This window comes from Martes martes (genome assembly GCF_963455335.1).
Source record: "Martes martes genome assembly, chromosome: 5".
In the NCBI taxonomy this organism is placed as follows: domain Eukaryota; kingdom Metazoa; phylum Chordata; class Mammalia; order Carnivora; family Mustelidae; genus Martes; species Martes martes.
Window position 1 is genome coordinate 113,970,838 of NC_137892.1, and position 144,179 is coordinate 114,115,016.

At 35.9% G+C, this 144,179-nt stretch overlaps 1 protein-coding gene across 7 annotated transcripts; it reads right to left on the reverse strand.

Moving 5' to 3' along the window:
* Window positions 1-12,496: 12,496 nt before the first annotated feature.
* GABRG2 (gamma-aminobutyric acid type A receptor subunit gamma2) lies at window positions 12,497-116,747 on the reverse strand (the record flags this gene model as incomplete). Of its 7 annotated transcripts, none has more annotated exons than XM_080803791.1 (10): window positions 12,497-12,772; window positions 14,128-14,151; window positions 16,176-16,381; window positions 29,168-29,320; window positions 77,516-77,653; window positions 80,408-80,490; window positions 83,577-83,797; window positions 85,891-85,958; window positions 87,662-87,804; window positions 116,641-116,747. In XM_080803791.1, 10 exons carry the CDS (start codon window positions 116,745-116,747, stop codon window positions 12,497-12,499), a joined length of 1,419 nt encoding a protein of 472 aa, XP_080659917.1. The 7 variants fall into 7 exon arrangements, with proteins under 7 accessions (XP_080659917.1, XP_080659916.1, XP_080659915.1 ...); XM_080803790.1 differs by having other exon boundaries at window positions 29,168-29,317; window positions 87,662-87,813; XM_080803789.1 differs by having other exon boundaries at window positions 87,662-87,813.
* Window positions 116,748-144,179: the final 27,432 nt, after the last annotated feature.

Below are 144,179 nucleotides of genomic sequence, written 5' to 3' on the forward strand. Positions count from 1 at the left end.
AGTTTTTCTATTTGCAATTACATAGTTAAAATGCACTTTAAAAATGGATTTTGTAAAGTAACCAATATAAACCTAAATAAACATAACAATGGGTCTACTGATACTCCAGAAAGTTTATCCATTCCCTTCATTTTTTTTTTTTAAAGGCAGTGTTTGTACTTGGGACGTTATGTGAAATTCTACTCACATCTTATATAAGTTATAGAAAGTAAACCTGGAATTAATGTGGTCCAAATTTCTCCTGAGAATATTCTGAGTCTTTTCTCTTTTCCTTGAAGTCACAATGCTGGTTAGTTGCAAAAACAGAGTTAGAATAAAACTGATTTGATTTTCTTTGAAGAGTCTTTATATTGTGCCTCTGGCTTAAAATCCAACAGTTACATTTTATTTTGATGGTATATTAATATCTATAGATATAAATGAATATAGAAAATGTATATATGTAGTTATATCCCTTTAAGTATTTTTGAGTCTTTTCTAAAATAACTACATAAACTGGAAAGAACACTGATCAAGTAATTTTCACAAAATGACCTACCCATGTACCCAGAATACAGAGCAGAAAATGGTATTATCAGTTCCCAGAAGCCTCTCTTGAGCTCAGGAATCCTCTCCTTTCCCATCCCCATAAGAATTTTCCTTCATTACCATAGATTAGTTTGAATTCTTTTTGAATTTTATGTAAGTGAAACAAAATATTCTCTTTGAGTTTGGCATTTTGCTCTATATTATACATGATTATACATGTGGATTCATTCATGTTGTTATTTGTAATTGATCTGGTTTTCATAAATTATGTAGTGTAGAATATGCTGTTGTGTGAATATTCTACAGCTTTTTTTACTCATTCTGTAGTTGATAGGCATTTGAGTGGTTTTAAGACGTAAGCTATTAAAAAACAGTGCTCTGAGGGGTGCTTGGGTGGCTCAGTCAGTTAAGCATCTGCTTTTGGCTTGGGTCATGAACTCAGGGTCCTGGGTTTGAGCCCCATGCAGGACTCCTGCTCAGCAGGAAGTCTGCTTCTCCCTCTCCCACTTCCCATTCTTGTGTGTGTGCATGCTCTCTCTCTCTCTAATAAGTAAACAAATCTTAAAAAAAAAAAAATAGTGCTCTGACTATTCTCTTTCAAAAATAAAAATATACATATATATACATATATGGGTATTTTAAATGAAAATTTCACAAATCATAGTGAGTGGCATTCATTTTACAGGTTTTATTTTGAAAATTCTCCTTTATCTCTCAACTGATTATTAAGGGTGAGGACTTCTTTCGCTTTAATAAAAATTTGGAGGTAAAAACTGTAGCCCCCACTTTTAAGATGTTTATAGTTTTACAAGGAAGGCCATATCATGTATACATTTTGTAAATTTGGGAGGGGTAAGGATTTTGCTACCAGATCTTTACTTCTGAATTAATGGTTTTCACTTGCATAGTAAATTTCCAATTTAATACCTTTTTGCCATTATTTTATATGTGGACCATGTGCATTTGTTTGTAATGTAAAATAATTTTTAGCATAACTCATTGCAAGCCTGAAAGCCATAACTTTCATGGCAGTAGCAGGAATTTTTTTGCTTTAATAAATAGTGCCAATTCTCTACTGCCAAACTAGGGAGGTGAACAATATATTTTTGTGTTTATTCAGTTTTTTTCTAGTTTTCATTTAAATTCTAGTTAGCGCACATACACTGTAATATTAGTTTCAGGTGTACAATTTAGTGAGTCAGCACTTACATACAATACCAGGTGTTCATCACAACAAATTCTCTCCTTAATATCCATCATCCAGTTAATCCATGCCCTGCTCACTTCCTCTCCAGTAACCATTGCAAGGGCCTATTTAGCCAGAGCGGCTCCATCTCGGTTGAACAGCCATTTTGTTGTTTATGCAGTAAAACTTAAACTGACCCTGCACGCAACCCCTCCCCCCACCCCCGCCCCGGGACTTACTTAAAATCAAGTCCGGGAAACCAGTAAAATATGATAACAGAGTCCTGATAACAGAGCCCAAATACAAGGGCGGGTCAGGTCAGGTGGAGATAACAGAGCCGAATGCAGGAATGAGTCTGGCCAGGTGGAGACATCCAATCAGTGAAGCGTGCATACTGTCTCCCTAGCTACCAAGGAGTGTGGGCCCCACCTTTTGGGTGCCTTTTGGGCACCAGTTCTGACCAAGGTGATAGGCTAGTTCAAATATCTACTATAGGGTAAATTGTAATTCAATTGGCCACCCGTGTGTGACCTAGCATGACTGGGCAACTTTCTCTGTGTGTCTGTGTCTCAGTGGCCACCTGTGTGTGGCCAGGCTCAACCACATGGCCTTTGCCCTATAAAAGTTAGTCTGTAAGGCTGGGAGGGGTCGCCTTCTTTGTAAGGGGCAGCCCCGACCGGTTGGTTTGATTCTCGATGCTTGGCGCAGAATAAAGCTTTACTTGACCTTCGCTTTGTATCAGTCTCGCTCCTTTGATCACGGACCCTAACAACCATCAATTTGTTCTCTGTAGTTAACATTCTGCTTCCTGGTTTGCCTCTCCCTTTCTTCCTCCAATGATTATCTATTTGGTTTCTTAAATTCCACCTATGAGAGAAATCATAAAAATATGGAATGTTTAACAAATTTGTGTGTAATCCTTGCATAGGGGCCATGCTAATCTTCTCTGTATTGTTCCAATTTTAGTATATGTGCTGCCAAAGTGAGCACCGGAGGTCAATAATTTAATATAAAACATCTTTCAGAACGCTTTAAGATTCTCTACTGTTTAGTTGCTAGGTAATGTCACTGTGCTTAAAAACCAACACGTGTTCAAAAGAAATGCATGTTGGCTATGTAACTTCATATAAATGACAGAAATGACAATTTTGAAAGAAAAACTGATTTACTACTCTATTAGGTACTAATAAAGATTCTCTCCTTAACCAAGCTTTAGTTCAGCTTCTCTGAGCCCTTTATCTCAAATAGTTTTGGACTTGTGTATTCATCTTTGCAGTGCCCAGTTTCAAAAGAATCCTGTTGAGTCAGTCTAGCAAAAGATTCCTCTAAGCCTTAATGTGTCCTTTTTGTAGTTTTCCTACTGTACTCCATGGCCATAAGTTCCCACTTGCCCTTTTATTTATGGTTGAACCCAATCTTTTCCTCCATGCACAGCTTCCACTGCAATAGTCTCTCTTGAATAGACTTTCATAATGTTGTTAACAAGTGTCCTGAATAATTATATTCTAGTGGGGATTTTTAAATGAAAAATGTATTATCCTGGGGAGACCCAATGATCCACCACCTTCTAGTCTTATTTTCTGTCTATATGTTATAAATACAAATAGATATAGACAGAAAAGATATAAATACAGTTGAAATTTGAGTAACACAAGTTGGTCCTGTCCACGTCCACTTATACACAGATTTTTTTGAGACAGTTCTGTAAATGTTGTCTTGTGATTTTTTATTTTTTTATTTTTTAAAGATTTTATTTATTTATTTGATAGAGAGAGATCACAAGTAGGCAGAGAGGCAGACAGAGAGAGAGGGGGAAGCAGGCTCCTCGCTGAGCAGAGAGCCCAATGCGGGGCTCAATCCCAGGACCCTGGGACCATGACCTGAGCCGAAGACAGAGGCTTTAACCCACTGAGCCACCTAGGCGCCCCTGTCTTATGATTTTTAAAATAACATTTTTCTAGCTTTACAGTAAAAATACAATATAAAATACATATGCAAAATATATTAATGTTTACATTATCTGTAAGACTTATTCAACATTAGGAGACTGTTGGTAGTTAAATTCTGTGGGGGTCCAAAGTTATATGTTTATTTTTATCTGCACAGAGAGTCAGTACCTAAACCCCTGAATTTTCAGGGGTCAACTGTATATTAAAATTAATGAAAGAAACCAGCTTAAGTCCTCCTCCCCATATATATATGGGGATTTTTTATTAGCTCTTTTCTTTTACATTAATAATTCTCAACACTTACTGAATTTCAAATATAAAGCAGTTTTGTTTGTTTGTTTGTTTGTTTGGCAATGCAGTGTAAACTCTATAAGGACAAAGCCTTGCCAATAGTTTTCACCACGGTATCTCCAAAGCACAGTGCAATGCTTGGCGAATGGCAAGTACTCAACATGTGTTTTGAATCGAATCATATCTGCATTCCTTTACAAAGGCATCAAGTGTTTGGGGGGGAAAAAGTGAAAGATTAAAAGAGTAGAGACAGAGTCAATAGAGGCTTTAAAGAGAAAAGGAACTAAATTTAAGTACGAAGTTTAATGGCACTACTATACAGCAAGGTTCAAATCTGGCCTTCATGAGGACTCAGTTCCTTCTCATTTTCAAGAGAGCCAGAGCACTGTTCACTAAGGAAGTCGTAGTCTTGTACCCTGTGGACACTGGGTTCAGAGAGTCTATAAATTGATCCATTTTCCATGTGGTTTTATTTGCAGTCACTTTCAGTTAAATTGTATCCAATAAAGTCTCACTTGTCCCTATAGTTATTTTATTTACAGAAATAGGACTCTGGGTTTGCTAATTTTAGCTTCAATCCAATATAGAATTGTACCCTTGGGGTACCCCTAAATCAGAAGCCATGTCTCTTTTTAAAGCGAGCAATAGCAGATGAGAAATATTGCCTCAGAAGGTCCACATTTTGTTAAAATAGCTCCAGGCTGCTTTACCCTATAAATCATTTACTGACTTGGACATTTGCCATGGGGCTCACAAGAGGGCCATAGCTATTAGCCCACATTAACTCCCCAAAAGCAGTTTCCTGAAAGCCATTTCCTTAACTGTTATAAAGCCAACTGGAAAGTTGTTCATGGTGAGCAGAATACACAGTGTAAAACACATCAGTTTTTAGTATTCCAATGTGATTCCCTTTAGAGTCTACTTTTTTTCATGGATTAGGTATCAATTGAAAAGACCTAAATTTAACCTTTATAATCAGAGTTTTGATGACTGTGATGCAAACAAAGAGGCTTTGTCATGCATTACATGCATTAATTTTTGGAGATTTGCTGGATAACTTCTTTTTCTCTAGACCTGTTCTCTAGCCTTCCTTATCTTGAGGTATATCCCATGAGGCTAATCTCTCTAAGCCACACTGTCTGGGTGTCCTTGCCCTCTTGTTTCCATTTAGTTTGACCAGTGGGATGCTTTAGGTAGGAGAGATTTCTGGGTGTTTGTTCCCACCCTCCCTCCCTGCCTCGTTAAGGGCAGTGGCTGTATCATCTATCTAAAATCACAGCTCCCGTTGGGTGGCTTCTATTCTATGGCATTTTCTAGGTTCCAATACTCCTTCCTCTTGCACTTTCAGGACTAGAGTGGCAGAATAATGACAGCCCAAAGATGTTTATGTTCTAATCCCTGGAACTTGTGAATATGATGTCTTACTTCAAAGGACTTTGAAGTACATCGAAGGACTTTGACAATGTGATTAGGTTTAGAGTCTGGAGATGAGAGGATATCTTGGATTATATAGGTGGGCCCAGTATAGTCACAATATCCTTGTAAGTGGGAGGGCAGGAGGTCAGAACTAGAGGTATGATGCAGGAAGCAGAGGTTGGAGTGATTTAATCGCTGACTTTGAAGGTGGGAAAGGGCCACTGGCCAAGGAATGAAGGACGCTTCTAGAACCTGGAAAAAGAAGAGAACAGATTCTCCCTTAAAGTCTCCAAAAGAAACTTAGCCCAGAGAAAATCTTTAGTTTAGCCAGTCAGACTACCGACTTTGAGGTATGATCATGAGTTTGTGTTGTTCTAAATAACTGAATTTGTGGTAATTTGGTACAGTGGCAATAGGAAACTAAAGCAGAAGAAAATGGTTTTTCCATGGTACTACACACTCCTTTCATTGATGAACTTTAATATTGCCTGCATCTTTGTGAATAACCCCTTCATTAATTTTTCTTCATTTATCCCCTTTGAGTGTACCATCTATTTGTGCCAAGACTCTATTAAATGTGTTTATTTTATGTAGTAAACCACTTCTAGAGAGTTATTATTTTTAAATAGTGGGCGATATACACGGTGCCTGAGGTAAATAGAGATATTCATTGTATCATTATTTGTTAACAATAAAAATAAGAGATAATGTAAATTTTTAGAATAGGAGCTGGCTAAATAAATTATGGTACAGCTGTATGATATAACAGAATGCCAGAAAATGTTTGTTACATATGTACATACATAAATGTATGATTGTGTGAAAATACCAGGCTATATATAAAACAGATCTGTATCTATTACCTATATCCATATCATGTTTATACTTCTATTATCTATCTATCTCACTATATAAAGAAAAAGGCAAATGATGCTTTTAGTGGTTAACTCTTGCTAGTAGATAAAGGGTATTTTTTTTTGCAGTTTTTAATATTTTTCAGAATTTCTAAAAAGTTTTCATTAGTGTTCAGAAAGTTTTAAAGCAGTAATGGGTCCTCCTCACATATGGTGGAATGCTTTGTATTACAGAGAAAATCTTTTCTAGTTTTCACCTAATTAGAATAACAATTTCTTCTACCTGTAACTATTTAGTGCAGCTCCATTATAGTTACTTGTATTCTTATCTGATTCCTCTATCATACTATGGGCATTTTGAAGCAGAGAATGCCTTAAAATTTATTTCTTCCTATACTCACAGTCCCCTTTGCAAGGCTCTTGATATGTGTTTACTGAAAGCTTTATATTAAATTGATTTTAGAGATGCTTAATCAAAACTTCTTTGATGAGGGACCCATAAAAAAATACAAGTAACAGAAAAAATTAAAAGGCAAATTTATATGGCAGGGAGATAGAAGATAAACAACCTGAGTTGAGATGCAAATGGTGCTGAATTATTTGTATCAGATTCTTGTCACAGAATTTTTCATATAAAATTTGTTTACTAAGAGGATTGAATAAACATAAGTAGTTAGCTGAGCTGAACATTAGGATGAGGCTACTCAACAATCCCATTAAGTACTACAAGAAATAAAATAGCCTATCATACTTTAGTCAGATTGGAAAGGCTTCATGGACTAGGTAGAAGTTTTAATTAGGAACTGTTCATTGTGTGAACAGAGAAAGGCATTCTAGTATTATGGCACTATTTTGGAAAAGACTCAAGGAGGAAATAGACAAATGAATCAAGACAACTGTGTGGAGAAATGACACAGTTTAAGAGAGTCTGAATGTTAGATGGTATCAATAACATTAGCAGAGTAATAGAATTAAGATGGGTTGGGGGGAACAAAATTGGAAGAGTCAGGAAGACCCCCAGATGTGGAAGACCTGGGTGGCACAGTCAGTTAACCATTAGACTCTTGGTTTTGGCTTAGGTAGTGATTCCAGGCTTGTGAGATTGAGTCCTGCTTAGGGCTCTGCTCTCAGTGCAGAGTCTACTTAAGATTCTTTCTCCCTCTCCCACTGGCCCTCCCCATCAAGTTCTCACCCTCTCTCTCTCTTTCTAAAATAAATAAATAAATCTAAAAAAAAAAAAAAGAATCCCCAGATGTGACTTGAATTTTCTATCCCTGGCCCAATGACATTTTTTTTCTTTTTTATGGCAAGGGCCCTCAATTATGAATGGGAGTCCTCCTGTTCATTTCATGAAGGATCTTATAAATTTAGCTACAAAGTAATTTATTACCTTAGTTAGGTTGGAAAAACATACTATATTAAAATGTAACTATACAGCTATTGATAATAGTCACTTAGTCTATTTAGCAGTCCAATTAAGCATTTCCATATTTTTTTGCATTTCCATATTTTTAAATGAAAATTATTTTTTAGTTTTTAAAAGATATCTACATGTGTATCTTTATATGTATCATCTATGGCAATTTAAGTGACGCTGTTCCAATTGGAAATAGTTACTCACCAATACTTGCCTCTGTAATTTTCTTTATGTACATGAAACAAGCATGGTATATCAGTAAAGATATTTATTGTTTAGGGACACCTGGGTGGCAGTCACTTAAGCATCTGCCTTAGGCTCAGGTCATGATCCTAGGGTCCTGGGTTCGAGCCCCACGTTGGGCTCTGCTCAGCAGAAAGTCTGCTTCTCCCTCACCCTCTGCCTGCCCCTCCCCTGTTTGTGCTCTCTCTTTCTTTCTCTCCATCAAATAAATAAATAGATGAAATCTTTAAAAATATATTTGTTTATTATTAATGTTTATTATTCTCAGAAAGTGGGAATATATAGTAATTCACTTCATAAATGATAATTCTTTTTTAAAAACATTATTTATTTGTCAGACAGAGAGAGCACAAGTAGGGGTAGCAGGAGGCAGAGGAAGAAGTAGGCTCCCCTGCTGAGCAGGGAGCCTGATGCAGGACTCAATGCCAGGACCCTGGGGTTATGACCTGAGCCAAAGGTGATGCTTAACTGACTGAGCCACCCAGGTGTCCTGATAATCATTATTCTTAAGCAAAGTAAATTATGACCCTGTGATTTTTCTTTTCTGACCTTTCATATATGTACTAAGGGAAATTATTAATATCCACTCCTTTGGTATTAACACAGTTACTCCTTATAATAAAACTGTGAGTTATAAACCATTATTATTCCCATTCTCAGGTATAATAGGTCTTGACAGGGCCTGGATTTGAACCTAGGTAAACTGGAACAAGAACCTCTTCTTTGCCATTTTGTTATACAAATAATAAGGGAAAACCTTTATACCCCAAATATGGCAGAAGAAAGTTACAAGTGAATTTACAATTGGTCTATGATTTAGTCAGAACAAGTAATAATAAATCCTACCATTTTCTTGGTATAGTAGAAATAATGAGTGTATAGAGACTAGTCATGGGAAACCCTTTTGTTGTCTATTATCTCAAACCCCAAGGGGCAAAGGCCAACTCTGTGTCTGGAATTTTTCAGCTGGAGATCTCTTTTTTCAAACAGAATTCTAAAAGCAGTAGGTAACACTGACTATGGATTGATCATTACTTTAGGTAGAGAATAAAAGAAATGCAAAATTTATAATCTCTTTTGCTGGGTATTCTAAAATTTCTGTCTCCTTGCGATAAAGTGAGGACGAGATCAAAGAAAGAAAGCATCTTCAAGTTTGGCAGATCCTAAAACATTAACAGAAAAAGTATTCCAGAATTTTACTTCCAAACCCTGGAACACTGTAAGACCCAACAGAAAAAGCAACGGTCAGATACCTCTCCCAGTTGTTCCATCAACTTGCTATGTGACCTTTGGGCAATTTAACCAGCACTAAAAAATACAGCAGAGCTTTTGGTCTAGGTCATTCTCCCTTTCTCCTACACATTTGACAAAAATTCATAGTGACAAAGCATAGAGATAGCAATTTTTGACATAATCCCCAAAGACCGCACCATTTGGTTAATTTAATTTGACCTTCATCACAGACAAAAATTGTTGCTACTAGTCAGAATAATATTGAGACTTAAAAAGGGGGACCAAGGCCATACAATGAATATGCACTCAGCCAAAGATAAGGGCATTGGGTTAGACAGAAGTCAAAACCTAAGTGAAAGCTATTTTTTTTAACGTGTCTAGAAGGTGAGAAAGATGTTTAAATTGGATGCAGGCAGCCATGAAGAGCCAAGAGAATGACAGGCAGAGGAGGGTTAGGGCAGCTGTGCTTGTAAAGGATTATGGTACTTTCTTTGGAGAATTTCAAAGGACTTCAATAAAATATGACACCATCTCTGGAGCATGTCTCCCTATGTTTTTAAGTTTAGGTGGTACAGAGAAAGGTTCTTTTTGGCCTTAAAAGTAACTAATATGTAAGATTTCCTCAACAAGAGAGTCTCAGATCTTCAACCTATAGTTTAATGGAATATTTGCAATACAAATACTCCTTAAAATGAAACCTCATGCTGTGGAATCACATTAAGACATATATGAGTATTGCTGGGTTTTTTTAAGGAAAGCTGATCTGTTGGAGGTGGGAGGATCATGGCAGCAGAATATTAGACGCCCTAGAAGTGAAGGAAGACACCTCTGACCACTTGCTGAGTGCCACTACATGGGGTGGCATAATTATACCTTTTAGCTGGTAAAATGGAGGCTTTTAAAGGATGAATTGACAATAGTCAAACAACAGGTAAATGGTAGATTTGGAGTCCCCATTATGTCTGACACTAGTGTCCATGTTCTTAACCACACAAGTTTTGGGGTTTGAGCTTTACTTACTCGGTGACATTTCTTCCTTCCATTTCCATTCCATACCCCAAATATATCTCTCAATTTCTTCGAAGTGAGGAACGTCACTGCATAATACAATCACACTGCTCACAAATAAAGCTCACATAAAGGGAAGGCAGCATTGAGGAATGCTGCAAGAAAGAGGAGTCACAATCTTTACAACAAACAAGTCCAGCCAGACCACTGACATGCCACCATCAAATAGAATGCAGCATTTTTATTGTAAAAGTCCACATATTAGGTAATTCCCTTTGTGAAAAGGTTTTTCAAATACATAGATGGGGAGCAGCTAATAATTAAGAATTAGATTACATATAATATATATTCATATTGCCAGTACTATGCACACATTGGAAAGCTAGCTTTTTTTGAGTGTCCCCATTACAGAATACATTTCAAGTTGACAATAATGTGTTTCTTACCATTGAAAATTTGCCAACAACTCTCCCAGAGTCAACATTAAATATGTTAACAATTCAAAACATGAAAAAATTAATCCTATTTACATGTGTTTGAGGTTATATACTAGAGCACTGATATATTAAAGGTTTGTAAAATTGGCAGCTAAATGTGTTTCAAGATTCATCCAGATGACTCAATGAGGACCTTACATAGTTTTATAACAAAGCCACTCTTTCTTTTCTACTCTTTTCAGATTATCTATCTAGTTAATACTGGCTATGATTGAGTTCTAACTTAGAGAAATGATTGCCATAAGAAAGAACTGACAACGGGTGCTGTTTTAGAAAAAATAAGGATTCAGGATGAGTACATGGAGGTGGAGCTCAACTCATTGTGTTTGAAGTCTGGGACAACCACTTCATGTAATTATCACATAGTTGAATGAGGCCACAGTCATACGATCAACCTCCATGTAAGTCGTTTATTCTTTCAATTTTTAAAAATTAATCTTCAGTACTTTTTTCTTTTAACAGAGCATAGAATACAACATTCTGAACATCAGCCAGGTATAAATCCTGCTCTTGCCTATCATGTCTTCAAGTGGAATTGTGGATGGGCCAAAGCTAACTCGTCTCCAAACCTGGAAAAAAATAAACCCTAAATAATGCCTTAGTAGGCCCATTTCTGTGCATAAACATAGGACTTCAGTATTTGGCTATTCTCGTTAATTATCATAAATTTATTTTAGGCCGAGATCTTTGGATCCTTCTGTTAATTTTCACAAGACCAGATAACATTTGACAATGCCTATGTGAAAAGATGAATCACTGGTTCTCGCTGGCTCAGAGAGATTCACAGAAGCATATGAAGCCAGTTCACTTCAAACCACATCTGTTGAGCACCAACTACGTGCCAGGCACTATATAAGGTGCTGAGGATCCAAAGAGGAAATGACAAGGATTCTGCCCACAAGGCACTCACAATCACTAGAAGCAGATCTTGAGATGGAGAATAAATTCCGTTAAAATCTATCAGTCATCCTAAAAGGAAGAAAAAATAGCTGCAAGCACATACAATTACTTTATACTCTATGAAATTGGGCATATTTAGAGGTGGCAAATGTCAATTATTCAGTCTATATGTTACTTAAAGTGTTTTAATATGTCCTACATGGAAAAAAAATAAGCTCTTTGAATCTTCATGCGTGAGGGAGAAGATAGAGAAAATTCCTCCCTCCAGTTCCAAACCCAAACCCTTATAATTACATTCATGATTCTTTTATAGCCCAAAGACACAGAATAAAAGACAATGCTTTATGATGTTAACTTCATTCCATTTATTTTGGCTCTAAAGAGATGCATGCATTAAACTTGAAGCAGTCTACGTTATTGAAATATTTACATCATTGTACATGTGAGGTGGAGGAAATTTTCTTCCTATCTTGAGATAGAGGTGTAATAGATTACTAGTCTAGACTCTTATATTTAAAGTGACTTGTGATTTTTCTCAAATGAGGGACATATCCTACTGGGACCAAATTTACTACAACCTGCCCCCAAATGAACATAGGGTACGGTTTTGGACCTTTTGCATCTAATTGTGTCTTGACTTGATTAAGGACACCACCACTATAAGTAGTCATGGCTTCCACGATTTCAATCATTGTAGCTGAAAAATATCTTGTTGGGTTTCAGTGTTCTTGCTCTATTTTCACTTTGCCTTGCAGGTTTGAAACACAGCAAACATTAAAGTTCAAATTACACTTACCACAGGAGAGTTGGGCGCAAACAATATGACATCAATACAGTTTAGCAGGTTAGAACATAGAAACAAATTCAAATTATCATAAACCACACAGGGGATTCTTTAAGTGGACTTAGAAAGGACATCTTCTCTCCATGAGATTTAGTGAATAAGACCCACATCAATAAAACCCATACCTCTTTCACAGGTAAAGGTAGGAAACCCAATAAACCAGATTGAATAAGCAGAAGGCAGTGGGGAAGAAGATCCGTGCATATGAGTCCATTTTGGCGATACGAATATGTATCCTCCCATGTCTCCAAGCTCCTGTTCGGCAGTCTTCAAAACAGCAGAAGAAACTGGCACAGTCCTTGCCATCCAGACACTCATACCCATATTCTTCATCCCTCTCTTGAAGGTGAGTGGCATTGTTCATTTGAATGGTTGCTGATCTTGGGCGGATATCAATGGTAGGTGCCTGAGACAAGGGTCGGGAATAAGAGTTAGTTATACTTGATAAATCCTAGATTAGGTCTCCACAATGTCACCAAGGTGAATGATGAATCTGAAAATGAGTACTCAGGAATTGCTATGAAATCGTGATCTACAATGGTAAAATTGAACTTAGAAGGATAACACATTTGCAGATTTCAAATTTTGAGCTTAAGCAGTGCAGCTGAAAATAATACCATAAGCTAATAGCTATAGCAAGAAGATTGAACACCAAAAGAACTCAAAGTTTAAAGATTTAAATCAAACAACTACATGGAATCTTAGTCTAGTAAATATTAGATGTGAGGTTGGTTACATGAAGGCATTTAATGGTGCTGCATGTGAGTAGAACAGAGAAATAAAATGCATCAATTTTGAACTCAAATTTTGTGTCATGCTTACCTATAGGCAAATAGTAAACCCCATTACACTGAGAAAATGCACTAAATGCTATTAAAAGAAAATGTTAAAATATATATAAATATAGGAGTTTTCTGAGTTTATACCACAAGTAGTATGGCTTATGTTTTAAAGAAATGTAGTGTTTTGTCTATCATTCAGCAGCTAGAAGCTTCAGAATGTCAGCAATGTTTATTCAGAAAAAAATGCTACCACCTTTTTACTATGTGAGAAGAAACAAATACCAATTAATTGAATGATAATTTAATCTTTGCTGCCACATTAATTATGAAAGTACTATAAATCTCAATGATTAATTTAATTTGGAAGAGTTAATTTTAGGATATTATAAATATGAACCCTAGTGTCTCTGAGTAAGTTATCCCAATTCAACTGGGAAAAGAAATATCAATACATTATTGCATGATAGAGCCAAAAGGCCCCTGGATTACCCTATGAGGGAGGGATGGGTATTTTAACTTAAAGTGTTTCAAAGAGAATATTACTTTTATAGAATTGATAGGTTCAGAATTCAGAACAATGGAGATTATTAAAGTTACTTATCAAAAAATAATCCCATTTTGCATTAGGATTTACCAAATTACATTTTAAGAGCATTTATGGTATATATGGTAGGTGCAGTCAGTGAATTTTATCTGAGAAGGGAGGATAAGTTTTTACTTTGATGTTTAAAGAAGACTTTTTTCCTAATGACATGTCCGAGAGCTTATAGCTTTATAAGATCAAACCTCTGAGAATTAGTGTAGGGTTGATGACTCAACTCTAAAAAACTATAGAACTTTCTTCATCTTACCTCTCATAGAATGCTTAAATATCTACTCACTAAAAAACAACAACAAAAAAAATCGAAACACCATGTAAGCGTTAATAATTAAATTCAGCAGTTGCATGCAGTGAATTTTCATTCCAAAAACATTATACCTTGAAGGAAAACATCCGAAGAAGCTTTGGGTTTGTAGACAGAAAAGAGAATTGCATTTTTTTTTAATTAAAAGAAGAAAAAAAGAAAAGAAAAAGACAAAATAAGATAAATTAAAAACACAGTTTAAAAACATAGTAAAATGAACTGAAATTATAAACACAGAAGGACAATTCTGGGCTTGGAACAAAGTACGTGCCTAAAGTTGGAAAATAGAATTTGGAGATTTCAATAAATTCACCCACAATTCTCTAAATGCAAAGCCAGTGTTGTCCATTTGTGAGGAAGCTCTCTTTCCATTGCCTGACTTCCCTGTATGAAAGTACTTTGATTTTATTTTCTAATTAACATCAAGGAAGCCTTACTAGGTAAGTCTTAACACAATGAACCAAAAGGCATATTTAATGGAAAAATGAGATTTCAGCTTCTCATTCATAGGTTAGGCTCTTTCTAGTTGTGATAAATCATCTAATTGGCTTACAAGAGGAAAATCCAAAAAATTTTTAGGTAATTTGATTTTTTCAGTTTCTTTAATCCCCTCTGCAATGATATAGCTATTAGGGCATAGGGATTTTTCCAAAGGACTCTTGTTTAAAAGCTCACCCTCACATTCTTGTTAATACTGGCATGTAATAATGCTGAGTGTCACAGAACCCTCTTTTTGGGGAAAAGTGTGATGGAAAGTGAAGGATGAGGAGAAATAATAATTTTTAAAAAACACAATAAGGAAAATAAAATAAGGATAGAAAAAATGCAAAGATAGGCAAACAGGGAAGGAAAGGACTGCATAAAGCATAATGAATATTTGGGAAATTAAGGATAAGCATTTCTTTTTGTATTAATCATCAAAATTAATGATGCTTTTTTTCTTTACCTGTTACAGATTCTTACATTCAGATAAATATATGCCATTTGTAGAATTTCACCAGGGTTCTTGGAGATCCATCAGGATACAACCTAGAATCATCTGTATTTCCTTGTTAAAATATAGTCCCCACCAAAATTGGTGGGTCAGAGAGCTATCCACTATCAAGGACCTCATGGCCTTTATGACAGACTGGGAAGATCTATAAATTCAGGATGCTAGGGTGACTTCCTTTGCCCCTCTCTTAGAAAGGAATGGACCTTAACTTCCATGGAGCTTCCTAGAAGCCAGACAGCCACTACACTCACGTGTGTAAATGGGTAGCTACTTGTTCTCTTCAACATCCACTTTAAAGGATAATTGCATGAGGCTTGTATATTTGTGCCTTATCATCTCTACTTGAAGTTTGGTGGCAAGATGAAGTCATCTTACCTTTTCCCAAATCACTGAAATCAATCCAAAAATCATCAACATCAACCATCATCATCAACTATTAATGGTAAGGACTTTGATTTCTAAGGTGCCAGGTAATGCTTTTTACCTTCATTACCACAGCAGCCCTTTAAGATGTGTATTTTTTATAATACTAGTCTTATATATGAGAACATAAAGACATAAGGAGGCTAAGTAACTTGCCCAAACAATAGATGACCCATTTCACTTAAAAACAAAAGAATACATTTTGAGCATGAAACCAATCTTAGTCCTCTGGCGGTAAAACACATACACACACACACACACACACACACACACACACAATTACTTGCAAAAGTGTGGTGATCTTTTGAAACTTCAAGAACATTGTGGCTTCCTAATGGAAAGCCTTGAATGAAAATGTTAATTTAAAACATCAATCATTTAAGAATGTTACAGTAAGGAGTAGAAAGAGGACAATCAATGAAACCTAAAATAACAACAACTAGAAAATAAATGCATGTCTCAACAGTGTTTGTAACCCCTATGAAATGAAGAGAGTTAAGTGTCTGCCTTAGTGAATCAGGCCTCTTCCAAGTAAAAAATAACCAAAATTAATTCTTATGGCCTGGCCAAACTCATACATTGTTTTCATTTTGGAGCCCAAAGTGTTGAGCCTTAGCCTGCAGACAGGCTAAGACCAAACAAAAACAAAACCAGGAGCCCTTTTACATAAAAATTTCAGTGGTCCCAATGGGAAATGATACATACAGGGTTTTTCTTCTTTTTGTCTTTATCCTTGCTTGGTTTCCGGTTGCTGACAAAATAATGCAGGGTGCCGTATTCCACCAAAGCAGAGAAGACAAAGATGAAGCAAACAGATACAAAGAGATCCATTGCTGTAACATAGGAGACCTTGGGGAGTGACTTCCGGGCAATAGTGCTGAGGGTGGTCATTGTCAGGACAGTGGTGATACCTGAAGAAAGGGACGGTAAAACAGATCATGTGACCTCATCAGCAAGTTGGGTAACCGAGTCACTACTGAGACCAACTTTATTTTGTGACTTCTGATAAGCAACCTCAGTAATGAAGAAGGAGACATAACTGAAATCCATTCACTCCGTCCGAAAATAATTATTGCCTGCTTACCAACTATCAGTTACTATGACAAACACTGAATGTATGTTGAAAACTAAGATAGACATATTCCCTGACCTTACACACCTTATATTTTAGTGACAGAGAACACTATAAATCAAGTGAGCCAAGAAAAGTATAATCACAAATTATGGTTTATGTGATGGAGAACAGCAGGGACAGTGAAACCTAATTAGATCTTTGAGGAGGTAATATTTAAGGAGAAGTTTAAAAATTAGAAGGCACCAACTTCTGACTAATTCCAGAGTATATAAAGGAAGACACTGAGGAAGGGACACATTATCTTCTTTAAAAAAAATTGGAATACCTAGCATCTGGGGGTAGACCAGGGTATCAAGGGGATGCTGAGATAACAGAAGTTATATCATGCAGAGCATGCAAAGGAGTTTACACTTTAAAAGGAGAATCCATTAAGGATATTAAATAGAGGAGACGAGCTAAGTGACATGTTCTGATTAATGAACTTTTTGAAGACTATTACAGAAAGAGAAGATGGTGTTGTAGAAGGATCCTGAGCTCACCACCCCCACAGCTATACCGAGGTGTAACAACTACATATATTACAACTCTGAAAATGACCTGAAGATTGGCAGAACATATCTTCTGTAACAGGTAACGTCATAAAAAGAAAGCCACATCAAGAAGGGTAGGAGGGAAAAGTCATGGTTAGGAACCAAAGTACTGCTGTGACTACCCAGAAGTGGGAGGGATAGGACAAGCATGGAGGCACAAGGGGGTGGGCACCCCCATCCCTGGGTGCCTGCACTGAGATGAACTCCCATAATGTCTGGCTTTAAAAATCAGCAGGACCTACTTCAGGAGAGCCAGAAGGTCGTAGGAAACCAAGTCTCCACTTTTAATTGAAGAGCCAGCATGCCATATTACTCATTGTGTATGCCAGCACAGAAGAACCAGTTTGGTAAGTGCCTGGGTTATACAAGGAGATTTGTTGACTGATTTTTGAACATGTGTCAGAGGGGCAAGAATCTGCAAAAGCTTTCTCTAGGAACAGAAGTCCTGAAGGGCACCCTTTTTCTTACCCTATTTCAGCCTGGATGGCTACATGCTTGCAAAAGCCAGTTCTGAATCTCTCCACTTGCTAGCAGTACTTGCCTCACTTCATCATTCTTCAACAGATCCATCTTACATACTCTGGCCTACCCAGCCCCCTCCAAAGGACTCCTGTCTTGCCATAACTGGCCAGGTTACCTCAGTTGGGAACAGCAACCCCTCAAAGAGACTACTGCCCCCACAATACCTGGCAGGTGGCCTTTGCTGGAATCAGTGTCCCTCCAAAGCAAACCCTGCCACAGGGACTGGGGAGCTAACCCCACACATCAGCATGCCCAGAGGTGCTATAACCAGGCCTCTCAGCTAACTGCACTAGGGGCAGACCCTACCCACCACTGTGCCCACAGCAGTCACAGCCACAATAGGAGGGTGCACACAGCCTACACGGGGGAAATTCCTAGAGCACCTGGTTCTGGTGACCAGGAGTGGATTGTGCTATAGGGCACCACAGGATGCCTTCAACTTACGCCCACTACTTTCAAGATCAGGAGATGTAGTTGATCCACTTGATAAAAACACAGAGACAAAATGAGGAGACATAAGAGTATGTCCCCACAAAGAAACAAGACAAAACCACAGAAAAAGAGCTAACAAAATGGAGATAAGCAAACTATCTGACAAAGAGTTGAAAGTGCTGGTCAGAAAGATACTCACAGAACTTGAGAGGTAAGTGAATGAACTCAGAACAAAGAAACAGAAAATATAATAAAGAACCAGTCAGGACCAAAATACAAAAACTGAAATTAAAACTACACTAGAGGATGGGACGCCTGGGTGGCTTAGTTGGTTAAGCAGCTGCCTTCGGCTCAGGTCATGATCCCAGCGTCCTGGGATGAGTCCCACATCGGGCTCCTTGCTCGGCAGGAGCAAGCTTCTCCCTCTGCCTGCCACTCTGTCTGCTTGTGCTCACTCTCGCTCCTCTCTCTCTCTCTCTGACAAATAAATAAATAAATAAATCTTTAAAAAAAAAAAAAAAACTACACTAGAGGAAATCAACAGAAGATTAGAGGATGCAGAATGGATAACTGAACTGGAAGACAGGGTAATGGAGAGCACATATGCTGAACAGCAAAAAGAAAAAGAAATTTTAACAATGAGAATAAGTTAAGGGATCTCTGAGACCACATCAAGCATACTGACATTCATATTTTCTTCTCCAGAAGGAGAAGAGAGAAAGAAGAGGGCAGAAACTTACTTGAAGAAATGATGGTTAAAAATGTCCCTAATCTGAGAAAGGAAACAGACATCCAGGTCAGGAAGCCCCTAACGAGTTAAACCCAAGGAGGTCCACACTAAGACACATAATTAAAATGGAAATATTTAAAAATAAGTAAACAATCTTAAAAGTAGCAGGAGTGGGATCAACGATTGCATAAAAGGGAAAAGCCTCTAAGGCTATCAGCTGATTTTTTTTTTTTTTTTCCTTTTGTAGCAGAGAGTTTGCAGGCCAGAAGGATTGGCTGCTGAAAGGAAAAAACCTACAAGCAAAAATACTTCACCTGGCAAGGCTGTCATTCAGAATTGAAAGAAAAAAACTTTCCCAGACAAACAAAAGTTACAGGAGTTCATCACCATTAAACTGGCCTTACAAGAAATGTGAAAGGGACTTCTTTAAGTGGAAAATAAAAGGTCATAACTAGAAATAAGAAAATTATGGCAGGAAAAAAAATAATGGTAAAAGCAAACATACATTAATGTCAAATTAATCACTTATTTAGTTAGTATGAAGGGCAAAATGCAAGAATAGTATAGTTGATTATATCCACAGAAATTAGTCAAGGAATACATAAAAAAAAGATTAAAATATGACATCATATATAAAAACATGGAAAGGAGAGTAAAAATGTAGTGCTTTTAGACTGTGTTTGAACTTAAGCAACCACCAACTTAATCTAGACTGCTATATACTTAGAATGTTCTATATGAACAACATGGTAACCACAAACCAAAAACTTCCAATACATTACCCCCCCAAAATAAAGTGAGAGTAATTGAAGCATGACACTAGAGAGTCCTCAAACTATAAGCAAAGAGAACAAAAGAATGTAGGAAGAAAGAACTATAAAACAACCAGAGAACAATTTTAAAAAATGGCAATAAGTAAAAAAAAAAAAAAAAAAAAATGGCAATAAGTTCGTATCTACTGATAATTACTTTATAAATGGAATAAATGCTTCAATTAAAAGAAAGTGAATAGAATAAAAAATAAGACACATCTATATGCTATCCTACAAGAGAATACTTGAGACCTAAAGACACATACAGACTCAAAGTAAAGGGATGGAAAAATATATTCCATGCAAATGAAAGTAAGAAAAAAAGCTGTGGTAGCAATACTTTTAACAGACAAAATAGACTTTAAAACAAAGACTGTAACAAGAGACAAAGAAGGGCATTATATAATGATAAAAAGACCACTGCAACAAGAAGACATAACATGGGGTGCCTGGGTGGCTCAGTGGGTTAAAGCCTCTGCCTTCCACTCAGGTTATGATCCCAGGGTCCTGGGATCGAGCCCCACATTGGGCTCTCTGCTCAGCAGGGAGCCTGCTTCCTCCTCGCTCTGTCTCTGCCTGCCTCTCTGCCTACTTGTCTGTCAAATAAATAAAATCTTAAAAAAAAAAGACATAACATTTGTAAATATCTCTACACCCAACATAGGAGCACCTAAACATACAAGGCAAATATTAACAAACAAAAAGGGAGAAATTGTCAGTAATACAATAATAGTAGGGGATTTTGTCAGCCCATTTACATCAATGAATAGAATATCCAGACAGAAAATCAGTAGAGAAACAGTGACTTTAAATGACGTATTAGACCAGATGGACTTAAAAGATATATACAGAAAATTCCATTTAAAACTAGAAGAATACATATCCTTTTTCAAGTGCATATGGAACATTCTCTAGGATAGAGCACATGTTAGGCCACAAAACAAGTCTCAATAAATTTAACAAGACTGAAATCATCATTTCCAACCACAACAGTATGAAACTAGGAATCAATTACAAGAAGAAAAAAAAAAAACTGGAAGAAACAGATATGGAGTCTAAAAGGCAAACTACTAAAGAACAAATGGGTCAAGGAAAAAATCAAAGAGCAAATAAAAAAATATGTGGTGGGGTGCCTGGATAGTTCTGTCATTTAAGTGTCTGCCTTCATCTTACGTCATGATCTCAGGGGTCTTGGGCTCCCCGCTCAGTGGGGAGTCTGCTTCTCCCTCCTCCCACCTCATTTTCTCTCTCTCTCTTTAATAAATAAAATCTTTTTTAAAAATGTGGAGACAAAAGAAAATAGAAATACTATGGTTCAGAATCTTTGGGATACAGGAAGTTTATAACAATTTAGGTCCACCTTAAGAAACAAACAAACAAAAATCTCAAACCTAATAATCTCAAATCTAACCTTACACCTCAAGGAACTAGAAAAAGAACAAAGCCTAAGGTTAGAAGGAAGGAATAATAAAGATCAGATTGGAAATCAATGAAATAGACTAAAAAAGAAAAGATTAAACTAAAAGCTTATTCTTTTAAAATAAAATTGATAAATCTTTGGTAAGACTAATCAAGAAAAAAATAAAGTGGGGGGAGGGGGGCACCTGGGTGGCTCAGTTGGTTAAGCGGCTGCCTTTGGCTCAGGTCAGGATCCCAGGGACCTGCTTTGGGGTCCCTGCTCAGCAAAGAGAGCGCCTGCTTCTCCCTCTCCCTCTGCCTTCTGCTCTACTTGTGGTCTCTCTCTCAAATAAATAAATAAAATCTGGAAAAATAAAAAAAAAAGGACTCAAAATCAGAAATGAAAAAAGTTGTGACAAGACAAATATAAAAAATAACAATATAAAAATTATATAACAGTATAAAAAATTATATGCCAACAAATTGGACAACCTAGAAGAAATGGATAAATTCCTAGAAATATACATCATCAAAGACTAAATCAGGAAGAAATTAAAAACTGAACAGACCAATTACTAGTAATAAAATTGAAGTGGTATTCAAAAATCTACCAACAAAGTCCAAGACCAGATGAATTCTACCAAACACTCTGAATGAACAGTTAATACCTATCTTTCTCAAACTATTCAGAAAATGGAAGAGAAAGGAATGCTTCCAAATTCATTTTATGAGGTCAGCATTACCCTCATACCAAAGTCAGAAAAAGATACTACAAAGAGAGGGACACAGAGAATTGTAGACCAATATCTCTGATGAATATAGATGTAAAAATTCTCAACAAAATATTAGCAAACTGAGTTCAACAATACATTAAAAGGATCATTCAACACTATTAAGTGAGCTTTATTCCAGGGATGCAAGGATGGTTCAATATGTGTAAATCAATCAGTGTGATACATTACATTAACAAAATGAAAGATAAAATTCATATGAACATCTCTATAGATGCAGAAAGGCATTAGACAGAATTCAAAATCCATTCATGATATAACCTCTCAACAAAGTGGGTATGGAAGGAACGTACCTCAACAAAATAAAGGCCATTTTTTAAAAACTCACAGCCAACATCATACTCAGTGGTGAAAAGCTAAAAGTTTTTCCTCTCAGATCAAGAACAAGACAAGGATGTCCACTCTTACCATGTTTGTTCAACATAGTATCAGAGGTCCTAGCTGCAGCAATTACACAATAAATGACATCCGAACTGGTAAGCAATAGGTAAAAATGCTATTTGCAGATGATTTGATATTAATATATAAAAAACCTAAGACTCCACCAAAAAACTATTGGAACGAATAAATGAATTCAGTTAAATTGTAGGATGCAAAATTAATATACAGAATTTGTTGTGTTTCTATGCATTAACAATGAAATAGCAGAAAAAGAGATTAAGAAAACAATCCTATCTCCAATTTCATCAAAAAGCACAAAATTTAACCAAGGAAGTAAAAGACCTATACTCTGAAAACAACAAGAAATGGAAGACAACACAAATAAATTGAAATATATTCCATGAACATGATTTGGAAGAATATTGTTAAAATATCCATATTATCCAAAACAATCTACAAATTCGGTACAGTCTCTATCAAAATACCAATAGCATTTATTGCAATCCTAAAATTTGTATGGATCCATAAAAGACCCTTAATTGCCAAAGCAATCTTGGGACAAAGCTGGGACAAAGTCCCAGATTTGAAACTATACCAGAAAGCTATAGTAACCAAAACGGTATGGTACTGGCATTAAAATAGACACATAAATCAATGGATCAGAATTTTAAAAAAAAATAAATAAATCCATGCTTTTATGGTAAATTATAAGAAAAGAGGCAAGAATATGCAATGGGAAAAAGATAGTCTCTTCAATAAATGGATGTTGGAAAAACTAGACAACTACATGTGGAAGAATGCAACCAGATCACTTTCTTACATCATATACAAAAATAAACTCAAAATGGATTAGAGACCTAAATTTAAAACCTGAAACTATAAAACTCCTAAAAGTAAACATAGCTAGTAAACTCATGGACCTTGGCCTTTGCAATATTTTTTCTGAATATGACTTTCCAGACAAGGAAAACATAAGCAAAAATAAATAACTGGTACTATATCAAACTAAAGAGCTTTTTGTATAGCAAAGGAGACCACTACCAACAACAAAAAAGACAAGCTACTGAATAGGATATTTGCAAATGACTTAACTGATAGGCGTTACTATCCAAAATAGATAAAGAACTCCTACAACTCAACACCAAAATAAATAACTCAACTAAAAATAGGCAGAACACCTGAATAGACATTTTTCCAAAGAAGACTCACAAAAATAGCCAAGAGACTCATGAAAAGATCTCAGCATCACTCATAATTAGGGAAATACAAATCAAAACAACAGTAAGATATTACCTCACACCCATCAGAATGGCTAGTATCAAAAAGATGAGAAATTACAGTTGTGGCAAGGATGTGGAGATAAGGGAGCTCTGGTACACTGTTGTTTAAAATGTAAATGGGTGTAGGCACTCTGGAAAAGAGCATGGAGGTTCTTAAAAAAAACAAAAAATACAGGGGAGCCTAGGTGGTTCAGTCCATTAAGCCTCTGTCTTTGGCTCAGGTCATGACCTCGGGGTCCTGGGATTGAGCCCTGCATCAAGCACTGCATGGGGCTCTCTGCTCAGCAGAGAGCCTGTTTCCCCCTTTCTCTTTCTGCCTGCCTCTCTGCCTACTTGTGATCTCTGTCTGTCAAATAAATCAATTAAAAAATCTTTAAAAAAATACAAATACTGGTGGTGCCTTGGTAGCTCAGTAGGTTAAGCCTCTGCCTTCAGCTCAGGTCACGATCTCCAGGTCCTGGGATTGAGCCCCACATCGGGCTCTCTGCTCAGCAGGGAACCTGTTTCCCCTCTCTCTCTGCCTGCTTCTCTGCCTGCTTGTGATCTCTCTCTCTGTCAAATAAATAAATAAAATATTTTTTTAAAAATACAAATACTATATGATCATTTCACTTCTGAGTATTTACCTGAAGAAAATGAGAACACTAATTCAAAAGTGATATGCACCCCTATGATTACTGAAGTAACATTTAGAATAGACAAGTTATGGGGGCACCTGGGTGGCTCAGTGGGTTAAAGCCTCTGCCTTCGCCTCAGGTCATGATCCCGGAGTTCTGGGATCGGAGCCCCGCATCGGGCTCTCTGCTCAGCAGGGAGTCTGCTTCCTCCCCTCTCTCTGCCTGCCTCTCTGCCTACTTGCGATCTCTATCTGTCAAATAAATAAATAGAATAGACAAGTTATGGAAGGAACCCACATGTCCACTGATAGATGAATGGATAAATATGGTATACAAACACACACACACACACACATACACACAATGGACTATTTCTTAGCCATAAGAAAAAAAATAAAAATCTTGCCTTTTGTGACAACATGGATGGCCCTAGAGGGCATTCTGCTAAGTAAAACAGATCAAAGACAAATGAATCTAAAAAATAAAATGTGCAAATGAGCAAACAATAAAAATAGACTCATGAGAACTAACTGGTGTTTGCCTGAGGGGAGACAGTTAAGGGTAGAGGCAAAATAGGTGAAGGGTATGAAGAGGTACAAACTTCCAGTTACAGAATAAATAAGCTCCAAGAACCATTTGGCTATTTGGGTCGTTGTATCTTAGTTTATTATCAAGTTTCCTCAGTGTTTTTCCTGTTATGAAACTCCCGAGAGGAAAGATTGGTGTTGGTTGAAATAACTTCACAGAAAAAAGTAGCCTTTCATTGAGGAGAGGGATGATCAAGGAAACTCCAGCTGTAAATTATAATCATAGCCTCTTTCCTATATTATTATTAGGGAAGAGCTCATCTCTCTTTCTAATCTGTAAACTGTGACAACAGGAAAGACCTCTATCTTAGTATCCTTTGTGACTTCATAGATAAGTATAGTGCTGGGACTCCACAAATACCCTTTCGAATGCAGAAATGAAGCAATCAATGAATAGTGTATATATGATAGGTCAAAGAGACTCATCCTGCATTTGAAAATAGGAATCCATATTGGTGACTTGTGGGAGAGAGTTTTAACTGTATGTAACAATAGCTGACATTTATGGATCTCTTTCTTTGACCAGGTACTGCCTCAAGTACTTTATATATTATCCCACAAAGTCCTTACAATGAGGGTTATCACTGTTATCCTTTTTTTGCAGGTGAAAAAAATCTGAACACAGAAAAAATAAGGAATTTGTCCAAGATAGAAAGTGAAAAAGATGAGATACAAGCCTACAAAGTCTGACTTAAAAATGCTACATTCTGACCCACACCTTTATATTCCCTCTCTCTGAATATGTACCTAATATGCAGCATGAAGCACCAGCCACTTGGAAGCTAGTATATTTTCCTGATTCAGGATAATACGGACTGTGGGTCTTCCATATTGTCATTGTAGAACCTTAGCAATGGTCAAGTTTCTCATCTACAAACTGGGAGTGGCGTGGGGAGGGGCATACCTCAGCATGTTCTTATGAAGATTAAATTATGTAATGTTCATTAAATGTCATTTCCTAGTAAAATATCAATAAGTGTAAGATATTTAGAGAAGAACAGTCTGTTTCTCGAACTAAAAAAAACTTCACTCAAGTTGTCCACGCAATAATTCATGGAGAAGTTATTAACTATTTGTAATTATACTTGATAATATTTTGGGGGGAGAATTTAAAAACTAAACTGGCCCCTTGGCCTTCACTTCACATTCAGGCCTCAAGCCACACTTGAGCTATGGAGGAGTGAAAATGTCATCATTTACAGCAGATACCATAGACAAGTTCACTAAGGAAATCTGACACGTCTAACATGTAACTTAAACATTTATCTAGCAAGTTGGGACAATGGAAGTTCATCACAGCCATGTAAAAGAAGACTCATGAAAAACTGCTTCATGGTATTTTCAGGTTTCTGGCTGGAGCCGCAGGGAGTGAAAAGTGGGTGGCAGACGAGTGATAGTTATAACTGATCCACCCACCAACAACATGATAGCTGGGGGTGGTTTTTAAGTCCAGTTTTGCTAAGGAAAGAATTAGACTTACCTGGGGTAGATGAAAAATATGCATAGCTTTTATCAATTCCTCCAGTCTTAGCATCAAGTAAGCTTTCAGGCATACTAGCCTTTACTCAGATTACTCAGGTGAAAAATACCAACTGGTGTTTTTATTGTTTCATCCATCAACATTGAACCATGATTAAGGCTTACCAGCTACCACCTGTGTGCCAAACTACATTCAAGCGTTAGAAGCCCCACGATGACTGCTTCCCATGCTCTTGTGATCTGAGCTCAGAAAGCAGAGTCTGAGCCATATAGGTATATTTATCTCACTCATCCAACAACTTGGCTTTATTCTGTGACAATAAACTTTAGGTCCACAGGTGTTTAGGGTCATCTGGTTTAACACTTGATTGTAAACACCGGAATAGGTAATGTGATCACACATTAGAATCATCTGGGGATTTTTTTTTTTTTTTTTAAAACCTGACATGCAAGCCAAGCTCTCAAAATTTAAATAAACATCTATTGGGATTGGACTGAGGCAGCTATATAAATGTGCAGTTGAATTTAAGACGCACTGGTCTAGAGAAGGGAGACAGCAAAGTTAACACAGAGAAGCAATCTCAGCTGCCTACCTTTTCCCACAACTGGCCTTCAACAAGGCCTCACACATACAGCAAATCTAGGCCCCATTAACCAAGGTGCAGATGGACTACCGGTTGGGTGTGTGACCTCGTGAATGTCATTTAACCTTGTAGCACCTCTGCTTCCTTAGCCCTACAAAAAGAATGTGGTAACATTTTTTTATTATCACTACAACTTCTATATGTAGTTGTGAAGAGTGGAAAAGGCATGGGGACTATATTAAACATGTGTGATGTATAGTAAAAGATCAACAAACAGGAGCGCCTACCTGTTACTTGTTCAGGGGCCTCTCCCTCATTCCTCATTCTCTAGCTCACTCACCTTGATCCTCTCTCCTACAGCAGTCTCTTGCAGTGCCCTCACTTAATGACTGGTTGAAATGAATTACCAAAGTAGCCTTAAGAGGGGTTTTGACCAGCAGAATTCTGGACTTCAAGAGAAGGGACTGATTTGAAATCTTTTCCTTAAAATATTTTTGGTATGGGGAGATTGGAATGTGTTAATGCATTTGTTCCACCCATTCATAAGAGCATACATTACTTGAATAATCAATGAGGTACCAGCTATGTGCCAGGCACTATACTGGGAATGAAAAAAAATCTACATTATGATGTGAGAGACAGACATATAAGCTTATAATGCAATACATTCTACTCACAGTGACAATTGTCCTAAAGTAATAGGCTCGACATACTTTGGGTTTGTTTCAGCTGGTAGCATTAAACTAGATATTCTAATTGTTGAATAGGACTTGTAACAATGTACTGCAAATAACAGAAAAATCCAAACAAAATTATTTTGAAACAGATGGGAGACTAAATTAGGTTTGGAAGAGGACAAACATGCAAATGATGCCTTCTTCCCAGCAATCTCTTTTGCCCTCAGTTTTAATAACCTGGTTCAAAGCATTTTGTCAGAAAATGATACATAGTTGACCCTTGAACTATATGGTTTGAATTACATGGATCCACTTATATGCAGATTTTTTCAATAAATAAAACACAGCACAATAAATGTATTTTCTCTTCCTTATGAGTTTTTTAATAACATTTGCTTTTCTCTACCTTACTTTATTGTAAGAATACAGTACATAATACATGTGACATACAATATATATGTTACTAGTAAGGCTTCCAGTCAACAGTGGCTACTAGTTTGGGGGAGTTCAAAGTTATATGTGGACTTTTGACTGCTCAGGTGGAGTTAGAGCCCCCTAAGCCCCACATATTTCAAGGGTCAACTGCAGTTGCTAACATTTCTAATGCTTTACTATGTTTCGTGCATGTTGCATGGAATACCTTCTAAGTATTTTCTATACTTAACTCATAAAGCATTTTACAGAAAATGATATGTTTCACATTTGAGGAAAATATGATTTACATAAATTAAAGAGCATTTCCAAGGCCATACTATACATGGAGGATGAAATCCAGATTTATTGGATTTCAAAACCTGAGCTCTTCACTACTGCAGTTATATTTACTCACTAGCCAAAAAGCGAGCAAGAGATGTGGTTCTAGTTTTCACAATAGTTGATAAAAGAGGACTGTGATTATATAATTCAACTTTCAACAGCTTTGTTTTTAAGTATTTAACATTCATGGACCTATACTCCCATGTCCCTCTGAGTCTATAACTTTTTCATACTTTCTGGGGATCTTCTTCCTCACCTGAGGAAAAAGATGTGAAAATCTAAGATAAGTGTCTCTATATACATCAAGAAATATGCAAATAATCTTAAAAGTATGTATGTTTGTGGTGGAGAGGGCTGGTGTTTCCAAAGCATCACAGGTATTTTTCCAAAAATATTTTCAGTGGTTAGAGCCAATTGCTGTGTATGTATGTTTCCAAATGTCATTATGATAATTACGGATGTTGGAATTAATCAACAGCTAGTCATGTGCTGGTAAATGTGTAACAGTTGACTCTAAGGAAAGAAAAGGCAGTCTTGGTTTTTAGTGTTTGCCTATTTCCATGATGTTAATACTTTCACCTTGGCAGATTTCAATCTATCGATGTGACATCTCTCAATACATTTGGAAAGTATAAACAACAATAGCTCTCATGAGCTTGTGTGAGCTGCTCTGCATATAACTACCCAGAGACCAAAACACAAAATCTACTGAAATGAGAAGTTTGTTTTTTTTTTTCTACTTAATCAAACTTAAATTTATTAAGAGAATTTACTAATGAAAGCAAATTGAGTTAATTAAGGAAAACTAGAACTGGAAAACTTTTAAATACTTTTTTTAATATACTAGTTTTCTTTAAAATGAAATAATAGCATTTCTACATAATTGCTGACTGAATTAAAAGCAAATCAACTTAGAAAGGTGCATGAAGATTCCTGATACTGGATACTTATCTTGGAATACTTAAACAAAAAGAAATGTGTCTTACCTAAAGAAGTTCTGGCTGGAACAGCATCCTTATTGATCCAGAAAGATACCCAGGATAGGACAACAATGAGTGTGCAGGGGATGTAGGTCTGGATCGTGAAGTATCCCATCCTTCTGCTCAGGTCAAAGTAGACAGACATGACCACATAATCTCCTGGAACAGAACAAAGATAGCACCATACATACCCTTATCAAACTTGGAAAGCATTTAGAATAGGGAGCCCAGATATAAACCCATGCTTATATGGTCAATCAATGACAAAGAAGGCAAGAATATACAATGAGGAAGAGACAGTCTCCAATAAATGGTGTTGGAAAACTTTGACAGCCATATGCAAAAGAATGAAACTGGATGACTACTTTTAACTATATACAAAAATAAATTCGAAATGTATTAAAGACTTGAACAAAAGACCTGAAACCAGGAAACTCCTAGAAGAAAATATAGGCAGTAAGCTCTTCAACATCAGTCTTAGTAATATATTTTTGGACCCGTGTCAGGCAAGGGGAACAAAAGCTAAAATACACAAATGGCATTTATATCAAACTGAAAAGCTTTTGCATAGTGATGGAAACCATTAACAAAATGAAAAGGCAACCTATTGAAATAGGAGAAGATATTTGCAAATGATGTCTTTGATAAAGGGTTAATATCCAAAATATATATAAAGAACTTGCATAACTTAATATTTAAAAATCCATTAAAAATGAACAGAGGAGGGCGTCTGGGTGGCTCGGTAGGTTAAGCGTCTGTGTTCAGCTCAAGTCACAATCCCAGGGTCCTGGGATCTAGACCTCCATTGGGCTCACTTCTCAGTGGGCAGTCTGCTTCTCTCTCTGCTTGCCTCTCCCCCTGCTTGTGCTGTCTCTCTCTCTCTCTCTCTCTCTCTCTCTGAATAAGTAAAATCTTAAAAAAAAAAAAAAAAAAAAAAAAGAACAGAGGAACTGAAAAGACATTTTCCAAAGAAGACATACATATGGCCAATAGGCACAAGAAAAGATGGTCAACATCATTAATCATCAGGGAAATGCAAATTAAAACCACAGTAATATATCACCTTATACCTGTCACATTTTCTATTATCAAAAACACAAAAAATAACAAGTGTTGACAAGGATATGGAAAAAAGATAACCATCCACATGCACTGTTGCTGAGAAAGTAAACTGGCATAACCACTATGGGAAACACTATGGAGATTCCTCAAAAAAATTATTAATAGAAATACCATACAATCCAGCAATTCTACTTGTAGATGTTTACCTGAAGAAAACAAAAAGACCAGTTTGAAGAGAGATATGCAATCCCTGTGTTCATTACAGGATTATTTACAATAGCTAAGATATGGAAGCAACCTACGTGTCCACCCATAGATAAAGATGTAAGATATATACAATGAAATATTATTCTGAATACTGTTACGCTGAAAATAAATAAAAAATTAAAAAAAAAAGAAAAAAAGAAAAAAGAAAAAAAAATGGTGAATTTTGGTTATGGGAATTTTATCTCAAATCAAAAACATGTTTTCTAACACCGAAAAGTAAGTAATGAGAAAAGTAACATTGTTTTATATTTTTGCGAATCTCTCTTACATATGACTTAATAAAAAAGATTTGGGGGTGCTCCTGGGTGGCTCAGTGGGTTAAAGCCTCTGCCTTCGGCTCAGGTCATGATCCCAGGGTCCTGGGATCGAGCCCCGAATCGGGCTTTCTGCTCAGCAGGGAGCCTGCTTCCCACTCTCTCTCTCTGCCTGCCTCTCTGCCTATTTGTGATCTCTGTCTGTCAAATAAATAAATATAATCTTAAAAAAAAAGAAATATTACTCTGCTATAAAACAAAGAATGAAATCTTGCCACTTGTGACAGCATGGATGAACACAGAGGGTATAACGCTAAGTAAAACTGAGAAAGACAAATACTATCTTCACTTACATGTGCAAGCTAAAAAACAAAATGGAAACAGATTCATAGATACAGGAAACAAATTACTGATTACCAGAGGGGGAAAGGGCTAGGGGTAAGTGAAATAGGTAAAGGTGATTAAGAGGTACAAACTTCTAGTTATAAATAAGCCATAGGGATGTAGTCAATAATATCATAATAATTTTGTATGGTAACAGATGGTTACTAGACATTGTGGGGATCGTTTTGTAATGTATAAAAACATCAAATCACCTGACATATACCTAAAACCAATAGGTTTATGCTTCAATATATCAATTATACTTCAGTAAAAAACTGCAAAGCATTTGAAAATAAGCATATATTCAATTCTTGTGTTCACACATTTAAATTGAGAGTTCATACAAGGGATATGTTGAAAGCTATCTTCTACCCCTTTGGGTTAAAAAAAAACAAACAAAAACCCAAACTAAACTGAATTCTGATGCTTTTATAAGTAATGTGACTACCAGATGGGAGGAAAACACTTTGAGTATATTGATGATATTTTCTTCTTTCATATGTTTCTGGAGGGTGCCTTCTTTGCCTACTTAATATACACAATATAAAACTTTTGTCTGGTGGGAATAGAGGGAGACAGTGTTTCTACACTGTGGCTCTCTTACCTGCAATGACCTTAAAGTTCGTAACAATTTCCTCCTGTTCTCAGGACCTTTCTCCATACAAGCCACAGAGGAATATACTGGTGCCTAACAGTAGTAAATGTCTCTTTTACTCCATTTATAACCAAATTCCTATGCTGAGACATTTTTCTAATGTTTTCATTGAATCATACGGTTTTCCTTCATGGCACTTAACTACAATTCTTAATTTCTCATTTGTGTGGCTATTTTCATAATCTCTCTCCCATTAGGATTTGTCTACTTGAGTTCACAAACAGTGCCCATTTTAGCATACCATTCCACAACCAGTACTTAACATCCTCTTTGACTCCCAATAGGTATTCAGTAACAGTTGTTAAGTAAATAATCAGAAGAATGCATTTATATTTTTTTTTGAAATTTTTTTTAAAATTTCTTTTCAGCGGACCAGTATTCATTGTTTTTGCACCACACCCAGTGCTCCATGCAATATGTGTCCTCCTTAATACCCACCATTTATAAATTTAAACATGGGGGGAAAAAAACAAAAAACAAAAAAATCAAGAAGATGTGTTCTAGAACACTGGGTTAAAAAAGGAGTTTATGTATATAATCCCTGATAGGAGAGTGATAAAGGAAACAAAGAATAACCATATGGCTATGCATGAGAACAATTTAATGTGACAGTAAGTGCCCATTATTGAGCAACAACCCCTGAAAATTTAAAGGTGGGAATTGCTTGCTGGGATTAAGGAGGTTTTGATTGGTTCTCTGATATTATGCTTCTCTGTGTTGATTTAGCTGGACTTAAGCTACTTAAAATCATGGCAGTTCATAAATTAGTTTGGTTTCTGCTTTTCTTCTAGTTTAGAATAGGCACAGGTTATAATTATAGAATAAAGACATTTAATTTGAGATGATCCCTATTAATGTCTGTCTGTTTCTTTCCTGTTCCTTTGATCAGAATACTACAAATTCAAGTTCTCAAATTCTAGATAGGAAAAAACGAGCAGTTTTCTTTTTTAAATAATAATATTCAGTGAGCTTTTTCTCCCTATTTTCAGAGTCCTTGAGAGTTTTCTGCATATTTTTAACATGTGTTTGAGACTTTACAAATTATAATATTTTCAATCTAGATAATTTTAGTAACTTCTTTTTACTTCTTATCACATAAGTGAATGAGAATCTATACTTTGGCATTAATGATCTGACTCTTTTAAAGGTGAACTTGAATTTTCTCTCAAGTTAACAAGATAATTATCTCAATTCAATACTCCACTTCCCTTCAGGTCAGATTCTAAACTTCCATAGCCTATTTACCCATCAATTTCTATTTTAAGGTAATAGCTTCCAAGCATCTTTCATCTTTGCCAGCAAATCCAAAGCTTTTCTACCACTAGATTATGAATTCAAACTTGGGAAGGCCATTTAAAAGCAAAGCAGCTTCACTGTGACAGCCTGATGCCTGTCTTATCTCTAAGGCCACATCCCTTTTTGTATTTTTAAAAACTCTGGGCCAAGGAGCCTATAAAATCAAATCCCCTGAAAGTACCACATCAGTGATTCCTAAGCCCAAAAGGTTTAAATGCCAACCAAGTCAAAAGTGGTTATTCTAACCACTTCAAATATATTCCTTCTATTGATTTAGTCTAACATATGATATTTAAAGTCATAGCATTTAATAAATTAGTTGGGTCCCTTTTTGTGTTTTAATTTAGAATGTCATAGACACAGGCTATGATTGAAAAGAGAAGACATATAATTTGAATAACACCCACTAATGTCCATTTTTATCTTTTATAAGCTTCTCATGTGTGGTTTTAGGAAGAAACAAACTGTCAATATTAATGACCAATGAATTCCAATTTTTTTTTTAACTGTGGTGTGAAACTATTTCCTAAAAACTTAGAGATTCCAATGGTAGAAAAGTCTTCTACCCTGTGAACACCTGACATAATGACAAGAAGAATTTTCTGGTTACCTAGAATGAGAACTACTATATAAAGAGACTAGGGCTAAATGTATGTATGCATATATTATCCCTTATCATCAATACCTGTCAGGTTGGTGGAAAAAAAAAAAAGAAAACAGATTTCACTTTGTTCCTCACTCATGATTCTTATTCTACTTAACTATAAACTAGAGTACGTATTATTCTACTAGGTTGACTTGAAGGCAAAATATTGTTTATGCTCTCCTCACGCTCATAATAGTGTTAGTGTTATGCCCTTCTTTACATTTCTTTGTCTAGTCTCTTTATTTAAGTCAACAAATATTCTGAATCACTGCTCTGCGTACAGCCCTCTAGTTTAGGGAGTATGAGATTAAGACCTATGGAATCTCACAATTGATTCTAGATTAAATAAATTAAGAGGGAACAAGATAATTTTCTGACTACAATTCAGACAGAGACATGTGTTGAGACAATTCATTAGATCTAACTCTGTCAACACTTAATAGAAATACTTGAATCTGTGGTGTACTTCTATGAGGTTGCTTTGGACCACAGGAATGTAGAAGAGTTGATTGGCTACATCTTCATTTGGAGAAACATAAAAAGCATAAAGGAAAAATATTTACACATTTAGCATGTAAAACTTAGAACTCCTATATACTTTAGGAGTGCCTATCTGGCTTAGTTGGTAGAGCATGCAACTTTTGATCTTGGGGTTGTGAATTTGAGCCCCATATTGGGAAAAGAGTTTACTAAATAAATAAATAAACATACAGCTTTTTAAAATGTTAAAAGAAAGAGACTGCTTTGGATAATTTTAAAAGGAAAATACAAATATCTACAAAATATATAAAAATCATTATAAATAAGTACAGACAAGATGTGAATGAAGAACTATACACTCTTGGTAGGGTCATACACTGACTTTTTGAAAGATAATCTGGAAATCTGTTTTGGTTTTTTTTTTTAAAGATTTTATTTATTTGAGAATGAGCAAGTGCACAGGGGGAAGCAGGAGAAGGAGAGGGGGGAGCAGGCTTACCATTGAGTAGGGAGCCCAACACGGGACTTGATCCCAGAGTCCTGGGATCATGACCTGAGCTGAAGGCAGACACTTAACCAATGGAGTCCCCCAGCTGCCCTTAGAAATATCTTTTTAAAGATATATTTAACTTCAAGGTATCTGGAATAAACACTGCCCCCAAAATGCTTTATAAATACCTTTTAATTGGCACCACACTTTTCTCCAAGTTTGCTGTGTTCCCAAAAGAATGTGTAGAATACCTAGTCCTTGGGCAGAATCACAGTTCCTGAGTTTATGGAGTCTAGAGAATTATGGGTAAGTAATGACTTTCAAGTTTAATCAGTTGCTAACTTCTATACATGCCACTCCCATGTGTTTCTGCATCCGTCACCTGTCCCCCATTCCCAACAGTGTCTGAGGCTCCTATTAACTTTTCTAGAATTACATTCAACATTGTTCCAGCAACTAGGTCCTGGGATGTCAGAAGGGAAATCAGCCAAACTCTAATTCTTGCCATCAAGGTGTCCTCAGACTAAGGAAAAGCACAGGGCTATAGCATCACTACTCAATGGCACAAGGGCTCTAACAAAAAATATAGATGCTAATTTATCTTATGTACCATAATTAAATGAAGTTTCTGACAAGCACGTTTCTGAAAATTCTGCTTAAATAATTCCAATCTTTGTAAATCTTAAAGAGATCCATGTTCCTCTTCACAGAAAGTCCAAGCCCCTTAGTCTGGCATGGGAGGTGGTCTATAATCTGAATTTAACCTAGACCTTTCTCATTATTCCTTTCATGTAGACAAAGTAAATTAAATATTTTCACTTCACACTTATATGATTTTTCTGTCTTTATTCTTCCTGACCTCCTCTCTCTCCCAGATTCCTAGCTCATCTCCTTTTCCTCATTCCAACTTCCAAATGTCCCCAGCACCACCACACTATCACACATACATACTCTGTACCATTACTAGATTTGCGCTAAGATGGTAGTTACCTTAACTAAAATACAAAATTAAATAAAATTTAAAAATCTATCCCTCCAGTTCATCAAGGGCACTTCAAGTGCTCAGTATCTACATATGGCTAGTGAGTACTATATTGTGATAGTACAGATTACAGAAAAGTTACTTCACCATAGAAAGCTCAATTGGACAGTGCTAGTTTAGACCAATCTTTCTGAAGTGTACTTCTGCTCATGCCATTCCCTTCAAGTTTCTCAGTATAAAATCCATACTGCTAACCATGTTTTTTCTGGTCCATTTTACCTTGATCCATCCCCACTCTATCTCACACTGTTTATGATCTCCCCACTTTAATGCCCATTCAACCTGATTTACTCTCTATTCTCCTAAGGGGTACTGCTTATTTTTTTGTCTCATTTGCCATGTTATCTCCAATTTCAGGAATATCCTGTTCCTATGTTCGTGTCACACACAGATACACTCCTCCAAACCCTTCAATAAGTGTCCATTGATATAGGGATACACTAAAACCCTTTAACTTTTCCTTTAAGACTTTGTACAGTCTCTCCTAATTACATCTCTAGCCTCATCTTAAATAGTATTTCCTCACACTCCAACCGGTATTCTTCTAGTTCTTTAAATGTCCCTGCTGCTTCTTGCATTAGGATCGTTTCACATGCTGATTCCCTTGGCTGAAAATCTAATACCCCCATCTTTACTTTTAACTCCATTCTTTTTTCAGATGTCAATTTATTCCATCATCAAAGAAGTCCTTGAGTAGATCTAATGTCTTCAGTAAAACCTCATAGTACGGTATGACAATTAGAGAGCTGATCACAGTTTAAAGAATATGACTGGTGTGAATATTAGATTATAATCTACAACTAGTTCATGAGTTCCATGAGGGAAGTAGCTATACTTAGTTAGCTATTTTAGTCTCAGCATCTAGAACAGTGCCTGGTATGCAGAAGGAGTCCAGCAATTATTTGTTAAATGAATAAATGTTTTAGCTTAGAAAGCAATGAAGAAAACCCTGGGAGAACCCTATACTAAAAACTTTAAAGACCAAGGCAGAGATCAACATGAGCTTATGAAATATTAAAACTTCACTTTAGAAATTATTGCTTCTGGAAATATTTTTATTGGATACCTTGCTGAACTTTATCCCCAGAGATGTGAATATAAGGTCACAGTGAGCTGTTAGCAATCTTAACTGCTTGCCAAGAAAAAAAAAAAAAAAAGGGAAGGGAAATCAGCTATATCAGAGTGATCACATTATGTTTATTAAAGAATCGATTGGTAATTTGAGTTTCTCAGCCAGATCCAATTAATGAGAGGATAGAACAAAGGGGCTTGACTGCTGAAAGAGATCAATCAGTCTTTCATCATATGTCTAATAGGTAGGTGTGATTTTGTTTCAAAACTTCACCATTTTTATTTCATCTGTTATTTCTTTAAGCTTGTAAGTTGAAAAAAATAGCAACTGGAAAAATTACAATGGAAAGTTAAAAGTGTCATTTATAATTTTTTCTAGGCTAATTCTATCTTTTAAAGATTTCCTCTGACTTCTCCCTTGAGCAAAGAGAGCATAGAATTGTGGTGAAGACCAGGAGCTACAGTTAGTTAGGTTTCCTAGAAGCAGAGGTGGAGTTAAGAATTCCTGCAAGGGTGAGTGACTTATTGGGGTTTAACTGTTAGAAGAAAGAGAGTGAGGGAAGGAAGCAAGAACCGGCAGTGGAAAAAAAGCTAAGCAAAAGTAGGGGAACTAGTAGGAGGTTCTGGAACAAACTGTACCACAGAGTGCGTGCCACGTTGAGGCAAGAGCAGCAGTCAGTTACGCTCTGTAGGCTGCGGTGGAGCGCTCTTAATCTCTTCGTTGAGATGGTTCTATTTTGGTCAAAGGCAACGCTGTAGAGAAGGGGACAGTGGCGGGCTGTCAGTAGCCACCTCTTATAGCACCTGGAGGATGGGTACTCCAGCTCAGAGAAGACAGGAAGGTGGGGTCATCAAAAATGCCCAGTACGGGAACACCTGGGTGGTTAAGCATCTGCCTTCTGCTCAGGTCATGATCCCAGGGTCCTAGGATGGGGTCCCACAGGCTCCTTGCTCTACAGGGAGCCTGCTTCTCCCTCTGACTGCTCTGCCAGTCACTCCCTTTGCTTGTGTGTGCTCTCTCTGACAAATAAATAAATAAAATCTTAAAAATGTCCACTATAAGGACTGTGATGTCAGACTGGCTAGGTTCAAAGTCTTATTTCTAGCACTAATTGGTTGTGTGATTTGGAGAAAGTGTTTAATTCTCTGAGTCTCAACTTCCCTATCTGTAAACAGGGATAATAAAAAAACCCACCTCACAGGATTATTGTGAAACTAAACTAAAAAGAATTAATATATGTGAATTAATATATTTGAAGTGCATAGTATAATTCCTGGCCCATAATAAAAGCCCCATTAATGTCATATATTATTAAAAAGTAGCATAATCTTTGTAATATTATTAAGACCATTCTGGCATATATAACCATGGAAGAAATAGTACTCCACATCCAAAGGAGAATCCATTAGAAGGGTCCTAGAATTTATCCATACCAACCAATTTTATCCTCTTAAAGACCATCAAGGATGATTGGTATTTTATCTAAGGACACAGAGCTACCTAGTGGCAGACCCCTGACTCTTGCCTCCCAAAGCAGTACTCCTTTTGTAGTAAATAGCCTGTTAATTTTAAGCCAGTGGTTAGGATCATGGAAATAAAGGCGGGGGCAGAGGTGGGGTAAGGAAAGCAGAAAGCAGAGCGATTACTGAATATAGTTAGTATAGAAAGCTGGTTTGGATAACTGGGGGCCCCAACCATAAAGAGAAAAATTCTTTTCATTTGCTCTTGAACCTTATGTGATAAGCATATTACTTTTAGGAAGATGGAAACTCAACTCTACTAGAGTTGTCCTCCTGGAGAATAGCTTTAGATAGAAGGAAGCTTAATATTTGTAAAGCCTCCAGAGAGTAGTGGTTTCCTCTAGGTTTACACAGTGAACCTAACTGTTTGCTAATATTTTAGTTTTCTGCATTTCTATACTAGAAAATTCTCTTTACTAGATATACTAGTGTAAATCACTTCTCTTTTTCCCTTGCTTTAGAAACAACAAGTTTCATAGCTTATTGTGACCTTTTGTAATACAATTCATTATTTTGGGTCCATTACCAAATTCCAACAGTGTAGCAAATAAATTCACCTTGAGATTTATACAAGCAAAACAACTCTGTCTCAGAAATCTAAAGCTGAAGACACGAATGAATGCATTTGCCACTTTGATCCATCCAAAAGGATTGCAATTTCTCAGCATAATTAAATCTAACTCCTACAAACATCTGACTAGATACCAAACATGTTTTATATCAGTGCAGAATAGGTTGTAGTAGCAGAAAATACACAGAATGCAGTTCCAGAATTCAAGTACTAGTAATGACACAAACAAGGTCCAGCAAGTAGGGTAAGTTGTTTAAGTTCTTCCAGGAAAATAGGGATAAACACACCTATTACTAAGGTTGCTGTGAAAACCACATTTGCTAATGGTAGAAAAGTGTTTTTAATTTTTTAAAAGAGAATGTATACATGTCATATATTACAAAATAGCATGGTTCTTTGTAATATTATTAACTCTATTCTGGCCCATATAAGCATAGAAGAAATAGTACTCCACATCCAAAAGAGAATTGGATAGAAAGGTCCTAAAATGTATCCCTATCAACCAATTTTATCCTCTTAAAGACCCATCAAAGAAGATTGGTATTGGTATTCTACGGTATTGGTAAGTAAGCTTTCATTCCAGTGAAATGTTTTTATCCTTTGTTAAAAGGCTACCTGCAACCATAAGGAACAATAGTCAAGCATTCAATCTTACTTATATGAACATCACTGTATCCATGAACATCATTAATACCATCATTTTAGCATAGTTCACAGATGTGTGTCACAAAAATCATCTCTTCTGTTCAACATGACCCTGAAGCATGGGCTGTTACATATCAACATGGCTTGGTAGTCAAAGGTGACAAAATATCCTTTTATGTATGGTTACTCCTCGTGTAGAGTATTACTACAACACCACCAGATCTTCCAATTTATCTCTTTGAGAAGTCCCATTTCAGGGGAAATTTTAAAATGTGAATTCATATTCCACTCTTTGCTCTCTTGGCTCTAAGTTGCTGACTGGAAGTATTTTCAACAGCTCAGGAGAGGGAGACCAATAAGAAGCACATACCATAGTATAGTTAAATCTGTCACCTTTGATAAGAAAACTAAACTGGCTTAGTAGAGGTATGGCTGTATATTTCAGAAATCCCAAGAAAAATAGTAGTTTTTTACTTCCAGTCAACCATAGGTAAGTGCTAGATAAGGAAGTATTTATTTATTTATTTTGCTCTTTATAATTACAGATTACAACTGATTTGTCACAGTTGTAATCCCAGAGCCACAGAAAACGGGTCAATATGTTACATTTTGCCATTCTGACATATACATGATGAGATTGCCCTTCCCAGAGGAAAAGAATAGAAATCTTATTTGAGACTTGTAGAAAGAAACAAGACCTCCCAGCATGAAAAGGCATGTCCATAGTTGTGTCCATGAAAAATGGAGTCTTTGGCCATGGGCAGCCATGGTTCCCTCTATTTTCCCTACCTATTATACAGGAATTTCCACCCTTTTATAAAGTACCTGAAAAAAGAAGATTGCGCTCTGACTTTCTCCCACTTCATTCTGTTATCTGATAGGCAAAACTGAGATGCTTGCCCACTTATGTGTTTACTTACTGGATAGATCTAATAATTTCTTACATCTGTTCTCCACTTGGTAACATCTCTCACATCAAGCCATGGACTGATTTTCGGAGGTTAATCTAGAAGTTTTTCTCACCCAGTCCCTACTTCAGGTACTTGATTGTTGCCAGCCTGCTACTCCAAGCAACTAGATGGTCTTGTACACCAAATTCTCCTCTGAGTTGGGTAATACCAAAAATCAGATTTTGATGAGAAATAGTACCAATCTTCCAAATCACTGCTACCAGCAATAAAGATAGTATTTGAATTCTAGCTGTTGGATTTATGAATGTATCTTACAGATGGTTTCAAAATCAGGAGGCAAAGAGAAAAATGTTATTAGTGATTTTAATTCAAACCCAGAAAACTTTCCTAGAGAAATAACCATGTCAGTAGAAACACTGTAATTTCTTATTTTATTCATTTGATGGGCCTGGCATAATTTTGTGTTTGAAGCCAGACCTGATTAATCTAACCCAGGCACTGACATTTTCTTAAAGAAAAGACTCCACAGAAGTTGAGAAACCTAATGTTATCAGAATACCAAGCTTTCTAAAACAGTTTTGAAAGCAGCTGGAAAAAGAACATCCAAATTCAGGCAACTGCAGGCAATGGTTGGAAAAGGTCAAATAACAAAATGTTCCCCACGATGTCAAATCACTCCTGGGGATACTCTGCAAAATTATAAACTTAAAATCTTGACCTCACTTGCTCTTTGCTCTATGCCCAACCACTCAATTTTAAAGCTTTCTTCCCCCTGCTGGAATTCTCTCACCCGGGAAGTTTTGCACTTTGTGATATTAAAGATAATCTTTAACGTGTCTGTTAAAAATTGTTACTAATATATTTTTTTAAACTCCGTAAATTATATCAAACTACATAGAGTTGGTTCTAAAAAGCTCAACTTCTCTGAAAAAGGAAGCTATCTTTTTTGGTAGGGAAAGCACTGGACTCAAAGTCAGCAGACCTGTGCTCTAATTCCTGCCTGTTTATGATCTTCTTGTGTAATCTTGGGTAAATCCAATTTCCTTTCTGGTTCTTTTTGTCTTTTTTATAAAATAAAACTACTTCACTTAGATAGTGGATTTTGTGGGGACCCTACATAAAATGTTAAATATGATTTTAATATTAAATTTATTATTAGTGATATTATTTAAATCTGCATATTTGAAACATATCCAAATTTTGCCAACAGCTCTAAAGTTTATGAAAAATGAAGAAATGAGATATATGACCAAAAAAACCACGGAGATTTCTTAGTTTGACATTAATTTGCTCTATGACCTTAAGCAGCTTGCTTAACTTGTCTAGTCTCAGTTTTAGCACACAGAAAAATAGGGCTAATAGTCATCCCTCCTTACTAGAATTCTGGTGAAGTGGAAGGATTCCTGTTGCGTGTTTAGAACAGGGAGTGAGACACAATAGGTGCTTAATAAATGTCACTGAAAATTATTACCATTATTTTTTCCTTTTCCTAATGTTTCCACATAACTCAGAGGCTCTTGTGACCTTGAGAAACTAGTTTATGTCAGAGCTTGTTCATTTTGATTTGTATCTACAATAAACATCCATTTTTCTCCACCTGTCAGGAAGTCAGAGCTTAGTACCGTTCCTTTCTCCTTTGGTTTTAAGACTAAGAATTCTATAGCTGTACACCTGACAGGACCTCTTTTATTATACTGGAATGGCCTTGCAGTCAAAGACAAGAGAGCACAACAATCAATCCTTTTCCTTCTCCTGACAAGACTCCATTACAGACATAAAAACATGAGAAGACCACAGCATCGGGGGGTTGTAAGAATGCCCCCTCCCGGGCACCTGGGTGGCTCAGTTGGTTGGGCGACTATCTTCGGCTCAGGTCATGATCCCGGAGTCCTGGGATTGAGTCCCCCATCGGGCTCCCTGCTCCATGGGGAGTCTTGCTTCTCTCTCTGACCTTCTCCCTTCTCATGCTCTCTCTCACTGTCTCTCTCAAATAAATAAATAAAATCTTAACAAACAAACAAACAAAACATGTTAAGAATGCCCCCTCCCGGGGCTCAGCAGGCCTTGTACTCAATACAGGATACTGCCCACTCAAGAACACCTCAGGGCTTGTGAGGTGACATGTGTCCTGCCTCTACTCAACTATTAGACACAAACACCTCTTTTTACCCACCAAAAAGCCCTTGCTGTGACTTGAATAGTAAAGGAAAATAATATAAAGATTTGAGAAAAGCATGCAACCACATCCATTTGCTCATTATGTTTGGGATTCACACCTCAAGGCTTTTCAATTTCTGTATCAGAGAATGAGTTCTAGCATCAAGCTGCCACATGGAGTCTTGTGTTTCTTTCATTTTATGAAGGACAGTCTAGATCGGGGGCTAATGCTCAGCATTCTCTGCCCACAGGGAAGATAAGGACTTGTGCTTTTGAGCTAAACAGACCTCTTGGAATAAGCGTTCTGGGAGAAGGATCATGTGAACCAAGGTAGGTAGGTATCTGCCTCATATCTGGCTCTGCTATTGCATGATTGATACAGGAGATTATTAAAGGCCCTCCGAATCCTTTTCTTTTCTTTTTTTTTTTTTTGGATTGGCACTTGCTTTATTTTCACAGATGGTATTCCATGTCTAATCAGCATCAAGAACAATGGTTTAATGCTCTGCTCACCAAAACTGAAAGTGTCTCTGGCCTCATTATATAGGGAATTTTCAGTACTTTCACTGCTGAATTTGGATTTGATCCTAGGGTGTCATAGCTGAAAGAGAATTTAGAGATCAGGCCAGTTTCTTCATTTTCCTGATGAGGAAGTAAAGCTCTGAGGAATACTGGAGCTTGCCAAAGGTCACACCACAGAACCTTCACCAGAAGCTAGGTCTTTCAATTTACGCCTGAGAGCTTTTTTGTTTTCATTAATACTGTCATTTGAATAACTAAACTCTGAGTTATAAAATTGAAGTATGGTTTTATGCATTAAAGATTTAATTAGATATTCTGTCTCCTTTCCCATGCTTGAGTTCCTAAATAAACTTGAGTTAACCAATTCTTTCTGCAGAATAACTGCATTTATGATTTGCACATAAGAAGGGGAAAATTACACTAACTGTAGAGAGCTGTTATTTGCTAAGCACTATTGTTCTGTTAGCATTGAGGCAACAGCCTCTTAGCAGCTGATCACAAGAGATCTCTCAAGGAGAATTTGATGTTAACATTGTTAAAATTAAAGCCACTTGGAATCTGGTGTTTAAATAATAGTAAATTGAAGTGCCTTGCTTCCCCTCTACAGCCTTCTTGGCAGGGAGGAAAAAAAAACAAACCTCACTTTTTTTTTCAAGCCATTTCTAAAAGACATTCACTTTGCAGAAGTTATTAACGTGAATCTATAGCCCCTTTGGCCCAACCAGTTCTTTGATAACATATTGGATTTGGTGGCATGAAAGAGTAATTGGAAAAATTTGTATATAAAAACCAGGAAAAACCTGGGTTTCAAGGTTATAAATTTCCAATGATATAAAAGAACTGAAAATAGCTGCTTTAAGCTAAATATTTAGTATATCTAATCTTCACAATGTTAGGGAAGAAACTCCATCATGTTTTAAGACTTGTGTCTTTGGTGAACCATCTGCAATCTACCCCGATGTCAAATTCACCAACCCTACATGTAGCTCATCTTTTTTTTTTTTTTAAGTTAAAGGAGTTTACTTTTATTACTAATTAAGGGTATACTAATACGCATATCTCAAATAAACTTAATTATTTAAGACATACTCCTATTGTAGTCATACAGTTAATAGGGAACAGGAACTAGCCCGCTGGACTAACACATCTGTATTATACGTCAACATCAATGGCAATTATTTCCCCAATTTTTTTTTTTTAAGATTTTATTTATTTATTTTACAGACAGAGATCACAAGTAGGCAGAGAGGCAGGCAGAGAGAGAGGAGAAAGCAGGCTCTCCACGGAGCAGAGAGCCCGATGCGGGGCTCAATCCGAGGACCCTGGGATCATGACCCGAGCTGAAGGCAGAAGCTTTAACCCACTGAGCCACCCAGCTGCCCCTCCCCAATTCTTCTTAAAAGAAAAATGCCAGACAAGTTAGAAGCAAAAAAATAAAAAATAAAAAAATAATTTAAAAATTTTTTTTTAAAATGCCAGACAAGTTAGAAGTATTTTTGTTTGTTTGTTTGTTTTTTGTTTTTTTTTTTAAACCCTATGTGTATAAGGTAAGTTTAGGCCCTCAAAAACCAGATAAAAATTGGCAAAATAAAACAAATGAGAAAAACTGGTTAAACTTCTCAAACATACTAAATTATATCAAATATATTATACCAAGGCATTTTAACAAAATAAAGCATTAAGCTGTACTTAGTAGACATAGACATTTATCTTCATAGCTACTTCATTACAGATTGATTGACTTTAATCTACTTGAATAAAGAATGATCTGAAAGCTATCCTGACTGAATGTAAGGTGAGGAAAGCAAACATCCCCAGCCATTTTTTTTTTTTTTTGCATGAACATGGATTCTACCATTTAATGCAGCCAAAGATTTTTAGTGGGTATGTTTTACTTCCAGTATAGATTCTCTTCATGAAGATCATAAAAATGCAATACAATGCGATGAGCCCCATTTAGGAATTACGTGAGGCAGCCCCTATTAACACAGATAGCTCCAATGAGGGGATGAGAAAAGCTAAATTTGGTGTCACTGGGGCTCATTATGGGAGTAGAATAATCAAGCACAAGGAACTAGAGCAGAGTGAAAATAGGAAGCATCATGCCCTAACAGTCACTCAATCAAGGTTGATTTGATTGTTTTGAAGAGCAAAATAACCCATGTGAGAAACCCATCATGTGTGTGAATAGTTCAGTGCCCTATAAGCACACACAGTGCTCAAAGATTAGCCGTATGATCCATCTCTGCAAAAGCTGAAGAAAACATTGCTTGAAATGAAAGATAGGGGAAGATCTGTTTTCAAAGAACATGGATACTTGTAAAGGAAATGTTGACATTTAACTTTCAAAACTGAAATTAAAAATGAAGTAGAGCCTGGTATGGGATATGTCTAAAGGGCCTAAGAGCCTTGATTTCCCAGTGGCATATATGAGCCAGTCCTTGGATTTAAAAGCTGTTCAAGATTTTATGAGCACCCTAAAATTCTGGTACAGAATAGCAATCCTAAAATGACTTGACCAAAATGAGCTACCAAAGACCTGCACTGAGAGAGACCCCAGTTGCCTGGACCTGGATATGTAATGGAAGGAGCTCAGTGACTGCCTGAAAACCCTGATTGCACAATGACTTCACTATCCAATGAACCTAGAACATTTCTAGTAGGAAAGACATACCAAAGGATTTTAATTATTGGGCAATACAGAGACAAAGTGAAAATTTGTCTATGAGTACACTTTAAACGTCTTTTAGGCATTTAGGGCTATTCCTTCACTTATTTTTAGCTGTTAACACAAAGTTACCAAATTAATATTTCTGAAAGAAAATAACAGATTACTACAGTTCCAAAGGTGTCTTCTATAGCTCATCTTTTGTAGAAAGACCTTAACTGTGGTGACATAAACCTTCCCACATTCCCTCATCACTCCTCTATGTAGTTTGAGCATTATTCTTATTAAGAAAAGACAGTGATAAAGAATAGACTATAAACAAATTCCCTTTGCTCCTGGTTCTAAACTAATTCCTTTAAAAAAACTATCATGTTAAAGTAAGTGAAAGGTATATTAATAGAAAAAGAGAATGCATATAGTTTAGACTTTAGATTTAGAAGAAATCTCAAGGGTCATCTAGTCCAGCTGTAACTGAAGTTCAGAGTTAAAATGATACATCCAGGGTCACACAATTAGTTAGCATGGATCTAAAATAGAGAATTCCAGTGGTTTGATTCTCAATTTGAAATTCTCTCATGGTGAATTTTCACTAAAACTTTTATACCTATTTTTTGCTACATGCACTGACATAGTAACTCAATAACGAAAACCACAGAAATTTTCAATTCTAAATATCAGCTTGTCCAATACCTGCATCTTAGAAATGAAGAAAATGAAGCCCTTACTCCTCAGTCTTCCTCCCAGAGAACTGGAAGCTATCAGCACACATTACCCTGTGTAATAAGGTCTAAGAGGGAGAGGAGAGGAGAGAAAGTAACTGTGCATTGGAGAAAATTGATTATCTGCCAGCTGGGAGCTAAGCTTGGAGCAACAGCATTTTGCAAGTACTGATGTTTCCTCCCTACATGTCACAAGAAGGGAAACCAGGGCAGTGTCTAGCATTGTTCCTTGAAGAGTTGTGGCATGCTGTTATGTAAAACAAACGCAGACAAGGGAAGGGATGCCAACAAACAGTCTCTCTGCACTTAGTCAACTGTCCTCCAGGGAGAGACTGACAGTGTCTCTCTGCCTCCAGGAGTAAAATAATGCCACTTCCTGAACGTAGGTTGAATGACCGAGATGAAAATCTGAGGCGAAATCAATACACCGCCTCACTGTATTCTCTGCCAGGGAAGAAAACTTGGGATAACTAAGCAGGAGAGATAGTTGGTTTGGCATGTAGCCATGTTCTCTAATTCTCAGGAAAGGAAGAGCTTTCAGAAAGCTGGACCAGCAGTACTAGGAAAACACAATTCCCTCCCCCTTTTTCTCGTTAATTATGAGGATCTAAGCAAAAGCATGGTAAAGGCTGAAATTACAGCTCATGTTTTCCATTTCTATGGTTTTTTCCTCCTGATGCTCTCTCTCCTGTGTGACCAAAGATCTCCTTCCTGCCCCCTGCCCAACTTCATATAGAGCCTCTGCCTTACCTGCTTGCCCTAAGCAACAACACTCTTTGCTCTAAACAAGTTTATGCAACGAACATGGCGTGAGCATTGAGATTCGATCTGGACCTGCACCTTAACTTTAGTTCTTACTAGGTAGTCAATTTAAGGCAAGCTACTTAACTCCTTGGAACATATTTCTACATCTACCCTCAATTGTCTTCTGTGTCACATTTCCTCCCTTCTGACTGATCTGGTAGAAAGGAAGACAACATGATAGACCAGGTATCTAATGATTATCTTTCCTAACAGCATTGCATTATATAGGGAAATCCTGTAGTTACTGCTTTAATTCAGTGGACAAGATTCTCAATATTGTTTATGCAATATTGTTTCTGGTGTTGTGGCATTTATGAGTCTAGCATCGTAAACTAAAACTACACTGAGAAGATGGATGGTCTAATCCACCATTAAGGCCAATCTTCAGTATTGCTCATGTTTGGTGATGTGAGCTTCCAATGGATTGGAATTGGATTACATGATAAATGAGGGTGCTCCCAATACTAGACTCTTACAAAAATTTTAGATTAAGTCGTAAACCCTACAGCAGATCATACAGATGATAAGATAGAGAAGATAGACTAAAACATTCTAATACCAACCTAGAATAATCTTAATTTTTTTGAGCATAGTTTTAATTTTGGAGGAAAATCCATTTACCCCCCCCCCAACAAATATCTAAAGTGCAGGCAATAGTGAAGATTTTCATGCCAAAAGAAATGATTTCTATTTAAAATACACACCTTGTCACTGTTGGAGATTTGATAACTGTTAAAAAATAATCCTTAACAGCAATCAAGGAGCTTCAGGCAATCATGGTCTCTTAATCTCCATTATTTATGTGTCTGTACTTAACTTTTTTTTTCTCTCTCTCTTATCATCCCTTAATAGTGCAACTGCTGAATTCTAATGACAGCAGGTTTGCAGAGGTAATGATATCTGGGAATTTCCTCTGAAATTTTAGAATTGTAAGTTTTTAAAAAGTTAAGGAAGATTGGTTACTATAAAAAACTAAATAGATTTATAGTAACCAATGTTTATTAATCATCTGCTATAAGCCATTCCCAGTGGGAACTGAAGATACAAGGGTAAATGAGAAATTCTTAGCTCACGAAGTGCCACTCATGTACAAAGAGAGGTAAATTGGCAATTCATACCACTCTTACAAGTGCCATGGAAGAGAATAAAGGAAGAGAGATGCAAACATTCTCAGAGGTTGCTTCATCTCAACTGAATCATGAAGGACGGAAGGAGTTATCAGGTGAAGAATGAAAGTAAATGATATGTAGAAGAAACAGCAGGTACAAATTCCCTGAGGCATGTAAGAGCCTGAAATATTTGGGAAATCACAAACAGTTCTGTGGGTATAATGTAGAGTGTCAGAACTAAGTGAAGGAAAAGATAGAGAAGGAACGCTTGGAGAAGTAGACATTGAGGTTCATGGATATAATGCTAAGGAATTTGGGATGCAACCTGGGAGCAATGCAAAGTGTTCCCTAGGCATTCTACCATGATTATCAGAGTGAATAAGGAAACCTCATGATAACATTTGCCTTCCTCCAAAGTTTCAACTCTATTTAAAGATGTCAGGTAAACTTTCACACTTGGTATAATCTCATCCACCCATAACAGAGGTCAACAGTGAATCCACATACTAGTCTAAGACAATAATTTCCCTAGGCTTTTCCAGTCATCAGGGAGCAACTGGAAAGGGGCCTGGACCACAGACTGGGTAAACATCTGATTCTGCAGAATGGTTTTTCTCATCTATGAGGGTGAAGATAGAGCCACAGATACCCTCAACATACCCTCCTCCCCAGGCATACTCTCAACAACCCCAGCAGTAGCTGCCTAGAATGTTACATGTTGAATCCATGTGCTCAGATCATTTTCCACTAATTAAAAATGTTAACTCTTGGTTCACTATTATACTCTCTGACATCCCTTATATAAATTCTCAGAATTTTCAAGAATCACTGTATGATCTTCACAAAACTCAGTTCTGGGAGTTCCTTGAATTCTTCTAGTCTGCTGACATTGACTTCATCATTACTTTACTCACCCACTTGTGTGGTATATGCAACATTACTTCTTTAAAATTAACTTCAACTCTTTCATAATTTCTATTTTACAAATCTTATTATGTGACTAACATCTCTTGTTTCTAGCTAACTTCCTCTGGTACTCTGGTCTCCAAAATCTTTTGACTCGACAGGGACCTTCAATCCATTGTTCCTATAAGCATTTTATTTTCCCCTGCCCCCTCATATCCTCTCTCTCCCTTTCTCTCTATGAATTCTTTGGCCACTCATACTCTCTCAGCTTTGTTGCCATTCATCATATTCAGCTGTCAAAACCCCCACCTTGGTGAAACTCAAATTCCTGTTCTTTATGCCTATTTCCAGTTTAACTGATCTTGATGTTTGAGACAGTCCAAGCATCTTCTTGCCTTAGTAAGTCTGTAGTTATTAGGTAGTAGTATCTAGAAACCTGAAAATCCTAACTCCAGAATGGTGTATAGGACCCCAACAAACCTTATATATCAGGTCTTAAAGTGTAGTTGCTATGTACGTCTGCACTTCAATGCCTATATCACCCACAATCTTTGTGTGAAATGGTGATTACTAGAACCCAGATGCCTATTATTTTACCTTAATAATAAAATTTACATTTGTTCATAAAATCAGAAGTTAACGATAGAAAGGATACAGGAGAAGACAATGAGATAATACTGGATATCCAGATGATTAAAAAGCATTCTAGCACCAGAGTTGGGCAAAGATTCAAATGGAAACCAAAAAAATGTATAAATTCTAGGAATTTAAAAAAATACATATAATCAATAGATTCCTCTAGTTGTTTCTCTACCAGAAAGTAAAAGTCTTAGAATATAGCATATTTATCCCAAGGTCTTATTTTTTTCAGAGTTAATTATTTCAACTATTGAACACATATGAGGTACAGTTGAAACGATACCATGATCCAATCTGAGAAACCTTGTCTTCCATTTAGTTTTTCATATGCTTAGGTAAAAACATGTCCCTCTATTCCAAAAAGAATGTGTCCCTCCATTCCAAAAGGAACTGAGAACAGCATACCTTGTTTATTTCAAGATTGTTTTTACATTTCAAACATGCCTTTTCTGCATGCTTTATGATATCCCTTGAGCTACTTTGTACAGGAGTGTTTCAGTTCTATTTCATTGTTATTGGGAATATTTACGGGAAACTAGGAATGAAGGCCTGGAACTCTAGCATTGTGTGCCAGGTAGAAAATTTTAAAAAGGAGTCAATTCTTATGATTTTTAGATATAGATTTTCAAGTTTGGCCAAGTTGGTGGTATGCTTCATCTCCACTCCCAGTGTTTCCTGACCTGTGAAGGAACTTAATTAGAGTAACTCTATTGGCCACTCTACTTCCTTTCCGTCCATCCCAGGGAAGATGAACTTGCTTAGATGAGTGATGAGCTTTAAGAGAAATTGGACATTCATTGCCCAGTTCCTTCCTGTTCTTCTTGGGAGCAAGTGCTTAAAGGACATACATGTTTCACGCTGTTATTCCACACATGGTAATCTTAATTCTTCTGAATGCAAAATTCTAGTTCTGGAATTTAGTATTGTAAATCTCACTCTCACACAGGTATAACCAAGATTTTCAAGATCGGCTTTGCCAGTAATGAAGAGGATGCTTTGGTCAGTTTCAATTGACTCCTTGAATTTTTCAGTTATTTTATAACAGGTGAGACAAAAATGTGATATTACTAATTGGAATCCTTAAATACTCAACATTCACAATCATTTGAATAAACTCAGTGCTTCCTACATCTGAGCCTTTATTTATGCTATCATCCTTGCTTAAATGCCTCTCCTCTCTCTTCAGCCTATCAAAATCTCACATCAAGACCCAGCTCAAGCACTGTATCTTCCAGGGATCCTACTCTGATTTATCATGCATCTCTCTGTGCCTATACTGGCCCTGCTTTAACTCTAGTTAACCGTCCTAATCTTAACTTGTTGCTTACTGCCATGTTTTGCTCATGTGAACAGAAGAGATTCACTTTTCTCCCAGGTTTTGTGATGACTTATAGTTTAAAGGTGTTACCCCTATAGTGGGAATTATTTTAAATATCTCATACACAAATGGAAGTATTAACACAATGATTATGAGTATATTCTTTGGAGCTTGATACACCTGTTTTCAAGTCTTGGCTTTGCCCTATACTAAGTTACCCAAGCAAGTTTCTTAATTTCTCCAAGTCTCAGTCATTTATTATTATTATTAATAAATTATTTAATTATTATAAATTAATTTGTAGTTAATATAAATTACATTTTATATATAAAATTTATTACTTAATAATATAAATTAGTTATTTGTTATTTCTCAGATGACAATCTGCAGAGTAATAAAAACTCAGTTACCATTAGCTGCTGTAATGATCAAATGAGTAATGCCATAACAATGATTGCTCAGTCCTTGAAGAATATCCAAATATGAAACCTGTCATCTTTGGACTAAAAGGACTAAGCACTTCGTTTTAAAATATATAATGATTATCAAGTTTAATATGTTCTAAAGTGCTTTAATATTTATACTTTCTTGATTATACCAAAATCTACTTGTCTTACAGGTATTGAAAAATAACATTGATTTTAGAAGAGGCCTTGATTTTAGAGAAATTAAGATATAAAACGGATCAATCAAATAAGTTCATTTTTTTCAGAAAGACTTATTGAAAACATATTCAGATTATATGTGAGGGTATAAAACACAGACTAAGAAAGAAAATGTTCCTATCTTAAAGAAAGTCAACAAAAATTATAAGGGAAATGTATGAAAAATCCTAAAGGTAAGGCTTAAAAGCACCAAAGATTGAGGACAAATTATTATTCAAAGCTAATTTTGACTTAACTGCAATTGAAAAAAAATTCAAAAATAAACATTTAAGGTATGTTAGTAATGGGAAGAGTAAGAAAAAAATAATCAGATGTCCATTTCAAACTGTAAGGAAGAAATTTATATCACCCTAAACCTTCTATTGAGACAAAAGTATAAAACTGGTTTTTAAAAAGGAAATGGATAAAATTTTTTGAGAGGAAATGAAAGCACATTGCTTGAAAACATTAGGTAACAAAGGAGGCATCCAGGACCCCTCTCAAAATTCAAGAGAAAAGAAAACTGCAGTCATTTGCATTTGTTGCAATTCAGCACTTTTATATTGGTAGGACAGTAAAAATGGACTTCTGGACAGACCAGAAAGAAGGTTGTATTCCCTGGAAAACAACCTTAGCTTCCATTTAAGCTTGTAATTATTATTTCTAATATCGAGAACTAAAAATGATTTTCTATTGGCATTTGAATTAGTGATTTTACTAAATTTTTATTCCAGGGGGGAGTCTTTCACTATTTGACCACTACATGTTTGTTGTAGGTTTTTTTATTGTATAGGGGAAATTCCTTTTTATTCTTAGTTTACTAATAGTTTTTATTATTAATGTTAAGTCTTCCAAATGAATGTTTTGCATCCACAGAGAAATGATCATGTCTTTCTCTTTTTATTTTAGGACCATGGTAAGTTTAGCATATATTAATTGATTTTATATTTTTAAGCCAACCTTGCATTCTTAGAACAAAACGTGACTTGGTCATGAACTAACATTCTTAAGTAACACTGAAGTAGATGTGTCAATACCTCCAAGATTGAAACTGGACCACTTTTTTATACCCTACACAAAAATAAACTCAAAATGGATTAGAAAACTTAAATGTAAGACCTAACACCATAAAACTCCTAAGAGAAAAGATAGACAGTAATCTCTTAGATATTTACCTTAACAATATTTTTCTGGATCTATCTCCCTAGACAAGGGAAATAAAAGCTAAACTATTGGAACTAAATCAAACTAAAGAGCTTTTACACAGCAAAGGAAGCCAACAACAAAACAAAAAGGCAACCTACTAAATGGGAGAAGCTATTTCCAGATGATATAGCCCATAAGGAGTTAATATCCTAAATATATATATTTTAAAAAATCATATATTTTTAAAAATCAACACCAAAAAAACCCCTACAAATAATCCTATTAAAAGTGGGCAGGCAGCATAGGCATTTTTCCAAAGAAGACATACAGATAGACAAGAGATACATGAACAGATATTCAACATTACTTATACATGCAATCTAAAAAAACAAAACAAATGAACAACAATAACAACAAAAACAGAAACAGACTCATAAATGCCAAGAACAAACTGGTAGTTGTAGGAAGATGGGTAAAATAGGTGAAGGGAATTAAGAGGTACAAACTTCTTGTTATAGAATAAATAAGCCAAGGGGATGAAAAGTACAGCATAGGGTATATAGTAATATTATAATAATTTTGCATGGTGACAGATGGTAACTACGTTTCTCTTGGTGAGCACTTTGTAATGTATATAATTGTCAAATCACTGTGTTGGACACCTAAAACTAATATTTTATGTCAACTATATCTCAATAAAAAATGTTCATAAAAAAGCAAAATATTGTTGCCCCTGAAAAAGCCACAGTAAGCAAAGTTTTAGCCTGTAGATATTGTCTAGGAAGATCTTTCTGACTGTTATTTGGCTTATCTAATTTATATCCTAAGAGATCATAAAATGGCATGCCATTTCATGGAATTTCACAGACCCCAAAATGAACTTTCAGTATTTTTCTCAGTTTCATTTGTGGGGCCTTTAACACCACTAATGGAAATGAAGCTTAAAATATATGATCATGAGTTGCAGATGGGGAAGCAAAGACTAAGCTCATAAAATATTTTAGAAGTCTTTACATTTATGATGCAAGTTCCATCAAGTGATAGGGTCCCTGTAGTGAATAGAACACCACATACAACAATAAGGTCATGTTGTTTTAATTCTACCTCTGCCACTATTACCCCAGTGTTCATTAGGCCTCAATTTCCCCATGGCTACTGAACAGACCGGGCTTCAAGTCTAAGAATTCAAAATATGTATGTAACACGGTTATGAAAAAATGTTATGACAAATGAGCAACTTTTGAAATTGGACTCTTCAGAATTTCTTTTTAAGGAATTCTGTTTTACACTTCTTAGCTTAGCCGTTTGTTATTTTATCATTCATGTTGCTGATTTCAACAGTTTACGAATAACCGGTTGGATAAACAGTTTCCTTCTTCTTTAGCCCACATTCATCTCCACTCCACATTTCATGCTGTCACTGACACCCACAGAGGTTACTCATAAATTGTTCAAGAATTTCACTCTTGGGGTAGAAACTTCCCCTTGAGCTGTGTATGACAGTGCTCACGAGTGTATCCTGATTTCCTATCTACAGCTATTTTCCTAAGAAAATAATCCAATCCTAGAGTGGGTTGAAGAGAGTTTTCCATTAAATGAAATACAAAATGCCAAACACTATAGTTTGCCCTATTACTAATTTTGCCCAAATAAACTTTGAGGTAAATTTTTTTTTTTCCATTTTATAGATGAAGAAATGGCCATTTAAAATAGCCAACATGAGTGATTCACTAAACCACCAACTTGGGTTTTAGGCTTAAACCTCCATTTATCCAACTATTGAGCCCACATTTTCCCCATGCTTGTCTGAAGAAGCAAGGCCAGTTTGAAGTTATAATTCTAAGTTAAATTAATGTCTCCCTAGATATTGGTCTTTAAAATACTTGAAGCTTTATAGTATTATTTGACCATTGGGATTCCCACATCATCACACAGCTCTTAATAACTTCGGTCAGATGTTGTAGTGAGAAAGAAGCCATACCTTTTGTCACATTCCTGCCATTTCTAAAAAAGGAACAAGAGTTTCCCCAGCATCCTTTCTCTCTTTGGCTTAATTTTCTGAAGAAGGTCAATGTACTCTCCTTTTCTAGGAGCTGTTCCAAGACCTCTACTTAGAAAGCCCTGGTGGCAACCATAGGCAATAATAAAGGTACAGCTAAGTATGCCAGGGGACTAAAGAGCCCATCAAATATGATAGAAGGGACTTCAAATGATAGCAAATGGGAGGTAGGACTACAGAATGCATTACACAATCAATGTAATAAGGGAAGAAATGTGTTAGGGTTGGACTGAATCACTTAAGCAATAGGAAAGAAAAAGGGCAACTCATCCTTCACATCTGAGGCAGCACTTCTCAAACTTTACTATGCCCAAGAATCACCTTGGGATTCTGTTTACAGTGCTGAGTCTAGGTCCACACCTCTGGAGATTCTAGTTCCACAAATGTGGGGAGGGAGTCTGGAAGTTTGTATTTTGAGTGAGTATTTGTATTTATTTCTATTTCTATTTCTTTTTGAGTGAGGAGCAATGCTGGGATACCAATAATGTAGTATGAGAAATCATGCTCTAAAAAGATCCGAGGGGTGAAGGACAAGTTAACAAGACAATTCTACTTTGTTTTATTTCAGAGCCCTTTCTTTGCTGTAAAAGGGGAAAGAGCCAGTTGTCTTTGTAAGTCATTTTAATGACTGACATATGAGAAGCACAATCATCTGGATCAACAGGAGAGATTTAAGTAAAGACATAAAATCCTCCACAGCTCTTGGGGAGAAATGTATTTCTGAAGCCATTTTCTGAAAAGATTTTACAAAATGAACACTATGTAGATGACGTGGGTTGTGCAACAATTCAGAAGGGACTGGGGCAGTAGCCAGGATCAAACATGTTTATGTTTCTGCAGGAAAATGTACGAATATTCATGCTAAATGGGACTTGGTCTATACCAAGCTCCATGTCTTTTCTCGTCAGTTCTTTCAAGCCAAATGAGTTGAGATCAAGTTGTATTACTTTTGCGATAATGAAATGAAAACGTCAACTGTCAAATTAATACCGGGACATGAGATCAAATACTGTGAATAAGACCCTGTGAACTTTATTTTTCTTTTTTTTAAAGATTTTTTATTTATTTATTTGACAGACAGAGATCACAAGTAGGCAGAGAGGCAGGCAGAGAGAGAGGAGGAAGCAGGCTCACCGAGGAACAGAGCCCAACGTGGGACTCGATCCCAGGACTCTGGGATCATGACCTGAGCCGAAGGCAGAGGCTTTAACCCACTGAGCCACCCAGGCGCCCAAGACCCTGTGAACTTTAAAAGCTAGACTTCATTGAATACTTAATATTTGCCTGCCATTGTATCTGGTGTATTACATATGATTTTGTTGTTGTTTTCACTATTTTCCTATGAAAAACATCTTAGTGGTCTTATTGTAACGGTGAGGAAACTGAGGCCCAGAGGGTTAATGTGATCAGCTCAAAGACAGGCTAGTGAGCAGCAGAGCCAGGAGAGGAACATGGCTGACACTCTAATGATAGTATTCTTTATGCCATCCTATATTGCTTTTCTCAAAAATTCTCTCATTCACAACTAAATTAAAAAAGACAAATGTCCTTCAGTGACTATATAAATACAACTTTGAAATCCTTTTTCATTAATTCCTAAAATGATTTACTAAGTGTCTATTATGTGTTTGTGTAGTTTTTACGTACTTTACAAATATTCCTATTTTCCTTTCCTTCTGAACCAGGGTAGAAAACCACTCATTCACCTGCTTTGAAGCTAGACATGGCCATGTGATTTTTACTCTAGTATAATCTAACCTCTCTGGATTGATACAGCACTCAGAACCTGCTCTTACCCAGCTTTATTGCTTTGTATCTATATTATTGGCTTCAGTTGTCATTCCTTCTTTAGACAAGAACCAAAGTAAACATTGATAATGCTATGTAATAATTTTGCTACTGACAATACCACTCTTTCCCACCTTGGACCGTTTCACCAACAATGCATTTTTGAAGGAATACAAGCAAATACATTCTGTTTAAGGTCTGATACCAAAGATTGTTCTTAACCTCTAGGTTTAGCATTAAATGAGAATTAATAAATTTGATGTTTTTTACACTGATTTTTATGCTGATTTTTTATACTGATTTTTCTTTTCATCCATTTTTCTTATGACTGGGATTTTATTTTAATATTCTCTAGGTTTAAGAAAAAGAACATCATTGTGATGGATGTTTACTAATCTTTTACTATCTCCTCCCTCCCTTCTTCTTTGACCAAAGTACCTTACTTTCCCTTTGGGAATTTGCTCTTCTTTTTCAGCCTCTGAATTTGGGTGGTACTCATCCCATTCTGGATCCTTAGGTGGGGATTAGTGTGATGATCCAATCCTCATGGCTAGAGCAATTGGTTCAGCCATGTTAGCTTGACCAAATTTAAAGTCAATAGAAGAAAAATATCAGGAAGTCCAAGGAGAGATTTTGTCTTTGACAATGGTAGAAAGATATGAAGTCTGGTCTCAATGCAGCCATTTACTACTACAAAGTGAAGAGTCAGATCTCTATCGTGGCACTAGTTAAGTCTGAGGATAAAGCCAATGCCATGGACAGAAGATAGAAGACATGAAAATAACCCAGATCTTTGGCAAACTTTTTTTTTGAGTAATTGTATTTGATACTCAAGACTTAAATAATCCTGCATGACATGTATTTTGACTATAAAACTAAATTTTACTTAGGCTATGTTGAGACAAAGGAAACAGGGGTGTCATTTCATAACTTGGAAATATGGATTGCTCTTTCTTGAATAGAACCAATATCCAACTAGGCTTTAGACATTCCCCAAATATCCTCTGAAAATTGTGCCACAAGGGGAGGTCATTTAATATATCTGTGTTTTCCATGGATTTACAATCCTTTTGGAGAGCCAGGAAATGCATGTAATAATTAAGCACAAAGTGCTTGGCTGCATGGTGAGAAGTACGATGAAATTATTGAATATAGCAGTATGTGCAGCAATAATCAGGGAAAACATCATGCACAAAGTATCACTAGATGTTGGGTTTGAAGGTTGTAGTGGTTTGGCCATAGAGAAAGGGGCTCAGTATTTCAAGAAAGGGACTAGGATTGTTGTGGAAGGAGAGTGGAAAAAAACGGATACTCCTCACCATTTGCTCGGTCAGTTATGGGGCAAGGCCCATTTCCTGTATCATAGCCCTTTGCATCTTATGATTATCATGGATGTAGACAATATTAGCTCCATTTTATAGAAGAGTTGTCCAGTTAGTTTAGTTTGGGTTTGGTTTGTCTTGATTCTTAGAGGCACACTGTAGCAGAGATCTAACTTGTAGTTATTAGGATATAGGGTCTATGAATTATACTTAAATATTCAACTTCCCCCTTAATGTTAACCAGTTCAACTTTCTCTTAACTCTAAATAATTCAAAATTAATTCAAAATATGTAAGTACATACTTTGTCAGATTTTAAAATAAGCATACACATCAGTGTGATTGTGTCTTTACGTTCCTTATAAAGTCAGAATACTTCAAGCTCTAATCTAGTGGAATAAGGAAAGATGCATATTAAACTCAACCCATTCAACTCCACAAATTCTATTATGCTTCTTTACAGAATTTTAAAACTTTTTAAAATCTGACTTTTGCCTTCGGTAACACTAAGATACTGTAAAGTTAGCGAGAACATTAATTTATCCATGCAAGCATGCATGTTCCTACATGACCCTTTGATTTCTAGCTCTTCCACATTTTCAAACACAGACATTCAAATGCCAAACCAAGATCTTTCAGCAAAAACAGGAATTAATTTTCCTGATGTCATACTCTCAGTCTCTGCTGAAGACCAATAATTCTGAGTACAAGCCCAGAATTCTGAATCATTTTCTAAAATGTGCCTATAAATCTTAAATTACATTAAACCACAATCCTTTACTTTCAAGAAGATAGATTTTTAGTCTTTCTGTTCTGTCCACATCTTTGTCAAACCTAATTTCTTCCTGTTTTCAAGTTTCAGTTCAAATGCTCTGTCTCCATGATTCATTCTTCTAGCTGTCTTCCTTCAATTGTACAACATTTATGAAGAATCTAGTCTATGTCAGGCCCAGGGCTAGTTGTTAAGAAGATGACAATGAAGTCGGACTTTCATGACATTTTATCTGTATTCACTCACTCTTTTAAAAAAAATAAATAAATAAATAAATAAAAAAGATTTATTTATTTGAGAGACAGAGTGCAGAGTGAAAGGAAGACAGAGAGCATGAACAGGGAGAGGGGCAGATCCCTCGACATCAGGATCATGACCTAAGATGAAGGCAGATGCTTAACCAGCTGAGCCATCCAGGCACCCCTGTATTCATGCTTATAAAGAAGAAGCCCTCTCATCAAATATAAAAAGCTTATGGTAGGCTGTCTTAAAATGCATTTTAACCTAAAAAATCTCCAAAAAGTACACTTTATCCACCACTTAAAAAAAATAGACCCAAGCCTCTTTTTTCTTTCAACAAGATTCTGCCAATTATTTATCAATGTGTCACTTTTCACACATAAATAAACTCTAAATTTATAGGTCATAAATCTAAATTCCTCTACTTTAAAAATTTGAAGTGTAAAATTTGTTTTAATATCTCTCATTTTTATAATCTTTCACAATTAGCCCACCCCTAAATATATGACTTCATATGATGTCTTATATATCATGAAAATAGTAGTTTGACATTCATAAACATATTGTGGCAGAACAAAACTCTGGGTAAATATTAAATTCAGAAGAATTACAGGGACATGTCATAGAACAATCCGTGAGTCTCAAGCATTCAAGTTGACAAGGACAAGAGGGAATAGAAAAAGTAGCTCTGACTGGGTGTGGTGCATAAACAATGAATTTTGGAACACTGAAAAAAATTTTAATTTAATTTAATTTAAAAAAGAAAAAGTAGCTCTGAAGACTAGTTTGAAGTGACTTCAATGAGAGTAAAAAGTTCCTCTATAGTTTTAGAATTATTAGAATAACTAAAATAACTAGATTTTAAGTTTCTTGACAGTGAGATCAATGCCTCATGTAATTTTGAACCTAGTATCCCTCAGTAAAATGTTTTGTTTACATATGTGCTCAGGAAATACCAAATGAATAATGAACAAAAAACTAAGTGAATTTGTAACATACTGTACAAATGACCCTATACAAGTACACAGTGCTTTGAATTACAAAGTCATTTTTATATACTTTAATCTCATTTAATTATTAGATTCTGCATGGTTGACTAAATAGCATATCTTAATCCTTCTTTACAGGCATGGAAACTGTGGCTCAGATAGGCTAGAAACTTGCCCAAGTCCATGCAGCCTGCAGAGACAGTGCCAGAGCTCAGGTTATCTGACTTCTCTTCCAGAATTCACCCAACTGAATGCACTAGTAATGCACTAGAAAGATGCATTATTCACGTGAAAGCTACAATCTGAAGTGCTGACTGCAACTTCCTAATATATATCACGACCGTACAGAGAATTCTAGTAGAGATGATATCATGTTCAGACATGAAATTGCAATGTTAGGGCTATGGGTCTCAAAGAGAGCTTGATACAGTCTTGCTAAGATCTATTATATTCTCCTCAGCCACTAAAAGGAATCCTGAGGGACTGAATGTGGATTGAAAGGTTAGATACAACATTAAATGACTATCATATCTGAAGCTGCAGACAGATCAGATTTTTCTGGTTGCAAAGTTCATGACTGGTACTCACGTGGGCCAAAAACTGAACGTAAAAGACAAGGAAAAGCAAATAAAACCAAACGGCATTTCACTCATCCTTAAGCCAGCATAGCTATCGAAATACCGGACTGGCTGATGTGCTAGCAATGGCTCCCCAAGAAAACTCCAGTTCTCAATAGTAGTGCAAGGCTGACAGCTAGCTTCCGCAGACACCTCTCTCCCACCAGCCTCTGTCTGGGAGGCACTGAGCATCGTAGGCATGGGGGCAAGCATCCCCACCGCCAGAAAGAGTGGTGGGTGGAGATAAGCAGCTCGCTAAATTAAGCCCCTGGAGCAGTCACAATTAAGAACTACAATAGCTCTTAAATGAGATAATGACTACTGGTACTTTCAAATTATATTCCAAACATATACTAAGGTATTTTAAGAATCTGAAATATTTTTAGGATAATGGTTTCTTTATTGGGGGGGGAATAAAAAAACTAAGGATGACATGCTATTGAAGCATGTATGCGTTAATGTGCTCTGATGTATTAAAAAGTATGGATTCTTGTGTGTGATATTTCATTAGTCTTGTCACATAGAATTTCATGTAAAAATACTTAAAATTCAGTTAGATCCAGCTCATTGTCAGTCCATTGGACTGTGGGCTCCCCAAGGGCAAGGACCACGCCTAATTTATCATCTTGAACCCTATTAATGGTGCTGGGAACATAGGAGGTCCTGAATAAATAACCAATACACAGAACTTAGCTGACCTCAAAGAGAGGCACTAACCAGACAGAGCTAACAAGGAGCGACCTCTTGGTAGAGGTTAGCAGCATCACACAGATGTACATGGGCAGGCTGTACAGTCTCAATTGAGTCTGAGTGCCAGTTCTTCCACTTACTACCTGGGTAACCTCTTTAATTTACTTATCCTTTCTGAGCCTCAATTTTTCCATTCATAAAATGACTTTATTAATGTATCCACTGCATTTGGTAATTGAGAGTTAAATAACACTGGTACTAGGAATCAATTATTTCAATAGCAAAAAAAAAAAAAAAAAAGTCTTTTTAGATTTAAAAAAAAAATTTCCCAGAAAAAATGATGTACAGTTTCTATACAGGTTTGAACATTCTGGGCCAATTCAAAACAAAACAAAACGGTAAAGAAACCACCTTTCTAGGCAGTATGTCTTGAGTGGGTTTCCTCACTAATTTCCATGAATCCCTCATCTACATTGAGTTTCTGACTGTTCCTAGTGTTGGTGAAACTCACTAGTAAAGAGCATTTAAGAAAAAAGGAAGCTAACATATTGGGGGGGGGGGGGCTGTCTGCTGACCTTTAACCTTTTTTCTTTTCATCCCTTATGACAGGATGAGCTATGCTACTGAGAAACTAAAGCAGCACTGTTGAACTTGCCTTTGGCAAATTCTACTAGCATTTTTTTGGCAAGTGCCCCAGAGGCATGCTGGTCTCAAATTTACACTGATTTCTAAAGTAAATTTTAACTACGGAATTAGTTTTCCTTTTTCTATCCCCTACCACTCTCAAAAAGTAACCTTCTAAGGAATTCTACAGAGCAGAATGTTTAAGAACCTGGGATATGTGGCCTTTTCAATCTGATTTCAAATCCCCTATTTCTCTTACTGGCTGAGGGCTTGGACTAGTTACTTAACTTCCCTGAGTTACAGGTTTCCTCTCTCTGAAAGCATGGTAGTAATCACAGCTACTTGGAGGTTTTTATGGAGATTAAAAGAGAAATCTCACAAAAATTGCCACGGGCAATTTGTTGTACATAGTATGTTTTCAATAAATAAATCATGTTATTAATTATCACACTGGATAACTGTGATGTCTTAAAATAAACAGCAATTATCCCGAGAGAAGTGTTCAGTGAGGATACTAGCTGTTAAGAAGAAGTAAGTTTCTGTTTTTCTGAGTCCAAAGAGAATGGAGACGAGCACTACTGCTGACTTCGTCATTTTTCTTGCATCAGCACTTAAGAGTCAAGAGACTGCATGCAATGTTTTGAAATAAAAAGGTAATTCTTTTGAAATATGTTTCTAAATTTCTACATGAATTTTAACTTCAAAATGTTTCCCATCCTACATTTCCTATCTAAAAGTTTAACTTTCAATCCCCAGAAAAGTGAAAACACTGAACTTAATCCGCTCAGCCCTCTTCAAACCCCCAGCAACTCCCAAGATTGTCAAATGCGGCAGGTCTCTTACTGACTTTAGGTGAAAATACATTAATCCTAGGCAACAGCCAAATTCCATTTTCCTGGGTCTTCCAGTGAGTATAACTTTCATTTCTACATTTAGCCTTGATCTTTTAATGGCAGGTTCCCCCCAGGAGTAGCCAAAAAAAAAAAAAAAAAAAAAAAAGTCAGAATTTTGCCTTTTGTGTTGTTTCAACAATACCCTTATTTTTTGATCAGCTTATCATCCTCATTAAGTCCTGATGACAAAATCTGATCACAGGGACCCAGAAGTGATGGAGAACTTGAGTCACACTCCCAGCCTGCTCCATCTGGAGCTGAGATCAATGATTCTTTTTTTTTTTTTTTTAATGTTTCCGTTTCTTTACTGGCACTGAGATTTTATATACCTTTAAGCCTTGCCTTCAAGCCATGACTTTGGAACTTCAGATCTAAAGGGAGCCTTAGGGGTAATTGTTAAAATAATGACAATGATGCTTTGGATCTGTGCTGCCCTCCCACAAGTTACAAAGCATTTCCACATCCATTATCTCATTTGATTCTCCCCACACCTCTCTGAGGAAGGACTCCTGATAAAACCATGCACTCCTTACTGACAGAAACTAGAGCACAAAGGGATAAAAGGATTTGATCACAGGCACGCAGCAAGTTAGAGGCAAGCCTGCAAGTGGAACCTGGGTTTTAAGGTTCTTATTCTCATTTTTTCTGTCCCCACTCCATGATATTCCAACTAATAATGTACAGTTATAACCACGCTCAGCAATGCTAAGCCACGTGTGACTCGCTCCTCAGCCCTGACTGCAACATCTTCTAGCCAACATACAAGCAGAAATTACTCATTTGGTCAACTCAGTCATTCTCTCCCTCTTCATTTTTATTTTTCTTCATTTTATTTTACTTCAGGATCTGATAAAAAAGGAAAGGACCTGTCTACACTTTGAGTTATAGAACTTTACAGAGAGGCTTGAGAGAGGTCTGTCGCAATGCAATCTGGAAACTCATTATTAGATGCTTCATTTCCTGCAAAACTAGTTAGGAGAGCTTACACTAGTCATTTCACTTCCTTGGGCTTTATTATTATTTTTTAATCTGGGAAATAAAGGCCCTTGACTAGGCAAGTCTGAAGTCTCTTTGACTTGCAAGTTTTTGTCTTTATTACATAACTGCTGCATTGAGTATTGTTAGTAGTATAGAATAGAAAAGTAATTAATTGCTCTGACACATCTAGCAGATGTGTGTGTGTGTGTGTGTGTGTGTTAGAGACCCCGAGCTGGTCATGGTCAATCAACAAGTCAACTTAATACCCTTTTCTCAAATTCTTCCAAAGTCACTTTATGGGACAGCTATTAAAAGAGTGTTCCCACGCACACATCTGCCCTTTTGGAACAAATTTCAGGTTTCTTCTCCCTTTTTAGTCTAAATGAAAGGTTACAAAGCAAGCAGAATCAGTTACTATCTTCTATGAACTTTCAATCAATTATAAATCACTTTTCTTTTCTCAGAGTCATTAAATATGCCTGAAATCTACTGTGTCTGTGTGTGGGCATGTGTGTGTGTGTTTTAATTTCAAGGGTTAAGGAAAGGAATGAGAAAGAAAGGAAAATACAATTACTTTATGATCACATTGCTATCTATTTCCATAGTTATTCACAATTTCCTAAGCATTTTCAGATATTCATAGTTAACTCCAGTAGGGTAATTGTAAAATTCTTCCATTTTACAGGTATAGTGAGGTCTGAGAGGTTAAATGACTTGCCCAGATGTATACACCTTTTTATGAGATCCACTAAGACTTAAGGCCAGCTCATCTCACCCCTAGTCAAGTATTCTTTCTTTCAAATTTTACCAGAAGTCATGTCTTACTAATATACTACACATGTAATTTTATCCAAAATTTTGAGTCATAGATAATTCTTCCAGTAATAGAAAGCATTTTAGTTAGCCTTGTTCAAGATGCTTCTGTTATTTACTCATTCTTATCTTTTAAAAGAAAACTGACTCTACTTGATATATCCAGTTATCAACACTCTAAATTGTGCCATTGACTTGAATGACATAATGTATTAGATTGTTACGGTCTTCTAGTGGCATGAAGTCTCTTGAAAACATGTGCACTTTATTGTGTACTACACACACACACACACACACACACACACACACATACATCTGTTCATGTGAATAGTCTTTTACCTTAATGAAAAGAAAATCACCATTGCCTACAAATAAGACCTAACAAAAATGCTATGGCTTAGTCTTGGAGCACACATTCAAATCCTGGCTCTGCCCCTTACCAGCTACATGATCATGGAAATAAAAACACTATCTACCTTTTAAAGCTGTTGCAGGTTTATAGAAATAAACCTTGTAAAATACTTAACGTTGTGGCTGGTATACATAAAATGTCCAAGAAAACCTGACTTCAGCATCTCGTCATCTTCCTCAACCTCACCACCACCACCATCACCATCAGCTCATCGTTATCAACACCACTTATCTGTGTACAGATGAATAGGAGCAGATTTTCAGGACCAAAATATCTCCTACTCCTAACTTATTCAGCTTCAGCCAATAGAATGAAAATTCCTTTTCATATTAGCTTAGTCTTATACAGGCAAGTGGCCAGGAGGGAACAGTAGACTGGGGACGCAGATGTCTGTTGATTAGTTCTAATTCTACTAATAACTAGCCATGCAAAAATATTTGAAATTATTGGTAACCATATATTTCATGTACTTCACCTGTAAAACAGAGAGATAGAATTTTAAGAATGTTTCATAGAGGAAAGGGTTAAAATTATAGCTTATTGTTAAGATTAAAAGAAAGGGTTTAAACTTTACTGGAAACTATACTTTTTTCTTACACAAGACTAATAGAGACATTTTTTTTTTCTCATGAATAAGTAACAGCAATCAAGATAGCCTGACCTTTTCATTATTTTGTGGCCTTGCTTTATTAAATCATGTTCAATTACTTCCTCCTAGTGACAAGAGGATGATGCTGGTTTATTGTTTCTTAGAAGTTACACTGCCTAATATCTGTAAAATTCAATTTAGTACGGGACCAATATTTACAGACTTGTTTCTCAATGTAATTAATAAAGCTGTCCCAGAAGTATATCAGGGAAAATCTTGCCCACGTTTATAAAATGTGACAGTTCCTATCACCCTACAATCATTTTCATGTTAATATTGTGTCTTTTCATCTGCTCCTTCTGAAGCCACTTTTACATAAATAGGAAATCATGGCTATAGGTCATTGACAAAGCAAGCAAGCTTGACCCGAAACAGTCGCTCTTAAAGAGAATAATTCTCAGAGTCAGAGACATTTTAATGACTGGTTTCTGTTTTCTTTGAGAGTAAGTCGTTCTTTCTCTTGCTAGTGGTGGTTTTTCCTGACCTGTTATCTCAAGCTATACTCACTTATTTGGCCAAGTAGATGGGCCATGTACACCATAAAGGATTATATTAATGGTAAGTTTTGATTATGATTTTGAAGTTCCAAATACTTGTATCTCTTTCTACCAAGTCCATCCCTACAAAGGCCCAGTGGCCCTTCGTGTAAGAGAAGCATGCAGCCCACCCCATGGGCAACAGGGTTCTCTATGTGGTTTGCTTTGGCAAATGGAATGTGAGCCAAATGAGTTATGCCTATCAAAGCAGAAATTTTAAGAATCATTTTATTCTTTACTATTTCTCCTTCAGCCATGAGAATAGCATGCCATGGAATGCAATACAATTTTTATTAAGTTTTAAGCCACTGATATTTAAGAGCTCTTTACCACCATAGCACAGTCTAGCTTAAACTGGCCAATATAGTCTGATTCTGCCATACTAGTACGCAACTATCTTTAGGTAGACAGAGGATAGCTGGACAGATAGCTAGACAGCAAGGTAGACTGATGCCACCACACTAAAGAGAAAACAAATTACATACGAGATAAAGAAATATGGCCAGGAGCAAGTCTTTCTGCAAACACAAATTCAAAAACAGTCCTGGTATTTGAGTCACTGTTACACTAGAAAATGAGCGTGTCAGGACACATGAGTGTCTGTTAAGTGACTTACTCCATGATCTTGGACAAGGCTTTTACCCTCTCTAGATACTTTTCTACAAGACTGGTTGTACATGATCATCTTAACTAGAAAATGAGTATCGTATTATAGAAATACTGTAAAAAGTAAATGAGACAATTCATATATAAAGAGTTTTCAAATGCTAGTATGTCATATTATTATTGTAGAGGTGCTAGATCAGTACTATTTTAATGGACTGTCAATTCTCAGCACTATCCATCAGCTAAATTTATATAATTAGTCTATTAAAAATAAAACAATAAATTGAGGTCATACTAGGCACTCTTGATTTCAAATGTTCTTTCTATTTGAGGATATAGATTGTGTGTCCTTTCTCCTCTCTGAAAGCCATGTCAAAGCCACTGTCCTATCTTTGCCCTCTCCTAATTTCTCATTTAGTATAAACAGGGTTAGCATCCACCCTCGTTCCTCACACCCACCATGGGCCTATTTTTCCCATGCCAGATTCATTTTCTCAGACCTTAACTAACTAACCAGCCATCTCTATGGCAACACTCTGGACCTCTTGCCCCCACAGTTGCCACCGAAGTTCTCCATATATGACAAATAAAATAGACCGGTTAAGTTCTAAATTTTATAGAATAAGGTAACGTGAAGAAGCTTCTTTTGGGAACTTGTGGGGATCTAGGAAACCTAAATGCCCACCAGAAGTTTGCTTTATAACCAATTTGCCAGGTATCAGGAAACATAGCACAGCATTTTAGAGGTGAAAGGAGCTTCAAATTCAATCTAGTCTGATTTTTTTTTCTTTTTTGAGACAAAGAAATCAAGGGTCAAGTCAAAATATGACTTGTCCAAGGCCATTCAACTGTATGGTAGCATAACCACAAAGGGAACTCACGTAGGAATCAGTTTTTGCTCTATAACCAGCTGTCCCACCTCATCAAAGAAAATAAAGAGCGGAGCTTTATTGCAGAGCAAGAATTGTATCAATCTTCAGAGAAGTACACCAGGGAAAGTGTCGACTGGCTATGTCAGACTGCTAATAAGTAAAGTGCAGGACAATTGCAACCAAGCTTTTGTCTGCTTAGATGTGAGCTGGAAAAGACAAATACAAGGGTGGCTCCACAGATGTCTGCAGATATAACTTCATAATTTTAAGTTCGTTGAAAATCCATCTTCCATGAAAGTGGATCATAGAGATAAACTGAATAAACTTAAAATCAATTCGCCTTGCATATGCTAGATATTTATAACAAATAAACCCAGTTGTAGAACGTAAAAATGCAAGATGTAAAAATGCAAGTGAAGCATCGGTTGGCCTCATTCTGGCACTTCCCTGCAACTCATTATCTGTTTTCAAACAAAACCTCGATTGTTTGTTTTTCAAACAAACCTTGGTTGAGTAATATTCACATTCATTGCTTTTTGCCTATAAAAAAGTAAAAAAATAAATATATTCATTTCCACACATACATATGTGCTCTCATTCGGGGATTATCTTTTATTTTCCCCAATTTTCTGCAAAGATATAGGTGTATTTAACTTTTCAAAATAAGGAAACAGTAATTCACAAAGAAAGACATATAGTTCCCTCCCAAAAAAACAGGAAGTGGTAGGGACTTCAGTAAACTGGAGATTATGTGCCTCACCTATTCAGAAATATCGTAATTCAGATTTTTTTTATTATAAAAGATTTTATTTATTTATTTGGCAGAGAGAGAGAGAGATTACAAGTAGACAGAGAGGCAGGCAGAGACCCTGATGTAGGGCTTGACCCCAGGACCCTGAGATCATGACCAGAGCCAAAGGTAGAGGCTTAACCCACTGAGCCACCCAGGCGCCCCCTGAAATTCAGATTTACCCAGTCATTTTCAAATACGAATGAAGACCCAGATGTCCATGATGTAAAGATATTTAAGATTTTCATATGGAAATTTTCAATTGTTCAGTACTGACTAAAATAAATAGAATGAAACTCATCCATGTCTAATGACCCATGCTCTACTGGCTACCAAGTTACAACCACTGACTTCACCTCTTCAGAGTAATTTCCCTATAAGTAAAATTACAATTGGACTTGATCTTCAACATTTAGCCCTAAAATTTTATTTTTCTCTCAATCTATTTTCACTCTCAGGCACTGATACTGGTAACAAGAAATTACCAGCTGAGAAAATGTAAATGTAATCCTTAGATGGTTATAATTCATATCCATGATTGCATTGTCTCTTTAACAAGGAGCTATTACACAGCTCATGAATTACACACTGGCTCTTATATTACATAGCTTTTCACCACTTAGTGCTCAAAATCAAGGTGCATGGTGCTGTAAGTCATGTGAGTATAAGCATACCAGAAGTCATGTTTGGGAACTATTTCAATAAACTCAGTTGTCTCAGCTGAAGCCTTTATCTTCTCAGCAATGTCACTTACTGTACTTCAGTGTTCTTACAGAGCTGAGAGAGAAGCATTTACGGGCAATACAATTAGGTTTGTGATGGGGATGGGAGAACAACTGTAATTTAATTCTAAGAAATACTATTTTTTAAATATTTCTTTTTGTCATTCTGAGAGCTAAGACATAGCAAGGAGAAGTTAATTTAGGAGTAGGCAAATTGGAAGACAAATATGAAAAATTAAACATTTATGATGTGACTCATATGCTAATGAGAAGCACTGTCAATTTCTTAAACAGCAGAGATATCCATATATAAAAGTAAACAAAAACTAATTAAGTCATATTTAGCCTATTTGTCAATTCTCTTTTCCTTGGGCTTTTCTGCCCTTTTGGAATGGACTAGTAACACTAGCTGTTCTTGACTTTTTTCTAAATGAGATTATATGAGATACAGGTGAGAATGGTAAACAAATTCTGGTCAGCCCCAGCTCGTATGCCCAGCAAATTCTTTCCTAGGCTGTAATGCGCTGCAGTGTACTGTGACCTTCATAATAACTTCATTTGGAGGGAAAAAAAAAAAAAAAAGGGAAAGTTAAATAATTAAAAGAAATCTTTTTTCCTCATTGCTGTTTGTTTCCCTTTTCAGTCTCTGACAAACTTAAATTTACATATCTGCCACACTGAATAGCATTATTTTCTGAAAATGCAAAAACAAGGTGAAGAAATTATTCAATTGCATCAGGGTGAAAGGAACTGTCAATGAGTTTGTGTTTAGAGCATGATATCTGTGGACTCAGTCTTTATTATCTCACATTTTTTTATTTTTAAAAATTATTTGATGTTTTACATTTATTTGGGGCAGCAGCTCTACAGGAGGGCTCCATTAGTCATATCAGTCACACGGATGAACGTGTCTTTTAAATACAGCAAAATAGGATTTTCAATTGAATTAGGAAACACCAAAGACTTGGATAAAAATTAACATCTTGACCTGGTTGGTTTTGATAGACTGTCAAAATAAGGTATTAATCTCCAAAATTACTGTAAATAGTAGTCATGCTAACCTTTTACTTGGTTTTCTTTCTGATGAGAGTTTTGTGTGAGGAACCAATTTATGCAAATGCACTGGATCTGACAGTTTCTTAATTAAGGCCATATTTGGAGGGTGACCAATAGGTCCACTTAGCAAGTGAATAGTATTATCTCATAGGCAGTAAGTATGTTTTTGAAAAAGAAAGGGATATCATTGTTAAATTGTTTTTCACTTGTTATTACTACATATAATTGCTATTCCTACATGTTAACATTTTGTTGATGCATATATAGGGTTATATTAAGTGATATTACTTCATTGCATTGTGTAATAGTACTTATTATGAAGCTTAAGAATTAACTTTTACTTTTAATTAATTCATTTATTTACCTAATATGTTTATGAGAAGCAATAGGGTATAAATTTGGTATTTGGAGAAACAACTCTATTGACTATCCTTGAACAAATTACTTAGCCCCTCTAAACTTAAGTTGCTTCGTTTGTCAAATAGCAAAAGAATGTATTTCTCATAGACTTGTGAGAAATAAAATGAGATCATGCATGTTGCACAGACCCTAGAAAGCCATAAAACCCACTGTCCCTTCCTAGCACACAACTGAGCTACACTTCCCAGTCTCATTTTATCTCCATGGGAACATACAATATTTTTGCCAATGGAATATAAGCAGAAACAAAGCATGTCACCTTAAAGCCAAACAATTTTCCTTACATTTCATATGACTTCTCTATGCGATTGCTCTGTGTCTCTAGCCCTATTTCCCCACTAGGTAATGTCAGAGCAACTTTGGAATTTAAAATTCTGATGTGGGATTTTTAAATGTAATATATAAATATTCTAGTACCGCAACTGAAAGAAAATAACACATAAAATCTTGGGCTAACATTCCATATAACATCATGTATCACTAAAAACAAATATATGGGTGGGACTATCATTCCCCTTAAAATTAAAAATCTAAAGGAGCTTGTTTTTGCATTTGACTTGCTTTGGAAACATATTGAAAACGTGATGGAGGAAAACATTACCAAGAATGCCACTCCTACATTAGAACATCCGTAGTGTGACTGTGGTTACATCAGAAGTTCTGGACAGGTCTAACAAGGACTTCAAAGAAACATCTAGTCAAGTGCATTCATTTTATAAACAAGGAAGGCAAAAGACTTCCCCATGACTACTCCTGGTCAAGCACTCTTATGTTGTTCCTACATTTTCTTCTCTTGAAACCAAACTTAATTTTTTTTCCGAATTGAATTTTAAAAATAAAATAAAAATCAGTTACTGTAAAGTCATCCACTGATTTATTTAAACACACTGCATTGCTTCAAGTAGTTTGGAAATTTATTGATGAAAATGAGCTCACAACTTACTTACTTACTGTGACTCCAAAGTCACAGGAGACCTGGGATGAGTGCCAGGTTGCTTATTTCTCTCCTCACACCTAGTTTCCTTAGTATTTTTTGTTTCACCCTCTTCAGTGAAAAAAAATTATTGTTAGCTTGTATCTTTTTAAAAAATTATTATTTTCGGGGCACCTGGGTGGCTCAGCGGGTTAAGTCTCTGCCTTCAGCTCAGGTCGTGATCTCAGGGTCCTGGGATCGAGCCCCACATCGGGCTCTCTGCTCAGCAGGAAGCCTGCTTCCCCCTCTCTCCTTGCCTGCTGCTCTGCCTACTTGTGATCGATCGATCTCTCTCTCTCTCTCTCTCTGTCAAATAAATAAATAAAATCTTAAAAAAAAATTATTATTTTCCCTTTTCTTGCCCTTAAAAGAGTTCACCTCCATGATGAGGAAGGTTTTAAAGGGTCTCCCTGGTTTGCCAAAGACATCTAAATTAAAACACAGCCTGGAAGGTAGGAGCTATTTCTTTTTTCTATTTGGAGAGTTATTTGACCAGTACATATACACAGATATACATAGAGAAAGTTGGAGTTGAGCTTGGTATCAAATAAGGAATATAGGATACAAAACCATGAATTAGTACAATGTACCCAGAAAACCTCAAGGGGGTAAGGAGTATGGTGAGAGAACCCTGGACAAGGTTTAAAGACACAAGGTAGATTATAAATACTTTAGAAATGAAGCAATGAGCATGGACTTGATCCCACAGACCTAGTATTTCTAAAACAGCAGTCTGCCCAGTACTATGGGAAATTAAGGCAAATTCAGTGGTATGTGGACTTTTTAATATTTGTGTGTTTCTTATAATAAAAATCAGAAAAATATAACTAGCATATGGAATCCTAGCCTAAAAGATAAGCTAAAGACAAAAAAAAGTAAATAATATTTAATGTTCATGGGTTTACCAAAAATTTATGGGGATATTTCATGAAACGCTGATATTTACACTCCAAAAGAAAATATGGAAGCTTTACAAGTATCCTGACAGAAGAAGAATGTAATATGTTCTTTTCGATGCAGGATGATGGCATTGGATCATAGGCCCCCCCTACAAAATTTACTTGCCACTTTTCTAGCCCACATTTCAGGATGAGAACATGAAGCAACAAAGTTCCTATACTAAAAATCTTGTAGATAATTTGGTGAACTGGCAATGGCAACATGATCAGAAAGAACAATCTTCTACTTGAGGGTAAACAATGAGTAATGGGAATATGTGTAATAGAATTCTGCATTGCTTATTAAATTGAGAGAAATTTTACAGTTCTAGCAATATAATTATCACAAGCAATCAATTCTATAATTGCTACTAATCAACAACTTCAAGCAAGCCACCATTCTAATGTCATGGATACAAATATGATTAAAACAAGTCTTCTGTTATGAAATTTGTGATTTATTGGAATGAGGGGGCAGAAATTAAAAAAAAAATGCCTAAGCAACACAAGGCAGAAATTATGTTTTTATAAGGTGGGTGAAAATGCTCTGAGGGAGAATTAATAAAATTGTGATGATGATAATTATTATTATTAATAATAATGCTTTCCAATTACAGAGTCCTTTCTATGTGAAGACATAATCTTAAGTATTTTTAATGGAGTATTTTACTCAGTCCTCAGAGCAACCCTGCAATACTGGTGATATTGAACTTAGATATATCAAATAAATACAAACCAAAATTCAAACTCGAGCAGCATGACTCCAAGAGTACACATAATTGAAAAATTGCTCCAAATTATTTCAGTGGTAAGGTAAGTAATGGCCTTGTGAAGAAGTGCTGTGCTTTTAAGCCTTAAAATCATAAAGAAGGTAGGGATGCGTTGAGAAGCCATTCAAAAGAGAAAGACTAGGACTGGCTTGTTATATTCAGGAAAACATAGATGGATTAGTTCTGTTACCAGGTGGGAAATTATGGAAAACAAAGCTGGAAAGTTTCTGAGGCCAGGTGCTTGCATTTTAGGAACAATGTGGTAACTGACCTAATAAATTCTTGAAACATGGTAAAACCTGTGTGCTCAGAAGACCCACTGGGCCACAGTGGGAACAAAATAGTGTAATAATTAAGAGCACAAGTCTAGGAACAAGGCATGTGAACCTACAGCCCAGCTTTGATAACTGATCCCTGCAGTAAATGAGCCTCCAGAAGTCTGTTTCCTCATCCACAATGACACATTGGGTACTGATGTGTAGTAAACAGGACCGGGGCTACGAGAATTCAAGTAGGTTGTTTAGATAAAAGGTTTGCTACAGTGTGTGTAGTTAGTGATCAGTAAGCGCTAGCCTTTATGATTAATGTGTAAAATCAGACTGTGGAAGAGAGAGACTGACAGCAGGCATATAACCTTAATAGGCTACCAGCACAGTCCAGATGAGAACAGACAAAATCCTCAACTAGGACAGAGGCGACGGCAAGTGAAAAGAGGACAGTTACGCAAGATGCTTCAGAGGCATGAGCGCCTTTGTGATTCATTAGAGGTGGGAGGTAGAGACATGACTCTGAGTGTTCACGCCTGGCTCACCGGGACAATGATGGTGCTATTCCCAGATACTGACCAATTATAAAGACACGGTGGTTTGGAGGAGAAATCATGGATCCAGAATTTGTTTGGATATTGACTATGAACTAAAGGTATTCTTCAAGTCTTATCAATGTACCCTCAAGGCAATATTTTTCTCAAATATGATACAGATATGACTAGTGGTAAACAAGATGGTTCAGGGGGTGGAAGCAAAGATTGTCAAACAGCACTGATTTACATGGTGAGAAGATTCTTCCCTGTGAAATTATCATTCTACTCTTCTGTTTACATTAGTGAAATGTTTTGGTTTGGTGGCAGCTGCACTTTCCCATTTCTCTTAATACTTTTCTTTCACTCTTTTTCAATATATCCCATCTGCAGAGCAAAAATATATGCACTTAAAATTTAAGAACATTTGTTTGCTTTTCATTATATTTTTGTATCAACTTCTATTGTGTCAGATGCTTCTGCTTTTCTAATTATGGTCCTAAGATAAGGAACCAGCAGTAGAGTCACCACTTGGATATAACAAAATCCTAAGAGGTAGGCTTAAATGAATGAAGGTTAGAAATCCCTGCAGTAATCCAGGTCAGATTTTAGGCAATATTCTCACTCAGTTTTGACCAAGGCTTTTTAAAAGGTTACACATTTACTCTAAGTCTAGGAGAAAAATCCCATTGTAATAAGGCTATGATTTAAAAGGAGTATAAATTTGATCTTCTGATAATTTCCCAAGAAAGTTGTTTTACTAACTTCCTAATAGGTAATAACTAGTTATGGAGCTCCGCTTTGAAGGTAAGAATGCCATCAGAAATTAAACAAAAGGTCATGGAGAAACTCCTCCCACTCATTACAAAATCAGCTGCCTCTTACTTAGCATTGGTGTTAAGTTTCCGTTCAGTCCTTTCTTTTCACAGATACAATTAAAATGGTACTGCACACACACAAAAATTTAAAAAAAAAAAAAAAAACAGCAAGAGCAGGGAGTGCCCAAGAAGACCAACAGGGAGGCTAACCACCATAATAAAATTCGCAAAGAATTGATGCAATCAATTAAAAGATGCTACTCAATATCAAATCTGGTATCAGTGAAGTTTTGCTTTGATTTCCTCAGAAGATTAATAGCTTCATGACATCTTGGCATTTTTTCTTGCCATGCTTTAAGTAAGTAAATCATTTTCTTCTGGAACTATCTCTTAGACAGTAAATATTCTAGATCATTCTCAGTATGAGTTATTGGGGAGGGAATGACATTAAGTCCTGTAATATAAAGCCAACACATCCCTCACTGCCATTTGATTTTATTGCCCCTCAGGGCTCAAATGACTAAAAAGTCCAGCTAGTCATCAATTTTTGGGTTCTGTTTTAGGGTGCTGGAATAATTACAAAAATATGAATATACCACACAATTTAATGCCCAATTTCTCTTTCTGGAAGCATACAGACTTAGAGATTATTTTTACACATGTTCTTCCTTTCACAGATGGAAAACTAGTTCTAAGGCAATCCTGCATCTTTTTTGGGGACCAAATAAAAGACTGTTCTAGTACTTGATGTTCAGGATTTGCAGTGAATGAGGGAACAGAAGGCCACTTTTCAAAAATATACTCAAGCATTTCTTTGACCTTCTTTTACATTCTTTTTGCAAATTAAGATAGCTGAGAAACCCTCAGTATTAGGATCAGATAGGTCTGATTTGAAGGATGATGGTAATGAACAGATAATCTTAAATTTCTATTTTTGTGTAGATCCTTAATTTGCTTCTCTATGTACAGTAGACCAAGGCCCTATTCTAAATCAGTCAACATAAAAATATGTCTTATGAATTTCAGGGAAAAAAAATCAGGTATGTGCAAATAAGTCAACGGAAAACAGCTCAACTCACAGAAATATAATCAAAATACATGTCTTGATAGTAAGCTGAGAGCACAATGTTTATGTTTGAAACAGGGACATAATTAGATTCACATAATTTTAAAAGGGGTAGCTGGAATAATCTGTATGAAGGGTTTTGCAGAGGGTTTATACTGGCTACCCATGACATAGATCAGTTTTGGAAATACATTTAAATCACACCACATGGGTCTTTTTTTAAAATCAATTCAATTAATACTATTAAAAATCATGATATTTGATATAAAAATAAAGATTTTTAGCTTCTTGGGTGATGGGTGGCTCAGTTGGTTAAGCCACTGCCTTCAGCTTAGGTCATCATACTGGAGTCCTAGGATGGAGTACCACATCAGGCTCCCTGCTCAGCAGGAGGTCTGCTTCTCTCTCTGACCCTCCCCCCCACCAATAAATAAAATCTCAAAAAAAAATTTTTAGCTTCTTTTAAGAAATCTGAAGTCCTTACCACATTAGGTCCCATGCACATCTAAGAATTATAATTAATACTAATAAAAGCTACTATTTATTGAATGTTCATTAAGTGCCAGGTACCATTCTAAGCATTTTCTTTTTTTTTTTTTTTTCCCTCATACACATAGTATGCCTGTGATACAGGTCTTTTTGTCCACATTAGATATCTGGGAGTGTTGATCCCTGAGAAATACAGTAATTTTCTCAATATCTATAGGTGGTAACTGATAGAGTTGGTATTTGAAACAAGGCCTGTCCCATATCCATGATGTAGGCAATTCAAAATATTAAATTACTGAATGGTGAATCAGTCCATATTCATTATGATCATATTTCTGCATTTGTAGAAAGTTAATTTTCCCTGTGTGATTACTTTAAATGCTGCTATTTCAATATACCATGAAACCTATTTCCTAAAAGAAACATTACACCTACATCTCATAAATATTTTCTGTTTTTAAAATAATTGCTACTCATTTTTGCTTAAGGAAATTACACAAATAATGTACTAATCCAATTTTAATCCATTTTGCTTCAAATTGGTAGAATCCATTTATATTTATCTATTATGCTAAAATATCAATTATAATTTTCTCTGGTAAATTAAAACACTTCATTTAATTTTCTGCATATCATTTATAGACAGGTATTCAAAAGCCTTCTAAATTATATATATCCCAGAATTTTAACTCTGGAAGGGGTCACTTAAAATTCAAGCACATCTTACCAGAAGTTGTCTTCACTACTTCAGTGGTATTTCTCAGTCCAACAAATGAAAATTGATAAAGCCTCCAAGATCTTGTGTCACCCACTTCAACAGAACTACGCTTCCATTGGTAGACAATTTCTTCACGTGGATAGCCATCTGCCATGATATGGGAAAGCACACATTTAAAATTATTTATAAATGAACATATGTAGCAACCACCTTCCATGAACAAGACACTGAGGTAGGTGTGAGAGAGACTGAGTTATTAGAAGAAGATCCTGAACTAAAGAGCATCACAATAGAAGAAATAAATACAATGACATCTTCTCCCAACAGAAGTTTAAAAACAATGAGGTCAAAATTACCCTTGAAAGTCACTTAATTTGCGTAGAAGGTATACTAGACATGGTTTTATGTATGCTATATGCATACTCTACACTGTCTAGGGTAAGACATAAAAAGTAGCCAGTCTAAAAGCAACAGTACATATGCAAGGTATTATTTCATGATGAAGGGGAGTTAACAGGGCAAGGTATTGAGAGTCAGGCAGAAATAGAAAATAATTAGAGAGAAGCAGATTCAAATGCCTCTCTAGGGCATGCACTTGGAGTGGAAGGTGCCTAGGAAAAATAACCTCAACTACTTATGTTATTCTCCCTTTCTCAATTTGTTAGGACTTCATTTTAATAGAGAAATTTTACTTACTACAATTAAGACTAGTATAGTAAGTAGAAATGCCCAGTGGAAGATACCCATGAGCACTATGTAGAGTCTGAAGAAGTCAATCATGTTCAGCCAAGAGAACAGAAAGCCTTCATGAAAGAGGTATTATACTGACAATGTAGTGATTATCAGTACCATTTGTTGGTACCCTAGAAAAGTGTCTTCATTTTTTCCCCTAAATTATTTGTTTCCTTATGAGGATCATGGTAGTACTTATTTCATGAACTGATGGTCAATGTATATTTGTGAATGGATAAATGCTATTAAGTTAATTGTAGAATAAACTCAAATATGGGTGCCAGGCTGGTTCAGTCAGTAGAGCATGTGACTCTTGATCTTGGGATTGTAAATTCAAGTCCCACATTGTGGGTAGAGATTATTTAAAAATAAAATCTTAAAAAAAAAAAAAAACTCAAGTAAAAATAGGTAGATGATAGATAGACAGACAAAACTAAACACCATCTCAACTCTGTATCTACTAATAATGCTATATAAACCTAAGTCTTAATTATGGAGGCTGATTGACTACTTGGAATAAAATCCCCATGTGTCTTCCTTTTCTTTTCTTTTGGTCCAGGTAATTGTGTTACATGTTAATTAACAAAGGTGAAAGAAAAAAAGAAAATATAATCTCCAGATTGGCATGGAGCAGGAGTAGGGGGGCGGAATGTGCTGAAAACTGAGGAAAAAAATGATGATGTTAGGGAACTTCCTATGGAGAACATGTCTGGTGATTTAACTTTTTTGAGAGCAATAAGTAACAGTAAGTTGTGTCTGGGTTCAGAAGACATTTGTCCATCAGTGACCTAACAACACAGAAATCAAGAGTTCTTAAATTTTAGCAGTCTCAGAAATGGAGTAGTCCCAGCTGGAAATTAAAAGAAAGAAGGTCTAATCTCCTAAAGCTTAGGAAAGACTTTACTTAAAAATATTGTATTCTTGGATAAAGTAAAACATATGAAATAAGATTTATAATGGGAACTTTTGTAAATAGAAATGATATACATTGATATTTTTTCCTCAATCTGGAATTGATGTAATGATGAACAGATGATTGTTTCTCTCATCATTGTTTTTTTAAGTATAGTTATTATGACTTACTTGGCTCTTAAGAGTCTCTGTCATGCCCTGCTTGAGAAATTCTACTTATAGAAATATAAACTTTAAAACTCATAATCAGTTTTTCATTCTGCCTAGTATGCATAGTTTGGCAGACCAAAAATAAGGAAGAGGTGAGCAACCTAACATGAGTGCTGAACAAACAGTGAGGCACACATCTGGGGGAAACTAAAGCTTGGCTTTGGTTCAGGAAGGAGATATCTACAAAAGTTACTAAAGCTTAATTTGTTTCAAAATCATCATGGATCATCTTGGTATGTAGTCTATTATCTGGTAATAATAATAATTAATAAAAATAATAGAGCTTTTTACTAAATCTTATTGTGTGTAAGGTAGCATACCAAGCATTTTACATATATTACAGCAACAAAGCAATATTGTGGGGAAGCAGGTCTTGTCATCTCTATCTGAGAATGTGGACTCACTGCAAGATTTAGTAATTTGTTCAAGTCCACAGTGATGGAGTGGGGATTTGAACTAGACCCATAAGACACCAAAAATTGGTCTTTTACTCACTGGTAAATAATTTGTTCTAGATATTGCTTGAACTCCAGGTGGAGAAGGTAAGTTTCAATTTTGCTATCTTTAACAGGTATACCAAAATTGAAATAAGCAAATGACACTGTTGATTCTATGTACCTCCTGATGTGTAAGGGAGAAAATAAGTAGCAAACATTTTGCTACTCTCTTTTCCTACGCTGATGGGGGTACTGGGGGGGGGGGGTAGGGGCAGGGAATAAAGATGTAAAATCCACTTTATACCTTTCCATTGTGGCCAGACCTGGCTTTACAACCCTTCTTGAAAAATGTCTTCATGAAGCCACTGTGAATTTATTAAATGTTTATACACCAGTGAAACCTACTTGTAATTTCTGATAAAATAAAGATCTTTTTGCAGGAATCACTCTAATATGGATAAACTGGTATTATGATGAAAGTAACTGTCAAAATCTTCAAAGTCAACAAAGTTGCTAGATTCTGCATTCTCTGAGTCTCCCAATTAGTTGGCACTGCAATTAGAAAACCGTTGGCGAGAGAGGATACAGAATACAGAATGAGATTACTTACAGCTGGAGAACTCCAAGGGGCAGGAATGTTCATCCATCGGAAAATTGTGTAACTGCAGTTGGCACTCTGCATCAATTGTCAACCTAAATAGAAAGATATGAAACCAAAATAGAAATCCTTTAGACAGAGTTTTAAGAATATACATTAGTAAAATTTTTAATGACTGTTCTTCATCTTTGTTCCTGGAGAAAACATCTCATATTCTTATTGATAACACAAGCTGTTTCTCCCTGAAGAAACCCACCAAGTCCAGGAGAAATTACTTAAGGCTTAATGTAGACCATTTTCACAGACCAAGCAATAGGACCTCATGGACGGCAATTGCATTTTTTCCAAAATTTATGATCACGTAATTTTTTTGGCAAATTAATTGCACACATGAGATTGTTTGGTGAGTATATTTAACTTAACAGAACAGTTTTAAGAACTTAAGTTCATTTACTATTTGCATGTAAATGAATGCTGATAAATTCTCAGACCTTATCTGATTAATTAATTAAAGCAGAACCTTCTGTTTTTAAGTATATGTTAGCTGTGAGATTTAAATTACTCCATGTGACTTAAAATACTTACATTTCCACAACGGAGTATATGCATTCTTATAATGGAACACTATGAAGCCATAAATAGGATGTTATGGAGTAAAAGAATATTTAATGGCAAACAAGAAATATTAAATACACATACACAGACATATTAGAAAAATGTTTGCCAGTGAATCTCAATTAGTTTGCATCTGGGTGCTTACTAAAGATACAGATTTTCTGGATCTCAGTATGGGCTGGGACTCTAGGAGGGGGAAATTTAATGGAGTTCCAGATGTTTTGACTATCTTTGAAGAAGTATAAACATATTCTAGAATTATAATGGGATGGGCCAATGATTTTTAAAGATTTCTTATTTGTTAGCTATATACCTTATAGGTATTAATCTTGAAATAAAAAACTATCTTATGAACATTTATTTATTTTAAAAGATTTTACAATTCAGCATAATTTTTAATGGGAGAGATGTCATTTTTCTATGGTATAATAGGAAAATTACCGATCTTAAATATAAGTAATGATATTGAGCCTTTAATCATCTATGGGGTACTGGGTATGGTAAATTGTTATCTAATTTAATCAAGCGTTATTATGACTTTATTGTACTTGAACTTGTCCAAAGTCACAAAGGTAACAGCACAGTTGAGTTTGAACACAAGATTATTTGTCTCTGAAGCCAAAGGTTTTAATCAGGGTCACTTAATAATTATACGCTCTTCCAAAGAAAAGGTTAGTTCCATTCATAAGTGAAATTATAATTAAATTTGATATTTTATTTTTTCAAATTAAACTGGAACTATTAAATTGAAAATAATTTAGATAGATTGCAGATACAAAGGTACACATATATATTATCTCTGTACACACAACTATTCATAACTTTTTATAGATTAGCAACAAGAATAAAATCTTCACTCTGTAAAGGTTTGCAACTCATTTAAACTTTGAGTCTCATGAGTGGGATTTTTGAGGTGGTTTCTCTAATTAAATATTATATAGAGATTCTACAAATTAATAGAAGTGAAAAAATGAGTGTAGTTATGAGAACAATCAAGGAACTTGGGACAGTGTGAGTGACTTAATATTTCAAAAGCAAGACTGACTCTGATTTATCAAACTTTGATTTCCACTAGATTCTAATTTCAGTCATTACCTTATCTCTCACAGTTAATGAAACCCATGATGAATACAAACTATAGGCCATGAATTTCTTTTGTAATTATGGCCATTTTTTCCTAGTTACTGGCATAACTCTGATAAAGGTTTTGGAGCCATTTTAAAGTATTTTATTTTGCATGCCAAATGTTATATAAGGACTAAAGTATATGCTATAAGAGTTTTTAAAAGGAATCGTTTTGAAGCTAGAAGCTCCAGGATACTAATATCTAGAAGAATCATATTATCCATAATTTTTACTGAAAATATATATAAATAACTTTAATATCTGTTGCACTTACTATATAACAGGCTGCATGTGAAGCACTTTATATACCAGCCCATTTGGTCCTTATAATAATACTGTAAGAATCACTATCTCTATTTGATTTTATTTTTTATAGAAATTAAAGAAATGAAAAGAGTTTGCTCAGATTCTCTTGGGTGGGGGCATGAACCATGGGGTTGGTGGGTGCCTCCTTTCCAATAATCTCCATCAATGCCTACCTAATTTCTTTAAATAAAGATGTAACTGAGTAAAAACATCAAACTTACTAATAAAACTTTGAGATACATCTTCTAGCACCAAGATCCCTGAAACCAGATAGCTGCCCCTAAGTCCTCTACATACAAATTCTTGAAAGTTGCCTTAATTCATGTAGATAGTAAGAAACAGGTCTAAGAACCAAAGCCAGATTTGTCTGGTTCTTAAGACTTTGTACTTAGCTACCATGTTGTTTAATAATATACTCTCACCCATGAGAAACCTCAACAACAAAATATTTTAAATGCATGTAAATATTATTAAGTGCTAAGATAATGGCATACATTAAGTAGAAAATCTCCCAACTGTTACCTATCATTTAAGCTCATAAAATAAGATAACTTCCTTCAAATTATCCCTAAAGAAGTCTATTCCCAAAATAGCCAGTAAATTAAGTCAAATGGCCTATCAATGTAGTGTAGAGTGGGTGCTGGGAGATAGAAATCATTGTACTTGCTATTGTGCAGCTAAAAGAAAAGGAGGTACAGGCGACCCCACACCAAAATTTCTCCTTTAGCAATGATTTCCTTGGAAACAGAGACATTTCCAAGCATAACAACCAGTGGTCCCAAGGACAACTGACTGTGTTTTCATTTCCTTATTTTAAAGTAGCAGGAGATACACGCAAAAACCAAGGTTGGTGCAAAAATCAGGTAACCTTATAAAGGCAAGTGAAATTTCATGTCCCTATGAGAAAACAGAGTTCTCACATCAGTCACAGAAAATAAAGTTCTACCTATGATTTTGAAAAAGCTCGTTGTTAAGAGAAAGAAAAACTAATTTTGTATGATCACATACTATTTTGATCACACATGCCCACCCTGATGTAGGTTTGAAATTGCTTTCATTCGTCTTGTTTTAAGAGCATGTAGTTGATCTTTGGTTTATTCCCAGAGAACAAAACTTGCCTTTTTCAAAAGCATACCTTAAGGTGTAGAGCACTCGACCATCGTTCCAAATTCTCAGCATCCTATTAGGGGTGGTTATCCAGTGTGCATCAGCCTTTTTGGAGTTTCTGAAGAAAGTGTCTGGAATCCAGATTTTCCCTACCATGTTGCTATTCAATCTGAGGACTTTAATGGTGCTGTTAAATTTCAGACGTCTGTCATACCATGTTTGAGCAAAAAATATGTCAATTGTGTATTCCTGTTTTTATTTTTTAAAAAAAGGTGAAATAGAACATATTTAACACAATTGTATTACAGAGCATTTGTTTCTATTTATCATTTGTATTCTCACTGCCAACACAAAGCAAAGCTACTACTTTAGTTTTGAACAATCCAAAAGAAAGCAAAAATTTTGCTAAGGAGACACACCCACCTTTTCTAGACAAATTAATATTTTTATGAAAAAATATATCCGTTTAGATGAATTCTAGCAAAAGACCATAGTTGTGATAGCATCATTTGCATTCAGTGTCTTTAGAGCAGTTTCTCCTGTTACTTTGGGCCAGCTCATTCTCTGTTGTGGGGACTGTGTTGTGTACTTTAGAATGCTTAGTAGCATTCTTAGCTTCTACCCACTAGATGCCAGTAGCACCAACACCACCACCACCAGCCCCAAGCCCCCTGCACACTGTGACAACTAAAAATATCTCCAGACATTGCCACATGTATCTTTAGGGAAAACAATCACCCAGGTTCAGAATTCACTGCTAAAGAGTGAAGAAAGTCCTGAACTGGAGTTCTGGAGGCTCAGTTGCGTCATCATAAAATTGGGATCTTGAAGAACCTGTCTTGTTTGTATGCCTGGGCGGCTCAGTAAGTTAAGGGTCTGTCTTTGGCTCAGGTCATGATCCCGGGGTCCTGAGATCAACAGGGAGCCTGCTTCCCCCTCTGCCTGCTGCTCCCCCCTGCTTGAGTTCTCTCTTTCTGACAACAGAAAAACAAACAAACAAACAAGCAAACACCTGTCTTGTTAGTAGTGTGAAGATGGAGTAGAAGGAGAATGCACATCAAATAGTGTGTGCTGCGTCTGGCAGATAACAAACACCAAATGTAGGGTAACTTTTCAAAATTTGTTACTATTATAGTTGTCCTTTTCTCCAAGTAAGAAGAAATGAACCCCTTAAAAAATAATCTTTAATACTCTACTAACTGTATCACAAAGCACATTCACAAAGTGCTGTGATGAGAAATGACTTTGTAATGATTACCCTCAAATATATATCACTACAATGGCGAGTGACTGACTTTAATTAAAGAGAACTAAGTTTGATGTGAATTCAGACCATTAGATATGGAGTCAGAATAGCCAAGCTCTGATTTGTTATATTTAGGTATTATTTAACATTATTTTGTAACTTGATTTTAATGATGTCTATAAATGAGAAAATTGAAGAAAAAACTCCGTGTACTTAGAGTATGAGATCTGGGCAATGGGAATCATCCATATTACACATATTATATATCCAGCATACACAGCCTGTCACAGGATCAGACTAGAATCTTCTTCCTCTTCCTCATTTGCATTGTTTTGTGTTATTTCTTGGCACCTCCCGCTGTGTTATCTTATTATAACTAACTACATTTCCACTAGGGTAAGCCTTACCACTTTGTTCACCACTTAGTTTCGTATTTATAGTCTACAAAGAGTAAGAAGGGAAGCTATTTTATGAAATTCTTCGTCAGTTAGTGATGTGCCAGTAGATAAAGTAATTAAGTAACTTCTGATTCTGATTTACATTGCGCAAGAAGAAAAAGCTTCTCATCTTCCAGGCTCAACACTATTTCAAAATTATACTATGACTATGTTATGCTTGTTAATGTGGTTATGTTATAGTATGTTCTACTCTATTCTAGACTCCAATCTAGTTTCTTATTTCAGATTTAGACAGAAAGAGCCATACAAGAACAAAACTACATTTGTTACATCTAATCCACTATTTCCCCTGATAAATAATTCCAGTTTGAAGCAAACTATGCCCTCATCACACCATCAAATTCTAAAAATTAGTGGAGTACTATATTTTATTTTCTAATTAGCTATACTTACCAAGTAAGCAATGATTGTTGAATTTTAAAAGTATAGCGTTTTTACAAAAAGTAGTATACATATGATCACATTTAATTCTCATAACAAATTATAAAAAATAATTATCTTCATATTACAGTAGAGAAAAAAGAATCTGAAAGATTATTTCTCCCTTATGAATTTTCTTATTGGCATATTCTTTGCTATTTTTATGATGCCACATCTTCTAATATGTTAATAAAATAGAGAGACTATTAGAAACTTACCATATTGATAGCATTCACTGGACCGATGCTATTCACGTACATGTCTGTATGAATTAATGTTGGTTTCACTGTAAAGAGAATAACAGAAATGTGCATGTGGAGAAGCACAACATTTTAAAGTTTTTGTCTGTGTTATTCGAGAAATAAATTTATTTTGCTACATTAGAAGTGATTTACTCAGGGGCGCCTGGGTGGCTCAGTGGGTTAAGCCTCTGCCTTCGGCTCAGGTCATGATCCCAGAGTCCTGGGATCGAGCCCCACATCGGGCTCTCCGCTCAGCGGGGAGCCTGCTTCTCCCTCTCTCTCTGCCTGCTGCTCTGCCTACTTGTGATTCTATCTCTCTCTCTGTCAAAAAAAAAAAAAAAAAAAAAAGAAGTGATTTACTCACAACTAATTTGGTGTAACTAATTTACTACCTTTAAATAACTATTTGTTTTCCAAAAAAAATCTCTTTTAAGCATGTAAATGCAGTAACTAAGCATATTAGAGTTTGAAACTGATTATTCTTTACAATTGCATTAAAATGAACAAATAAGAAAACACTGCTCAGATTTTCTTCCACCTTCTCTCAGATAGCTCTGATAGATCTTTAAGCCCTAGAATCTGTTTGGGCATGGTAACCTGAACTGACCCATGTAGAAAAAAAAACTATTTAGTGATCTAGAAAAAATATTCATTACAAACGTGAAGAGCAACAAATATTATGAATTGTTTTTGAAACATTGCCCTCTGTTGATTCCTGTCATGACCACTTAATCAGCATACACCTCAACCCACACAAAATCAATCTTCCTCAATGACTTACTCAATTGTGTGACTCATCAAATAATATGAGGAAACCATATGGAAACCCAATACACACCTATTTGTCAAAGAGGACTGATATTAAAAATCATGTAGTATGCCATCCATGACCAAATGGATGTTTTCATTTAAGATTTAATGAACAAGAATTCCTAACACCATTCTGTGCTTCAATTCAACAAGTATGTTTTTCTTGTCTTTATTCACTCTCCCTTAAAGTGCCATGCCCTAATTTTCTGTGTTGGATTGAATTCTTCACTAGTCCGGGCATCTATGCCTCTGCCTTCACCCCAGTGAGGCTGCTTCACTGCCTCTGAACTTCAGGCTTGACCATCTAACTTGTGTTGGCTAACACGCACAAGTGAGTATGGTAGTTCTAATCCCAAGAATTAACTCTTATGTATGAGCCTCCACTTTCTGTCTTGCTCTTTGTTATTTTCATGAGAAGGATACTCCTAGCGAGTCTGCTGGTCCCAGGAGTAGAATGAGAATACAGGTTTCTTAAATGAGCAGCCCAAACCTGGCTTAATTTAGATGAACTGCCCCTGGCAAAGTGTTAAATAAATGCATATTCTTATATGCCACTGAGATTTGTGATGTTTTGTGACACCGAAGTAGGTAACTAATATATCCTTTCTTTACCATTATTTACTTGTTTGTTTTTGATGTTACTTTATAAAGAGGTTGTCACATTCCTTCCACAGACTTTGTCTAAGATATCTAGGAGAATTTGAATTTCCACCTCTCACACCTCACTTGAAGATTATCGATCCTCTTTCCTCATTTTGCATTTATCAAGGCCCCTCCCACCCCCATGTCTGAATGCTATTTACACATTCTTTATTTTTACAGCATATAATGATCATTTTAAGTATTTCTGGTTATTGAAAACATACTAATGTTTTCTTCTAGTGTGGTAGGCATGTTTGTTTCTATCTCTACTATATCACAAATTACTTGAACATACCTCCTATATCAGGCCGAAGTTTATTGTCATATCCTTCCAGGAGATTATTTAAAATGACAGTGACATCACCTTCAGGAACTTTTGGAGTCAAGACCCATGTTTTGTTAGAAGCATAATCTTCATAGTCATCATCAGATTTTTGGCTAGTGAGGCTAAGAAAACAAAAAATGTTGGTCAGGAAGCAAACAGACTACATCCAAAAGGATTTTTTACGCACAGACCACCGGGGAGAAAGGAGAAATGAAATAGGATTACAGGAATGTATTACAACGGATGACAGTGAAATTTTTCACTGAGGCTCCATCTAGCTAATTAAACCACACAGATGTAGATTTAAATTTATCAAAGTGTACTCTACAGTTTTCCAGAATGCTCTGTCTTCCCATCTGTCAGTATACTATGTTTTACAAGTGATTTTTGCCTTTTCCATTGTTGATGTTCTTCCTGTCCACCTAGCCAATCTCATGAAGGACTTATTAAGAAAAAAATATTTTTGTGAAAGTGATGCTTAAATGATCATAATGTAGTCTCAGAATTCAGACATAATGTCTACTTCTTCCTCCCTTAAGAACTTAACTTGCTTCAACCTATTAATGAAAGTAAGAGACTGATAATTAGATTCACTCCCACAAACCGCCAGACAAGCCTTTCCCCTCTCAATTGAACTACTAAGGAGAACTTAGTCTCGCTGCTTTTTCTTCCCCCAGGGTGTGTGTATGTGTATTTTTTTCCCCTCACTTGCACTGAAAGCAAGGGCGGTTCATTTATCTTTGATTGTTAAGAACCTGGTACTATGAAGAAAAATGTAGTTGTAGACTTTAAACCACTCTTTATTATAGCAAAAGTTCCTAACCCAGAAACTCATGCTAATAGTTAATATACTATCATTGTGTAATTGAAATTGCCTACTTTGAGTGAAAAACTGCATAATATCCTGTGACTCAGTTTTCCATGCCCAAACCTGTCTGAAAACTTCCACAACTAGGGCCAGAAGTTAAGGCTGACTTTGGAAAGATACGGGAATTCCTGTATATTGCCTCTCCCCCTTGCTCCAAATTCCAACTCCCCTCTTCTCACCCCACCCCCACTCAAGAGGATTATAGGAGTATATTTTCCAGATCTAGGGGCAATGCAAACCTTGCAACAGCTGCCATTTTTATCAGCATTCAGTGAATATTGGTTACTTCTGTGGCTTATGGTAAAATTAAAAAAAAAAAAAACTTAAAATATGAAGTTTCCTATCTCCATTTCAGTTTATTTACATAAATACATGTTATAGAATGGATCTTATCAGAAATCAAACCACTGCCATATTACCCTAAATACATATACACACATATATATATACACATATATATATACACACACATGCACAAACCATATTTATCATCTTTCTTCAATCACACTCATTCATTTTATATATATAAAGTATATGTACATATATGTATGCGTGTATAGATAAGTAGATGACTCCATATGGTAGAAGAAAGCCGATTGCATGGTTAATCTGGCTTGAGAATGAGCACAGGAGATGAAGTTTTAAGAGTAATCACTGGCATGGATCAATTTAGTAAGCAAGTAATCTCCTCTTTTATTCCTTTAAAGCTTTATACAGAAGAACCGTTATAAAAACTGAGCCACACATCTGCATCAAACCTCACAGGGCCAGTCTAACATCTGGCACTTCAATTAGCAGAATGACTTTAAACAGCATTTAAATTTCGTAAACCACCCATTCAGGGTATGATGGGCCAGTCAAAACTTCAAGAAGCTCTCCAAGACAAAGGCGCTGGTGTCGGCAGAGGCCAGTTCTCTTCTAGGAAAATCCTTCTTGGGCCTCAATTCATCGTTTCTCTAGAGCACTGCTGAACACTGCCTAATAGAATTCTCATTCTATGACCTAAATCTCACTAGTTCAAGAAGAAGGGGGGGAAAAAAAAAAAAACCAGCTCTCTGACCAAGAGATTTTCAAATCCCTCCAATAACAGAGAAAAGAATGTGGTTGGCCCACTGGATACCATCATTACAGAACTTTACCACCATTTAATTTGTTCATGCAAAAGTGTCCTTAAAATAATCTTTCCCTCTTCCTTTCCCTCCCTCCCTCTGTGTCTCTCTCTGTATCGGTCTTTCTCTCTCTCCCTCAGACAAATGCACCCTATTAAAGTTTCTTCAAGGGAAGGGAATAGATACTAAATCATTTGGTTCAATCACTTATAACAACTCCTCAGACTACCAAGTAAATCATCCCAGCATGATGGTTCTGTTTTACTGTTGTTACCATCATCTGGCAAACTAGGAGGGAAAATACATTAAGTGAAAACAGAAGAGATACTTGCATAGAAGTAATACTACTTTCCAGAACTGCATCAATAAATCTTTAAGACTCATCATCTATTAGAGGCCAAAACAATAAACAAATGGACTATTTCATATAAAAGTATCCATGGTAGATTTTGTCATAATTGGGGTTGCCTACTTAGCCTGAGAGAGATAATTAAAAAAAAAAAAAAAAAAAAAAAGAGAGTTGAGAAATTAAGAGTATATACTTTGGAGTTAGAAAGTACTAGGTTTGCTTTCTGGATTCATCATGTCTTACCTCTATCATTTACTATTTTATGACCTGGGGCAAGTTATTTAACCTTGCCAAACTTCACAAAGTTTTCATCTTTAAAATAGAGTTAATGCTTTAATTTTAATGTTTTTGGGGGGTTTTTTGTGTGTGTGTATGGTTATTGTGTGTGTGTGTGTGTGTGTGTATGGTTATCTTATTTTTTTTTACCTTATTTTTGTGTATGGTTAAGATAATGGTTACTTAGTGCTTCACACAATGCCTGACACATAGCCCTGAAAATAGGTCCTTTATAATTATTGTTATAAAGTGACCACTGCTAGATTTATAACAGGTCCAACCATGCAACTAAAACCTACAGATTCTGCTTTCAGGCTTTTATCTAATACGTGCTGAGAAAAACTAAAAACAGATGTTTTCCAGAAAGAAAAATAATGAACCCCTACATTACAAATACATAAAGTTTTTATTCTCCGGAGTTTTCCCAGTTGGGTTCTAAATTAATGGGGCTGATGCATAATCTGGGATTGTTTCCAGATTTGTCTTAAAAAGAAAAAAAAAAAGCCTTTCTCATTTAACATTGGCTGTTTTCTCTAGAATTCCTTGGAGTCAAGACCTCCTCATTTGTAGGTAGACTGTTTAGGAATAATGAAGTCTGATCATTAGACAAAGCATTCTGTAGCATTGTCAACCCCACAAGAAGGCCTGGGCAGAAACAGATTGATAATGATGCAAGAAAACGGACAGCTGAGTACACCAAGTGCAAACATAAAGTTGATTTTCTAGCTATAGCCACCTATCTGAATTGAACAGCCTTTACAAGTAGTTATTTCTTGTGCCCTTTCGTTTAACAAAGTAATCTTATAAAAAGAGAACTAAAATTGAAATTGGTCTTAAAATACCTTACCATAATGAAAAACATGTTTTCATAGTCTGAGTGAAAGTTTGTCAAAGACAGTGCCAGAAAAGTTTGTAAAGTTTTCATCTTTGAAAGCTTTTTTAGAAATGCTAGAAAGACATCTGCCTGGGATCCTTGGACCTGCAGCATGAGCACTGCTACCATATTGCTAGAAATGCAGGACTTTGGGCCCCCTGAGACATCTGAATCAAAATTTTTAACAAATCTTCAAGTGATTCATATGCATATTAACATTTGAGAATCTCAGTCACAAAGTGTTTAAACCAGTGTTGTCTGTGTGTATGTGGCAGAATGGGTGGAGGTGAGTGCGGGGGTAGGGAGGAGGGAGGAGGTTTTTGAAAATACATATTCCCAGGTTCCCACTTTAAATCCTGAGTCTCCATGTTCTAAATTAGATTTTTCCATGTTGTAAATTAGATTTTTATTTTCATGTTTCCAGTTTCAAGCATGATTTGAATTTATGCATGATTACAAACATGTAATAAGCTCATGTTCAAAATCAGAAACAAAAGCTGATTTTATTTAGAAAAAATATGGCTCAGAAAAACAAAAAAAAAAAAATTTGATAGTTGCCCAGTGAGATGTTGTTCTCAATTACATAGAAGAGTCTAAATATTTGAATTTTGGTACATATTTTGTATGTTTGACACTGAAGACTAATCATGCAGTTTATAGAATTTTAAGTTTTAATCCATGTATCTCAGATTCCCACAAATTCGATAAATAAAGATCAAAGTTTTGTGGGGGAAAAAAACCTAGCTACCTTACCATCAGAATAGTTTAACAGCAAACATTTGGGTGAGATATAAAAACATTTGTCTTTTTGTTCAGGTATTTTAAAATCCATTAGTACTTGGCATCATAAAGACAGAATATATATATATATATATATACACACACACATACACACACACATATATATGTATATATATATTATTTTCTTTCTCTGACATAGGTAAGTAGAATTAAAAAAAGAAAAAAATCATTTATCCTTAAACTGTTTTTAAATAATTAGTGTTTCATTCTTTCACAGTTTTAGTAATATTTTGTTGGTACAAGTTTTAGTTTTATTTTATAGGTGCAATGAGTTAAATGCAGGGTATTTTATATGTCAAAATAAGTCAAGATATATAGGTCAGTAAAATGAAAACTTTCGGATCTTTTCTATTAAAAATTCCTAAGCATTAGATTTTCTGCTTTGTTAGTATTACCTCTACTTTAAATCTCCACTGCTTATATAACCTAAATCTCTATTCCTTCCTTTTACTACTTTCACAGAGCTACCCTTCTACCCCACATTTTCATCAGACCATAGATTCCAGTGAGAATCCTCACACTTCAAAAGCATCAGTAAGAGAAGAATGTGTTGTTCCTTATGTTGTCATGTTACCTAAGTTTGCTAAGTTCCAGAAACTTGGCCGAACTCCAGTCTAATTGCATGGCTTGTCTTTCCTGACTACAATCTTCTCTTCTCTTCACCTTCCACACCAATATTTGACATGGCTTATTCCTTCTTACGTTTCAACACAAATATCACCTTCACATAGAGGTCACCCCTTACTGTTTTATCTAACTTTGTCACCCACCCCACCTTTCATATTGCTCTAGCCAGTCCCTTGTTTCATAGCATTTGTTACCACGTCCATGTATTGACTTGTTTATTGTATGTCTCCATTACTAGACTATAAATTCCACGAATGCATGCCTAATTAAGATGTGGAAAGAATAAGTGTTCTTGCTAACCAGTTTTCCTAAGGTAAATAATAATACCAATGATAGCTACTTTTCAATATTCACTATGTCCTAGGAATAGCTTTAAGGACTTCACATACATCCTCCCACTCAATCCTTAAAACACTGATATTCCTGTAATTATCTGCATTTTGCCAATGGAGAAAAACAGTGATACTAACCAACAGTCACTTCAGTTTGCCAAAACCAAAATGTTTAACCATTATGCTGCAAAGTTTTGAAAAAGAAATTGGATCCAAAGAATCTGCTACTGTACATTCATCAAAAAATAATATCATCCAAAATAAATCTTGCTCAAGCTCATTTTCCTTTAGGACAATAAATTAGTTTATGCCCAAGCTCAATAAAAGTATGGCACCTCCAGCACAAAGTTAGTAACATTCAAATATTGTAAGTTTTCTGTTACAGAGACCAATAATTTGATCTCCCCATACTGAGGAATAAAAGCAGAGCTCACAGTTTAACTTCATGCATGTGATAAACTGTCTCACACTCCTTCTCACCTTGGAGAGCTGTACACTGCAGGGGCAAGGCATACGTATCAACCAGTTAATTTTAAAGGACGTCCTCTAGCCACTGCAAAAAGTAGATTTTGGTAGAAAGTGTCAAAACAGGTATGAAAAGTGAGTATATGTCTCAGAAGACACAGGGAACTCATAATCCAACCATGGGAGGAGGGGACTCCACTCTATATCATCCAGGAGTACTGGGAACTCTTGAAGGATACTGTGGTATTCTGTGAACAAGAACACTGGAGCACCAATTACTCTTTCACAGGGTCTTTAGTGGCCTCTGGGATTCTCTACCTCCCAGTAAGGACATGTAAGCAATCAATGCAGAACCTGTTGGGAAAGGTGCTCTCTGCTTGTGTATGTACACATGGGTATGAATATCCAAAAAGAGGAGAGATACAGCAAGGAAATAAATCCCCAAGCATCAATTCTGATTATGAATTGTCCTACTTATGATGACTTCCTTAGCTCTTACCAGGTCAGTTTTTTAATATTAGATTCACAGTTATTGGTAAATATGTTTATTTGACCAAGTCAGTTATGAGACATATATATCCGATGTATAAATGCAAACTGTTTATTTTATTAGCAGTCACCAATGACCCATATCAAGTAACTGTCCGTGGAGTTTTATTACCTAAGTTTCATTGCAAGTATCAGAACATTCAAACCAAACTGGGAGGCACTGACATATATAATCATAAAGCTTAATGTGGGATCAGCTTCACAGTGCTCTAGATGGCTTCACAACTATGTATTTGAAAACTCAGATTCTTTCCAGCTTGCCCTTCTATCCTTCAGAGGGTCAACTTCAACCCAAACATGGCTTGACTATGCAGTCAAGAGACGCTAACAACTCCTCACACCTCTATGCCTCCTTATTTACATCTACGAACACAGAAGATAAACTCTTCCAGAAGTTCCCTCATAAAGAAAAGTCCTCAGAGAGTCTAATTTTGCTCATCACTAGCCAAATACATACGAATTCATACAAATGAAACTGAAATCTATGGCTAGAGGGTGAGATTATGTTAACTATTTTCCTCTGATTATCTATCCTACCATCAGTATCCAAGATGGAACAGCTTCACCAAAAGCATCTGGACTTCACAGACACCCAATGAAAACTGGGATAATTAATAAAGCAAGGAGAGGAAATGTGGAAAAGGCAACCACAATATTCACTGGGGTCAAGCGGTATACATAGAAAAAATCCATCAGTGTGAGGTCTGGGATTATCCCTGAAGTCCATTTTCCTTGGATTATCCACCTCAACATTCTTGTGTTGTTCGTTTTAATCTTTCTTAATAAAAGTGGGAGAATGAGGAGCATCTAGGACTCATTTCACTGCTGGAAGGAAAACATTTTGGTATTATCTGGTGAGGATAATCACCCTCTATTTCATATCCCGAAAAGTCCATCTTTAGATTTCAAAAAGAAACACGTGTGCATTTCTACTCTAACACATGTATAAGAATGTTTAGTTGCTTTATTAGTATTAGTGATAGATATGAACATAAAACAAAACATAACCCAAACAGATGTGAATATAACCCAGTACAACAGATTAATAAAAGATGGTATATTTGCATAATAAAATATCACAGAATACAAACTGGTGAGCTACTGCTAAATTCAGCAACATGAATCTGAAAAAAAAAATTGAGCAAAAGATGCTACGCATACACCCACACGCACACATACATGCTATTCTGCTTATATAAAATTTAATAAAAGGCAAAATTAAACTATAGAGCTGAAAGTCAGGACAATGGTTTCTTTGGGGGAAGAGAAAAAAGAAAATGAGGAAGGAAGGGAGGAGGTTTACTAGAGTGCTAGCCATGTTTTATTTCCAGTTGTGGTTGGGGGCTATATGGATTTTGTGATGAGTCATTGAGCCATATTTAGGTCTTTTGTACTTTTCTATGTTTTACTTCACAACAACAACAACAACAACAAAGCACTTTAAAAAATTAGGTTTAGGTGTGAGTGTTACCAGTAGAACATTAGGTTCCTAAGAACAAGAAATATTTCTGTCTCCAACAGTATCGTTTTCTGAAAATTTGCCAAGTGCCTGGCACATACCAAGACACACAGTGAATACTTTCCGAAATACTGGGTCAATCAATGAGAGTATGGGTTATTTTTAAAAATTTAGTGTTTGTGGAAATTTACATGGAAAAATTCACTCTTTAAAGGTGTACGTGTGTAACAATTATAGCTAATATTAAAATGAGCTGCCTATATAACATGCCATCACATGACTACCATCACCTGTGCTATAATCCCTTGTGTAAAAACTCAGGTTACATACACCGAAGATATTTTTGAGAGTTAAAAATAAAACAAGGCCAAGTTTAGCCCCAGAAAGCAACTGTCTGTAACTGTTGGATAAAATAGAAATAAAAGTATTGATGCTAAATTGTGGTAAGAATGTCAATGAATACAAGAATTCTTATGGTATAAATAATTATAATTATAATCATTAGGCTGACAAATTCCTAATGTATCACTTTATATATAAAATTCTTTTATGTGATTTTTTTACTAAGTGATAAAAGTAACGTTTGGTTTCTTGTTTGTATACACTTTGCCACAGGGTAGAAGCTATGGCTTCAAAACCTCAATGATCTTGGGAAACTGAGACAACTCATCTTACACACTATATATTACTGTGGAATTTTTAAAAGGAAGTGGAGCCATAACTATGTTGGTCCCATGCAACATTTTTTTTTCTATGAGGTAGCAGAACTTAGCCACTACACTTGTGTTATTATTGGACTGTGACAACACAGTGATGATATACTAGACCAATACAATTTGGAGGATTGCTCTCCCCCATTCTAGAAACATACATGGAGTTCACACAGAGTTGCTAAGTTCTGACTATGGGAATCCAAGACCAACTTTAACCACAGAAACATGTAAACTATAAGCTAATGTCAGAGAAGTTTGTAATTTTATACTGTCAAGAAATACTCTAAGAAGGAAATATTTTATATTTCTTCCTTTATCTAATAACTAATCATTTACTAGGAATGCACAATGTTGAGCATATACTGAATGCTCGATGCATTGTATAGACCAGTCGTCCTTACCCTGACTGCATGTTATAATTACCTAGAGAGCTTTAAAAAAAAAAAAAAAAAAAATACCAGTGCTGAAGGCCTGCCTCTTAAGATACTGAAGTCATTGATCTAGGATGGGACCAAGACATTGGTATTCAAGGAATTCTAAGATGCAGCCAGAATTAAGAGCTAGTGCAAGAGAGTGTGATAGAGCTCTCAGACTTTTTCCTAAAATAATTATCACTTTGGTGACTACTCTCAAGAAAGTCAAATGTCACTTAGTAGTGTTTCATTGTGCACTGGATGTTCAAAATAGCATCACCCTCAAAATTTATGTCCTATTAAAATTATCTCATGGGGCATCTGGGTGGCTCAGTGGGTTAAAGCCTCTGCCTTTGGCTCAGGTCCTGATCCCAGGGTCCTGGGATAGAGCACCACTTTGGGCTATCTGCTCAGCAGGGAGCCTGCTTCCCTTCCTCTTTCTCTGCCTGCCTCTCTGCCTACTTGTGATCCCTGTCAAATAAATAAATAAAATCTTTAAAAAAATAAAACAAATAAAATAAAATATCCCATATCAGTGGTCCCTGGAACTTAGGACACCTGTCCCTGGTAACCGAGACAGATTTAAGTGTCACATAAGAAGAGCAGTAAGACATTGAAGCACATAATTTGAAAATGTTTCCCTTTTTAACACATTCAATTATATTAAGGACAACATCTCGGTTTATTTATAATTTGTTTTTAATCACATTCTCCAACTTGCTAGTCTACTTTCTAAGGAGACCATCAAGCTCAGTACTTCCAGTAGAAAATTTGATATTAAGATATGATAGCATTGTACTGGTTTCATTGTATTTACTTTGTGGTTGTCTTGTATTATGAAAAGTAAACCTAATTTTCCAGATTTTATTACTTTAATTATTAAAGGTAGTAAATTAAATAATTACTTTTAAAAGATACTGGTTTTATGAAAAATTTAAGTAAAATAAATGATCAGGTATCATTTTGATGTGGCAAAAACCATGAAGGTGGCCAGATTTGGGAAATAATGCCTTATAGGTTTAGATTTTTTGGTCCTTCAATTAATTACTTGAGATTCTTTTGTGCAAAGCACAGTTGCAGTTGGAAGGAAGTAGGAAGTTCAATGCTGATATTAAAACACCTTTCATCTACTTGAGGAAACAAACACCTGAGCAGCTAGAAGCAAGAAACACTAAACTAACAATGTAAGACAATAATAAGAACATTGCCACATGGTAGACCATGACTAATCTGTCTGCAGTAACTCCAACTTGATGTTAAGTTTATTTCCATCATCGTGCCTCTACATTTACTATGAAATCTCAATTTCCATAGTGAGAAGGATAGTTTTCTCTAGAACATAAAACATTTTGAAGAACTGACACAACTTTTCATCCCTCTTCTAGCAAAATAAAAGGTCACACATATAAACATGCAAAATTGTTCTCATATTTGCAAGGAGGCCACACATGTGAATAAGAAAAACTTTGTGTACTTACTCCCAGAGGTTAAACTGTCCCAGGTTTAGGATCATTTTCAGTTCAGTACACTGAAAAGCAGTGTACAAAAAAAAAAGGCTGATTCTATTGCATGTAATATCTGTATATATTCAGATGTTTATTCAAATGTATTCAAAATATATTAAAAATTCAAATCTTTGGAGTCTGTTCTGTGAGAGCAAAAAGTGAAATATTTCAGTTTTCTTTTAAGATTCAAATGTTCAGAAACATAGAGCTAATTTAATCAGGTGGCTGATTGAATTTTGACTTTTATGTGGAATTTTACCCTCATGTATACATACCTCTGAGTGACCATGATTCTAGGAAATTTTTTTCCTCTTCTTTGTTTATTTTCTAAAATTGCACTATAATCTTTAACTTCAAGTCAACACAAATTTCAAATCTGCCCTGTGGTCGTGGCTAGTTCTAGACTACTCTTAACATTTTCATTACTTGGCTCTTCCTGCCTAAAACACGTTCTCAAAATCACTATTAATCACTTTAAAAAGTTAATCAAGTCCTGTTGGTGGGAATGCAAGCTGGTGCAACCACTCTGGAAAGCAGCATGGAGGTTCCTCAAAATTGGAAATAGGGGCACCTGGGTGGCTCAGTGGGTTAAGCCTCTGCCTTCAGCTTGGGTCACAATCTCAGGGTCCTGGGATTGAGCCCCACATCAGGCTCTCTGCTCGGCAGGGAGCCTGCTTCCCCCTCTCTCCCTGCTTGCCTATCTGCCTGCTTGTGATCTCTCTCTCTCTCTCTCTGTCAAATAAATAAATAAAATCTTAAAAAAAAAAAAAAAAGCTGAAAATAGAGCTACCCTATGACCCAGCAATTGCACTACTGGGTATTTACCCTAAAGATACAAATGTAGTGATCCAAAGGGGCATGTGCACCCAAATGTTTATAGCAGCAATGTCCACAATAGCCAAACTATGGAAAGAACCTAGATGTCCATCAACAGATGAATGGATAAAGAAGATGTGGTATATCTGTACAATGGATACTATGCAGCCATCAAAAGAAATGAAATCTTGCCATTTATGACGATGTGGATGGAACTGGAGGGTATTATACTTAACGAAATAAGTCAATCAGAGAAAGACAATTATCATATGATCTCCCTGATATGAGGAAGTTGAGATGCAAAGTTGGGGGGCTTGGGGGGTAGGAAAAGAATAAATGAAACAAGATGGGATCGGGAGGGAGACAAACCGTAAGAGACTCTTAATCTCACAAAACAAACTGAGGGTTGCTCAGTTTGAGGGATGAGTCCTATCTCATCTTTCAGATTTCTTCCTCCTCAGTTTCCCTACTACTGTTTTATGAATAGTCCATTTTTATCTCAACATAATGTAAATGTATATAACTAAGAATTATAAATACTTCACAGAAATTCGTGTTTATTCATTTCTATTCACAGGCATCTTCTATGAATTAAACACTATCCTCAGTACATTTTGCTTATGAAAATATGGTAGATGTTAACAAAAAAAAATTCTGTATTGAAAATGAGCATAAATAAGTGCTCTATGGATATGTTTTAGTGAGTCCAAAATTAGTTTTGTGCTTAGAATCCTGGAACAATGTTAAAAAGGTGGAGGGCACCTGCGTTAAGCATCTGCCTTCAGCTCAGGTCATGATCCCAGGGTCCTGGGATGGAGCCCTGCATCTGTCTCCTTGCTCAGCAGGGAGCCTGCTTCTCTCTCTCCCTGCCAACCCCCCCTGCTTATACTCATGCTGTAAGATTAATAAATAATATTGAAAAAAAAAAAAAAAGACCCAGCGGACTTTGAAGTCATCCTAACGTCACCCCAGTTTAAGTGCATTTTAAATCATGTTGATTTTTAGGCAAATCAAAATTTTTAATAGAAAAAGGCCATTTTGTATGATTTATATATTTATAAACGTAGATCCTGTACAATGCCATTAAGTTTAAAAGCTTTAAAGGACAAGGAATTCATGCCATGTAGAGAGTGCCTTAATTTCAGAATAACAAGGTCCCTTACTACCTTTTCTAGGTAATACATCATTACTTTTTTCAAGGTACTGCAAATCTAATGCACAGATTGCAAAAAGAGGCTCCCACAGAATCTATGGTTCTTCCTACAAGTTCCCTATCAGTATTCTTTCCACCCTTTCCAGTATCCTCAGGTACCTAATTACCACTGGTGTCAAACAGATCACATTACTGATTACCATTTCAATTGTATCACTACTAATGAAATGGTCCTAATTCAACCAAGAGTACAATCTCAAGTCAAAATAGAAGAAACTTCCATTTGTTTGGAAAAACTTAGTATGATCATTTTGTATAAGCATTCCAGAAAAAGAAAAAAACAAACAAACCTAGATAATCAGTTTTTAAAAGTTATTATTCCAGAAAATATTTAATTCTCCAATGCAAACACAAGTGAGATTGCCAAGTAGTATGTATGCAGGAGAGTATGTTTAACTTTATACAAAATTGCCAAGTTTCTCCCCGTTTTTATTCCTGTTAGCAATGGAGAAGTCTAGTTGCTCCACATCCTTACTAACACTTAATCTTGCCGCTATTTTTTATTTTGCCCATTCTGATAAATGTATACCGGTATCATAAAGCACATTTACATTTAGGGTTAATAACTTTGAACCTTGTTTTGTGCGCTTACTAACACCTCAACAACTTGGATGAACCTCAAAGGCACTATACTGAGTAAACTAGATGAGTAAACTAGATGATTCTACTTAAATATTCTTGAAAAGAAAAATAGCTACACTGATGAATAACAGAGCAGTTGTTGCCTGCTGGGGGAAAGATATGACTACAAAGGGCAGTAGGAGGGAGGTTTTTTGGGGGGAGAGGAGGAAGGGTGGCACGAGGTATGATAGAACAATTCAGTATCCTGATTAGGAATACTGAATGACAAGAATGTATGTGTGTGTTAAAATTCATACAACTGCCTACTAATAAATGTCAGTTTTGTTCTACATAAAGAATAAAGAGTTACTATGCTGTAAACTTAAATCACTGAACTTTTGGAAATATTCTTTGATATAATATTTTTGTAAAATTTCCTGATACTAAAGCATGAGGTAATTGAGCCTAAACATTTAAAAATCTCCTGAGGGGGACACTTGGGGGGGCTAGCATCTGCCTTCAGCTCAGGTCATGATCTCCAGGTCCTGGGATCAAGCACTGTGTCTGGCTCTCTGCTGGACAGAGTCTGCTTCACCCTCTCCCTCTGGCCCTCCCTCCTGCTTGTGCACCTGTGCTCTATCAGATGAATGAAATCTTTAAAAATAAATAAATGAATGAATGAATGAATGAATGAATAAATAAATAAATAAATAAATAAATTTGCTTCTCCCCAGGAGATACTTATCACTGAAATGGTACTGTGGTTTCCTTTTATTTTGCTACAATGATGTTTGGATCTCTTTCAGCCTTTTAGATGGAATATTACCTTTCATGGCTTTGTTGTCAGAGATTAAGTTCAACAACATATTTTATGGATAGGAAATAACTATACTTTTGTTAATGCTCTCTGAGAATCCCTTAATATCTAAAACTCAGTCATCCAAATAACTGCTCCTAAATCACATTAATCTGTAAATAAGAGACTATCTTTGCCAGTTCTTAAATATAAAGTACTCATCCCTATAAAAAACATATCTGTTTAAACATATTAGTTAAATGTAGTGCAATAATTTCATAACAATGCCATAAAATAATTACTACGCTTCAAATAATTGACATAATAGCAGACTGATTCTTGATCCCACTAAGATTTTATAGCAAAATGTAGAACAATACTATATATAACTCTAAGGAAGCTTAAAGGCAAAAATTTAGTTAATTGTAAGCAATTGAGAGTTGGTAGGTAAATTGCAACCCTCACCATTCCCCAAATCATAGAGGCACATGTCTTCCTTAAGAAAAAAATTGACGGTATTATTAAGTGAGGCATTTCTCCTGACACAAACCCCTTATCTGGAATAATATTCAAATTCTTCACTAAGGCTTCAAGGTGATGTAACAGAAAGCAGCTTTCTGCCTCCCAAATCCTACAACCTGATTTTTTTAAAAATTTTATTTATTTAGGAGTGCTTGGGTGGCTGACTTCTTAAGCGTCTGCCTTTGGCTCCGGTAGTGATCTTGGGGTCCTGGGATTGAGTCCCACATCAGGCTCCTTGCTCAGCAGAAGGCCTGCTTCTCCCTCGTCCACTCCCCATGCTTGTGTTCCCTCTCTCTCTGTCTCTGTCAAATAAATAAATAAAATAAAATTTTAAAAAAGATTTTATTTATTTGACAGAGAGAGAGCCAGAGAGCTCAAGTGGAGGGAATAGCAAAGGGACAGAAAGAAGCAGGCCCCCCACCTAGCAGGGAACCTGATCATGGGATTATGACCCCCTGGGATCATGATCTAGCCATTGGAGCCACCCAAGCACACTTACTATGCTCTGACTTTTGATCCTTGTCCACTCTCCTGCCTTCTGGGCTTTGTTTTAGTTCCTAAATCACACCAAGTTCTTACTCCATTCAGAGCCCTTGCACCTGCTGCTACCTATGATGAGAATGGTCTTCCCTTAAATCTTTTCATGGCTGACTTTTTAAAAATATTCATATAACCTCAACTTTTTATCCATTAGTCAGAATGGCCTTTCCTGACCATTCTATCTACAATAATTCTTTTCTTCTCTCCATCACATCACACTTTCAATTTTTTCTTCAACTTTTACCTTTATTTAAAGTCTGTTTACTCTATGTCCCTAGACTGCAAGGTGTAAGAGGATTAAGAAGATGTACATTTCTCTCACTATTTTATCACCAACCCCCACGGTGCCAAACAAGTATCAGGAGTGCAGGGGCACCTGGGTGGCACAGTGGGTTAAGCCTCTGCCTTCAGCTTGGGTCATGATCTCAGGGTCCTGGGATCGAGCCCCGAGTCGGGCTCTCTGCTCGGCGGGGAGCCTGCTTCCTCCTATCTCTCTGCCTGCCTCTCTGCCTACTTGTGATCTCTGTTTGCCAAATAAATAAACAATATCTTTAAAAAAAAAAAAGGAGTGCACCAAATATTTAATTATGGCAGGAAGGCAGGAGACAAGGAGGCAGAAAGTTGTCCACTGTGCATTTATTTTTATTCCACACTCAACATAGCACTTTAAAGCTCAACAAGAGTCGAATGACATCCCACGTTAGCCTATGTCAAGGAGAAAACAAAGAATCACATGGGTCCATGAGTTTAAAAAATGATTGAGTGTGAAATGTACATCTGGTTACACAATTTCTTTAAATCAGACGCAATAAGTAAAACAAATCAATATAAAGTAGAACACTGTCTATAAATAAATTTATAAAAGAATGATTATATGTAGTGTAGTGTTTTGCTTTTAAAAGCACATCTTTATTCTAGAAAATAACTTCTATAAGAGCAATGACTAGGTTTGCCTCATTCATTGCTTTTCAGCTTTAAGGCTGAAGTGCCAGGAAGAGAGTAGCTAGAAACTAAACAGGATTCCCAAAATAAATAGGAATTAAGAAGGGCACTATTCAGATCACCTAAATCAGAGTATGTAACCACTATGTCCAAACTCTTGCTTTATGTGCATTTTTCTGATAAACTTCATTGATACTTGAGCATCTACTAAGCATCTGTTTATGAGATTACTTGGAATCTGAAGTCCAAGAGAATAAAATTACCTAGAAATTCTCTCCCTCCTTATGTGATTCTCTAAAAAGTTCACTCTGATACTCATTCATCACAGAAATTGACCTGCATATGGAAATGATAGATCTACAAAAAGGAGCTCCCATCATGGACCTTGGAAACTGCTAATGGCCTGCTGACCACAAGGGTACTTGAAAAAAAATCACATGTTTCAAGGAGTATCTGATGGCTAACATAGCCCTGGTTTTATGGCACTGAGTTGATTTTATTTGCTGCTTATTTTATTATATAAAAGATTTCGGTGATGTGACATCATTTTGACTGGGAAGTTTTGATTTGCTTTTCCCTGTCAGTAGGATTTTATTACTGAATATTTTCTCATGCTTTCACATATAATGATTAGCCTAGTTAAATATTATCCATATACTCCTTTTTAGTCATGAAATAGAATAGATTTATAATAAAAATATCTCTCAATCCTAAAACATCTCTCTGAAAATTCTATATTAAAGGATTTCAAAAGAATCTGAAAATTTTCAAAAGAAAATGGAGGAGAGGTAAGACCTCTGAGAGTAGTACCTCTAAAGGAGGTAGGACAAGGAAGCCACCATAAGGAATCTAATAAAATACGGTATGACAGTTTGGTTAGGTCCAATGAAGAATCAGGAACTGACATTGGAGAAGTTGTCAGGGATCAATCAGATCATGAAGGACCATACTGGGTAATCATGCCCAGTTTGCCTGGGAAGTTCCAACTGGCACCTGTGATACTGACACAATTATCAATAATTATACCCTCTTTCACTATAAAAATGTCTCCATTTTGCATAACAAATATATGGCATATTACCTACAACCTAGCTCAAACTGGATCTTATGGCAGAAGGGGAATTATTACAAATTTTAATATGGCAAATAACAACCATATTTGTATTGTAAGAAGTCATTCTGAAGTAAAACTACCTTTATTTGCAGATAACAAGATGGTATATGAAAAATCATAAGGGATCTACCAGAATACATTCTAGAACAAATACCACGGGATATAAAATTAATATACAAAATAAATTGCTTTTCTAGATAATAGTAATAAACATTTGGAAAATAATTTAAAAATACATAATTTGAAATAGGACACAAAATACTTAATAAACTTAAGAAAAATGTAGAAAATGCTTACACTGAAATATACAATAAATTAGTAAGAAAAATTTAAGAAAACCTAAACATATGGAAAGATAAACCATGTCCATGGATCAGAAGACTTAATATTGTCAAAATGTCAATAATTTCCAATTTGATCTATAATCAATACTATTTCAACAGAGACACAGCAGGACATTTTTGTTTTGTGTTTGTGGAAGTTGACAAATTGACTAAAAGTATGTAAGGATATAAAAAATGTAAAATAGACACATCAGGTCTTGCAAAAAGAAGAGCACCTATGGTTTGTGTTTCATATTTGTTGCCTTGTTTCAGGATTTACTGTAAGGCTACAATGATCAAAGTCACATAGTCCTGACAAACAAACAATCTAGATCAATGGAATGGAATACAGATTTCAGAAATAGCCCTAGATATATATGTTAATATTTTGACAAAATTCAAAGGAATGTCACTAGGAAAAAGAAAATGTCCTCAAAAAATGGAAATGAAGCAACTGGGTAAATGTAGGGGGAATGAATCTCATTCTCTAACAGATTAAATGAAAATAAGAAAACACTGAGACAGATATAAGAGCTAAAAGAGAAAGCTGTAAATATAAAGCCTCTAGAAAAAATATGAAAAATGTTTTTGCAAATTTGGAGAAGGCAAATCTCCTAGGACAGAAAAAACATTAACCATAGAAACAATGACAAATTATACTTTAAACATCTTGCTCACCTAAATAAATTAGTAAATAGTAGGGGCACCTGGGTGGTTCAGTCTGTTGAGTGTCTGACTCTTGATTTCAGCTCAGGTCATGATGTCAAGCCTGATATCAGGCTCTCTGTGCTTGGTGGGGCGTCTGCTTGAGATTCTCTCCCTCTCCTTCTGCCCCTCCCCACTCAAGTAAATAAATAATTTTTAAAAATAGTAAATAATAAATCCAAAAACTGAAAAAATATTTTTATTACATCTGATGAAGTGTTTTTATATAAAATTCATAAAGTACTCCTACAAATCTAATAATAAAATCAATTAAAACAAAAAAACCTGAGAGGGACCTGGGTGGTTCAGTTGTTAAGCATCCCACTCCTGATTTCGGCTCAGGTCATGATCTCAGGGTTGTGAAATTGAGCCCCACGTCGATGCTAGGCATGGAGGCTGCTTAAGATTCTCTCTCCCTCTCACTCTGCCCCTCCCCCGCACCCATCCACACGCAAGAGCTCTCTCTCTTTCAAAAAAACCACAACCAAACAAAAACACCAAAAACTGAAAAGGCACAATTTTACTTCCACTGTAATGATTTAAATCCAAAAGACTTCAGTTACCAGTCTCTGCAGTGTCCCCAGTTATCTTTATCTTTCTGGTATTCACCTAAACCTTTCCCATTATGTACCAGGATTGTTCTGTGTTACTAATACCACATGGCAGTAGTGATGGTACATAATTATAAGATTTTATTACAGAAGTTTACGGCTTCTATATTGAGTCTTCTCTCTCTCCCTCTCACTTTAAATCTTTCCTTTTTTTTTTTAATTTTATTTATTTATTTGACAGTCAGAAATCACAAGTAGGCAGAGAGGCAGGCAGAGAGAGAGAGGAGGAAGCAGGCTCCCTGCTGAGCAGAGAGCCCGACATGGGGCTCGATCCCAAGACCCTGGGATCATGACCCGAGCCGAAGGCAGAGGCTTTAACACACTGAGCCACCCAGGCGCCCCTCACTTTAAATCTTTCTTTTCACTCCACCTTTCCATCACCATGGAGAGATCACCAGAAAAGGAAATGGAGATTCCTGCCAATATAGATGTGAGCTTGAGGGTGGCTAGTCCAGCACCTTCAAATAACTGGAACCCTGTTCAACAACTTGACTACAACCTCATGAGAGGTCCCGAACCAGAATCATCCAGCGAAGTCACTCCTGGATTCTTGATTCTCAAGAGCTTTGTGAGGTAAGACATAGCTCGCTTTTGGGGGAGGTTTTTTTGTTAGTTGGCTTTGGGTTTTTTGTTTTTGTTTTGTTTTTTTGTTTTGGATAATTGCTTATATAGAAATAGATGACTAATGCCAAGGCAGATAATACCTAAAGGTGTAAGGATTTGCAGCAACTTGAACTGTCACACATTAGAAAATTGTTCTGATAATTTATCATAATATAAAAAATAATTCTACATTCTAGCAATTTCACCAAGAAAAATAAGTGCCCAAAGAAACACTTGTACAGTAATGTTCATACCAGCTTTATCCAAACCGTCTCAAATTGTATACATCAAGAGGAGAATGGGTAAACATGTTATAATTCATACTATGGGATTCCTAAAAATGAAAAGGAACTCATGATATGTGCAGCATCATTGTGTGTCAAAAACATGTTTAGCAAAAAAAGCTAGACGTAAACTGTTAATTTCATCAATATAAAGTTCTAGAACAGAAAAAAAAATGGTCTGTTGTGAAAAAAATCGCAAGCAAGACCATCAGGAGAGGGGAGGAAAGGGAGAGTAGAGAGGTAGTTAACTGGAAAAGAATATTAGAAAACCTGCAGGTGTAATGGATACTAATATATATTGAAAACTAGTGTGTGCTTGTATGTATATAGGAGTGGTGGTTATACTACTGCATACATTTGAAAAAATTTCTTCTAACTGTACACCTAAATTCTCAACAGTTTATTGCATCTCAATTATGTCTTCATTTAAGAAAATATTTGAGGAATGCCTGGGTGGCTCAGTTGGTTAAGTGTCTGCCTTCAGCTCAGCTCATAACCCAGTCCCACATTGGGCTCCCTGCTCAGCAAGGAGCCTGCTTCTCCCTCTGCCTGCCCCTCCCCCTCTATCTCCCTCTCTCTGACAAATAAATAAATAAAATCTTTAAAAATAAAAAAGCAAATATGTGATAGGAGAAATGTCTCTCTGCTGTGTGGTAAATTAATAAGACAGCAAAACTGACATCAGAAAGGTACTTAAGGTGACTGATTTAGTAACCTAGGTGACAGATGATATTGAGTTTAATTCTATGATCAGACCTATTAGGCACAAAGAAAAATGAAGTTAGTCATGACCTTGAATAGTAAAATATCAGCTTGGGTCATCTCCTTATTATCCTCCAGGTTCAACCCATTGCTTCCATTTCAAATCTAATATAGATGTTGCAATCAAGAGTAACAACATGGATTTGCTCTGAATAATTGGTTGAGTAATTTTGCTAAGAAACTCAAAGACAGTGGTTTCACACTATCTCTGAAGAAAGATCCTTATTTGCATATCATTAAGGAATCTGTCTTCAAGGAGTTTCATGTGTCAGCATTTATTTTCTTATTATACTAGAATCTAATCTACATCTGTTAGAAATACTAAGTTTACAATAATCATCTAAAATTAATGACCAGTATAGGCATTCTACAAACTTAGCTACCTCTCCCCTATTTTTCTTATCTCACACAACTTACAGCAGGGAACTGAAGACTTAGAGAATTTTTAAATTCTTTTTTTTTTTTTTTTAAAGATTTTATTTATCTATTTGACAGACAGAGATCACAAGTAGGCAGAGAGGCAGGCAGAGAGAGAGGAGGAAGCAGGCTCCAGGCTGAGCAGAGAGCCCGATGTGGGGCTCGATCCCAGGGCCCTGGGACCATGACCTGAGCTGAAGGCAGAGGCTTAACCCACTGAGCCACCCAGGTGCCCCTTAGAGAATTTTTATTAAGAAACCCTCTCATGGGGCTCCTGGGTGGCTCAGTGGGTTAAAGCCTCTGCCTTGGACTCAGGTCATGATCCCAGGGTCCTGGGATCAAGCCCCGCACTGGGCTCTCTGCTCAGCAGGGAGCCTGCTTCCCTTTCTCTCTCTGCCTGCCTCTCTGCCTGTTTGTGATCTCTGTCTGTCAAATAAACAAATCTTAAAAAAAAAAAAGAAAAAAAGAAAAAGAAACCCTCTTATGGGGGCACCTGGGTGGCTTAGTGGTTTGGGCCTCTGCCTTCGGCTCAGGTCGTGATCTCAGGGTCCTGGGATTGAGCCCCACATCTGGCTCTCTGCTCAGGGGGAAGCCTGCTTCTCCCCCCACCCACCCCACCCCCGCCTGCTCTATGCCTACTTGTGATCTGTCAAATAGCTAAATAAAATCTTAAAAAAAAAAAAAAAGAAAGAAAGAAACCCTCTCCTGCACTCTCCTAAAATTTGGATTTTAATAGATGTGGAGAAGATGCTTCTGCTTCTAGGAATATCCCAGGAAATAATGACCCTATACTAATACCAAAAACAATAACAACAATGACAACATATAAGAGATGTTTACCATGTGTGAAGCCCTTACCGTGTATCATGGGAATTACTACTCAAACTTATGAATAATTATTATCTTCCTTTTTTATATATGAAGAGATTAAGGCTATATGAAGGCAACTGAGGGCCAGCAAGTAATGATAGGGATAGGAATTTAAATCCTTGTCAAGTGTGGCTTCATAGCTTATACTCTTTAAGGGCCACACTGTACTGTAGGAACTGCTCGCTCTTTTGTCTTTGTTGGCAGCTATACATGCTGAACTTGGAGCGAGATACCGTCAGGAAGACAAAAAGGTTTTTCTTTCTTCCTCTTTAAAAAGAAGACAAATTTCAGGGAAAACAAAACGCAATTTCCATTAATTAAAAAATAATTAAGCATTTCTAGAGGCAAAGCACTTCTCTACAAGCCTGGGTTATATAAGTAGACAAAACAGTGTCTCTGCTTTCACCAATCCTGGCTTCTACTGAGGGAAATAGAAAATAAAAAATAATAAACCAGTAAGCAACAAAAATTATCTACCTGATTACTGAAGGCTCAAACTATAAGGAAAGATAAAAACATAGATGAGAATAAGCGTAATTGTGGGTACAAGGTTGAGTGTTGTTTGCAATATTACGCTGAATGATCAGTTTAGGCCTCACTGGAAAGGTGATATTTGAGCAAATCCTAGAAGTTAAGTGAATTAGCCAGTGGATATCTGGGAGAAATACATTGCATAGGGAACAGTATATTAAATATAATTTCCCTATTGTTATCATAACCAATGTCTCAGAACAGGGAAAAAATAGGTGAAGAGTGTTATACTTTCATTTAGTGCAAATGTGAAAGGCTGCTAAAAGGAGGCAGAACTTTCTAGAGAAGGCTAAAAACCAGTCTGGGTTCCTTTTCTTTCACCTATCTTGTAGCCACATAATAGAAGTTTAAGGATTCAATGAGAGAGGCATTCTTGTATAAGAAGTTAATTGGCCTATGAGTAGAAAGAGCTGTGCAATTTCTTATCCCCTCCTCCCACAGAGATACTTGCACCACCTCTAGCTCAAGGCAATTAAAAAAAGGAAGTCAAGAAAGCCACTCATTGATGTCTACCATGATGGAAAACTAACAAGGGCAACCGCTATCTCTACCACAAATAGAAAACTTGCGTACCAGCTTCTTACTGCTCTGGGAACACCAAGTGGATAGGGAACTCTTCGGTAAATATGCCCTGAATTCTCTGTAATCTGAGCAGTCCAAATGACTACTCTAGCCTGATTATTTCCTGAAAAAGTTTAAAGGTAATAGGCAGGTTTGAATAACCCTAATAGGGAATCAGTGTAAGAAAGACCTTCACTTCCAGAATCTGACAGGCAGTTTTGCTGAGTACATCCCTCAGTCCATTCATTTTTCCTTCCTTCCCTCCCTCTCCTAAGCTAAATGGAGATAAAACAAACAGTCATATTGGAATCATCTTTAAAAACTGTCTATTTCTAGAAAGAGATAATGCTGGCAGAAAAGCGGGGTGGATGTATTTTGGAGTGGAGCTGAAGGGGTATCATCTGACATCAGCCATCATATAGCATAACTCATGTCAGGGAATAGTGCAATGCTTGAGGTCCCCAAAAGTGGAAAGGAGAAAGACGGTTATTTTCAGGGAACCCATCCAACACCCCCATGAAAGAATAACTCAGCATTTAGGTTTCTGTCACCCAGGGAACACAATTTACGATCTTTCTGCTCCTTTAATTATCTCCTTTCCCTCTACTCCAATCTCACAAAAAAGTCAAGAATTTAAGAGAGAAGGAAAGGCCTAACAAAAAAGTGAAGAAATAGTGTCAGACTAAAGAAATCTTAGGTTAAGTTTGATCAGAGAATACAAGAAAAAGCAAAACAAAACTCAATGGGAGACTGAAAGATGAATTTAGAGGAGAGTTTAATGCTTCAAAATGAGATTATTCTAAACTTTAAAATGAATAGAAAATTTATGGGATTTACCTTAGATATTGTCCAGGTGTGGGGAAAAGAGATTCAACAGCAGATGAACTTTGAAGAGAAATATAACTTCTAGACAATACCTACCTATGTATGTTCAATACTTAGTGTGTTCAATAAATCTGTTATTGGGAAATTCGAGCAGATATTAAGTATCCTCTAATAAAAGACATGAAATTAAAGATCTACAAAAATCCTTAGAAAAAATAAAAGATGCAAGGAACTATACTAAATATTAAAGTAGAAATAATACTACTACTTCAATATCTGGATAGCTCTGTCTTCAATATGTATTTTTTTAAAGATTTCATTTTATTTATTTTAGAGACTCAGCAGAGGTGTGTGCGCGCACACATACACACGTGCATGCGTGCACACACACGCATACACACACACACATACACACACACACGGGAGCAGGGACGGCTCAGTGTTGGAGGAGAGGAACAGGCAGACTCTGCACTGAGTGTGCAGCCCGATGTGGGGCTTGATCTCCTGATCCTGAAATAATGAACTGAGCCAAAATCGAGAGCCTGAGGCTTACCTGACTGAGCCACCCAGGCACTGCTATCTGCAATATATAAATATTTACACTTGATATTTTTAATCACCTCAATCATATAAGCAACCGCTTGATTAACTTTGGCATTCAGTAACATCAAAGTACATATGCTTCAATGTTAAAGGAATGTGAAGTTACAACTAGAAATTGGGGCTTCATTTTCTTCTGAGAATATTTGCATGCATATTCTTATTATCTCTCTAGACTCATGAGTTTGATAAGGAAGATAGTATGATAGCCGTAGGAAATGAGATATGGAGAAAATAAGGCACTACTTCAAGTCTTCTTGAATATTAGTTATAGAACAGGATTAAGACTCCCCTAGTCAAATTCCTAGGGCAATAATCCAAATTACACAAGTATAACCAGCCCTCTTCTTCCCAAAGGTAAGAAAATACTTGGATTGTTTTGAGATATAAAAGGCCTCTCCAGTTAACTTTACTGGGAGGGTTATTTGCTATTCATTTCTCCCATTTTCTAGAGAATAAATAACCTTTAAAAGAAAATAAAAAGCCTTATTTAAGTTACACATTAATGGCTTAGAGTAAAAATAAAATTTAACTCCCAATCATATTAATCCCTATAATATTATGGTAAGAGTGCAAAATATGGTAATAATTCTATATCATTATAAAAATCATTGTATAACTCTACAAAGGGCAATGTAAACACTAAATTTATATTACACACTCCACCCATTAATAAGGAAAACCATATGAATACCAAATAACTTAATAATGGGGAAAACAAGAATGTTTTTTAAAGCAAAGATCCTTTGTAATAATTGAAATCCTGCCATGAACTCAAGTTTGGTTGTAGAACCAAAGTCTATGTAGTGAGACAAAAATATATACCTGTTCCCCTTCAACCACAAGTGTGTGTCATTCCAGCAAAGCCTACCTGTATTTAAACTGTGAAAATCCTGTCTTGGAATGACTAGGAATTGTGACAGTGACAAGAAGCCATAGCCCTACTACCATATTTAAACAAAGGTAAAGTCAGTCTTAATTTCAACTTGAAAAATTCTTGATATGGAAGCAGATTTTCAAGTATATAGAACACAGACCTCGATCATTAAATATTCCATAATTCAATTATTATGAGAAGATTATTCTAAATGAAGCCTATGATATCAGAGAGACATTTATGTAACTATTTAAATTAAGAGCCAATTCTTAAATTCCTGCCTACAATCTAAATGTTTTGTCTGGAGGGTGATGGGCAGCTGGGTTCTGAGAAATACTGGGTGATAATATTTCTTTTTTTTTTCCCTCCCCAGGTAGATGTTTGCCTCAGGGTAGATTATTAGAAATGGTATATTTACAACCAAGCAATTAAGTATGCTGAGGAAATTATTTTTTTCTAGATAAAACCAAGTGGCACATTTGGAAAGATAGGACAAAGTAAGGTTGTATGTAGAGACGAATTCTGTTAACTAACAGGCTTAGAGTGAAGAATCACAATGTCCCCCCTACATGAAGAATCATAGCCTGTTTAAAGTTAAAAATGATGAGAAAAGTGGTTATGGAATAAAAAACTTCAACAACTCACAAAAAAGTCTCCTAAAGCATTTTAGGAGTTCAGATGACAGCAAGAACAAAAGTATTTATGAATCTTTAACTTTATTTTTTTTTTAATTCATTTGTTAGTACTTCAAAGTTAGGGTTACATTAAGGATCAAAAAGTCAATCAAATTCATCTCCACTCAATCTATCCTTGAAAATAAATTCATTGTTATAAAAATCTTATTTTATTCCAATAGAAATAACAATGTATTCTACCACTTAGTTCCAATTTATTCTAAAAATTTTTCTGTTGTATCTCCATTTCTTCTTGTTAGTGTATTTTTACTATAAGACAGAATGTAGTTGCATTGAAAGAGTGTATAAGATTGTGAAATTTGTTTTAAAACCTATTATGTATGAGTAATTGTACATAGACTGTATGTAGTTTGTGAATATAATTACACACTTTCATACGTATATGCATATTTTATTTTTTCAGCCAATAGCTGACTCACACATGAGTTGCATTTATTAAAATTCTTTATAGATATTCCCTATGCTTTGTGGTTTGTATAATATGCCCAATGACTTTCAAATAAAACATTCTATATGTGAAATTGACTCATGTTCAGTTGAATAATGAAGTAGCAATAATCAAAGCACTTGTAAATATTAAATATGGTGGTAAATAAACTTTTGAAATCAGCGAAGTAAATACCACTTTTCTTCAATGTGTGGTCTAAGGTACTTGTTGAAAATGAATATTCCTGAGTTCCATCCCAGACATAATGATTCAGAATTTTTCAGTGTATGGTTCAGGAATCTCCATTTTAGCAAGTTTTCTAAGTAATTCTTTTGATAGCACTATATACAAGATTCAGGACAGTTTATATAACTTTGAGGTTCAGAAATTAATATTCCACACATAAGAAGAGATACTAGCTATTAACATCCTCACCTCAATGCTTTATATCCTTCCTTTACTTTTGTATAAGCACAATATAATAAATTTAATCAATTTAATAAAGAAAAAAACTTACTCTTTGCAATTACGGAAATGAAAAAGTCAGTAAAATGTTCGGGTTTTTTTAATTCCTCTTCAACTTTCTAGGTGCTTCTACTTCCACTATTTACCCAAAAAGCCTCTTTTAATTTGGCTCCCAGTATCCCACATTTTCGCAGATGATTTTTGTCCTTCTTTAGAATCAGCTTTAGACATCAAAAGCTTCTATTTCCATCCAGCCCTATTCAGCCACTCAAATGGCTTTTTTTTTTTTTATGGGGTTGCAGCAAACTGAAACTCTGATCACATTCTCTGCACTAAACTGCAATGACTCCATTCCCTCTCATTACTGACAAAATGTGAAAATCCTATTGGAGAGTTTACATGACACATAGTTTCCATTCTTCAGAGCTATTTATAAAATCATCTAATGCAAAGAATGAAACATTAAAATGTACCACTAAGTTTTACTTTTTATATAATAATTGGAAAAGAAAAGTCAGAGCTGTGGCAATGAAAAGACATCTTAAATATGATACCATCATGAATAATAATAAAATTACATATTTTTCATTAAAACAAGGCCATCAGAGATAAATAATAATGTATTCATCTAGTTAGTTAAAAAACTGTTTACTAAGATAGACATGAATAGGAAGGAAAGACCTATTTCCCTGTCTTGTCTAAATTTCAATCCACAGGTTTCATAAATGCTAGGAATGTGAGAATGATTTTCTATCCATAAACAACTACCAACTCTGTAACTTCTGAAACAAATTAAGAGCTATACATAACATTAGACAGAAAAACATATGTGCAAATTTTAAATAGAAAAAATGTTTTTTCAGGATTCCACTCAAATGTATTGCACATGAAACATTTCCAGTAGAAGGCTGTCTCCACTTTTGAGAAAGCTACCTAATCTCATACTCTTAATGAAAACACATTCTATTTGAAAGTAAACGGGAAAGGTATGAAAAGTGCTGAAAGAATTAAGCAGACCCTGTCTCTGTTTAGAAACTCAAAAAAAAAAAAAAAAAGAAAGAAAGAAAGAAAGAAAAAGCTTTCACACCTTATTTTCTCTGAGTCTCTTCTTAATCAGAAATCTGCATCTCCCATTACCTACCCTAGAGAATGGAGGACCAGAGAAGTTAACTCAAAATTTTTTGATAAAATAATAGCTTAACTCCTCTCCCTTTTATCTCCTTTTGTTACAACTACTACATAAGAGTGTCAACTCCCATGAACACCTTAGGGCAAGGGCTTGATTTCTTCTATAGATTTTTTTTTCTCTTATTTGGGGGGAGGGCAGTATGAGAGTAATTCTTATAGAGTTTACTTCAAAATGACAGTATGGAAGAAAGTAAGAAATGTAAATAATCAACCTTTGGTCCTGGTTGGACATCCTGAGGGAATGTATATGTGTGGTGTCAGGGGATGTTTAGGTGTGTAGATAAATAATGCTTTTAGGTGGAGGAATATTCCCTGATACTTTTGGTGCAATAAAGTTCAAGAAAATTTAGGTGCAAAACACTTCAGAGCACACACTGGCTCAGGGTTTGGGGGAATTCATCTCCCCTCTTCCCATCTTTTCCATTTAGTGCAGCAAGGCTTTAAGGCATCAGTGCCTAACTTGACAATTTTGGCTTAATATTCACCTGGTTCAGCTTATTTTTTTCAACACTGCAGCAAGACCAAGTCTTTTCTAATCATATATCCTCTCTATGCATTCATCAACTAAATTCTCCATCCCGTGCCCCCTCCCATCAAGGAGGGGGTAGGGAAATCAGAACAGGGCTCCCAGAGGTCATTAGTACTCCTTGGCTCCTTCGGCCTTCCATCTGTACTATAGGGATGTCCTACATAGAATTAGATATCCTATGGGGCTAGATAAGCCTCTTTCCTTTTGGCCCTAACTGGGACTGCTGTCCCTGGTGCTGAACCATGTTTGCCCATCAGGGAATCTGCTGCCAGGTCAATGGGGCTGAATAGAAAATCTGGCTGACTGATCTTAAAGAATGCTCAGGTACAGGAACAAGCAATACTTCGGTGAACAGGAACAGAACCCCTCCCCCCCCCCATACACACACACACACACACACACACACACACACACACATACACACACACAATCTCCTGGGTATTCTCCAGGATCCCGTTTGCAGTTTTCTCCTCCAGACCCCCACCCAAAACGCCTCCAACATGGCCTCAAATGCCGGCTTGTATCAGCACAGCCCACCTCGATATCAGATTGCAGTATTATGAAAATGCTACCCCCCAAACACAAAGTCTTTATGACGTTAGCTTTTCTACTCTAAAACAAAACAAATAAAATCTAAGAAATTAATAAATAAACCAAAGTGACCTTCTTCTTTCCTCTCTCTATCTTCTACCCTGTATTTTCACATTCCCCTAAATTATAACCCCAAATCCTAGAACAGGGTTTAAAATCTGGGTGGTCTCCGTAGTTCCACATCTCCACCCCCTCCCCCACCCCTCCGGAACAAAACAACGCTGAAAACAGCACATCTTACCCAGGGTAGAGCGATAGCAGGAGCAGAATCCACACCGTCATTTTCTGTGAAAATACAGGAGTCGAGTAGTCTGAGCTTCCTGTGCTCCATATATTTGTCGAACTCATCGGGTTTTTTTTTTTTTTCCTCCTCTGCCTCTAGTCTCTTGGTTGCAGAAGAATCCCTCCCCTTTGTATTATTATTATGCTTATGATCTGATGGTGGCTCCCCCCACCTGCCTCTAGTAGGTCCCGACAGTGGGGAGCTGTATTGCCATCAGCTTTGGGAATTAATATTCAGGGGGCAAAAATAAGATCGGCACAAACGCTTGCAGATACCATCAAAGCGTCAGCTCTGGGAGCGGCTTCCAAGTCTGGGGGAATAATGTATTTGAGGCAGGGGGAGGGTAAGGGAGAGACGCACACCGAGGCAAATAAGGGAGAGAGATGCGCGCACACTCTACACATACTCATGCCCCTCACACTCTCACATACTTCCCCAGGTCCATCATTTTAGGTCTGTTCATTTGTTTGCTCTGTTTTGATTTTTTTTTTCTTTTTCTTTTAGGGTGGGAAGGCAGGGCTAGGGCTGTGTGTGTGTGTGTGTGTGTGTGTGTGTGTGAGTGTGTGAGTGTGTGTGTGTGTGTGTGTTTAAAAGAAATTTTGAAAAAGATCAAAGAGTCTCTGCGCGATTAACTATCACGCAGATTAACTCTGAGGTCAAAGTGGAAGAGATGCTCGCTGCTGCAGCACGAATTAACACATGCGTGGTGTCTTCCAACGCTTTTAAACTCCTTACTGCACACACAAGCATGGAAGGACTGACTTTCATGGGGACAAGAGATGCCTTAACAACCCAGTAAATTGTATCACCAATGACAGAAGGTTTTGTCTCATCAGATCTGCCAAGAATCCTTATTAAAATCATGCAGTCTTAGAAATCATGGTTACACTGTAGGGGGAGGAGGGGCAGACGGTGGGGGAGGGAGGAATGGCTCTTTGTAACATCCTGTAGGGAACCAGATTTGGTGAATTTTCAATTTGAATGAAGGGAGAAAACATCAATAGAATGAAAAGACGTGAAAAAATTCCATGCTCCCCAGGATTCACTCCTCCATTTTCTGTTCCCCATCTCCAGTGAAAATATAAAGACAAAAACTACTTGAAGTTTGAAGAATATAATAGCATTGACATAGCTGCTTGAGTAGAGAACACAGAGCGATAAAATAGGGGCTGCTTTTGGAAGAGAGTTGGACAGAGGGGCAAGGTCAAGAGGACATTGAACAATATTAAGGAGATTTCTATTTGCTGTGTGGAGATTGACTTTTTTTTCATTCTGCTTGGTGACAATCCTTAAAATTTGTGGGGTAGATGAGTCGTGTTAGCATGCTTCCCTCTTGCCTACAATGTTACCATGGATACTGATACATGGGAGATATCCCTCTGTGCCATCCTAGTTTGTCTGCCACAGAGGAAACCCCATTACTCATCATCATGAAGGAGAAAGTGAAAGAGTGTTTCAAGTTTTCTGTAGAGTCCCAGGCCACAGCAAAGATGTACATGGAGAAATACGGGTGAAGAGGACAAATCAGACCCTTGCTGGTATATAGCAGGGCGTCACTTCAAAAGCTGTATCTTTTCTACAGGAAGAAAGTCTTCCAGTTGAGGAACTTTAGTATGGAGTCCAGGAGGCATACGAATCTAACAGGAAACGAATAGGTCCACACTCCACCCGCAACCCTAAGGACTGCTCAAGCACAGCAGAATTACTGGTAGCTCCTGCCAATGACAGAAGTTGAGGAGACTCATTCTGAAAATGAAACAAAAAATGCCTAACAGACATACTTGGAATCCTGCACACCTTCAGAAAACTGCCCTACTTTATGGCATTTGAATAAAATCTGATCAAAACAACACTATTCACAGGCAGCAATTGACTTCTTTCTATTGTGATTAAAACAGAGGAAGAACTAATGCAAATCCCTATCTTTGTAATTCTCTTGTTCCTTGCTGCGTTGTGAGGAACTTTGGCCCTCCTTATATTTACATTTATTTACAAAAAGATGCTGGGTTGTTAATAGCTGTATCTTTGTTTTTAGTGAACATACTCCATTGTGTTTTTGTAGACTAGGGCCCAATGTCTACCAAAACCAAGTCAGGGAGAGAAATGAAAGGAAAGGGCGGTTTCTGAATAACTCAAGTGGTGGAAACATACATACTTGAAGAGTTACTATACCCCATTGGAATGAGTTTCCACTGCTCGTTCCAGTTAGAGTTGCCAGAGGAACTGGGAATAAAAGTATGATAAGTATCCTAATTTTTAAAACACAAAGGAGGGCATACCAAACACAGGCAGGCCATTAGGTTCAAATACCGTTTCATACCACCTAAAAAATTGATGTGAAAATTCAGTCTTCTTGCAGTTTTGCAACATTAAGTTTTTTTTCCCCAAGTTTAGCGACAAGCATATTGACCTGGAAGAATGAATGCTTTCACATTCACAAAGTAGTAATTCATATACAAATCCCTTATCAATATCACAATGATCTCCATAAATTCTAATCTATTTTAATAATGGAATACCTCTCAGCATATTAAGAGAATCCGTGGAGGAAAATTTACTTTGTATAGTATTTAGGTACAATTTTACTGGCACTATTCCTGGTTAGACTTCGTTTTGCCTCTGTGGGCCTGTGGGTGCTCTGAAGAAAATTATTTTAATGTATTTTTTAAGATTTTGCAATACATATTAAATTCACTGGTAATGTAAGATACCTTATCCACTAATTTTTTTTCTGATTTTTTAAATTTTTAATTACCTTTTAATTACATACTTAAGAAAGTATGTTTATAATGCATATTCAAATAACTATTATGTGGTAAGTATGATGGCTATACTTTCATTATAAATAATATATGTATTTATGTGTATATATTTATATTAAAATTTAAAAATTATTGTAAAATAGAAAGGAAAAAACTACCACCTACATTCTGTCATCCAAGCAAGCTGTTCTCAATATCCTAGAAATTCATTTTGCAGTTTTTTTCTGAATAAAGTTTTATTTTTACTTTTAATTTGTTACTATCATTATAGTATTACTATGCTCAAAAGTGAATTATGAAGTCAAATGTAAGACCAGTTTGGCTGTTGATACCAAATGTCTCATCACTTGAGGAATTAAAACATATTACTTGGGTTCTTGTTCTGATAATGATGAAATTGACTAGCCATCCTGAATATAATAATTTTAAGTGGTAGACAAAATATAAAATAAACAACTGTGTGAAATACTAGAATGTTGAACACTTGATCACAGAAAGACAAAACTGAATTGGAGGAGATCTAAGATTATGTGGTTTTTCCACTGAGGGCGGTTAAAGGATGACCACTTTTTCCCTATCTGCCATTAACCTGCCTGGTATTAGCATGGGAAGTCCCACATCCCAGGAAAACCCTCAATCCTACAGACACACAGGATGGCTAGAATCCAAAGGCAGCTATTTTATGGTTGGAGATTTATTTTTTGTGTGTGTGTATGTAAAGCTTTTATTTATTTCTTTGACAGAGAGAGAGAACAAGCAGGGGAAGCAGCAGAGGGAGGAGCAGGCCCCCCGCTGAGCAGGAAGCCCAATGTGGGCCTTGATCCCAGGACCCTGGGATCATGACCTGAGTGGAAGGAAGACACTTAACCAACTGTGCCACCCAGGCGCCCCCTGGTCTGAGATTTAAAAAGAGGGTGTGGGCCTGCCAGAGCCTCTCAAACTGAGGGCAGAATCACAGAAAAGAATAACAACAAAGGAGGTAAGACTCCAAATCTGTATGCAAACTTCCCTTAGATGTTTGTTTTTGGGTAAAAGGGAGAAAAGACACCAAGAAGCCTGGAGAAAAGCAAAAACTGAAAGACTGAAAAAGCTGAACCATAGTTCAGTGGCCACTCACTGTGGGAGATACCGAGTTTGGAGTCTGAATCCATCAAGTTAGAGGATCATAATAAATACCTACACTTTCCTTAGAAACCCTAGAAGGACCAAAACCCTACTCTATTCTAGGACTAAGGATTTACTCTAAACCTAAGGACAAAACTGAAACTAACCTGAAAACAGTATAAACTAATCCTGTACCAGATGAAAGTCCATTTGCTAATAACTCCTAATAAAACAAAAATCGACATTCTTTAGAGGATTATTAAAAATCAGAATGTCAATAATATATAAGTTGTATTGATACATGGTACAATTCTTTGATGCATGGTTAAAAAAAATAAGATACATGAAGCACAGGATAATAGGACACTTTTTCTAAAAAAAAAAAAAAAAAGCATTCAATATAAACCAACAAAACCTGAGATCCAATTAGCAAATAAGGGATATTCAGTCAACTGTATTAAATAGTTCAGTGACTTAAAAAAAGATATGGTTATGATGTTTATGTGGTCAATGAGTGTAGACTAGGGACTCTCAGCAAAGAAATGGAAACTTTTAAAAAATGGCAAATTCTAGAACTGAAATTTATAATGACTGCAAGGAAAAGTTTATGCATGAGTTTCAATAACAGATTGGCAATTGCAGTATAGTAGAAGAAATAACCAGTAGACTTGAAGATAAATCAGTAAAAATTATCTAACATAAAAAACACAGAAAAATGTTGAAAAAAACTTAAAAGAGCTACTAAAAACCTGTGTGACAATATCAAGCCTCCTAATAAAGTAGTGTAGGAGGAGAAGAAAGAGAGAATAAACCAGAAACATATTTAAAGTAATAATGGCCAAAAAAATCCCCCAAATTGATGAAAAATATTACATTAGATCCAGGAAGCTCAGAGGACTCCAAGCAGGGTAAACATAATGAAAACTACTCCTGGAAACTTTACAGTCACACATCTAAAAACTAAAGATTAAATGAAAGCTTTAAAAATATTCAGAGAACAATGAAACACATTAATTGCTAGAGGCTAATAATGCAATGATGGTTGACTGATGAAAACAATTAGGGTCAGAAAACAGTGGGTGACATCTTTAAAGTGCTGGAAGAAAATGTACACATCAAATTCTAAATCTAATAAATGGATCTTTCAAAACTGAAGAAAAAAGAGACATTTTCAAATAAAGGCTGAGAGAATTTGTCACCAGCAGAAATGAGATAGAAATAAATTGTTCAGGCTGAGGGAAAGTGATACTGTATGGAAACCCAGATCTATACAAATGGAGGGCATCAAGCATAGTTAATATTTGAGGAAAATAAACCACATATTTTATTGTGTTCCCTTTAAAAGAGATCTGACTTTTAAATGCAAATATTGTAACAGCTCATTTTAGAGTTATAACACACACATATATATAGGAGCACAAAGTATCCCAGAGCTGGAGTTAAGTTATACTGTTCCAAATTTCTTCTATTTCATAAAGTGACATAATAGTAACTATAAATAGACTTTGATGAATAAAAAATGAAAATGGCCATCCTTAAAGCACCACTGCAAATAATATAGAAAGGTATAGCTAAAAATCATTAGAAAAATTAAAACCAAATACTAAGAAAATAATTCATACATGAAAAAGAAGGCAGAACATTACAGATGGAGAGAAAACAATGAGACAAGGAGAATACAAATAGCAAAATGCTGGCTGCAGAGATATAAATTTAAAAAAGAGTATTAGAAGAGATAAAGTACTATTTCTTACAAAGACAAAAGGATTGATACATCAAGAGGACATAAGTATTATAAATACTATAAAATTTTACACACCTGATAATAGAGCTTAAAATGAAATGAAGCTACTGTGAGTTTTCACAGTAGAAATAGACATATCCCACGCATTTGGCAATATTAAAAGTCTTCTGACTTCTCATTTACAGAATACTGTACTCAATAATTGCAGAGTAAATTAACAGATGTACATACTTTTCAACTGTTCATAAAATAACCCTCAATACATTTCAGATTTTGAAAGCTTACAAATTATATTCTCTTACAACAGAATTCAGTTCTAAATCAATGATAGGTAGAGAAATTCCAAAAATTTTGAAAATTGAACAGTATAGCTCTTATAATTCATAGATCAAAGAGGAAACCACATTTGCCTCAAAACAAAAGAAAATACTACATTTCAAAATTTGTTTTGTGGGGCTAAAGTAGAACTTGGAGGAAACCTTTATCTTTTTCTTTTTTTTTTAATTTTTAAAAAATTTATTAATTTTTTTAATTTTTTTATAAACATATAATGTATTTTTATCCCCAGGGGAGAGGAAACCTTTTTAACTGTCAGTATATAGAAAAGAAGAAAAATTAAAATCAAATTTCTACGCTTTTCTGGCTTTAGAAGCTAGAAAAAATAAATTGAGTTCTGCATATACATAGTCATTTGATTTTCAATAAAAGTGAAGCATTTCAAAGTGGACAGCTTAATATTTTAAAACAGTGATGTTGGAACAGATGGGTAATTTTTATTTTATTATTATTATTTTCTACATAGGCTCCATACCCAATGTGGGGCTTGTACTCAGACCCTGAAATTAAGAGTCACATGCTCTACTGACTGAGTCAGCCAGACATCTCTAAATAGGCAATTTTAAAAAAATAATAATAACCTTTGTCTTTTACTCCATCATACACACAAAGGCTAAAAATTACAGTTTTTAGAAAGAAGCACTACCTTCATGAATTTAGGGTAAGCAAAAATTTCTTAGAGAAGTTATAAAAACTAAGCATAAAATATGACATTGATAAATTGGGACTTCAGAAAAATAAAAATTTTTGTTTATCATAAGAGTCTACCAAAAAATAATGAAAAAGCAAGTCACAAACAGGGAGAAAATATTAACAACGAAAATATCTAGCAAAGGACTTATATCCAGCATACATAAAGAAATCCCTTATCTAATTAGCAAAAATGCCGACAACTTAATAAAAATGGTCAAAATACTTGAATAGACATTTAAGGAAAAAAATGTATGTCTAATAAGTACATGAAAAGTTTCTCATTGTCAGCATTCACCAAGAAGATATGAACTGAAACCACAATGATACCTCTCGATATTAACAAAACTGGCAATACCAAATGTTTTGAGTGTAGAGAGAAACTATAATTCATACATTTTCTGATGAGAATGTAGAATGGTACAACCATTTGCAAAAGATTTGGGCAATTTCTTACAATGTTAAACATTCACTCGTCATATGACAAAGTGATTCCACATCAAGGTATTTATCAAAGAAAAATAAAAATAGGTGTCCCACCCCAAAAAAAGCCCTGTACAAGAAGTTTGTAGAAGATTTATCAGATTTGGGACAATCCAAATATCATCAATAGGAGAATGGATAATCAGATTCCATGCCATACTTATAAAATGGAAAAATGCATTAGTTAGTGTTCCTAAGAGTAACTTACTCACATGCAGCGTACACACACACATACAAATATATACACACACATACATACATGCATTCAAGAACATAGTTGAATTTCAAAAAATATTAAGTAAAAGAAGCCAGGCTGAAAATAAATAAATAAATAAATAAATAAAAGATTCCAGTTATATGATCTTCAGGGGCAGCAAAAGAAGTCCATGTGACTAAAATCAGAATGGAGCTTCCCTAGAATAGATGCAAATTAACTGGTTGAAGTACAGGAGAAATCTCTGGGATGAAGGAAATATTTTCTATCTTGATTAGGAAAGTTGTTAAACACAGGCTTATCTCCTGATAAAACTTTCCAATTTTACACTAAGATCTAACCATTTCACTGTATGTTAATTTCACTTTAATATTAAACTTTATTGATAAATAACATCCTTATCAATAAGCATAATTTGCCTCAGGCACAGTGCTGTGTGATAGGCATTATTTTATCCTCCTTGAAAAACTATAAGGCAGGAACAATTCCCTGGCAATTTTCCACATGGGAAGACTAAAGTTTAGGGAGGTTAAATTATTTGCCCAAGGTAACCTGTAGAGTTGTTATATAGTCTATGGCAGAGCAGATTTTAAAGATAGGCAATATGTCTTAAGAAAACTGAAACTGCATGAGTATGCAGTTTCTGAGTAACATGATGGTAGTTAAGAAAAGGTATCATCTTCTCTACTTATGAGCTATAATAAAACTTTAGGGACAACATGATAGAATACAAAGAACACAGTCCAGAGTCAGGTTCTGTCATGAACTCTGACTTTAGGAAAATTACTTCATGTCCTTAGGATTTATTTTCTCATCAATAAAATGAGGGATGATACAGGTGATATAGACAGATCCTTTCCGTGCTAACATTCAGTAACCTAAGATTCCAATAGCATTTTCGATGTAGTGGAGTAGATGGAGTGTCTATAGTTCCTCCAAATAGGTTAGCTCCTTTCATTACAACATGACATTAACATTGATGTCTTTGTTATTGCACCGTTGGCTTGGTTATTTCAATCTTGGTCTCCTTCTGTCTCATGGGAAACTCAAAGTATTTCATTGCTCAGGGTACTGGATGAGCCAGATTTACAGCTGGAGTCTATTTTCCCATAAGTGAATCTGTACTGACCCTGAATTTGCTTTGTCCAATAGAATGTACAGATATGTGAGTTTTTAAGTATGGGCCTCAAAAGGCATCTCCACTTCTATCTTCCTCTCTTTGGAATGCTCTTGCCATCATGTAAAAACATCATTTCTCCCTAACAACAGGGCATTTACTTTAATTTTCAGTGCACTTTTCTAAGCACTTAAGAAGAGGGCTTGGCGCGTAGTATGTACTCACTGAGTATTTACTAAAATCTAAATGTTGAATCTTACCATGTATCCTCCAGAAACAAGTCAGTTTACATTTGCCGTAAGAGTGGATGAAGGCCATGTTGGCCATTCTTTCAAAAAAATTTTTTTTTAACTATCAAAACTGTGGTCTGAAAATTGCAGGCATTCTCCACATTTACTTAGCATGGCACACAATGTAAGAATTTGATCAATGCTGTCAATTACCTTGTAATGATTCTCAGATGTTCCAGGCAATCATGACACAGTAAAGCAGATTTCTCCCAGGCTAATGTTTCTAACCATTAATGATGTGCCTCCCGGGGATTTTCTCTTAGCCCCTGGAGTCACAGGAGTGTCATTTAGTGTGACAATGTTAGTGGATAGGACTGGTGGGACAGAGGGGCCAGGAGCTGTAGTATGACCTCCCCTCCTATTGGCTCCAGAATCAAGTACCCCACATAAGAGGATTATAAACCTCAGGGGAAAATAAGAACAAATGAAAATGACAGCAAATGATTACAGTGATAATTTATGGCATTCTTCAAAAGCATTTAATTTCCCTTTATTTTTCTTTTTGTTCAGTTGAAAGGTCAGTCAGCTTTTAGATGGTTGATTTCATTTTTAAAAAATTTTAATTGTGGTAGAAAACACAAGTACAAGTACAATAATTACTGAAACACCTCAGTATATTTGACACAGTTTGCATCAGCAGAAAACAAATGTGAAAACTTTGAAAAAACTCAATATGGATCTACCAAACTGTAAGAATGTTCAGCCTAAAATTATCAGACTCTTTCATTGAGAAAACTAATTTCAGCACCTGAAAATTAATACTTAAAAGAAAACATAGCTTCAAGCTACAGAAAAATATGTGAAAATTTCTACTGCCCTTGTCAAAAAGTGAGAGGTTTCAGCAAGAAAAATTAATCCATGTTTTAAGTCTTATTAGAAATTTTACCAACATGCCTGGGGCACAACTGATAAGAATTTTTTTTCTTTTTTTTTTTTTTTGTTACATTTGTCTAAATCCAAATTTAGATGTGGGATGATAATAATAATGCTGCATGGGTTACATAAATTATTATATATAATTAATTTACACAATCTATAGCTTATATTGTAAGTTCAATAATTATCTCTTATGATCATTATGTATTTTCCTAGTATTTAACAACATTCTCAAAATTTATTAGTACCTAAGAGTTACCAGGCCTCAGTCTAGGCATCATTTAAACAGTTACTTTAAACCCATTTTGTGCCCTTGTGGAGATTACACTTTAGCCATTTAACTCTCTACCATGCTCACTGTTAGCACACAAAGCAAGCCCTTTTCCTCTCCTCCTCTCTGTTTCACAGTATCCAACTGCCTTAGAACAAACTCAGTCTATCTAATACATAGGTTCTTCTAAGATCTTTCTCACAAAAGTTCATTTCAAGTCTCTATATGCACTCATTCTTTTTCCTTCCACATGAAATTCCAGGCACATCTCACAGCTTTTCCTGATGCTGTCAGCTAATAAATGAATAGGTATTTGCCAGGTATCAACATGTACAATTCAACTTAACATAAAACTCCAAACACTTTCCAATGTTAAACATTGCTGCTACAGTGAAAAGACTTACTTCAGGATGAGAAATCTGAAAATGACAGGGGGAGACTAACGTACATTTCTGCTTTTTCTTGGTATACCTTCCCTCACTCTGTCCCTAACAGGGAAACCCCCACAAAAACACAGTAAACACACAAAAACATGCACACACGTTATGGCTGTTTTTTGTTCGTTTGGTTGGTTTGGTTTTTTTAATGGCTTTTTTTTTTTTTAAAGATTTTATTTATTTGACAGACAGAGATCACAAGTATGCAGAAAGGCAGAGAGAAAGGGGGAAGCAGGATCCCCACCGAGCAGAGAGCCCCATGCAGGGCTCGATCCAGTACCCTGAGATCATGACCTGAGCCAAAGACAGAGGCTTAACCCACTGAGCCACCCAGGTACCCCTGTTTTTTGTTTTTATTTGTTTTTTTAACAAGGGCCTTAGATACACAGTTACTGTCTCTCTCTTATGAGGCACTTTTGAGGGTTCCTAAGAGATACCCCACAATGAGCTGCCAAAAGTTTTCTGGGACACACACCTCATCTGAGCAGTAGTGATGATTCCCTCAGTTTGCACATCGCCGGGTAGAGCTCTGTCTCTGTACCGATCAGAAACGCTTTATGTGGAATCTTTCAAGACAGCCCACAGCCAACCCTCTTTCCTGGGAGCCATAGCTGACTCACAGAAAACACAATTTTGTTGCCAAGCTCTGGAAGTACAGAATGTTTCCAATGCACGCAGTCTCTTCTCCTGCTACCAGAACGCTCTAGTCATAGCCTCTTGTCTTTAGACTGGTACAATTCTGAGTCATATGCAGATCCCTCTGTCCCCCTAATTTACCAGGGAACTTCTATCATTCTCTTTGACTGGTTCCCTTGAACTCCAGCCCCGTTGCCTAAAATGAAGGGAAGAATTCATAGTAGCTAAAAAGTGGAGGCATCCCACTGTACATCGATAAATAGATAAGCAAAATGTGGTACCTATATATATTGGAATATTTTTCAACCTTAAAAAGGAAGGAAGTTCTGACACATGTGATAACATGGATGAACCTTAAGGACATAGTGCTAAGTGAAATAAGCCAGTCACAAAAAGACCAAAAAAAAAAAAAAAAAAAAGTGCATGCTTCCACTTACATGAGATACTTAGGGCGTCAAAATCATATAGGCAGGAAGTAGGATGGTTGCTAGGGGAAGCAGTGAGGAGGAAATGGGGAGTTATTGTTTAATGGGTATAGCGTCACTTTTATAAGAAGAAATGCATTTTGGAGGTGGATGGTTGTGATGGTTATACAACATTACGACAATAATTAGAAGAGAGAATTCCTTTGACATTAACTCCTCAATTCATATTAGTGAAGCAGTTACTTACTTCACTTATTTATAAAGTTTATTCCAATTCGCTTGAATCCTTCTTCTAATAGAAAATACTTTCGAACTTAATTCTCTAGACACCTAAGCAAACCAGTATGTTTTCAAGTTAGTTTATCAGTTCATGCATTCATTCCTTTAACAAGAACTTTTAATTGTCACCTAAGCTGTCAGACACTGGGGTGTCTAGATGGCTCAGTTGGTTAAGCATCTGACTCTTAATTTCAACTCAGGTCATGATCTCAGGTTTGTGGGATCAAGCCCCGTATCTGGTTCCAGGCTGGGTGTGGAGCCTGCTCAAGATTCTCTCTCCTCCTCTCCTCCTGCCTCTTTTCTCCTCTCTCTCTCTCTCCCCCTCTCAATAAATAAATAAATAAATAAATAAATAAATAAATAAATAAAATAAAGTAAGGTGTCAGACACTGCACAAGGTACTGGCAATATAAAGGTGACTAAGCCATGATTTTTATCCTTAATCCCTATACAGATTCATTAGGAGGGCAGCTTGGTGTTCACTTTCAGGGCACTATAGGTACATTTTGGAAAAATGCTTTAAGAACATGAGTATTTGTTGACATTCTAAGATTACACAAGGCTGGTTGTGGGAATTTGATACTGAATAGAACATCAGCTACAACTTGCTGAAATTGCTGTAGTTCATTAACATTCTATTTATAAAATTAGATAGTTTAATACTTTTATTACCTTCCCATATTTGCATTAATTGTTATCAAATTACTAAGCAAAAAAGTCATGAAATATAATCTGGGGCCTGAAATTGATTTTAGAAAATATCCAACCAATGCTTCTCCTGCACAAAAAGAGAAATTAAGCCCGGAGAGGTTTAATGACTGATCCAAAGTTACCTAATAATTAGTAACAGTCAGGATAGGACATGCCAATTTCCGAACTGCAAAACCTCATATTCCTCTCCCAACCCACAAGAAAACAATTTTTTTAAAGATTTTATTTATTTATTTGAGAGAGAGGGAGAGAGAATGAGAGAAAGAGAGAGCATGAGAGGAGAGAGGTCAGTGGGAGAAGCAGACTCTCCGCCGAGCAGGGAGCCCGATGCAGGACTCGATCCCGGGACTCCAGGATCATGACCTGAGCCGAAGGCAGTCGCTCAACCAACTGAGCCACCCAGGTCCCCGAAAACAATTTTTTTATAGTTTAAGACAAAGGTGGAGATTGTCACCATGAAATATTTGTGTTTCAGTATTTCTTGAATATGCTGCAATATGTAAAATTCTTTCCTGTTTATTTTATCCAGTCTTCAAAGGATAATTTACTTTTCATTGAGTCTTGCCATTTAATTCTTCAATATAGTAGAAGGCCAGTTACCATCTATGACACTGGGGCTGCAGAAGGAAGGAGTGCTTGCTGCTGAAAGGCAGGTTGTGGGGGTGTTCAGTTAGGTTGTTTTATAAGTTGTTTATAAGTATAGTTTAATGATACAACTTGGTTTGAACCACGGTGTTGGTAACATTCTCAACCTCCTACTCTCCCATTCAGATCGTCTTATTTCTTTCTTGGAATCTTGATTCTACCCAGGTAATTGCCCAACTGACAACCAACTATTTTATTTTCATTATTTTTTAAAAGTACTTTGTATACCTTAAGTCTACAGCAATGTAAACAATGATTATAAGTTTTATTTCTATTTGAGACAAATTTGTTCATTTCAACTAGGCTAGCATTAAGTTCTTAGTATGAGCAAAGAAATATGAAAAACAAAATGTTCTTTCTGAACATAAAAATTTCTGCTTTCAAACATTTTTCATTTTCCTTTAGGCCATATTAACCTTGTCATCTCCAGATGCGAGGGGAGGAAACACTTGATCATTTATCATTTTATTTCAGACTTTGCATGTCAGTCTTTAAATGAATGAAAAATTCCTGGAAAATTCAAACTCCAGTGTATATGTACCTACATAAAGGGGCTGTTTTTATTTTTGCTTTGTTTTACTCTTAAGCATACTTAATTAACAAATACTTAATTATATTGAGAGCCACATTTTAGTTATTTTATGAATAATTGAGTAAAATGTCATGCTCTTTGAATTTTTAAAAAAGCTTGATTTGTATTGAGGCACAGGTTAAGTAACAAGAAAATAAAAGCAGCACAATTTATATTTGACAAAAGATAAGTCAATGTTAAAAACAAAGAAATATATATGTTTCATAAAGACTATATTAAATACTTAGTGACATGGAAAATACTGGGGACATTTTACTGAATAAGCAGGATTAAAAGGTATGTAATTATATGATTTTGACAAAGTTAAAAAATAATTTGTAGTTGAGAAAAAGAGATGAGTGAATTGTAGATAGATAGCTACTTTCAAGGAATATATTTTGGCTGCCAGAATTAACTGATTGGATATAGACTAAAAATTCATAGCTCTGTACTAATTATATTTTAATACCTATTATTTAACCTTTCTGGGCCTTAGTTTTCTCATTGTAAAAGGTAGCTAACACTGCTAACTACTTCATGGATCATTAGGAGTAAAATAAGGTAATCCCAATCAAGTACTTAGCATAACACTAAGTATATAATGAGTAATACCATAATAGTGAGCACTTACTGCTAATATTACAATATAACAATGTATTTTCATACACGATTTCCTGTGTACAAAATTTTATATTAGACATTAGAGTCTCACTGTAAACATAAAATATTAAAATTCTTAAATTTTGATTTTTTTTCAATAAACATTTATCAATCACCTATTGTTATGTGTAGGTTTGTGAGAAACATATGGACATATACATGATCTATGAAGTCACAGAAAATGGTAATCACAGTGGGTAGAGAATGCAAATAAGACAGAGCGAGTACAAATCTGAGAGCCAGGAAAGGAAAGCTCAAAAATGAGAAAGTAAAGGCCAGGTGATTTCTTTCTCCGTGACTTCTATTGTTAAACATAGTATATACCCAAAAGGAAGCAGACAATGAAGTAAATGAATTCTTTATGGCCTTCTTTATCTTCATTTCCTGCATGCCACTAACAGTGTGAACGTTCTACCAAGTCTGATGTGATGTTGTTGAGTAAAATGAATTTCGTGGGCTATTTTGGTATTTTCAAGGTTATTTTAATCATTCTCATTTTTACCTTACATGCAGAACTGAGACCCTCATATCCCCACAATTAAGGAGAATGAAGTATAAAGTATAGAGTATTGTTTTCAAATACAACCATACACAGTTACTTGTTGAATGAAGCTTAGTGACAGATAATTCAATCAACCTCTTCATTTCACTAAAAATAATTTGAAGTCTGGAAATGCTAAGTGACTGCTTAATACAATATAATGAAAGGGCTATAGAAGCAGGCCAACAGCCTTCTAGTATTTCTGTGTTTTTCCCTATTAGAAAAGACACATTTCTCAGAGGGAGAAAAACTGGTTTGGCATGTATAAGATATATGCCCTTGTTAAATCAACTATGACCAGAGGACAGGGTCACAAGGTACCGCCATGGACATGGACCCTCTCTATTCGCTGCCTCAGAAGAGGAATTAGTGAGTGTTTTGTGCCAAGGACCAACTCAGCTGGTTCATATGTGTGACCTCCTTCAGTCTTCACAAGTCCTTGAAATAGGGGGTACTGTTTTGTCACTTTCACAAATAAGTAGAAAACTGAAATTTAAAGAGATTAAATTATATTTACAAAGTAACACAAGTGCTAAGTGTCAGAACTTGGCCTGGGAACTAGATCTTCTTGATACCAGAGACTGTGTCCCCATACACTATTCCACGCTATTACAAGAAATTCTTTCAGATCCTCTGCCACCCATGCCATGTCTCCCTTCTTCCCTCCTCCACCCTTTCAATTATTGTCCGAGTTGGCCCTTTAAGAAAAACTTCAAGTCAAAAGAAATCCTTGTATTTCTCATTTAATTCGTCTACTACGCATTAAATAAATGGCCATTGTAAAGTTAAACTGAATCATCAAGGTGTATTTTATGCTCCGTATACTTTAGTACTCTATAGATGTCATCAGAAATTCTATAAATACACTTTAGAGGGGTGCCTGGGTGGCTCAGTCGGTTAAGCATCAGACTTGATTTCGGCTCAGGTTATGATCTCAGAGTTCTGAGATGGAGCCTCGTATGAGCTTCCATGCTCGGTGGGGAGTCTGCTTGAGGTTCTCTCCCTTTCCCTCTGGTGTGTGTAAACCTCCCAACTCACTCATGCACACTTTTCCCTAAGAAATAAATACAAAATTTTAAAATAAGTATACTTTAAAAAGAGACTTATCTGCAGAAGCTTTCAGTCAAGTTTTTGGGTACTTATCAGACACTACACAGTTTAATAGGGTATTAAATTCTAAATCTCCAGCCTAGATAACTGAAAGGTTAGTGCACTTATAATCCTTCAAGTTTTGAATTCTATTTTGTTTTTGGAAATTCTATGTTTCAGTACATATGGACTGTGCCCCCTTCAATGAAAAACCTAAACTCTATTTATGTAACTACCTCCATTCTGCCTTAGGTTATTTATTGCCCCCCAAAGACACTAACAAGTGGCAAAGGTTATTGTTGAGTTAAATTCCTACATAGAAGTAAATAGGACAAGATGAGTAGGAAAAGAGAACATTTGTGAAGTGTAATAAATGAAGTTAGATCCAGTTCTGATGAGAAGTTTATAATATGAAGCCCTTCCTCTATTTGGGTTGACACATTAGAATCTTTTCAAGTCTATCTAGTATCTCTCTCTCCCTCTCTCCCTTTCTGTCCCTTTCTGTCCCTCTCTCTTGCTTTCTTGTAATCTCTATACCAAATGTGGGACTTGAACTCACAACACCAAGATCAAGAGTTCCATGCTCTACCGACTGAAACAGCCAGTTTCCCTGTGTTTTTCTTTCATTTAGTTTAAAGTGAGAGAAGCAGGGACAAATTTATAATAAATGTTTTCAGGCTCCTAGAACTACTGGGAATATCTTGGAGAAAATAATATACGTGAGTAAAATGTTATACTTGGTGTTTTTGTCTTCAGAGGTTGTCATCTCTTTCTCATTCATCAGATACAGTTATTAGAAATAGAATGATAAAGAAACTATATTAAATCCCAGTCACAATGTGAGAAATGGTATCACTCATTTGTAGGAGATTGAGGAGATACTAGTAAACTGAATTTCTGGTTGTAGGGGAGGAAAAAAAAAAAAGCCTGTAAAACAATTAAGACTAATTCACTACCTTAGAAATTACTGACTATGCCAACATTACTTCTGAGAAATCTTAATCTTCATACTTTTTATAATATTCAATTTTTGCTGATTTTAAAAGAAATTGTGTTACAGGTATGATATTTGGAAAAAATAAAAATTATAAAGAAGAATAAAAATTCCTAAAATTCCCCTTTTAATGATGACTGTTTGCTTTGGTTGTCACATATTTTTTTAAAATCCAAATTGTATGATAAGAAAATATTTCATGAGGTTTTAACTTCCATTTTTTTAATAAGTCCTCTTTTGGGGGGCATCAACATTATTTCCCAATATCTACCATTACAAATAATACCTATAAAAATTTTTGTGTGTAAAACTATTATTACATCTCTGCTTAGTTCTCTGGAATCACTTCTTGGCATTGAATTATTGAGTCAAAGGGCTCAAGTGTTTTTATAATCCTTGCCTCTTCATCAATATTGTCAATCTTCTGAAATTTGGTAGCAACCAAAATTTAAATATTGAGTCTCCACAGTACTAGCTTCTTTCTTCTGCTTATATGACAACTCAAAGCTAAATGTTCTCTTATTCTCTTTCTTCCTGAGACACCTCCCTACTTCACTTTGTGTTAACTAATGTATTTAATACAACACTGTGTACATTAGTGTTACGTGCTGAGCAATGTGTTCTATGTGTCCTGAAGATGTAGCAGTGAATGAAACAGGGGTGGTCTTTTCCTTCTTTGAGCTTATTTTATAGATGAGAAAATAGATATTAAACAGAAAACCACAGACTAATAAATATGAACTAACCAGTTGTGGTAAGTGTTACTCAGAAATTAAATAAGTTGCAGTGAGAAGTAATAGCAGAAAGAACATGTTTGTATTGAGATGGGGCTCAAGGAAGGGCTCATTGAGTCCTCAACAAGTTCTGCCTTGTGATGCTTCATTTATTCTAATAAGTGCTTTATGTCAACTTTCCCTTCTTTTTATCATAACACATTTATACCCAAATCAATAAATAAACAGGTTAGATTTTACTCGAAAAGTCACAAGAAAATATTTTTACAGACTACAGTCTCTTAAGACAAAAATCCAAAAAGGTTGGAGTCAGGAGAATGGAAACTGTCATAATAAAAGTGATCTATAAAAGAAATCAAAGTCCAACTATAGACTAAGAATTTTTTAAAAAATTATATTACTCAAAAAGTGTTAATACACTCTTCTGCCACGAGCTTATATAACTGACAAGTATTTCATTCCAACAGAATGCAAACATGATATAATAGTCAGTGAACAGAGGATAAATTACAAAAAGCCAGTAAATACATGGTGGGGTGGGGGAGAGACAATCACACTGGTAGCCAAGAGAATTCATATTAAAACAACTATGTGAAATTCTTACTGCTGTCAGATTAGAGCAAACTCTGCCTTTCTAAGACCGAAAATAACAGACTTGCTTGTTGCCTAACCACAACCAATTACTTCTTTATTTCTAAAAACAACCAAATTTATTTAGCTTTTCATCCTTTTCAGTATACTCAGACACTACAGAATATGCAGGCCCCACTTGCAATTCTAGGGTTGAACCTTATTGAGCCAATCCATTCCTGGTGATTGGTTGAAGCATGGATTTCTCACATAACTCAGGCCAATGAGACAGGAGGAAAAATCTGGTAAAACTCAGATTTGTACACTCTTTAAAATACAGATCAAGAAATCCATTTCTAAGCTTTTGCATAGTTCAGGAACCAACAACAAAACAAAAAGTCAACCTACTATATTTGCAAATGATATATCCAATAAGGGGGTTAATACCAAAATACATAAAGAACTTTCAAAACTCAACACCAACTTATCATGGAAATGCAAATCATAACCATGATGAGCTATCACGTTACACCTATCAAAGTGGCTAAAATAAAAAAGACAAGAAATAACAACTATTGGTGAGGATGTGGAGAAAAAGGAATCCTTGTATGCTGCTGGTAGGAATGTAAACTATTATCAGCCACTGTGAAACAGTATGAAGGTGCCTCAAAATATTAAAAATAAAAATACCATATGGCCCAATTATTCCACTACAAGGTATTTGCCCAAAGATAATTAAAACATTAATTTGTTTTTTTTAAAGATTTATTTATTTGACAGAGAGAGAGCGATCACAAGTAGGTAGAGAGGCAGGCAGAGAGAGAGGGGAAAGCAGGCTCCCTGCTGAGCAGAGAGCCTGATGCAGGGCTCTATCCCAGGACCCTGAGATCATGACCTGAGCTAAAGGCAGAGGCTTAACCCACTGAGTCACCCGGTGCCCTGAAAACATTAATTTGAATAGATATGTGCACCCCTATGTTTATTGCAGCATTATTTACAAGATATGGAAGCAACCTAAGTGTCCATTAATATATGAATGTATAATTATATGGTGTGTGTGCACGCGCCCCCCCCACAGGAATATTATACAGTCATAACAAAGGACAAGATCTTGCCATTTGCAACAACATGGATAGATTTAGCAGATATTAAAGCTAAATGAAATAAGTCAGAGAAAGACAAACACCATATGATTTCCCTCATGTGTAATCGAAAAGACTAATGAATAAACAAACAAAAAGCAGAATCCGACCTATAAATACAGAGAATAAACCAATGGTCGCCAGAAGGAAACAGGATAGGGCCATGGGCAAACTGGTTTTCTAGTTATGGAATGGATGAGTCATGGAAATAAAAAGCACAGCATAGGTAATAAAATCAGGGACACTCTAACAGTATTGTACAGTGACAGATGGTAGCTACACTTGTGGGGGCATAGCATACCTTAGAGAGATTTTGAATCATTATGTTGTACGCCTTAAATTACTTTAACATTATATGTCAAATACATTCAAAGAAAAAAAAATTTTAAAGATGTCTATTTCTACATCTGGATGGTATCAGATCTAGAACAGACACCTGGAAGAGCTGCAGCCTCTTACAATAACTTGGAGAGTTATATAAGGATAGGGGAGGAGAAGAAAGAGGCCTGAAGACTACCCTTTCATCCTCTGAACTTAGAGTTTGGCAAGATAGTGGATCTTCTTATCAAATAAACTAAATTGACACTTTCTGTTCATTGTAGCCTAAAGTAGCCTGATAAGATCTCAAACACTACCAGTGATAACATAAATCATTGCAACATGTTGGGTAATGTAAATAACTGTAAAGAAACCAAAATGTTTACTTCATTTTGTCCCAGTTAGCAATACTAGAAATCTTAGGAATATGTCCCATTTAAATAAAGTATATATATTGCAACCTTACTTGTAAAAGCAAAAAGAAACAAACAAACAAACAAACAAAACCCTGGAAATAGAAAGGTCGTTACACAGGTATATGACTAAATAAATTTGGCACGTTGTAGAATAGCATGGAGTTCTATGGAGTACTATACAACATTTAAAATGGGTAAAGCAGATCTATAATATTTAGTTGGAAAATGTGTTAATGTTACAGCAATTTTATTTTTTATTTACATAGTCTCTACACCCAACATGGGGCTCAAACTCATGGCCCCAAGATCAAGAACTGCATGGCCTTCCAACTGACATATCCAGATGCCCCTGTCACAGTATGTGTGTGTGTGTGTGTGTGTGTGTATAAAAATAATAAATTTATTATTTAATTATTCTATGATCCTGTTTTATGAAAGAGTTATGTACTGACAAAGTTTTAAAATCATATTCTCAGACATAAAGAGAAAATTGTGATGGAATTTTGAACAGTGTTCAACCTGAAGGGGATCTTTAAGATCATCTGTTCTAATCTCCCTATTATATGAAAGGGGAAACTGAGTTCTTAAAGAGTTTGTGATTTGCCTTGATTCTTCCAGGTAGAAAAGAGTACCCACATCCTGAATTTCACATCTCAATATGGATAAATTTGTGCCTGTTGGTAAGATAAATAAGTGGGGGAACGGTACCAAACTGACTTTCCACAGAGGGTAAATAATAGTAATATCTCAGGGCTTCAGAAGAGGCCTCTACCTTAAGAGATGCTCCTGATTTATTTAGGGACAACATGCCTTAGTGTTTAAGATATCAGGTGCTGGAATCAGAAACATTTTAATTGGAATTCTGAGTTTGTCATTTCAGGTGTTTAATCTTGGTTACTTTACTTAACCTGTCTGAGATACGGCTTCCTGTTTTACATAATGGGAATAATTATCAGAGTAGTCTCTAAGAGCTGTTTCCAAGGCTTAGGAAACATAAACATGAAAATAATGGATTTACCATTCTTTAGTGCCCAAGTTTACCTATAGTGTCTATAGTTTACCACTTTGTAGTGCCCAAGGTCACCTAATCTTTTTCAGAAATATACTTTACAACCAAAAATTAGCTTCTGGTTCTCAGTCTACAGAGCAGTTTCAGCCCAAGATAAGGAATGAAGATAAATCATTTCTCTATATTTTTCCATACTTCTGCTGATACTTTCATCTCAACTTCTGATTACCCCATGCTCCTGTATACATATAATCCATGTGGAATTTCCAAGACTCTTTACCAAATATAATTGCCATTGAAGTTCACCCATTAGCGGACATTACCACCAAACTTCATTTTCTGGGGACTTCAAAACACAAGCTTGAATGAATAATAAAATACGGAGGGGTCATTTTGAATGATAGTTTTCCAGTTCTACAAAACTACAAATCTCACCCGATCCATGGAATAGAAATTATGGAACAAGGAATTCGATTATTTACTTCATGTGGTGTATTTGTTTCATTTCTTTAATCTATCCAGCCTCTGAATTCCCTTTTGTCCTATGTACTAGCAACAGGCAGGATTCCACATTCCTCTGTTGTAGACCGGAAGCCTATAGTATCCCTCTTCCCATGCCTGGGGAAGTGCACAAGCAATGGACTCCAGCTCAATCAGCATATGGTACCACATTTGACCCAAAATGAATGGCTGACTTAGAAATTAATCAAGGTGATACATGTGGCTACTATCAAGTATCAAGACTATTCCTGAGATATGACCTTTGTTGTGTTCTCTGTTGCCCTATCTCCTTGATGTTCTGGTAGAAAATTATGACTAGAAAGAATACTATAACGGTATAGAATCCAACAATGTTAAATCTAGAACCAGCTCTAAAGGTTCATTGAATCCAATCCTTTCACCCTCTTTACCCAGGTTATCTATATTTGCTATGTCTTTCACATTTCTAATTATTATATAGAAAGAAAAAAAAGCAAAAATAATAATTCTACATATGCACAACCTTGGTAAAGCTGTGGAATAAATTGGTATGTGTGAAACAACTTTTCAAATTCTGAAACCCCAAAAGGCACTAACAACAGCATGACAGGTTATTTTTCTCCCAATTTCACACTTAAATAAAACATAGTTCCATATGGAGTGTTAACTTTTTATTCCATTCCATTCAGAACATTCACCTGACTTCTCTCACCTCTTGGTCTTATCCTCTTATGAGAACTAAGAATCTAAAAACAGCCAAGTAGGATGTGGGCTGTAGGATATTTGCAGAGAAACTTGAGTGAGATACACTTCTATATTTAAAGTGAAAATTCTTTGGCCTGATTAAAAAGAAGGTGAATATAGCCAGAGACCTCTGCTCTCATTTATTATATTTTTAACCCTTGAGTCCAGATTACTATTTCAGGGGTTAGATCACTGTGGGAGGTGGGTAGGTAGAACAGGATGATGAGGAAATATTAAAGGCAAAGGAAATCTTCAGTAGCACCTTAAGAGATCAATAGATAAAATCTAAGCTTTTATAAAATATTTTTCTAATACTTTTATCGAGTATATCTTCACTTCAGTTTGCTTCTCTGCCCATTCTGCCAGTCCATAATAGAAACTCATGTCCTACTGGGATATACTCAATTTTCTAATTACTATACCTTTTTAAGAAAAGGTAGAGAATAGAACCATCTTTGGCAGCATTTCTCAAAGTCTATTACACAAGTCAATAATCCCATGGAATGATCTTCCAAAGAGGAAAAGACATCAGAATCAAATTTGGGGAAAAATGTTTGAGAGGTCTCCCACTTAAGAGAATCACACAGCTTAGTGTTTTACATCCTCTAAAATACTTGTAGAAAAGAAACCTATGGCCTTTGTTTGACAATGCATTTCCCAAACCTATTTGCCCATGAAACCCTATTATGCAGAACTCCTGTTCGGTGGAATCAGCTTTATGGTAGTTAGAGAACTGAACATTGCTTCAATCTCCAGCCTCAGGCTAGATGGGGGTGTTGAATTCGAGCTGTAATACAGGAAGGACAAACCTGTGTGAGCTGATTGTACTACTCTACTTTCCATATCGCTGGACCGCTTTGACTTCCATTGTGATGGACAAGCCACCATGCAGTAATAGTGATACATCACTTTCCACTCAATTCATCAAAAGTACTTTGCAGCTCTTGAATAGAAAAATGGTGTCTCGAATGGATGAAAGCTTTGAGCCAGTTTAAGCGCCTTGCATATTTGTGGAGTGTGTGCATACACACAAACACAAGCACACACATATGCACATCTATTCCAAAAGATATACAGACTTAAATTTGGCTAAGAATCTGGCTTCTGTGAGAGCCAAAATGATATCAGTTCTAGTTCTTATCAGTTAGCAATTCTAGTTCTTGTCATTTTTTTGTTTTTGTTTTTTAATGTTCTCTATGCCAGAAGTAAGATCTAGGGATAGGCAAAGTTTGATTCCACAGCTCAACCACATCATGGGAGACAAACAGGTAATGAGAGTGAGTAATGCCAGGGATCCCAAGTAACACTGTTGGCTTTGGTCTCTTTAAATTTTGTTCTGAGTTGGGGCGCCTGGGTGGCTCAGTGGGTTAAAGCCTCTGCCTTTGGCTCCAGTCATGATCTCAGGGTCCTGGGATTGAGCCCCGCATCGGGTTCTCTGCTCAGTGGGGAGCCTGCTTCCTTCTCTCTCTCTGCCTGCCTCTCTGCCTACTTGTGATCTCTGTCTGTCAAGTAAATAAAGTCTTTAAAAAGAAAAAAAAAATTTTGTTCTGAGTCTTAATTTTTACTCAAGGGAAAAAAAAATACCTATTCGAAACAGAAATATTACACGGTTTTCTGTCATTCTTCATTTAATACTTTTTTAATTGAATAATCAGTAGATAACAAAAGAACATGTATGCAATACAAAGATATGGCAATCTCCTGTGGGCACAACACTCATTTTAATTAAAACATTATTTGCATTAACCTGAAGTTCACTATACACCCACTTTACCATCTCTACATCCTCAGAATAGACAGTATTGAATTTCTTTATTGTTTCTTTGTTTTCCTTTAGCTGTTTATGTTTATATACCTAAAATTTTCTGTTTCTTTTGAAATATATCTTAATGGAATTACAAAACCGTCCTTCACTTTTTTCCCCTCAATTTACATCTTATGATTTACCCATGTTGTTTTATCTAGCTAAATTTATGTATATATGTATATGGATATATACATATATATTTACTGTAAAATAGTCTGTTGAATTACTATGTCACAAATTAATACAAATTATTTACCTCTTCTAATGCTGGTAGTTATTGGATTATTTGCTTTTTTCCTCAATTACAAACTAATTATTTTATAAGCATTCTTGAACATTTCTTCTGGTGCACATAAATAAGGACTGATTGAATATATAATGCAGGTACTTAGGAATGAAAATATTGGGCACGTGGTATGAGTGAAGTCAGTTTTATCATCAGGTAATACTAAATTATTTTTCAAAGTCATTATATAAACTTATTCTCCCACCAGCAATATATCCAGTAGCTCAGCAATGTCAATGACATTTGATATTATCTATTTATGATTTTTTAAAGCATTAGGATTACCATTTCATATTAAGTTCCTAATCAGTGATTAAGTACATCGTATTTACCCCCTCACTTAGAAAACATTCAGATTCATCGGCACATACTCCTCACAAAAGATTCATACATAAATGTGAATGCAAGGGAGCTAACTTCCTAGGAGATGAGTATAACCTTTGTTAAAGTAATTAATGAGTATATCATACATAATGAGAGAGGGGTTCAATTATTTATCACTAAATAAAATTAAATTAAATTAAATTAAAAGACAAAATGGGAAATGTGTATGTAGTGATGCGAGGCACCTGGGAGGCTCAGGTCATGATCCCAGGGTCCTGGAATTGAGCTCCGCATCAGGCTCCCTGCTCCGCAGGAAGCCTGCTTCTCCCTCTGCCCCTCCCCCTGCTTGTGTTCCCTCTCTCACGGTCTCTAGCTCTCTCCGTCAAATATATAAATAAAAAAACCTTAAAAAGAAAGAAAGAAAGAAAGAAAGAAAGAAAGAAAGAAAGAAAGAAAGAAAGAAAGAAAGAAAATGTAGTGTCTTAGCCAGCAGATACCCTTAATGTGTGAGAAAAATCATAATCACTATTTCTTCATATTCGTTTTAAAAACCTCTGCATACAAGTATATTTGAAACAATCCTTAAAATTAGGATATTTGTGAAGTTTACTGAAGTCTTTTCAGCCATAGATACGTTTTTAGCTGAATGATAAGTATGGCTGATATACCTCATAATTCATGTATGTCAAGAGCATGTCCTCTTTCCCTTCCTTCCAGTAAAAATACCTAGTGATTTAGGAAGTGACAAACATTTTGCTAGGTCCTAATCTAAATATATGCTTATTTTAAAAGTTTTATATTCTATAACTATTTTTAAGCAATGTTTTAAAATATCCGTATGTATTTGATATCTGTTGTTTTTAAATCTTCTGTATAGACAGGCAGTGGTGAAGGGAAGTCATGTACTATATTTGAAAATATGCTGACCCTCAAGTCATAATTTCTCAGTTGTGTAACAAAAGACCTGTAGGTCTTATGTAAATCATTTTCCTTCTTAGCAACTCTATTTCCTTCATGTACAGAAATAGAGGATTGACTTGCTGAAATTCATAAAATGTAGTACAAGAAGATAATCTTTCCCTGTTGAAGGAATTAAAGTATCATCTTGTTATAATAAAACATAAAATGTACATTATAAGTGGGTATTAATTTCAAGTGTAAACCTTTCAGGTCATATATGTAGAATTAAGATATAAAAAATATAATGCCTTCTCCCCAGCAGTAGTTCATATAGCTAGAAGATCTCAATTGATGGAAGGAGGCAAGTAGTCATTTAAAAAATTGCCCTCATGATCTATTTACTTAAAAGCAGCAAAAAATAACTGGGCAACTTACAATGAATATACCTACATATTTATGAATGAATTATTATATATATACATATATATAATTAATATATACATATTATCCCTATGTATATCCCCAAATCTATATCTATATATAGATGTATCAGTGAATATAATTTATTTATACATATTATTTTCATAGGTTAAATTCCTGGTATTGGTAGTTAGGTCAAAGGAGGTGCACTTTTGGGGCACCTGGATGGCTCAGTGGGTTAAAGCCTCTGCCTTCGGCTCAGGTCCTGATCCCAGCCCTGGGATCAAGACCCACATCAGTGAGCAGAGAGCCTGCTTCCCCCTCTTTCTGTCTCTGCCTGCCTCTCTGCCTACTTGTGATCTCTGTCAATAAATAAATAAAAATCTTTAAAAAAAAAAAAGGTGTACTTTTTAAAAAGTGTTTTATAGTTACTTGCTGAAAATTATCCCAAAAATGTGCAATGATTTACATTATTACATTACCACTGATAGTGTTTGAGATATAGTATCAGGATATTTTGAGCTGCAAATTAATAAAAAGTATCAATTTCAGTTCATTTATTTTTTTAAGATTTTTATTTATTTGATTGAGATCACAAGTAGGCAGAGAGGCAGGCAGAGAGAGAGGGGGAAGTAGGCTCCCTGCTGAGCAGAGAGCCCGATGTGGGGCTCCACCCCAGGACCCTGAGACGGTGACCTGAGCTGAAGGCAGAGGCTTTAACCCACGGAGCCACCCAGGCGCCCCAATTTCAGTCCATTTAATAAGAAAATTCATAATTTCCCATAACTGGAAGTACAGAAAAATAAAGAGTTGTTTTCCACAATGAAAAAATTATTTAACTTCAACTCCTGCTATATTTACAGAGTTAGATTCATGTGTTTTTATTTCAACACCATTTATGAATTCGTGCATAGTTATTTTTTACTTTTAATATACAAAGTGGTTAAAAGGACAGAGAGGTGGACAGACAATCCTGAATAAATCATTAGACAACAGGTAACTCAAGCTATCTGGTTTGTCCATGCCCCTCTGGAAATACTCTCATCTTCATGTATGTTTGTAGGAAGGGAGGAATAGGAAATGGAGTGCTAAGTTTTCATATTAATGCTGAGATGTTGAATTATTCTGGGGATTTTAGATAACTGAATAAATTAGCTGAAGTTACTTGGTAGGCAAATGAAGTCACTCTTGATTCTTTGAAGATTCTTAGAGAAGAAAGAATCACTATTTAACATCACTACAACAAGATAGCAAGTGGAGAAAAACAGGAAACATTTTTTTTTCCCCCAAAAAACCACCCCTAATGTATCTTACAAAGAATATGCTAGAGAAACAAGATTGAACATCTGTGGAACAAAAATTCAGAAAGACATAATGATTGTTCAGAGAAGATATAAAGGAGTTAACAAAAAAGAAATGTCGCTACCAAATCTTGCCTTTAGCAATTGTTCATTGTATATGGCACCTGTCAT